Genomic DNA, 130,397 nt, shown 5'->3' on the forward strand with positions numbered 1-130,397 from the left:
TAAAAAACGTAAGGAAATGAACGTTTAGCACGGAGACGCACAACGTCATAGAGGTACCGGTGACAGGCTAATTATAATCAGGATACACAGAAAATGGTGTAGAATTTAGATCAATATTCATGTCTTATAATTATGTATTTTATTTATTTCGATTGATTTGATAATGGTTAGTGGATTCACGTGGCATTGATCTTTAGAAAAGAATCATAAGTACATTGTGCAGTAATCAATTGTTGAAGAAATCTACAAAGAAACACTTGAAGAACTGAAGATGATGATTGTTGATACAGTCAAATAAACATATGTATTTCAATATTTATTTCAATGTAAACTTTCATTTACAAAGAGGTGAAGTACTTCTAGCTTTTAAATTCAATTGATGATTTCTTGTCAGTACGTTTTTAAGTGTATTTGTGTACAATATTGTGTATAGCTTTTTAGAAAACTCAAACCGACTATCTCCCTTTAACCGCATTGATCAAACTTCCACTAAAATCATTCTTACTAGTGCTTCGGGGTGTTTTTGGAATGATGAACGACCTATTAACATAAAATTCCAATAACATTTTAATATTTTCTGTTCGTTACTTGTATTAAGAGTAATTGATATGAAATATACACCAAATATGTTGATCCTGTGGTATTAAAGGGAGATAACCAGTCTACTATTGTATATCTAAGGCGTGTTCAATACTGATTCTCTAGTTTAAGAGAAACAGCACTATACAGCCGATATCTACCTCATTCTGTGTATAATGTACAGTTGTGTGATTGTTGAGTGTGATAGGTCACTGTATCGCATAAGTGTGTATAGCCCACGTTGTTTAGTAAACACGTCCGTATGATAGAAATTGTTTGCAGAAGTCTAAAGATCCTTTTTTAAATTTTACAAAGTAAACGATTATGGGAGATAAAATCAAATTGCAACCCCCTGTCCCTTAAAGCCATGTTTGCAAATGTTTTATGCAAGCTTATCTTGTCTGCTAACCACGTGATATATTATTATATAAAGCTCAAATCAAAAAGGACAAGTCTTCCAACTTTCCATACTACTAAAAGATCAATAGACAATGCCATCGCAATGCATCTGTCGTCTATCTTGTGTCTTCTGGGAACGACAGGATAGGGCCGCTTAGGAGCAATATGGGTCGATCTTCGACATAATTCGGTTTTAAGTTATAAATGGTGATGATAAATTCTGTATAGATAACAGAGACAAGAACTCGTATTCATTGATAGGGTAAATGCCGATGAAGAAATTGTGGTTGTGTTAAATAAGAAAGGCATGATTTTGATCGGGGTAAATGTAGGGGATGAGTAAAAGAAGAACCAAGAATTGTCCGGAATGATTGGTAAACCACAATGGTTTTTCTAGCATCAGATAGGCTTTACACCCTCCTAAACTTCCAACTACTGGAAATCAAATTCCATATCTGGTCATCAAGAGGCGCTATTGTTGTCTAAATATCCAAAATGTAATTATTTATTCTGATTTGATATTGAATTTTTCACCGAATTTCAATTCCACGGTTCAATTTAAACTAGATATTACCTCATTGTATCTGGCCTTATCCTTATAAATGTAATATTTGAATTAATATATATGTTAATTACATTTAAGATCGGATGCATTTCATCTTTATTTTTACTTCAGAAAAAAATAAATAAAGCAGGTGAGCGTTATATCTGGGCTCCTTGTGCGATATACACACAAATGAATGGTAGCTGAAATTAACACCTGCTTAAGGAAGGTTATAATGGAGTGCTAGAAATGGATTTTTATGTGAAAAAAATATTGTTAGCAGAAAATGTGTTTGAATGAAAAGGGTTATTTTTTGCTTTTGTTCAATCTCTAAAGTAGCGGTTGCGTGTATAGATCGAGAAAATGTTTGTGTGTGAGATTGAGCACTGTAAATGATGACGAATATGTAATATGAAATTGGGCACTCAGAGTGATGACGTAGATGAATGGGAGATTGAGCACTGTGAATGATGACGTATATTTAATGTGATATTGAGCACTATGAATGATGACGTAGATGAATGTTAGTTTGAGCACTGGGAATGATGACGTAGATGAATGTTAGTTTGTGCACTGTGAATGATGACGTAGGTGAATGTAAGATATAGCGTGTAAGTTATGACGTTGATGTGATCCAGATACCATGTAGTCACTTTAATTGTAGAAATTATTGTATAGACGCCATATATATGATTAGTAATCTTCTTGTACAGTGTAGGTGTGTGTCTACAAGTCGGTACACCGGAACCTGTTAAACAGAACATCAGTCATTCCAACACTAGTCTGCGCTGCTAAATCAATTTCAGGCTTTTAATCCCGTGTTACATATATCTAAGAAAGACTAAGATGGTGACGCAGAATTCTCTGCAGTTGTAAGACTAAAATACAATCGTGCTGCGACCGTCTGCAGTGCTGTCTTGTATTTTGGTTTGAAAACAAAAACAAATATGTTTATACATGTAATGGTGACGTAGAATTCTCTGCAGTTGTAAGACTAGACTACAATCGTGCTGCGACCGTCTGCAGTAATTTGGTTTGAAAACAAAAACAATTATGTTTAAGCAAGGTTCCGTTGTATCTGGATGGTTTAGATTCACTATACAGATAAAAGTAATATTTTATCAGCAATTGTTCGGGATTAAAACGGGTAATGTATTGCATTGTGTTGAAATAATGGTGTGTTATACGCCTTTACTGTGTGTGATTGTTAAAACTACACATGACATTCATAGGCTGTCTCCGGTGTGTGTTTGTGTTATTGTGCTAATATGAATTGAATTGCTTGTAAACCAAGTTATAAATGACATATTCTATACATTATATCACCGTGAAAGTTTTTTTCGGGATTTCTGATTTGCAAGGTTTTAGAAGCTGAAACCAAAAACGGATGCATTTTGCAATCTTGAAACAGACTGTAGATTTATCTATTGATTGAATTCATGGTTTCTATCTACATTTTTGATATTATTACATCCTTGAGAAAGGCGAAAAAAAAGTCCATCAGAAATAATAATGACCTTTAGAATAATCTTACAGGAGATCATTTGAGAGTACTATCCCAAGATGCTTCATTGAAGATGGCTGCCTTAAAGTTAAGATGGATGCCATCTTGACAAATGCATCTTGGAGAAAAAAGTAACCACACAAGGACTCTCGCCATCTTTGTAAACTGTTTCATACAGACTATAATTTTTACTAACCGCGGTTAGCATGGTGAACTATCCTGACGTATATGTCACTAAGGTAAAGGTTACATTATTTATGATCCTGTATGAGAAGTAATGAAGTGTTTCTGTGATGTTCCACGACTAACTACATTGTTAAATATCCAAGTAGCGTGAGAAGGCGCCTTACTCCTACGTCCTTGCTCTTTATAATAGTTATAAGCTTTGTAGATAAGCCTATCGACAGGGTGTATAAAACTGAAGTTCTAGTCTTCCTTGTGAGTTTTTACATGGATCATAATCCGTAACTCTGTGACCGCAATATTCGGACGCCATTTTCTGTAGGATTCTGATCAGTGTTTGTAGTGTAAGACACTATTTGTTGAATCACTTAAGTGATTCAGAGAAAAAAGTCTTACAGTTTATTTGTTATAATGAACATTGTTAGATGTAAAGATGTTTCAGACAATTAGACACAATTTTGTTTTATATGTGAAGCCAATATTCAACAGATAGTTGTTTTTTTCTAAATTATTCCATATGTATATTGTTATCTGCCAAGGGAGGTAACTCCTATATGTGAATTACTGGTACTGATATTTCAACGTTTTAAAATTTTGGGTAATTATGTAGTAAGTACATTATTCTAATCAGGGGGAGATTTACACAATCCGATGTATATTTGCCATAATGAGTACCGGAGACGATAAGTTGAAAGACAGTTTTAGTATTTATAAGCTGAACACGTAATATGTCAAAGCTTTCGACTTCGGTGCTGAAGGAAAAAGACAGTATTTAATCATTTAACTCAATACTATGTACTAAATGTTGGACATGAAACTATGAAACCGGTGCTGAGAAGATGGCGATGTAGCCATCTGTGTTCTGTCATGATACTTCACCGGTAAAGATAATAAATGTGTAACAAAGGAACAGTGACTTTGTATTATATTTTATTATAACACATTTTGATGTCTCCGCCATTTTATATCGGGGCATACAGTGTTACCCTTCCGTCATAATTACGGCCCCGCATCGGAGATGAGGGTGCCTTATAGTAATCAGGTTGTCCGTCCGTCCGTCAGGCCGTCCGTCTGTCTGTCCATTTTTTTGCCTCTGGCATTTCTCAAAGACGACTGCACGTATCTTTATGAAACTACGTAAACATACATATTTTCACATTAGGGAGTGTCACATACTCATTTCGAGTTTCTACAGCGAAAATTTGCAGAGTTATGGCCCTTTGTCACCAAATCTTGTCCGCCCTATAACTACCATGATGAACGACATTCACTAAACTTGCTATATTTATATATCTTGGGAATGCAGAGTATCACAAACCAATTTCATGTTTCAACGACAAATATTTGCAGAGTTATTGCCCTTTGTCACTAAAACTTGTCTGGATTATGTCTGTCTAAGGGTAGGGTGGTGGACGGGGGGTGTTGGGGAGGGTTTTCCAGCCATATAACGGGGCCCTTGCTGACCTGTCAGTGTTCTAGTTTTGTTTTCAGTCATTTGCTCTGTAACAGACAGAGATATAGAATAATAATTTGTTATGTAGATGTGTAATGATGATTTGCAGGTCAAGGTCTGATTTTGTTTTCGTCAAAACATTTTTCCAGATTTATGGCTATTGGAAATTTGAACTTGGAAAACCTTGTTTAATTCCAGTAACACATCTAAGCTAAAGTTAACAATAGTTTTCAAACTTTTACATTTATTGGTACCTGTCGGAGATATTCGTGGCGATCCTAAACGTCTAGATAGACTGATGCTTCCTAGTTACAGAAAGTGTGATAACTTCTCCTAAGACAGCATTTGTAGGTCCTCATCTAACGTGCATAAGACAGTACAGTGCTCTCTTATTCGAGGATTACTAATGGGTTGAGAAAAGTGAATTCACACTCTGAAGCTTTGAGCACAAATTTGGACGAACAACATTGAATTAGACAGAAACGACTCCAATTTTATTACGGTTGAAAGCTTAAAAAAAGCAAACAAAAAAATCCTAAATATCTTTAGAGTGTTATTGAACTTATAAATTTGATAAAGGGAAGGTCATATAATTTTGAAAAAATAGCTAAACATGCAAAAACATCGAGATAACATGGTTTGTTAATGAAAGCAGTGATATAATGTTAGTAACCGAGATAACAAGTCTGTAGATATGGACACGACATTGATCACAGCATTGTGTATTTGAATGCTTTTTTTCGACACATGAAGACAGCGCCATCTACCGTGAAGATTTGAGGTCAATAGTTCACTACTTCCTACCTGTATCTCTCCGGAAGCTGACACATGGACTGATCTCTGCTGTATTGGTATTGTGTCCCTTGACAAGACATTTTACTCAAGTTTCTTTTCATGACATGTGACGGACCACCCGTATGTTGTTTAGTGAGGTTGCCACCAGCTACTACAAGGAGACTACGTTTGAAAGGTGCTATAAATTGTTTTGTTATTCAGGTTACTCGAGAAACAATTATGAACTCTGGTTAACTCTTCCAACGAAAACTGATGACGTCAGGATACTCAATGTGTTTAATTCACAAACTCAATGCTCGAGTGATAACTCAACATGGAATATAACTAGGCCCAGATGTACGTATGTAAAGTCGCCAAGTCGACCTGTTTTTGTCATAATCTTTACGCCATCTCGTCACAGCACTTTCCGCCTTAGTGTATATGAGATTATAGTGCAGCCTAAATGTCCTGTGACTTTTTACCATCTCGTACAGACATTTGTCTGATGAGTATAACAGTTTAGTCACGGAAACGTCACCCAACGATTTTCTAATTGATTGTGATTATTAATAGGATATATGTTCAATATATGTTAACGTGTCTTGGAAAATGGAAAAAAAAATTTCTGAAAGCATACATAGATATTTAAAACCAAAATGTTAGTGATCTGTTTATCATCATCTTGGAAAAAATCCACCTTTTACCACAAAAAAAAAATAATATTATGATAATGCAGGTAATTGTATTCAACATCGCATTCAAATTTACCATATTTAAATCCCTTAAAGTCAAACAATCATTTGAAATAACAAGAAACAGTATTCTTTTAAATATGATTTATAAATTTATCGTATAACATACTGTATGCAGGAAGGGAGACAATCCATATACAACAATTTTAAAATTGGAATCAACAATTGAGATCACCAATTTCAAAACTTGAGATATGTATTCATTATATCAAAATTGTTCTTCATCAATTATCTTATAACTTTTTATCATGGTAGACAGGTTATTTAAGATGAGTCTTAACACCATTACTATACAACAAAGGGAGATAATCAATAATGTAAACTATCATAGAAGTAATAGTACCGTGAACGTAATTTACTATAGCCAAATTTTTAATAGTCTGACATATCAACTGCCAACACAAACAAAAAGTAATTCAAAAGTGACCAGTATAAGAATTCCTAACAAGTCAAAATTCTCTTTCGTTATGAATCAGATTGCATGTGCAGAATACCTAAGAGATCTCACATCATCTCTAAAGCAAACCTTTTTGTTTGCATGGAAGATTTTGCACTTTCTTATTTTCCTCTTTGGTCCACTTCTGATTTCGGTACAGTGGGTTTAGGACATGCTATGTTCTGTGAGCTTTCTGTTTTACAAAATTCCCTAATGTTATGTAAATACCACTGTCTAGATGGAACAAGTCATGTTGACACCATGTCCACACATGGTAGGGAGTCCTTTCTCTTCAGCAGGTAGACTGACACTGTGGGAAAATAATTAAGTTCCTTGCAAAACACTATTCCTGGCTTAGTAGAGTCAACAAGAAAATGATGATAATTTGTTAAGTTGCTTTAGGTATGACTTCCAGTCTCTACACACTACTGATTTCTCCATATCTTTCATCAGTTCTGAAATGTTATGTCTATTACGTGAGGAATGTGTAACAGTCTGGGCAACCTGCTCTAGGTTTTCAACATTACTGGATTTCCAGCGTAACTTCCACACACCAAGATGTCTGTCAGCATCAAACTTTGTATCAATCATCATGGAATATTGGATGACAACAATGGGACATGCAAAATATTGAAATAAAATAACTTTATATTCAATGTTGAATTGAGAAAGAAAAGAAAATTATGTGCAGTGTATTAAATTTAGAAATGCCTCACCTACAGTGTAGATGACAGTATCAAACTAAAACAATTTTAATGAATATCAAAGTTATTTTCCCAGAAGTACAATTTTGACAAAGATGACATCAACATAGAATTGAAAGCAATTATTCGCAATGATAAATCTTATAGAATATAAGATTGAGTGATATTATTTTCCATTCAAAATTAAAATGTATCTAACATATGCCGAGATGTGCTAATGAGGATAAGCACGGTGGGAAGTAACACTATGATAGGCTCCAGCTCTATGTCACCCTTTGACATATGACAGACTTTAATGTACAGAAATCCAGGTTAAAATGCAATGTGTAATACACTTTAGCAACTGATATGCTTACTTACTAAAACTCTCCAAAGAGCATACCACAGCACAATGTTGTTCATATTCTTTCCAACATTTATCAAAATGGATGTTGGCAATCTTTTCACCTTGCCCATGATGCTGAAAAACAGTGATGGACCATGCTGACAACTGAGTTAGCTCCCTTACCTATACCACAGTTTTCAGCCTCAACCACCAAATGGAACAGATGCTTTCCTGTTTTAAAGAAACATACATGTAACTGAGTATAGATAAGAAAGAAAACATTTTTATTCAAAATGTAAAACGTTCAGAGAGAGTTTCGCCTATGATAAGTTACTACGTTGATGAAAATATGGCGGCAACCTATTTGTCGCTGTTGATGACACGACTCCTCCTGAAATGTCTCTATCCACTTTCCAGACGTTAGATTGGGAATTGGGTTTCATCTCTCTAAAAATGATAATATAGTTACTGGCATGCGATGTTTGCTGATTTCTATGGAAATTAAAGTTCACCAGGGAATTGATTGTGTTACTAGTAAACAGCCCCTTCGGGTTTCTGGTTTCATATTTTTTGTACCGGACTTTGTAATTTGATAAGATGATTTATATTCTCTCTTTTCACTGGTGTAAATCTGTAAAAGTGTTATTATTCACCGGTGAACCTGTGATGTTTCTCTATATTTCGTTGGCAAAAATGTAGTAAAAGATGGTATTCACTTGTGTGTGTTTTGTACAATCTATTGATATTGACATATGTTCGTCAAATGGAGTTATATTTACTGTATGCGTCCAGACACGATCTGTAACCCAACACAACAAGAATTATCACGATTACAGGGAAGTAAATGGCTCTCGTGAGCATATCACGAAATTACGATGTAAATGTTCAGATGTAGCAGTGGGATATGTGCATGAAGAAACATTTTATAAAAACAAATATATTAAATATTCTCATAACTAAAGAATATTTCTAAACAGTCAGACAGTAAAGTTGAAACGTCCAATTTTGAATTGACCTTTAAAGGAAATCACCAGCGGTTTGTAATTGGCGCCATGTTTTATCTTCTTGTCCAAATTACAGATCTGATTTGTCTTCATTTTAAAAAAGAAATCCTAATATCGATGATAACTTTTCGCACAAGACACAGATGAAGTTGTCACCTCGCTCCGTGGTCTCAAATTTCGCGTTCAGAATATATCTTTGCTTGCATTTAAACTACGATAATAAAATTGTGTATTTACATTTTCATACAACCATGATTTGCAATGTAACAAAGTCAGGACCCACAATCCCATAACTACAGAATTGGCACCCTTCATTTAAAAATCGTGTTCGGAACATAACTTTATTTTGAATTGATGCCGTTGAAACTCACGTTAACTTTATTTTTTAATACTGCAGTTTCAAGTCCTATCATATTTGCACTATTGACAATCTCCCATACAATTTACAATAATAAAATGTTTATAAACACAAGTATCAGTAACAACATGTGTTCATTGCCGACATGTACAGACTAAGTGAACGATAGAGAGTGTCATTAATAGTATAAAACACAAAATTCACAGACAAGAAAAACATCCAATAAAGTTTTTTTTGTTTACAATGCATAGTGAATTTTGTCATTGTGTTTACGGTATAGTCACTCATGTCTCTGTGCTCCTATCGTAAACCTAAATTTAATGTAAAATATAAATACTTTCAGAGTATTTATTATATATAAAAAATAATAAAAAAAAATGTATTTTTTCCTTATGAAAATACTGACATTCGTGTCAAGCGAGGTAACTCTTGTATACATTCTCGGAGATTCGCGGTAAATACAAAAACAGAGTGAAACCAAGGGCAATAACTCTGGGAGTTCCGAATGATTATTTGTGACGTACGGTCGTAAGAGAGAGCAGACAGCTATTCTAGATGTATTACATCATCGAAGATAAGGGTGAGTTTTTTTCTTCTTTTGCCAACATCACAGAGGTTCATTGCAAATGATATGATTGATGGGATGGGACACATAGTTCTTGAATTTTGGAAATGACTCTTTGCAGCAGTCGAGGTATCGCGAAACGCTGCCTGTACAAAATGCTTCAAGTCAGCAAAAGCTACGGAGCAGGTGGTTCGTGACAACTGTTAATGTCTTAGAAAAAAGAAATGATCAAAAAAATTGAACCGAAGTAATCTAATCCTGATTGAATCTGACAATTTAGATACATGTTTAACAACGATAACATAACACCATGATACCCTGGTTTCAAAAAATCTGAAATCTTGTCTAGAGGTGTAAGGGAAGTAATTGTAAGTTCAATGTCCATGAGTTGTGTCCCTAGGAGATTCATTGAAGCAAAATTCTTAAAAAATGATAACTTCATCACAGCAAAAAATAGTGTGCAATTCTCAAAATTTTTCAAATATCACAATTCCCAATAATTGTACACTGTTTTTTCTATTAATATAAGCTTGCAGCTTGTTTCACAATCTCTAATATACATTTAGATAGTGTACAAAAATTCCACAGCTACAACTAATCCTTACAGGGAACATCCTTACAGAGTAAAATATACAATACTACCCAGAATCCCTCGGTATGTTCTGTAAAAGGAAGCACAAAGCACCCACCACAATACACAATAAGTTTAGATAAAGTTAGTGTGGGTTAGAATGATAAACATACATGAACAGCACGCACCATTACTCTCGCGGATATAGAGTAAAATATTGCTATTACAACAAAGTACAATAAAGCAAAGCAAGACCTAGGCATCTCAACATTCAACTCCTTGTGCTTTAACTCTCACGCTCGGGTATTAGGTAATCACAAATTTCTATTTTACATCAACAATCAATACATTTTATTCAACAAAAATAACGAAAGTAATATTTTTTCTTAACAATAATTGCATACTTATTGCTTCGCCACTGAGTTCTCAGGGTCATCACATACATGTACATAGGTCAAACATATAAAACAATATTGTTTAAAACATGAAATGAAAAAAATACTGTACATTTATTTAAAAAAAAAACGGGTCAAAGATGTTGAAAACTTTAATAATCTTTACTGCAAAGCTTCTTCCTATAAATGATTTTGGCCAATTTTCAAGGTTACAGAAGTCAATTTATTAAAAATCTTGATAATATTCTTTTCAAGTTCCAGAAGACCCATTGTACTGATATTTAGTCAGATGTTACTTGAGATGGAGTGCTTCAAAATTTAAACATGTAAATGACCTTAATCTATTCTCAAGGTCTCAGTAGTAAAATAGGTTGAAACGTTTTCAAATCATGTGAAGTTTCAGAAGACTCTGAGGCCAAATAATTTTTGCCAGGATTGTACATGGGATGGAATGTTATAGATTTTACTCAAATAAATGACTCTCATGTTCACTGAGGTCAAATTTACTAAAAAATAATAAAAAACTTTTCTTGAAAACCGGAGTATTAAGTGTGATCATTACAATATGTTTTATCATGTAAATTGACACTTTATCTAATTTGTTTTGTACTATGGTACTTTGATCATCATAAACACATAATGATCAGTTTGGCATTCTTTTCCATGTGAGTGATACTGTGATACAGGCCCTCTGAGCCTCTTGTTCATTTTGTGATTGTTTTGCCTTTAAATTTCTCATTTCTCTCACAAGAATATAACAGGGTATGAAGTTGTTTCATGGAGATGTGCATCAGGGCGGTCAGGTTGCACACGCCTTTCACCTACAGGTCCGGGGTTTGATTCTCCAAATGGATGTGTAAAGGTATAGTGGTCACCTGCCCGATCACTTCCTTTTTGCTTGGATAGTCTGGTTTCCTCCCAACAGGAATGATTCAAATAAGCTGAGAGTTTGTTTCACAGTTGTTGTATAGTAAATGAAGTTTATATATAAATTTAATTTTCAAGGATAATATATATATATATTGGAAGGGAAATAACTCTTTTTTGTTCTGCTATATCCTATACGTTGTAAACCGTTCGAGCATTACAGATGGTGTTTGAGACAGATGGTCTTAGAATAATTTTTACTTCAAACCATGATGTAGATCTACATTTCTGATGAAAATTGTGGTTGAAATATGTTAAGAAAGTTTGTGAGGATTTGTGATTTCTTCTCTCAACAACCCCATTTGCAATACTCTACTCCATAATACATGTAATTGTTGTGCGTTTCAACAGGGGATGTAACTCTTGTAGTCTAAACACACTGGTAAAGATGATATTTAAATTCTTTTTAAAAACTTCAGTTTCGTTTCCATCTCTTTTTAGATAAAGGAAGCATTTTTTGATGTGGCAGACAATGAACAATAATCAAGGCGCTCATCAAGAATTTGAATTTTAGATGTTGAATGGATTACAGATGAGGGTGAGTGAAGGAAAAAAGATGCTTTGATTAAGATTTATGAAACAGCTATAACATGTATCATATTTTTCATGTTCAAATTACATGTGTTTTTTTATTACAGAAATTAAATATTTTTTGTATATATAGATCTCTGCCTTCAAAAGATATCAGTGTTAAGACATTTGCATTTTTCTTTTTTTTTTGCTTTGCTTCGTACTCGGAGTCCATCTTGGTGTACTTGTTACCACTCTATACAGTGCGGTGTGTAGTCACCAAATTAAATTGGATGAGGTGTTTCCATAGGGGACTGACTTAAGATACCTACATCAGCTTAGCTGGTCATTTCTGTCCTCATGATTTCTGCCAAACATGTAAAACAAATTATGATGAGATGTCAGTAGCAGATTTGATTTATTAGTGGGAAAGGGTCACACAAGGTATTGTGCCCCCAGGGGAAATAGTAACAGTGACTTTGTGTACATCCTGCTAAGGACACTGAATCAATCAAGTCACAGAAACTAGAAGCCTAATTTATCATGTCTTCAATGGCCCGCTGGTTTTCGTAAAAGTGCAGTCAAATGATAATGTATGGTTTTGGCCTTGTTTTGGCCCCAAATCAGTTGAAATTCAAATCTAAGGCCAAGATTTTAAAATTTAGAATGCATCCATGATACAATTGCAGTTTTTTCCCATAATTACAGAAAAGTGAATATTTTGTCAATTTTGACAATCAGCAGCCACAGAGTGTATTCTTGAACAAATGTGATGTGACTGCTAAAGATGTAGTATTAGGGCAATTATAATATTGTCATTTGATATTAGGTTTGATGAAGAATGGGGTCTAGTTCCTAAGAGAATAACTTTCTTAAAAATTGATATAATTGGCTGAAAAGTCACATTTCAAATTTATGCAAATATTAGATGGTTGCCATGGTAACCATAACTGAAATAACTGATAGAAGTTGTAATAAAGATATCAGGAAAGTAGTTTCATTTTGAAATACTGTGATCTGATAGTAAGTTTTATCTACAATTGTAAATAATGATTTGAAAATTTCATGGATTTTGAGGTCAAAAACCATACAAAGCCCTTGGTCCAAAGAGCTACTTTATAAGCATTTTTTTTATGTGGATCAAATGTGTAGTTTTCCTGAATTATGATTTTTTTTGCACTTCATTTTGTGACTCAATATTGCTCACAAAATCCACAAGTATGATAATCTGTGTCCACTTTTATTTGTGTATTATTTCGTGGACATAATAGTTTGTAAATTTATAGTACCCACAATGCAATGAAAATAAACCCCCACAAAAATTAATGTTTTTACAGAATATAATCAGTGAAGTTAGAACTTGTTTTTTTTTTTTAAACCTGTGTTGTTGTCATTATAAATATAGATTTGGACTTATTCCAATATTGCTGACTGGTGCTTACCACTGTTTTATCTTGATTTTTATTTCTGTTGTTATCTGGTATTAAGCCTAAGGGTTATCACTCCAGGGACGTCATTTGTTTCTATGAAATATTGTCCCCCATGGAATCTTCACTAAGATCTAGATTTTGTCTGTTAGTTCTGGTTTACACCACAACACTTGATGCAGTGGACAAAGAACTTCAGGATATAAGGAATTGGTTGATCAAAACTTAGAGTTAGCCAGCGGTTAATGAACAAAAATTAAATTATTGCGATTGAAACAAAGACTTTCAAAGAAAATTGGCAAATATCATTGTGTCCTGTCTCAACAAATCTGAGCTGAGAAATCATTAATATTCCCAATTTCATTTACTTGATATTTGAAAATATAGGTTGGTTGCTTTAAAATACCAAACAAATTTCTTTCTCCTCACTCTGTTTCATACTCCAATACAGATTCATATTTTGGATGTGTGGCTATTTCCATAAAAACATCTGACAAATTTCTTTTTCCTCACTCTGTCCTGTATTTTATTACAAACAGATGACTATTTTGCCATAATTGTGAGGACCACCTCTCTGAAACAATGTGTATAACAATATATTATGTAGGTCTATTGTCTGGTCTTATAGAATAATCTGGTAGACATGTATTGTCATTACCATAGTTTTATGGGTCAAATATTTTTTCTAAGTAGCTTAATTTTTCACTTCTTACAAAATGTTTTCCCTGTGTGTTTGACATTCATTAAAACCATAAAAGGACTTCTTCTGATAATCCAAAATATCTAGAATTATGATATTTGTCAAATAAGTTCATGATAAAAAGCTGACAATTATATGAGAGATAAATGACCTTGGCCTGTGTTCAAGGTTACATAGCTCTATTTTGTTAAAACCTTTAAATTACTATATTTGATTAACTGCCAAAAGGCCAATAAGTATGATATTGGGCATATATGTGTATAAGTTGAAGCTTGGTTGAAGTTAGTTCAAAGCAGTCAAGTGTGAATTGCCTGCATATCTGAGATTAGCATTGAATACCAGGTAAGGAAAGCAGGCCCATTGGGCCTCGTGTTGAAGTAAGTTCCTGAGTGGACAGAGTGAAAAAACAGATGTATGAATCCCACTAAGTTATCAATGCCTTTAACATTGGGTACAAAATATCTTATTATTCTTTATTGGTCTGGACTTCAACACACAAAGAATAATATTATACCTTACACAATGGAAAGCGGAGACCTGGTAATGATGTTTTTGTTGAAGGCATCAGTTGGATTTGTCAGGCAGCTTTTGTCCTGAGATCTGGGAATCATCATACAAGTTCTTGCTTTTGTTGGATTGACCATTTGTTCCTGGTAGCTGCTATAGAATTCTGTCCTGGATCAATTCTACTTCTTGGTTTAATTCCTAGTGGACAATAGACGTCCGTTAGTTAGCCAGTATTACAACAGCCGATTAAACGTGGTAATTTTAGGTCTAATTGTGGATCTGTTTCCATCAACAGTTATGCCCAATCAGTATATATTTTGAAAACAATTCCCAAAAAATTATGAAGAACATTGAAATAAAACATTGTTTACAATGTATCAATAAAGAAGATTATGATCATGATAATTTGATAATATATTTTCCTATTTAAATTGTTGTATTTTCTTAATTTAGAAATTTGAAAAAAAAAAAGAAAATAACCAAAACACACTGTATGGACTCAAAAGAACATTTTTCTGGATTTTCCTGAAATCTGTAGTTCCATTATGGCTGTGTTGCCGTGAAATTGTTTTTTTCTGAACTTAAACTGATGGACTAGTAGACTTCATCCATTCTTATCTCCTAAGTTTATCTTGCTTTCACTCAATCATTTTGATAGCTCTAAAAGCTTGACTGAAGATGGGGATGGGAAAGATGCCAGCTTTCAGCCATAAGTTAAATTAAATGCCCAGTTGAAGCACAAATCAGTCGTTTCACTTATATAAGTATCTGTCATATTTTCCAACATTTTGAAATTTTTATACTTTATATGGGATAATTATTATTAATGAGATTGTACATGATATTATTCACTTGTAAATAACAATTGATTGAGGATGATGTCACATTTTAATTAACTCATTACCAAACAAGGTAATGCCAACATCAATCATGAGTGAGTTAGTTGGTAATTGGGGCACTGTATGTTGGCTGTTGATACCAAGCAGTATGCAGGGCGATGAAAGAAAACATCAAAATTAATCCAAGTGAGTTTCAATCACAACACCTACAGCACATCACCAGTGAGTGGGATAATTATTGCCCAATTAGTTTCGTCTCTGATGCGAGGCTGCATCAGGGCACTAATACATTGGATTCTGCCTCTGAAATACTAAAAATGGTTAATTTTATATTATGATGCCATAGACAAGCAGTTAGCCTAAACAATTGTCAAGGGCAGATAAGCCATTTCCTACAGATGTTTCATTACAAGACTGCTTTGACATATCATACATATTAAAACGTGATTGTATGTTAGATGATAATTTCTCTAAACACTGTTTGGTAGTCTCATTAGTAGGGTGGTCTTAATACTGTCATGCACCAGGCTGACCTTTGACTATCAAAAACCATAACACTGTACTATCAACAGAAACATATATGTTGTGCATCTGGAAGGCATACCTGCCAACTTTCCAAAATTCTCTGGGGGAGAAAAGTTTGTGAACAACATTTTTGACTCGCCACGATACTTTGCGCATTGCAACATTTGTCACAAAGGAAAAATTTATGTATATTTAATCAATACTTCTAGATAACTTTTAATTGAGAATTAAAAATTGACACTGATTAGATAACAGTGTACTCGCCTAGCTTGGCCTTGGTTATATGGCCAGGTAGTCAGCCTTACCAATTTGACACACATAGCCAGGTTACTTATGAACTACTAGCAGGATCTCTGAAATCGGGAGATTACCTTAATTTTGATACATAGGATCGGAAGACGGGACTGGAGAGTGAAAATTGGGAGACTACTGACTGAATCGAGAAAATTGACAGGTATGTAAAGAGTGAAGAATTCTGACCTTATACATCTTGTCAAATAATACTGTGTTTGATGAAAGCTGAAAAATATCCCTATATCCAGTCATAAAATGACAGCTCTACAGTGTGTATTAATCTAATAGGCCAGCCCGTTGTTCAGGGGGTTTTCAATTGTTTTTTGGTGTTTTCAATATTTTAGAACATTTAGAGATTTTTTTTCAATTAAAATGAGCATTACACATGTACCATTTGATATGTATCCTTAAATCACCATTAATTGTGCTAATGGTAGAAATGTAGACCCTGAGAAAGGAACGAAGACAAGACTGACCAACATGGAGCTAGAGGCAACATCCCAAACAACCTGCTTCCCATTTTTACAGGGAGAATATGACAAATCTCTCTTATGACAAGAAAATCCTCTAGATGCCTTGAAGTTTTAGGAAAAAAGCAATATAAGACAAACCTCATGATGGTCCTTTCCTATAGAAGTGAGAACATCTGTGAGCTGAACCCTGTCATTGTTCTGAACCAGACATACCTTCTGATTAGAGCAAATGATGGAAGTTTGTAAACAAACAAACAAACATGTGAAAAGAAATAAAGTACACAAAGCAAAATGATGATGCAAATAGGAAATAATGAAAAACAATGTAAACAGAAAAACAAACCAACAAAGCTGAAGAAAAACAATAATCCACGATTAACACAGTAACGGCAAAAATCTGACAAAAAAAATTGACGAAATCATCATATTGCACAGTCATGAAACCAAGTTTTTTAACAGAAAAAATTGTTGTCCATCAGCGGTCAGCAAAAGGAGTCATAAAGTAAAGAAGAGGGTAGATAACTCTGTGTCGCTGTCATTGAGATGTGTGTTAAATAACGGTAGGAAGGGTGGAATATTTGAATATTTTCTTCTTTAGCTACAAAGATGGCTGAAGATGTTGTCTTTGTACACTGAAGTTGCAGTAATTATTACTGAAATAAAAATGATGCTCCTGCTATGCTCTAGTGTGAAGAAAGACTACACCACATTAATCTTAATTTTCCAACGAAGGAATGCCCAATGCCTAATGCCAACATTTGTGATGGCTGGTCAGGTTTTAAAGACATTTGACTTTTCTTTGACCTTGTACTTCAAATCTATCTTATCTTTCACTCCTTTGTAAGTTTAACAACAAAACCTACTCTCTGTTTAAAAGGAGTCCAAGTCTCTCTGAAGTAAACATATATGTTTCCTTCATCATCATGATAAAAGGATGCTGGTTTAACACAAACACACATCTATAATAACAACCAGTGAGTTTATTGGCTAAATTTGGAGTTTGATTAATATTGTCAGAAATATGATGGTTAGATATTGATTAGAATATCCTGGTTAATATAATGGAGGGAAGTCCTATTAGTTGTATGAATCCCAAGTGACCGAAAGCCTCATGATGATAAACAGACTGATGCTGATAGGATGGATACAGGGTCACTGATGGTCAAGGTGAAGGTGTAGAACATACAATACTGGTAAGTTTTGCTTGTTCAGATATCAGACCTAAAGGTTGACCAATTGTGAGTGAGTTGAAGAAATTTCATTAAACTAATAGCAACAATGTTTTACTTTTTTCAGTTTTTATTTACATTATAGCTAATTTACCCAATTCTCTGCAAATCTGTGTTATTTGACATGCTAACCAAAAGAATATATGCCTCGGACTGAAAAAAAATTTATGATATGAATTCCATATATATTATATTTACTCATGGTAAATGTCATTTACTGATTTAGAGGTTTTCACACCCCTGGTCTTGTATACGAGTGATTTCTGTATACTGGTACATATAACTGTTGCTACTTAACTCTCCCTACATCTGATACAGGTGATTATAGCAATGACTTGTGACCTGGGCTAAACAGAACAGTCTTTCAGTCTTTAGTCCATCATCAGTAATACAGAAGGAGACTAAGACCTTCTTATTAGTGTTCCAGTCTTTAGCCTGTCATCAGTACTACAGAAGGAGACTTAGACCATCTTATTAGTGTTCCAGTCTTTAGTCCATCATCAGTACTACAGAAGACTTAGACCTTCTTGTTAGTGTTCCAGTCTTTAGTCTGTCATCAGTACTACAGAAGACTTAGACCTTCTTGTTAGTGTTCCAGTCTTTAGTCTGTCATCAGTACTACAGAAGGAGACTTTGACCTTCTTGTTAGTTTTCCAGTCTTTAGTTTGTCATCAGTACTACAGAAGACTTAGACCTTCTTGTTAGTGTTCCAGTCTTTAGTCTGTCATCAGTACTACAGAAGGAGACTTTGACCTTCTTGTTAGTTTTCCAGTCTTTAGTTTGTCATCAGTACTACAGAAGACTTAGACCTTCTTGTTAGTGTTCCAGTCTTTAGTCTGTCATCAGTACTACAGAAGGAGACTTTGACCTTCTTGTTAGTGTTCCAGTCTTTAGTTTGTCATCAGTACTACAGAAGGAGACTTAAACCTTCTTGTTAGTGTTCCAGTCTTTAGTCCGTCATCAGTAATACAGAAGGAGACTTGGACCTTCTTGTTAGTGTTTCAGTCTTTAGCCTGTCAACTGTACTACAGAAGGAGACTTAAACCTTCTTGTTAGTGTTTTTTTAGTCTTTAGTCTGTCATCAGTACTACAGAAGGAGACTTGGACCTTCTTGTTAGTGTTCCAGTCTTTAGTCTGTCATCAGTACTACAGAAGGTGACTTAGACCTTCTTGTTAGTGTTTCAGTATTTAGCCTGTCAACAGTACTACAGAAGGTGACTTTTACCTTCTCGTTAGTGTTCCAGTCTTAAGTCCATCATCAGTACTACAGAGGGAGACTTAGACCATCTAGTTCGTGTTCCAATCTTAAGTCAATCATCAGTTTTCAAGGGTTACAGTAATGTTTGTGGGACAATGCTAAGCATTGTTTCCAATTCCCTTCTTGGGCACCAATGTAACTGAGGTCATCATTTATTTTATTGCCTTCACTGGAATTAAAACCAGGTTTCCTGGCTTATAACTCTGACGCTCAACTGACTGAGTTAAGGAGAAGTTCTCCCTAACCAAGCGGTATATATTGATTATCATTTTATTGGGGTTACGCAGACAAAATATTACTATTGTAGTGAAAACTAGGGGAAATTATCTCCCCTGCTTGTGATCAATGAAGCAAGGTGACATGGACACTGAGAGTTTGTTGAACTCCTGTGACAATTTGGCACAAACTCATACATCAGCGCTCTCTTGATTCTTACCTCTCAATCGCAGCAGACGCGTTCTCAAAATGTGAGTAAACCTTTCTGTATCAAGGTTAGGAGCTGGGAGCAACCCAATAGGGTTCAGTATGTAACAAACCACACACTGAAATTCTCTACACTGTTAAGTCAGCCCTTTGAAATATAATTTCTGTTGTGACCGCTGATTTCTAAAGTAATCAGACAGCAATGTTTAATCAAGCTAATATCATCAAAACGGGCCAGAAGTTTTTAGATAGATTAAGGTATGTCTTCTTGATAGGCTGATCAATGGTCACACACAGTCATCACCTAACAAATACAGTGGTCAGGACATTGACCAAGTAACCCATATTTTGCCCTCATGGTCATGTTAATCAGGACAGTGTAGATAACAGTACATTCAGGCGGAGAGTACACTTATTTGCAGCATAACATCTTTTTTTCTTTTCTCTACAATTATTAAACTTGTAAGTGATAAAACCAAAAAAATAATATTTACAATCTTCCATTGTTATTACCAATGCTAAAGAATACAAAACACACAAAAGAGAAAAACAGTAGAGCCAAACAATGAAATAAACTGCACCATACAGCTGTTTTATACTTCTGGGACTTGTCAGTGATGCTACATCATACAGCTTTTTTATACTTCTGGGACTTGTCAGTGATGCTACATCATACAGCTGTTTTATACTTCTGGGACTTGTCAGTGATGCTACATCACACAGCTGTTTTATACTTCTGGGACTTGTCAGTGATGCTACATCACACAGCTGTTTTATACTTCTGGGACTTGTCAGTGATGCTACATCACACAGCTGTTTTATACTTCTGGGACTTGTCATTGATGCTACATCATACAGCTGTTTTATACTTCTGGGACTCGTCAGTGATACTACATCATACAGCTATTTTATACTTCTGGGACTTGTCAGTGATGCTACATCATACAGCTGTTTTATACTTCTGGGACTTGTCATTGATGCTACATCATACAGCTATTTTATACTTCTGGGACTTGTCAGTGATGCTACATCACACAGCTGTTTCTTCCTTCTAGGACTCATCAGTAATGCTACATCATACAACTGTTTCATCCTTCTAGGACTTGTCAGTGATGTTACATCATACAGCTGTTTCGTCCTCCTAGGACGCATCAGTGATGCTACATCATACAGCTTTTTCGTCCTTCTAAAACTCATCAGTAATACTACATCATACAGCTGTTTCATCCTTCTAGGACTTGTCAGTTATGCTACATTATACATCTGTTTTGTCCTTCTAGGACTTGTCAGTGATGCTTAGGACCTTAATTTTAAAACCTAGCTGGTGTCAAAAGTGTCAAAAATTATGAAAGGGTGTGTTTGTATGTGTGTGGGCGGGAAGAAAAGAATAGTGGTGGGGGATTGTGCACACTAACCCAATAATTCAATAAATTTTGTAATTTCAGAAAAACTGTAAATACAGTCTAATCTGTCATAACAGCCACCTTAGTTGGACGGCCACCTGCTTATAACAGCTGTTTTCATACTTTCCCAATCGTTTTTTGCTCATTAATGATAACTAATTTAACAGCCACCTGTCTAACGCAGCCAGTGGCCACCCCTTTCATCACCAAACTCGTGATCGAACCTTGTTCAAACGGCCGTTTTGACCACAAGTCATTTGACAAGCTTTCTTGAATGCGAAGCACATTTTCTCGCCACGTGAACATTCCTAAAAAGAAAACAGCTGATTGCAGGTAAACACAATTCACCATGCGTTTTATATTGAGTTTGATTTCATTTATGTCACTGGTATACACAATACAGGCATATTATCACTATTGTGGCAAATCACTTCAAAATATGAGCAGCAAACTAAAAACTTTAACTCTTGAAGAGTGCTACAATGCACTTTCGATGCTTGAGACTGGAAAAAGTGCATGGGCCGTTGCTAAAGACCTCGGTGTTGGCAGGACGCAAGTTCTCCAAATACTCAAAAGAAAAGCCAAAATTTTAGAAGACATAGAAAATAATGTGTTCGGTGAAAGGAAAAGAAAAAGACATCAATCAGGAAATGAAGATATAAATGATTTAACATAGAAGTGGTTCAATACTGGCACGCATTCGAGAGGAGGACACGGATTGTGAATCAGAGGAAACAGATAATATCGAAAGTGAATGTGACAAGAGTGAAGTTGAACCAGTTATGTTAATGAATGATTTTATTGATTCTTTGGCAAAAATGAAAAAGTTTGTAATACAGGGGGCAAATGTGATATTCTGTCTTGTCTTATGGAGATTGACAATCTGATAACAAATGAATGTATTGACAGCCATTCGAAACAATCGGACATCTGCTCTTTTTTTCAATAGCTTCATTAAAACTTGTACACGCCTTTCTTTCAATTTTGTTCTTTTGTATTTATAGTTGTGTCATAAAATAAAGATTAGTCCATCTTCATATTACTTACTAACAAGATAAATAATAACAGATGATGTTTTATATTTGATTAAACTCTATTCAAATACCAATGTGCAAATTGCCGCAACTTGGGTTCAAAATAAGGAACCTCAATTAAGAGGCCACCTCTCTATAAAGGCCATTTTCATAATTTCCCAACAGCGGGCATTTAATACAGGTTAGACTGTACATGTATATGTTATGTACCATTTGGCTATTGGAATTAATTAAATCGTGGCAAAGCTTGAGGACTAAAAGTTCTCCAATAGTGTCTACCATCTGCTGTCTTGGAAATTGTACATTAGATATATCAATGCCACTATATTTAGAAATATAAGAAGTAGGTCCTTTGTGACCTAAGCTATTGCTAATTTACTTGACCAGTAGAAGAAGGCCTTTTTGATATACAGTACAAGGTTTATGTGTGGCTTTGGTTGACACATGGGGTCATGAAGCAATGTGTCTAGGGGAAAAGGAAACCCCACACCCCCACTACCCCCCACCCAAATCTCTACAAATATTGTTACACGTCCCTGTGGATTGATGTTTTCATGTAAGATGAAGACATGGCCCACATGAGCCTCACTCTCAGAACATCAGATTAAGTAACCTTGTAATGGTTTGGTGGTAATTGTACCTATGAGCTGTCAGGACTAGAGGTCAGTCTGCCAACTGGGACTTGATCTCTTGACATTGGTATTGGTTATGATCCCTTCCCTGTAACCAATATGTCACAGTGATCAAAATTAATTAGATTTTGACCAATACAGTGTCTTACTTGAAAAGGAATTTTGCTGTGTGTTATGTGTCTTCTTATACCTGTTTTGCTGAGTGAATTGCAAATTATGGCCATTCTTGACTTCTAGACTATAGGTCATTGCAACATGTCAAGGCCTATACCGATCTGGACTTTAAGACCCTAAGTGGTCATCTTTCTAAATGTAAAGTTCTATGGCCCTTCTGGACTTCTAGTCCCTAGGTCAGCACTACATGTCTAGTCCACTGACGATATGGAATTGACCCTAAGTGGTCATCATTCTACATGTAAAGTTCTATGGTCCTTCTGGACTTCTAGGCCCAAGGTCAGCAATACATGTCAAGTCCTCTGATGATATGGAATTAAGACCCGAAGTGATTATCATTACTACATGTTAAATCTATGGTCTTTCAGTTACATATCAACATACATGAATCAATCTCGAGCAATTTTATTACACCGTAGTGGCGGTTGACTCCAATGACTTCTGAATAAAGTTTGATTAATGTAACAATTGTCATTGTTTATCTCAGTGTCCATGCTAGAGATTCACTCAAGTACCGCTTGCTTGCTGATCATAACATCAACAGATTTAGCTCAAAAGATATCTCCATAACTGAGCAGTGTTATGAGGCCCTCAATGAAAGAGTTTTTCCTCAAACTTTCAGTGGCTACTGCAATGCCTATGGGGCAATGTAGAGTATTACTCCCTAGTCCTTATTCAGGTGTCAGTGTAGCAGAGGTCATTGTTATTGCAATGTGCCTGCTAGGGATCGAACTCAAAGATTGCTGTTCTTGCACTAAAAGAAGTTCTTTCTAGCCAAACAGTATATTCCAGTCATTATTTACCTGTGTTACATCATAAAGAGAAAAATGTTGTGTTATAAAGATGGGTGTCTTTTATAGTATCTGCCGTATTGGTAATTGATTACATTTGAATTAAATTGCTTTCTTTCTAGCCAAACAGTATATTCCAGTCGTTATTTACCTGTGTTACATCATAAAGAGAAAAATGTTGTGTTTAAATTGCTTGAAAGAATCTTTTAGATTTGGAATGCAATGGCTACATAAGAGAATTATTATAGGCTGTTAATTTGTCTTTTTGGTGAATGAAAGATATATCTAGAATCTAAAATAAAAGAATGAATGTTTGCAATTATTATTCCATTATTACTGAATATTTTGCTGATTGCTTAAAGAAACAGGTATTCCAACAGAACCATACATTATTAGTCCCCATAGATTTCTAATTTTTGTTTTGTGTCGATCTCTCCATCCTTCCATCCTTTGGTCTCTTCTTCTGCAATCTTTTCTGGTCTCTTCCTACACTATCTGTAACTGAAACTTCATACTAAGGATTTTATATAAATATGTATTTACCAAGGTGAGGCAGTGTGTCAAATGTAAGTCAATGTGACCTTCATTTTGACCTTTGACCTACATAAAATAAACTTGGTCTCTGTCTACTACACAGCTTGTCACTGGAACTTCATACCTGGGGTATGGGTCAATGTTGGTAAAGTGATGTGACTTTGGTGACAACAATTCACTGAATTATATATGATTTGTTTTATCTCCATGTTGTTTGATTAGATATTCTAAAAAATTTTGTCTTTGGAATAAAAATCAATAATGATAATAATAAAAATAATGACTTCACAATATCAAGGCATGTTGAGAAGATAAATATGAAAATTCCTTGTAATCTTAGATAGTGACATGTGTAGAAGTCTGTATTGACATTTGTTTGTAACAAAATGCATGGATTTATGTAGTTGTAAGAATGTTAAGGACCATATCCTTTACACTCATCTGTATGAGATGACAGCCTATTAACGCTTAGTGATAAAGTGTCGTACTTTCTGGTGAGATGTGATGGTAAGCTTCCAGAGGACATTGTATTTGTGACAGTTCCTCTAAAAGAGCTGTCAGCTGCTTAATTAGTTAGAAACCCTCCTAGTTGTAGAAATCAATATTACCTCCCCTGTTCATCTACCCACAAGAATTGTCTCATTGTTTGATGAATAGGATTCATTCTCTTCATGTTTTGTGTACAGTTATGAAGGTTATCAAAATACTGATTTTTTTTCAATCCTGCTGCTAAAGATTGATTAACACAAGAGAGTTGTCTACCCTATTTGTGAAGGCTGATAAATACTGTGTTGTAGAGATGATTAACACACGTGAGTTGTCTACCCTATTTGTGAAGGCTGATAAATACTGTGTTGTAGAGATGATTAACACAAGAGAGTTGTCTACCCTATTTGTGAAGGCTGATAAATACTGTGTTGTAGAGATGATTAACACACGTGAGTTGTCTACCCTATTTGTGAAGGCTGATAAATACTGTGTTGTAGAGATGATTAACACAAGAGAGTTGTCTACCCTATTTGTGAAGGCTGATAAAAACTGTGTTGTAGAGATGATTAACACACGTGAGTTGTCTACCCTATTTGTGAAGGCAGATAAATACTGTGTTATAGAGATGATTAACACACGTGAGTTGTCTACCCTGTTTGTGAAGAGTGATAATTTACTGTGTTATAGAGATGATTAACACACAAGAGTTGTCTACCCTATTTGTGAAGAGTGATTATTTAATGTGTTGAAGAGATGATTAAGACACGAGAGTTGTCTACCCTATTTGGTGAAGATTGTTTTTTATGTTGAATACTATACTGATCATTCTAAAGTTCCAACAACAGATAGAGCAGATTGAAGAGTTTTCTCCCCTGAGAACAACATAGATATATCAGTTATAATGGCAGATCATTGCTCTTTTTACTCATTGAAATCATAGCTATAAGCTTAGCTTTAAGATTGACAGACCAAACATGCTTGTTTGATTTGGATGACTCCTGCTGTTATCTCCCGATCCTAATCATGACTTTATACTCAAATTATCTTTTTTGTTTTTGAGTATCAGGGCCCATTCCTTCTTTTCCATCTCTATACCAAAGTTCAGAGACACCAAGTCAAAATATTACTTTTTTCTTTGCTTCCTTTATTTGTTTATTTCATCAGTGACCTTTTGTTTATTTCATCAATGACATTTTTTTATTTCATCAGTGACCTTTTGTTTATTTCATCAGTGACCTTTTGTTTTTTTCATCAGTGACCTTTTGTTTATTTCATCAGTGACCTTTTGTTTATTTCATCAGTGACCTTTTGTTTATTTCATCAGTGACCTTTTGTTTTTTTCATCAGTGACCTTTTGTTTATTTCATCAGTGACCTTTTGTTTATTTCATCAATGACCTTTAGTTTATTTTTTCAAATACCTTTTGTTTCATAATAAGTCAGCATTTCATAAGTCAGCATTTTAACAATGTTTTTTAGTAATAAGGAGACCTCTTTTAATTTTTTTTTTAATTCTTTTTAACCACAGAAACAAATAGTTAAGAAGTATGTCAACTGTATCTTTGCTGTGCTACATTTCTGAAACTGCTGAATACATGAAATCTACCATTTAACCATCTATCAATTTTTGCTAACAGGGTGAAAGTATCATAGAAGATCTACATTCCTAACATGATTTTTTGATAAAAAATCGTAAACCTTCAATCCTTTATTAGCATATGGAAAAGACGGAATCTGACTCCACTAGGCATAATACATGATATTAAATCATTGTTGATTTCACATTTTAATTACCTGTTGATCTCCTTAACAGACCCACCAGAAAAATATATTACTCAGTTGAATACACTATTATTTGATTTTCCATGGAATGATAAATGTCATAAGATTAAGAAAGACGTTATGATTCAAAATGATATAGATGGAGGTTTAAAGTTGATAGATGTTCACACTGTTATCGATTCTCTTAAGCTAGGCTGGATAAGGAGAGTAGTACAATCACATGGAAATGGAGGTTAATTCTGGATAAGATGGTGGATCTATACAAACTTTATAATTGTGGAGATGAATATATCCATTTTTGTGAATCCAATTGTTTAAATTCATTGTGGAGAGGTGTTTTTAAAGCATAGTATAAAGTATAAAGTTAATAATTCTGAAGTGGTGAAAATTAGTAAACAAGTAACAATTTTGAAAGCTGCTGTTTAGTAAATTAGGGAAATCAAAATAAATAATAAACCTGTTTTTATTATACTTGTTTTGAAGCTGGTGTGATTACATTGAGTGACTTTATTAAAATTTCAGATGATTTGACATTTATCTCTTTTGATTAATCTTTACAAATCTTTCATGTGAACACAAACATTTTACAGTATCATGGAATTGTAAATGCACTTTCTAGGAAATGGTAACTTTTATCAAGATAAACCGTCTCTGCATGCTTACTGCAGAATTTGGAAATATTTAAAGTATCTAAGTACCTTTTTAAAATTTTTATCAATATGAGCATTAATAACCCTTATATAAACACTTCTTATTTCTGATTTTGGTTTCTAGTTGGCAAGTTTGAATACTTTTTCATGATCATTTTAACCCTGGTTTCCAGATTAGTTCACTGTTTTTCACACTTTTATATTTATATACCATGAAACCATGCCTCTTTTTTTGACGATGATGATGATGATGATGATGATGATGATGATGATGATGATGATGATGATGATGATGATGACGATGATGTTGATGATGATGATGTTGGTGATGATGGTGGTGGTGGTGATAATGATGATGATGATAATGATGATGATGATGATGATGATGGTGATGATGATGATGGTGATGGTGATGATGGTGATGATGGTGATGATGATGTTGATGATGATGGTGATGCTGATGATCATTATGATGATGATGATGTTGATGATGATGGTGATGCTGATGATGATGATGATGATGATGGTGATGACGTTGGTGGTGGTGGTGGTGGTGGTGGTGGTGGTGGTGGTGGTGATAATGATGATGATGATGATGATGATGATGATGATGATGATGTATGTTACACATCCATATGTATGTATATTATTTTATGGTTGAAAGCCATTGTGTATGATGTCTGGTCTTTATGTAATGTATGACATAACTTATTAAAATGCAAAAAAACACAAAAAGATCTACATTTAAAGAAATACAATGTATACAGTGTAGTACATAAAATGTCTGTAAAATTTATCACTAAAGCAGGCCATTTAAGGGAGAATTCATGTATTTCATCTGTGCATCATGTATTTGGAAACAGAATTAGTGAAATATCCTTAACTGTTTCAGATAACATGACACCAGGACAATAATATTGAAAATTTTTACTTTACCTGGTAACTTGAAGCATATAACACTTGATCTTTTTATTGTCTTTTTCTTTTTTTTTTTTATCTTTTTCATGATTCTTAAATTACTTTAATTCTACAGTGACAAGAAAGGAATTTATCATGTCTGTGTACATAGATTATTGAAATATTCTGTGTTGTAAATATCTATTTGTTTACTCGACCTGTGTTATTGCTTGACCAGTCATATATCTATACCATTCACAGTTAGCCAAGCCTGGTCAGTTATGTAACTCATGGGGTCAACACAATGTCAGTGGAGGGGAGTTGACCTCTAGAGTGTCTGGACATGCTTGGTAGAGTCGACTGGCAGTAGTGACCTTGACAAAGCCCCACTTCACAGCCGGACCCCAGGAAGTGACCATGTGTGTGTAGTATTTTTTTTTTTTATTAAAGGAAGTGAGGATTGAATTTCCTGTGGAGTAACTGACCACACTAGTTGTGGTTTAGATTAATCAACTTCCTGTGTCGGTAGTGACCAGGCTAGTCTTTGATTGTGCATCAAACAACAAAATACAGAGGGCTTTAGGTCTTATGGAAAGGTAAGAGCAATTCATGTGTATATTGTGCATGTGTGTGTACTGGCTCAGGATCACCACACATCACCACAGCAAGTACACATGCTGTACTACTTCAGCCATTGGAGGCTATTTTAAGTAACATCCATTTCTGAGATTCCACTTTGTTGATTGTACATGAACCAGGGTATATTGACTGGACTGGTCAACACACTGGACTGGTCAACAGTGAAAAACCACACTGTTTACACTTGTGGATAAATAAACGAGGCACCATATTGGATATTGGTGTTTGAAGGGAGGTGTTCCTCATTGTGAATTGTAGTTCATGGTTTTGTGAACTGTTTCATGGTAAGTAATTAGTAACAATGACTTTGCTATTATGTATTGTGAATGGTTTCATGAATGTATGATTAGAAATAACAAAATATGTAGTGTTTTTTAAAAAACTATGTAAAATGATTTCATCATTCTGAATGGTAATGGAGTTGTATATGATATTGAGTTAAGTGGTGAAATTCTCAGAAATATTTTGTCTGTCTTTCACATGTCAAATGTTTTGTGACATAATGTACTGATACATACAAGACTAAAATTTACAAACACAAGCATCCTTATTTTTTTAGAAGATTTACTTAATTTCCTGCACATCCTCTTATCATTACTGAGGATTTGTATCCTCTGAACTCGGTCACATTAGTTATTTTGTTTTAAGAACTTAATTGATGGAAAATGTTTTACACCACCAACGAAATAAAAATGTTTTAATGTTTCAAATATGTAATTTGAATATTTGTTAAGAGAAAAAACTAGAAAATTAGATTTGCTAAGGAAGAACAAAAGAATAGTTGTTAGAACAAAAAAAAAATTTTGTTGGAGATTAAAATGATATTTATCAAAGAATAAAAGATAATTGATGGAGTATAAAAAACATTTGATGGATAATAAAATGATATTTATGAGAGATACAAAATAATTCTCAGATAATAAAATGATATTTGTGAGAGATACAAAATAATTCTCAGATATTGAAATGATATTTATAAAAGGATGGAAAGCTTTTGTTTCAGAATAAAATGATATTTGTCCTAGAATGAAAAATTTTTGTTTCTGAATAAAATGACATTTGTTAGAAAGGAATAAAAAAATGTCTTTCTTAGAAATGAATAAAAGAAGCCACCTATTTGAAAATCAGATAATACAAGTCAGAGTGAAATGCTATTTGTGAAAGGTCAATAAATAATATTTGTAGAATTTTATTCCTGGGATGGAGAAAGATTTCAGAGATGTAGTGTTGTCTAGATTTGTATAATTAGTTGAAATTCACTCCAGGTATTTATGTATCTATGTGTAGTTTATAGGGGATCTCTCCTATACTATACAATATATTTACCTTTAGTATATAGCTAGATTAGTTTCTTAATTGATAAATTTCTCACCTGTTAAAAAAGTACCTTAAAAAATGATAAATGGAAATGTAGATGGATTAGGATTAAGTAGGCAGGGTTTGGTCTTACAAGTCTTTTAGGAAGGAAAAAACAGACCAAAACAGATCTACAGATCCCATTACAACACTTAGGATCTTGATGTTCCATCTTGCCTATCTTACTGTTTCTTTCTTTGCTTGATTTTCCACCCTTGGTGTCCCTCTTGACACCTGTCTCCATATTGACCCAGGCGTGTTGAGAAGACAATCCGTTCTGCTAGTGTAAAGATAGGAGTGAAACTTAATTCGATAATCAAGAGGTTATCTATTATATATGTTTGAAGTCAAAAAATTAGAAGCGGAAACAGTTTGGTTTTTGACTATAACAGAAACGAACCCTAAGAAAAGAGCCAGAATGAACTCCTCTCTGTCCCAACTGGAAGGGACTGACCCAACTGGCACACATGAAACCAGTTCCACCATTCAGGTGTCAAAGAAAAATGTCGCACCATATCTGAGAGATAGAACTGTGTTAGTTTACAGCATGTATTGCATTTTGACTCTGTGAAAATTTAAAGATAACAAACACTCTTTTTGGACCAGTCAATACATATTCATTTTGTCTAATTTTTTAACATTATTCAGCAGGAAATGTTTAACTATCTTATATCAGGTGATCTTAACAATTAATATTTTGAACCATAATTTAGACTTTAGCTCTCCTTTTCTTAATGTAAAATTGTTCTGAAGACGGTTGGCCTAGCCAACCGAAACATGTCAGTGAATAAAATTTAAGTTATAGAATCCCTTGTATTGATGCTCCATCCTATATCTACTTGAGTTTGGTTGTTTGGTTGCCTGAAACAAAGACACATTTTCAACTCCTTTTCAAGATCTCTGAACTGATTTCATTGAAATTTTGCAGAACCCTTTCATGGCCAAAGGTTAAAAAAATATGGTCCCAACTCTCCAGGGCGTGAGGGGCAAGACCAAAAAGTATCAAATGGACTGAAATTTAAAAGATCTTCTCCACAATACTCATATATGATAGAATCAAATACTCTTCATGGATGGAAGAGTCTTAGTAAAGGTGCCATACCAAAATTGTAAATTTCATGACCTCAGAGTCTCACATTTCCTGCTGGGGAGAGAGTAAAGTTTACTATAGTTTATATAGGAAAATTTTATTTTTGAGCTTAATTTGTTAATTTTCTAGGAAATAGTTCAAATTTGGCTAGAATTATTAGCAAGGATGACTCTTTGATGTAATGCACATATTGACACAGGCTGACCCCCAGGGGCTGATGGCCATGCTCATAAATGAGTCAATTAGACTGAAATTTTAAAAATCTTCTTTTCAATACTGAAAAATAGTAGAATCAAATACTCTTTATGGATGGAAAGTTCTAAAAGTGTTTTACCAAAAATTGTAAATTTTCATGACAGTAGGATCCTTTCAGGAAAGGGTAATTAATTTTAGTATAGTTTATAGGTTTATCACATTTTTGAGCATAATTGTTTGATTTTCTATAGTAAATAGATCAGGCTTGGTTAGAATTGTTAGTATAGGATGATTCCTCCTCCCCCCCCCCCCCCCCCCCCCCCTCCCGCTCCCTACACCACACCCTCGGGGAGGAGGTGAATTTTACCAAAGTTTATTAGGTTGTTGTTGTGTCATTGAGCATTGATGAATGGTTTGCAAGTGCACTCCAGGTGACTCTTCAGATCACACTAGGAATGAATGTCATCTGCTTTGTGTAAATATGTGACCTTGACACACATAGACATTTACAATGGTAGAAGTGACGTTTTCTTTTGATCAATTAAAAGCTTGATAGGTTCATAATACTTCTCTTTAAACATGCTATTGAAACATTTTAAAGCAGTTTTAAATTAATGCCCTTGGCCTGCTTCTATTTGTAGGTGGGTCAAATGTGTTAAAATCTTCCAATGATACATTTAACAAAATGCGTAAGGGTTATGAATTTCTATCTACATTGTAGTAGCATGTCAGAAAGTGAGCTATTTACAACTTCTATTGATATTATGTGCTGGATCTGCTTTCAAGAGTTTCAGAGACCAAATGTAAAATCTTGAAGCAACTGTTTTTATTAATCAGATGTGCAAGAGCTATTATAAAATGCTGGTAAGAAGTTATCATGTTGGTTATAAAGTTGTCTGAATATACTGCTCTAAGGCAAAAACATTTCTTCATGAGCTCCAAAAAAAGGGAAGTGATAGATGTGTTGTTTATGATAATTGTCTCCAGAGTTCATTCTTCTTTAATTTTGGAGCATAAGTGTAATCAAATGTATGATGTATACATTGTACATGTTATTCATGATGAGACTCAGAGGTTTTTGTAATGAAGATTGAAGCAAAAGTGTGTTTTCTGTCTGCTGGCCATTGGACTGAAAAATTAAAATTTGATCTAAAGTGAGGCTAGATTTTGTTTATTATCCAAAGTGAAAGTGAATTCAAACATAAGCGTCACACTTGATAATAAACATACTGTTATCTAATTTGAGGCTGTTTAACAAGTGTCCATATTCTTATCACTGTAATAGCAATTTAATGCTTGACATCTGAAAAAACTGATGAAAGTATCATATTTTTTTTTAAGGTTCCATGAATAGGCCTGGTTTGACTAACATTACCTGGCTGGACAAGACCCAAGTAAGTTTCTCTCTGAGATTAAAAAAAATGTCATGATCAATAACATTAATTTGTTAAGATAACATGAATAAAATCCTTGAATTTCAGCATTACTTTTAGAAATGTTTGTCATGAGTGCATGCTATCGGAAGAAAGCAAGCACATCCATGTCATACAATGTGACGTTTTGTTCTTGTATGCGCGCACCTTGTTCGAACCGGGTTGCATTTTACTCCAGTTTTTGAGGACATGACGTTATTTTCAAAATATTATAAAAAAAATATGTAAATACCAATAAATTGCTTTCTATATTAAAAATCCTTAGAAAATTCAGCTTGTTACGAAACATTTAGTTTAAACAAATAACATTGGTACACTTACAAAGTCAGTCAAATGGTGTTTCATTCTCATTTCACATTTGGAAGGAGCCATAATATCTTAATTGGTTAGAATGTTACCTACATAACCTCAGGTGAAAATTTCAGGTGCATTGTTTGACTCCTTCTATGTATACCCCTATACCTGTGGCAGTTTGTGTTTCTTAGGAAGCTGAGAATGGTATCAGTCTGTGCTTACAAGGTTGTTTTCTTGGACAAGGCACTTTACCCTAATTGCTCTCAATGGCATGCAACTGGCCTCCTGTATGTTGTTCAGTGAGGTTGCTAAAAGCTACGATAAGGAGACTACCTCAAAATGACCCCGGACTGTTCACAGGTCAATAAACACAATGCATACAAACCTTTCCTATTTGAAACCATCACTTTACTTTCTTTTGTTGATCAAATAACTGCTAGCACTTTTTTAGACAATGTCCATATATGGTGTCCCTCTAAATTACAGAATTTGTCGATGCTAGAGGTCAGTTACAAAAAATTTGTCCGATTCAAATATTTGCTGGATTTAAAGAGTTAATTAGACAGTCAAAGGTTAGATGTACTGGAGCCATTGTGGCCTTTGTTGACCTGGACATTGCCTGGGTGTTTACTCAGGATTACTGGTTATTGTATCAGACGGGGAACACACCTTGAGTTGGCAGTGGACAGTAACCTTATATGCTCCTTGTCCATCGTGTTAGATGGTACCAGTCTTTTCGCCATTGTGTTAACTCTAGCATAATAGGCTGGTATTTATCTTATTTTTCAAGAATGTTTTATTATAAAGCCAATTGATGGTAAGGCCTGAGTAAAGATATTGAATGATTTTGAAGGTCAAGGGATTAGATTTATCCTGGTTGTTGTTAAACCAAAGAGTTTTATAATTGTTCACACTTAGTCTAGTTGTCTGTGCTGATTTTTCTGAACTAAAAATAGAAGAAATATTTATATAATTTTGAAGAGGTTTTAAAATTTAAATCTTGTCATAATGGCAGTGACAGAAACATAATATTTTCATGTTTTAATGAAGTAATTGTTAAGGTTGTCATTCAGTTTTCATTATATGGTCAATTAAAGACAAATTTCAGTGAATTAGGTCTCAATTGGCAAATTATCTTCTATTTTCTTACATTCAAAAGGCATGTTTAAATATGTTTTGGGTATTGAGGCAAGATGTCATATACCAATTTTTCTGGTTGAGGTCATTTCGAGGTTGAAGGTCAAATTTGCTGTTTAGACCCTAAATTTTGGCCCACACAAGAGGTTGGTCAAGTGATTGATTTGATAATGATTATAAGGCAGTGTGTTCTTACCTTTTTGGTATTAATGTGTAAGATGTCACAGTTATGTTGATGTTAACAAGGTCAAGGAAATATAGCCACAAAGTCAAGGTCATATTGAGATTTTTCTTCAATGCAGGTTTTCATTGAAGGAAACATCCTTTTATTATTCTTGGTTTAACTCTTTCAGCTTTTTCCATTCTGTTATCACCTCACCTATCTTCTTCCTGCCCATTGGCACATAAGGCCCCCATATAGTCTTTCCATTGTTTCCTGTCTTTGGCGGCTGTCTTTGCTTCACCCCATCCATTCAGTCCTGAGCTGTTTCTCTCTTTTTCCATGTTGTTTTGGGTCTTCCATTCTGTTTTTTATACTGTTCGACATTTTCTTTTCTCCAGTGCAAACTTTGATTTTAGGAGAATTGTTTTATCTGAAGTCAAAATTTTGGTCTTTATGGTTTGTCTTTATGGGAATCTTTTGCCTGGTTTTTGTATTCTGTTCAGTGTTACAACTGTGAGGGTTTTAAAATCTTGTTTCCTGAATGGAGTCTTGATTTTGAACCAATAGGAATTTGGTTCCTGTTCAGCTGTTGAACATCAGGATTTTTCTCTGTTTCATCCAGTTTCAAAATCCAGGAAATCTCATTTCATTTTGATGCAGATCCATGGTTCATAGCTTCCTTTCGATTAAACAATACTGTATAATGTTCAAAAGTTGTTTTTTTTCTCAGACATTTGTGTTTTAATATCAGCATCATAACATTGAAGCATCATGGATGTTTCGATATCTGAGTGTATTTTATGTCCTGATCTCCCAGACATCTCTGTAGATCTGACTGCTACAAATGCCTAGATCTGACTGCTAAAAATGTCCATAGATCTGACTGCTACAAATGTCTGTAGATCTGACTGCTACAAATGTCTAGATCTGACTGCTACAAATGTCTAGCTCTGACTGCTAAAAATGTCCATAGATCTGACTGCTACAAATGTCTGTAGATCTGACTGCTACAAATGTCTAGATCTGACTGCTACAAATGTCTAGCTCTGACTGCTAAAAATGTCCATAGATCTGACTGCTACAAATGTCTGTAGATCTGACTGCTACAAATGTCTAGCTCTGACTACTACAAATGTCTGTAGATCTGACTGCTACAAATGGCCAGAGGTAGCCAATGTTAAAGTCATATCAATCTACCAACAGTACCTGTGGTATAGTCATTAATACTATAGTGAGTTATTAGGACGATGTAGTCTATATATACACTGCCTAATGTCTTAGTATCCTAATGTGAGAGATAGACTGGTGGTCAGGGATATGTCAGAACTGAACACATCATACACAGTATTGTAGGTATAATTACGGACAGGGCTAGACAGTGTTGGCTTTCAAGTCTAGACTATATACACTCTTAAGCTAGATATGTCTTAGAGACAGAACCCTCTCTAAAACATTTTAGTGATTCTGTCATTTGATATAAATTGACTTTTTTATACCAAAATACTTATGCTTTGAATACTTCTGACATCCCTTTTAACCATCTCCTTCCAAACCTCCCAGAAATAGGCAAATAAAAGAAAAAATTATCTGATATAGAAAGTCAGCGTTAATTTAGAAATCAAGTTTTAAAAAAGAAAATTATTTTATACTTTACTTGATTTTTCAAACTGTTTCCCAATACAACATTTTATTGTCATTCGAACTGAAAATTAAACAAAGGGCTTAAAAACTAGAAAACCCAACAAAGTTGGTGGTGCTTTGTCAATCAACAGTACTACATTCATCTTATCAGCACATGATTCTTGATTTTGGCAACAAAAATAACACTTAATCTGGATAAATAACCCAATCCAAATGGTGATCTCCATATGTAGCGACAGTTTCCTCTTATATGTTCTGTACATCAGTGAACAATCTTCATTTTCCAGGATAATTTTGACAGGGTAAAATGATACATTTTTACAGGGTCAAACCAGAGGTGTAAATTTGACAGGGCAAAGTGATATGAAACACCTTAGACAGGCCCAAACGATAGGTAAAAATTTTGATACGGCAAAATCGTAAAGAACAATTTTGATAGGGCAAAGTGATATTGAAAAATTTATGACAGGGCTAAATGATCAGAAGAGTTTCAGCAGGCAAAATGATACAGTACAATTTTAGAATGGCAAAATGATACAAGGCAATTTGGACAAGGCAAAAAAATAAAGGACAGTTTTGACAAGGAAAAATGATACCAGACCATATGGTGTTGCACACCAATAAAACATTAGTAATTACATATACCCAAACTCTTTGTCATATGAGAATTTTCTTATTCTATTGAATCATTTTATATTTGTCTGTCAACTTTTTGTATAAATTGCTACCACTCATGAAGGACTGAGCAGATTTTGACCAAATTGGCTAGAAGCATCCTTAGGGAAAGGGAAACAAATTTGGTATCAATGATGGATCTCGGCCCCAAGGGGCCTAAGGGGCAGGGCCAAATGGGAAAATCCTATTCCTCCTTTAGGAATTATTGGAGTTTTGCCCAAATTTGGTCTGAAGCATTCTGTGGTGAAGAAGAATTAATTTTGATAATATGGTGGGTTTCAGCCCCCTGGAACGGGTGAAGCAGGGGCAATATGGGAAATAGAGCAAATTCTTTAAAACATTTCTTTTGTAGAAATTACTGCATTCTTTCTCATTGTGGTTTCAACATGAATGGTTTGGCTAACCACCTAAGGACAGCAGGTTTGGCCCAAAAGGAAAATAAATGTGCTGTGTGTGTGTGCTTGGATATTTAGTGTTCCTTTGCCTGAGGTATTGATGAAGCAATTTCAGTGAAGCAATGCCTGGTGTGTGATACAAGCCATATAGGCCTCTTGTTCACCAATTTGACAGGCTCTTTTAACCCTTACATGAAATGATGTTTTTCTCACTGGCATCCTTTTTTATGATTTTGAAAAAATTGCACTTGTTAAGGTCATCTGAGACAATTACCATGTGATTCACAAACAGTAGTAATAATTGTATGATAGTTTCAAATCATTTGCAGGCTACTTTCAATTAATGTTAACTCACTGTACAGTTAGCCAATTTGATTTTGATTATGAAGTGCTTTACACGAAATTTTACACCAGTTATTGTGGATGTAAGTTAATGTAATGAACCTGGAATTCAGCTGAAAATTTTTGTCAGGCAAGTGACATTTGTGCAATGTGTGAAAAATATTCAGATATTCTGTTTGATCGTAATGCTTTTTGATCTGAAATGAATTCCTCTTTATATTTTCTGTGTCCATTAGAAATACCTAATAGATGAAGTGTGTTGTATGTGTGATATTCTGAATCATCTTTAATAGGCTAGAGAAATTCTATAGAGTTTTTGTAGTCAGCAGGGTCATTTGGGGGACACAAAGACCGAAATTCTGGTCCTGGGATGACTGACTCTCGGCACACCGGTCATTGTGACCCATAGGATGAATGGTCAGTCCTATAATCTGACTGACCAAGTGATGAGATTATTGTGTTTTGGTCAGTGAGGAGTGGACACACCTGAGGTGAAAGTGTTGTACGAAATTAAAACAGATTCATTGGATTCTTTTAAAGGGGAGGTAATCAGGTTTCCTGGAGATAAAGCTGCTACCTACAACAATTTATGGTAGGATTTTATCATATTTCATATTTATTTGTTAGAAAACGTCTAACGAGGACAATAGAACTCTTTCATGTGTAAAGGTTCTTGACATTTCCGACAATTTATTTATTTTAGGGAACTATGATATAGGATATTATTTCCTTTCAATCTTTCTATATTAGTGACATTTTTGAGACCATCAATGCAGCAGCCATATTGGTTTGATAGTAAATATCTGTTTTATTACAAGGAATACGACTGAGAAATTGATATTAGTTTTTGTTCGATGGTATGTATCAAATTTCTGTGTTATTGTTGAAAGCAGAAATTTGTTCTATTTCATCATGGCACAATATTTGATGGTGTGTCATGTTGCAATTAGACTTTGCATGCTGATAACTACATTGTTAATATTGAGTGTTTTCATTTGTATTTTTAATGCTTTAGGGGCTTGTTTTTCAATTGCATTGAAACTTAGACTCAAGATTCTCCCAATTTTGATTTAATAAACTCTTAATCAAAGATAAATATACACATTTATATATCCCAGTCACTTATTTTCTTGACAATATATCATGGAGCATCAAAATTACTGCTGCTCTTAGATTTAAGAGAGATTTATAACACAATGACATATTTGCCATTTACCAATTGTTTTTTAATATCAGACAAAATTCCAGTTTATAACCTTAGTGACCCTGTAGTCTTAAACCCCAGTATACATCCTCACCAGTGATCCTACTGTCTATTACCCCAGTATACATCCCTACCAGTGATCCTACTGTCTATAACCCCAGTATACATCCCCACCAGTGATCCTATTGTCTATTACCCCAGTATACATCCCCACCAGTGATCCTACTGTCTACTACCCCAGTATACATCCCCACCAGTGATCCTACTGTCTATTACCCCAGTATACCTCCCCACCAGTGATCCTACTGTCTATTACCCCAGTATACATCCCCACCAGTGATTCTACTGTCTAGTACCCCAGTATACATTCCCACCAGTGATCCTACTGTCTATTACCCCAGTATACATCCCCACCAGTGATCCTACTGTCTATTACCCCAGTATACATCCCCACCAGTGATCCTACTGTCTATTACCCCAGTATACATCCCCACCAGTGATCCTACTGTCTAGTATCCCAGTAAACATCCCCCCAGTGATCCTATTGTCTACTACCCCAGTATACATCCCCACCAGTGATATTATTGTCTATTAACCCAGTATACATCCCCACCAGTGATCCTACTATCTAGTATCCCAGTATACATCCCCACCAGTGATCCTACTGTCTATTACCCCAGTATACATCCCCACCAGTGATCCTACTGTCTATTACCCCAGTATACATCCCCACCAGTGATCCTACTGTCTATTACCCCAGTATACATCCCCACCAGTGATCCTACTGTCTATTACCCCAGTATACATCCCCACCAGTGATCCTACTGTCTATTACCCCAGTATACATCCCCACCAGTGATTCTACTGTCTATTACCCCAGTATACATCCCCACCAGTGATCCTACTATCTATTACCCAAGTATACATCCCCACCAGTGATCCTACTGTCTATTACCCCAGTATACATCCCCACCAGTGATCCTACTATCTATTACCCAAGTATACATCCCCACCAGTGATCCTACTGTCTACTACCCCAGTATACATCCCCACCAGTGATCTTACTGTCTATTAACCCAGTATACATCCCCACCAGTGATCCTACTGTCTACTACCCCAGTATACATCCCCACCAGTGATCCTACTGTCTAGTATCCCAGTATACATCCCCAACAGTGATCCTACTGTCTAGTATCTCAGTATACATCCCCACCAGTGATCCTACTGTCTATTACCCCAGTATACATCCCCACCAGTGATCCTACTGTCTATTACCCCAGTATACATCCCCACCAGTGATCCTACTGTCTATTACCCTAGTATACATCCCCACCAGTGATCCTACTGTCTTGTATCCCAGTATACATCCCCAACAGTGATCCTACTGTCTATTACCCCAGTATACATCCCCACCAGTGATCCTACTATCTATTACCCCAGTATACATCCCCATCAGTGATCCTACTGTCTATTACCCCAGTATACATCCCCACCAGAGATCCTACTGTCTATTACCCCAGTATACATCCCCAATAGTGATCCAACTGTCTATTACCCCAGTATACATCACCACCAGTGATCCAACTGTCTATTGCCCAAGTATACATCCCCACCAGTGATCCTACTGTCTAGTATCCCAGTGTACATCCCCAACAATGATCCTACTGTCTACTACCCCAGTATACATCCCCACCAGTGATCCTACTGTCTTGTATCCCAGTATACATCCCCAATAGTGATCCTACTGTCTATTACCCCAGTATATATCCCCACCAGTGATCCTACTATCTATTACCCCAGTATACATCCCCATCAGTGATCCTACTGTCTATTACCCCAGTATACATCCCCACCAGAGATCCTACTGTCTATTACTCCAGTATACATCCCCACCAGTGATCCTACTGTCTATTACCCCAGTATACATCCCCAACAGTGATCCAACTGTCTATTACCCCAGTATACATCACCACCAGTGATCCTACTGTCTAGTATCCCAGTGTACATCCCCAACAGTGATCCTACTGTCTATTACCCCAGTATACATCCCCACCAGTGATCCTACTGTCTATTACCCCAGTATACATCCCCACCAGTGATACTACTGTCTATTACCCCAGTATACATCCCCACCAGTGATCCAACTACCTATTACCCAAGTATACATCCCCACCAGTGATCCTACTGTCTATTACCCCAGTATACATCCCCACAAATGATTCTACTGTCTAGTACCCCAGTATACATCCCCACCAGTGATCCTACTGTCTAGTATCCCAGTGTACATCCCCAACAGTGATCCTACTGTCTATTACCCCAGTATACATCCCCACCAGTGATCCTACTGTCTTGTATCCCAGTATACATCCCCAACAGTGATCCTACTGTCTATTACCCCAGTATACATCCCCACCAGTGATCCTACTATCTATTACCCCAGTATACATCCCCATCAGTGATCCTACTGTCTATTACCCCAGTATACATCCCCACCAGAGATCCTACTGTCTATTACTCCAGTATACATCCCCACCAGTGATCCTACTGTCTATTACCCCAGTATACATCCCCAACAGTGATCCAACTGTCTATTACCCCAGTATACATCACCACCAGTGATCCTACTGTCTAGTATCCCAGTGTACATCCCCAACAGTGATCCTACTGTCTATTACCCCAGTATACATCCCCACCAGTGATCCTACTGTCTATTACCTCAGTGTACATCCCCACCAGTGATCCTACTGTCTATTACCCCAGTATACATCCCCACCAGTGATCCTACTGTCTATTACCCCAGTATACATCCCCACCAGTGATCCAACTACCTATTACCCAAGTATACATCCCCACCAGTGATCCTACTGTCTATTACCCCAGTATACATCCCCACAAATGATTCTACTGTCTAGTACCCCAGTATACATCCCCACCAGTGATCCTACTGTCTATTACCCCAGTATACATCCCCACAAATGATTCTACTGTCTAGTACCCCAGTATACATCCCCACCAGTGATCCTACTGTCTATTACCCCAGTATACATCCCAACCAGTGATACTACTGTCTATTACCCCAGTATACATCCCCACCAGTGATCCTACTGTCTATTACCCCAGTATACATCCCCAACAGTGATCCTACTGTCTATTACCCCAGTATACATCCCCACCAGTGATCCAACTGTCTATTACCCAAGTATACATCCCCACCAGTGATCCTACTGTCTATTACCCCAGTATACATCCCCACAAATGATTCTACTGTCTAGTACCCCAGTATACATCCCCACCAGTGATCCTACTGTCTAGTACCCCAGTATATATCCCCACCAGTGATCCTACTGTCTATTACCCCAGTATACATCCCAACCAGTGATACTACTGTCTATTACCCCAGTATACATCCCCACCAGTGATCCTACTGTCTAGTACCCCAGTATACATCCCCACCAGTGATCCTACTGTATATTACCCCAGTATACATCCCAACCAGTGATACTACTGTCTATTACCCCAGTATACATCCCCACCAGTGATCCTACTGTCTATTACCTCAGTATACATCCCCACCAGTGATCCTACTGTCTGATACCCTAGTATACATCCCCACCAGTGATTCTACTGTCTAGTACCCCAGTATACATCCCCACCAGTGATTCTACTGTCTAGTACCCCAGTATACATCCCCACCAGTGATCCTACTGTCTAGTATCCCAGTATACATCCCCACCAGTGATCCTAATGACTAGTATCCCAGTAAACATCCCTACCAGTGATCAGTATTTCTAAACCCTGCTGTCTATGGTTGGCCTCCCTCACCTGTGGCCTTCCTCCCACCAGTAGTCTGGACTGTAATACTCACAATCAGCCCTGGCAGAATATATTATATAAGCTGGGGGTCATTCAGTGGTCAGGTCAGGACACTGCTCTTATGCCCCAAGCTGTCAGACTGGCCACTCACCAGGGTCAGTCCACTCATCTAGGCTGGTCAAGCTCATTAGATCTGGACACTTTGTAACCTATTTCCTGCTCTTGGTAGAACAATCACTATAACCATGGTAACCAATTTCCTTGTATCCACAGTCCACTTTCTGCAAGAGTGGCTGTGATTGATCTAATCACATAGTTATTGATATAACATAGAAAATAGACAGATCTGTATTTAGTCTTACACTTTCCCTGTGTATTTATTGCCAAGGTTACTGCAGGTTTATAGAGAAGTTGTACATTTTCTTACTTTACAGAACCATGCCATTATCAGTGTTAAAAAGATATGACTTAAGGTTTAAATCTAAGTCAAGGTGAGTTGTAAAAAATGATAGATGTGGTCAGTAAAATCTTTATCCACACAAAGTGATAAGATGGTGTTGACCTAGAAGTTGGTGGAGCATCCACTGACTTCCTGTTTTATCCCATCAAAAACAAACATTCTGCAGACCTTGATGGACATCTCAGGACAGCTGGTTTCAGATCCTAGATGAGCATTGATATCCATGGTACAGGTTTTCTGTTGTGTGAATTTTCATCTGAAATAAATTCAGTCAAGATATAGGGTTGTGTGTCTAAATTCACTCACATAATATAAGAGAGCTTCAATCAGATACAGTACTCGGTTAAGATTGGTGAGTTCTCATGGTCTTTTTGGATTCTGTACTTAGTTTTAGATTAGTGAGCCAGGAGGCTCATGGTGATCAGTATTCCCATCATCTTTCATCTGTTGTCCGTTATTTTTTTCACATTTTCATTTTTTTCAAGAACTGCTGGGCCGATTCAAAGCAAACATGGTCACAAATATATATTGTTATACCTCTCACAACTGAATGTAGAGCTGTATGCTTCAAGAATCATTTACATACTACAGGAATCAGATGAATGAAGTCCACCATACTCTGTTGATGCTCGGGCATGTCCTTTATGCATCACTCTGGGAATTTCATATGTAAGTTGTTGTTAGGTTACTTCATTTTAATACATACAATTCAATGACATTTGTAAAATGATTAAAGTTCGCAAATGTTCAAGTTCAAGTTAGTGTTTGGTAAACACTTGCCTTGTCAGAATACTGTTTATTAGTTGATTGTACTCTTCTTTATTGCAATTTCTTGAAATTAATAACTTTGCTTGAGCCTTAAAATCAAAATTTTACTGATTCTCAATTTTTCTGAAATTTTCTCTGTATGCACTTTAGATGATGAGTCAAATAACTTAATGAAAGTTTGGCACACCGAAAATGGAAATAAGATTTTTTCTTTGAAGAAAACTTTTCTATGAGAAACTGTTGAAATAATGTCATTTTTTCAAGTTTGTGATTGTTAATTTTTGTTAATTATTTTTATTAATTAACAATATTCATATTTATTTTTGACATGGAAACTTGCAACAGAATCAAGTTATTTAAAACTAACATCCAATAACTATGTACACCATTGTTTTAACAGATTTTTTTGAGGAAATATTGGTCCTTGTCGAAACCCTACAAAATTGACTAAAATTGCAATACTAATCTTTTGGCTTTTAGATGACTCTTTACCGTTTCTGGATTCTCCTGAAATGTTCACGAATTTTTCTTGACATACAGGGCCAAATAATACATAAAAGATTTTTAGTCACTCAAACTGGAAGTACATGCTTCAGTTCTTTGAAAAATTGTCTTAGCTGAAAAAATGTCAAAACAATATGATATTTTTTGTTATTTTGCAATATTTTGATACTTAACTCCATGGGTTAGAGCCAACGCCGTGTTTTTAGATGTGGGTAGGTTGTTCCTGATATCCCTTGCTTGGATACCACCCGGTATGCAGGGAGATTGAGGAATAGGGACAAACAAAGCAAGTATCAACCGCAACAAGCGCAGGATAAGTTGGTAGTGAGTTTAATTCGTCTGGTCGACCGGACAAATTAAACTCACTACCAACTTATCCTGCGCTTGTTGCGGTTGATACTTGCTTTATTTTGATACTTATTTACCACCATATTGTCAAGCTGATTCTTGTTAATCAAATAGTATATCTTTTGGCACTGTATGCTGTGGTTTTGATACTTTTTTAGATGAAAAACTGAACCCTGTCATACTCCTAACACTAACTGGGTGGTAGCACAGGCCCTATAGACCTTTTGAATTTTTAATCCTATTTCATGGATAATCACACCAGGTGCCACCCACTTTTATTTAATATGGTATGTGGACAAAATTGCATTGTTCCTTAAAGAGATCCTTTTGTTTGATTTTGAAATTTACAAGTTCACTAATAAATTATATCTAAACTGAGCTTATTCCTATGTAATGTAATTACAATTGAGAAATACTTTATCATATTCTTTAAGTAGCACATATAAGTTGTCAAAACGTTTTGTAATAACACTGAAAGTTTAATATGGAATCAAAGGTCATATGGTGTTCTTCATATGGTCTGGTTTATTTCCTCTACAAGTTATTGAAAACTGAAGTAAAAGATCTGATCATAATGATAAAAGGTCATAGAACATAAAATCAGACTATTTAACTTTACAAAGGGATATTCTTTCAAATTGGAATTATATTTTTGAAAAAGCATTTTAACAACAATGGTGAATGCTGGGTAATTGAAGGGTGTCCACCTGCATTGTTATAGCAATATCTTCACTCTGTCAAGGCAGAACAAAAACTGGGTTATAGATGTTGAGAATTAAAATATCTCAATGTTGATATTGAATAAAACCTGCATGATTAAGAGGAACCACTTGGTCACTGGAATAAAGATTTGTAAGGAACCAAAGGATTCAGTGCTGGTCTATAGAGCATTAAACCGTAATTGGATTTCAGAAAATGCGAGGTGGATGACCGCAGTGATTGTGACGCAGTGATTGTGACGTGGCTGATCTTATGCTAAATGTACAACAACACACAATATGTATAATGCCAGTATCCCTGCTATGTACAGGTGTTAGCTCGAAGCTTAAATCTGTTTAATGTATCATTGTTATTCAGCAGAAATTCAATCACCAGCAGTTATCTAAAGTGTCGTCGATGTCTTTTACCTTTTTTTATCTTATGATACAATCTCTTTATCTCTAACTTTTTTCAGTGAATTTTCTTGACTTGATTAAGGGATGGATTTTGACAATATTTGGCCATTTTGTTCAATAATATCCAGTTTCCATGGAAATAACATGAGATGAAACAGTAAACCATATTCCATAAGTATACGAAATTTCATTAAAATTGGTCCTTGAACAAAATCAGAAAATTAATTGAAAAATGTTAGAAATACAAAGAATATATAATAAAAATAACAAACCTTGACAGACTTATGGCACTGTAATTTTTAGAGAGACCATATTAAGCAGACATGACCTGAAATCTGACATAGAAATGTCTGTTTTCAACTGCTGGAAAAATTGATTTTGTAGCAAAAAGGATTTTAAATTTATTTCTATTTACAAAATTTATGAAATTTGTAAAGAATTTTTCATTTTACCTTTCAGAAGGTTCACTAAAATGAATTTTTTTTAGAATTGTTTCATGTAATCATGTATAAAATGGAAACCTTTGTAGGATGTTTACTGAAGTACATGCATGGCCTTGGCGTAGAGATGTAAAGATAAGCCTATTACCTTGTCCATGAAAGCAGATGATACCTAGGATTTACATTCCGACTGTTGTACTATATGTAGAATCTCAGTTTGAAGAGACTACACTACAGGTGTCCTGAATTTGCTGTCATATGGCAATTGGCAACATTCTTTTTTTTCACCTTCTCTAACAGTAACTAAAGACCTTACCAAGAGGTTTTAAAAAAATTTTGTCAAAATTGGTATTTCCATTGTAAATATTTTTTTTTATGATTTCTCATATAAAACCAGCAAGCCTTAAGAGACATGAATGGTTAGAACTGTACACATCTGTTTGAATATATAATGTGTATATACATGTTTAATGTACTGATTTGAGGTTGGTGGTTAAGTAGACCACAGGCCACTGACCGCAGATCTGTCAGAGAGCTCTCTCCCATAGGTCTAAGTTCTCTGATTTTATCTGCTGATCTGCCCTGTGAGTCACATGGGATCCTCAGTAGCCATTAAGGCTGCTATACTAACACTGCATCAGCTTTATACAACTTTCTACGTACCTGGATATTGGATCGTACTTTTAGCGTACCTGGATATTGGACAACTATCACCTGGGCTGTTGAATTTGGGATTAATGTAAACTATTGAGAAGTCACGTGTATTCCTAAAGGTCATTTTGTCTGAAGTTTTGTGATATCTGTGGTGAAATTTCACACATCAGTTTTGTTTTTTCCCACCTATTGGAACTGTGACCAGTAATTGATGGATTAAGATAGTGCAGTTTTGAACATATGTGGATATATAGCTAACAGTTGACCTACGATTCTCAGGATTTACAGGGAATTTTGATCATTTGACAACTGACTTACAATCACTGGTGATCAACATTTCACTTTATTGTGTGCTTGATCTCATCTTTTCCTCTAATTAATTGGACATTTGATGTAAAGCTTTCAAATGTCTTTTTCAGTACATAGTTTTAAATGAGAAGATCTGTAAACTTTAAGATTGTGATAAATTACAACTAGTAAATATCAAAACTGAATCTCAAACAAGTATAATTTTTCTGAATCTTCATAATTCATTCAAGGATTTACACATGAATTCACCGTTTTGGAATAAGAATATGGACGAAAATTCTACTTGAGATTTTAATGGATCTGTATATTGATTGTAGGTATAGTTGCGGGCATTACACCTCTGACCTCGTGAACCTAAGGTCATCTGTACTGGCAGACTGCTCCAAGTCACAGGTAATTATTGACATTAGCAGATTATATTTACCTCACACAATTTATGTCTGACCTCAACCTGTCATCCCTGACATGGCTATGTTGGACTGGCCCAGGTCATTGATCTAACAAGGTTCTGTGAGGATTGGATGGATAAACTCCAGAATTTGGTAGGGGTCAAAAGACTGTAAGTCGGCCAGTGGTCTATGTTGTACCTGTTGTCTCTCATCTATACTGGGTCTGTAACCACTGACCAGTGGCCCAGATTAGGGAGACCTGATTATTTGTTTTAAAAAATCTAACAATGGTAACCATGGTAATTGTTCTTAGTAGTGTTTGTCTGGAAAAAAAATATATTAGGAAAAAACTGACAATGGAATTTAATTTCACATTATTTACGAGTTCAACAATGAACATAACCCCTCACATTGAGCTTTCATTACTGGCCAAGGGTTAACTTTCTGTAATGTAATTACCAATCAAATTAATACAGAAATCCAATGTTACTATTAATATATATGTAATTATTTGTTGTTCCCTACAACTGGCCAGCTGTGCGATCCTGTTACATTACTTGATCAACCTAGGATCAAGTTTGCCTTCTTTTAATGAAATACACGCACAACACTGGAGGTAAAATGTCTACACAGCTCCTACTCTTTTATTTACAATGTATGTGATGGAAACTCACAAGAACACAAATTAAAACCAATTTAGACAATCATGACCACACAACTATCAAGGGAATGATAATTTACATCAAACATGTGGAAATACCACCCAATAACTTCTGTATACTTTCCCATCTCCCTCAACTCCTTCACAGTTGTCAATACATTTTTTACCTATATTCATTCACACATTCATTAAACCCTGTTCTGAATAGCATGGGATGGTTTTCCATTATGTTATTCAATGAGGTCCCTTATGTTGGCCTCAAAAATCCTGATCTGAATAGCATGGGATGGTTTTCCATTATGTTATGCCTCTATTACTACCAGAAGAGCTTGGCCTCAAAAATCCTGATCTGAATAGCATGGGATGGTTTTCCATTATGTTATTCAATGAGGTAGCCTCTATTACTACCAGAAGAGCTTGGCCTCAAAAATCCTGATCTGAATAGCATGGGATGGTTTTCCATTATGTTATTCAAGTAGCTTACCAGAAGAGCCTCAAAAATCCTGATCTGAATAGCATGGGATGGTTTTCCATTATGTTATTCAACGAGGTTGCCTCTAGTACTACCAGAAGAGCTTAGCCTCAAAAATCCTGATCTGAATAGCATGGGATGGTTTTCCATTATGTTATTCAATGAGGTAGCCTCTAGTACTACCAGAAGAGCTTGGCCTCAAAAATCCTGATCTGAATAGCATGGGATGGTTTTCCATTATGTTATTCAATGAGGTAGCTTCTAGTACTACCAGAAGAGCTTGGCCTCAAAAATCCTGATCTGAATAGCATGGGATGGTTTTCCATTATGTTATTCAATGAGGTAGCCTCTAGTACTACTAGAAGAGCTTAGCCTCAAAAATCCTGATCTGAATAGCATGGGATGGTTTTCCATTATGTTATTCAATGAGGTAGCCTCTAGTACTACCAGAAGAGCTTGGCCTCAAAAATCCTGATCTGAATAGCATGGGATGGTTTTCCATTATGTTATTCAATGAGGTAGCCTCTAGTACTACCAGAAGAGCTTGGCCTCAAAACGACCCTGGTTGTTCATGTATCTATAAAGCAAACAAACACGTATTACCAAGAGGTGATTGATTGGGTTGTTGGTATAGTGTTTCTGATAATTATACGCTGTATTCATCTTCTGTGATAATCTTCAGATGCATTGCTACAGAGAAATGTATAAGGTGATAAGCTTCCTACACCTAGGTGTTGTTCCTTCCATGTATAAATAGTAGCCTTCAGGTATATCATAATTATACCTTTTCAATCATTCGAGAAGGCAAGGTTCCTGTTGGTAATAAACAGCATCAGTTTCATACAAAGAATTAAAACAGGAATTCAGATACACATCCATTCATGACCGTCTAATCCTTTTGTTCAGATTCAGACCAATAAGTTCAGAATAAAATCTCATTCCATTACCTATAAGTGAAACACCTTTATGATGATAGTGAGAAAATGGCCATGTCTATTTTGAATACTCAGTATTTTTGATCACTGAAAAACAGCTTGTCAAAAATTTTCATCTGATAGAAAAATCAGAGTTATCTGATCAAGGTTGATTTATTTTCATTTTAATGGACTGTATTATTATCATAAATATCCACATCAGTTAGATGATCAGTTCTTCGTAGCAGTGTGGATATTAACTGAATTTAGGAGAATTAAATTATGATACAATTATACAGTACATTTCACTTTGTTTAAAGAAGCTTGAATGGTGTTGGACGGAGTAAGAGAAAATGTGTTTCCTGCCACTTAAATGTAGGACATGTAGTATGTCCGTCATGGTCAAAATCAATTATTTTGAGTTAATCTCATATCATAACAAGTTCTATACCTTATATAACAGGTTATTTTCGTCCTTGTACTGTTTTACATGAATTTGGCTCATGTCCATTTTGCCCTCTAAGGAATTTATACATATGGTTTATATCAATTTAACAAGTTTTCATCCTTTATATTAAATTCTCCATCCCAGTTCATTCGAGAAAAGGACAAAAATTAAGCAGAGGTGAAAATTTTTCTGGTATATAGTATGTTAAGGTTATTAGGTCAAGGTGAAAGGGTCAAGGGTCATATTAGTACAATACACTTATTTGTTCACAAGGTGATTTCAATGACATGTCATAACAACAAAAATGAAGCCAGCATGTTGGGCCTTTGTTTAAGTTAACTGGTATCACAAAGATTGGTCACTGTATAGCTGCACTGAAGAAAGTATGTCAAGAAATAACAAAATGTGTGGTGATTTTTTGTTGTCATATAATTGACATCTTATAGTGTTTAATTTTCTATATGTGAATATAAAAACTGCATCTCTTATAATTGATATTTTTAGCCTTAATGATAAAGTGTACAAGGTGATGATTGAAAAATTGGTGACACATTTTGTTCAAATTTTGATAGTTAGATTTTATGCTTGGATGATCAAAGTGGGTAAACACTCAAAAGCTCCTCAAATTTGATCTAACATTAGCTGAAGAACATTGGAAAAGTAGTGCTTGGTGAGTATCATTGCAATCAACCTGAATATAGATTTACATATCTGTTTTACTGTATAAAATCTGATGGAACAAGATGGACCTGATCTTGACAACATGATGTCACTCCTCTAGAGTTCACTTCAACAATTAAGTGTTTTCTTGATGTAAAGTAAAGGTCAGTTTATGTGCAAATGACCTTTATCAGACAAATGATCTGTGTGAAACACTGACACACATATTGTATGAGGTGGTAAAGAATGACCTTTCATTTTGGTTGTACTGTAATCCTATGTATACTAAGGTCGAAAATAGTGTGACAAGATGATAAAAATGTTACAGAAAAAAGTACATGAGAGGGTAACATTGTACTAATAAAGACAGTGTTTAGACATAATACATGCATATTCTGTTTAGATCCATGTCTAATTCATTATTATCAGACACATATATATGAATTATCCTAATTTAGATGTATTATTTGAAAAAAATATTACTGTAGCATTAATTCTGCCTTTGAATGAAGGAATGCACTTTAATTAATTATATTCATTATTATCATCAAAATTTTTGGGAATGTCAGGTAAATCAAGTTATGTGGAGAAAAAAATCACCTTATACATGGAATTGCTGTGAAAGCATCTTGTACTGTTGTAATGGTACAGTTGTGGCCAAATGGAAAGACATATTACACTTCTTCTAAAGGACTTTCCACATCCAACTGGCCAAAGGAGTTATTGGGACATCATATATCATTGTTCTCGGCAATAGTTTGTAACTTTGTCTTTGTGTCATCGTCTATGAATGTGGTGTTGGGTAATACATATGCCTTGATAAAGGGACGGATTGCCTCTGAAATTATGCAATTCACTCGTTGGTACTGACATTATTACTTCATTGATCATATATCTATTACAGTAATACACAACCAATGAACATATGTCTGTTAGGATCCAGTACCAATATTGGACCATACCATGGATATCACCGACTTGACTCTGTATACATATCACACCCCATAATATTACACCACATATACTTAAGGTAATGCAGAGGTTTTTGTGAATGGGTAGATTTTTGTAGTTGATATGGCCAAGGTTAAAGGGCCAAAGATCAAGTTCTTATCTGTTAAGCCATGTTTTATATAGCGAAATATTTTTACATTTAAAACATTTGGCAAGTTTTAGTAAATCAAGAGGGATGAATTAAATAGCACCCTCATTCGGTCTGTGGATTGTCCTGTCAAGAAGCACCCTCATTCGGTCTGTGGCTAGTCCAGTCAAGTTACACCATCGAAACACCATCATTTAGTCAGTGGTTAGCCCAGTCAAATAGCACCATCACTGGCTGTTTGAGTCCAGAAACATAATTATTTGTAGTGTGGCTATTACAGTCAGTTTCTCTGACATTATGATATGTTTGTGACCCCAGATGGACAGTCTGGGTTATCATGGCAGCGGTCTGAGCCAAGGGAGGGTGAACATGGTGTTTCTAGGCCAGCCAGTCCACTTTGTCCTCAGGCAATGGTTGTCTAGGTGATAGATGTGTTACAAGAATATTGAGTTTTGTTAGTATGATATCAGTCCACTCTGGAGCAAATAATATCAGATTGTGACTGTTCCTGATCCGTTTATAAAACCATCTTATTCATACAACAGATGTATATACCAAGTACATCTGTGATATATATCATACACAGGTACAATTACGACAGATTACAACAAATCTGGAACCTTCGGCTCAACAACATCACTGTATGTGATGCATCGTGTTACTTGATTGATACTTTGTATTCTATAACACAACTGACAAAGGAAGACAAATTTTGACTCATATATATATGTGATATGCATATATCTCGGAGATTTCAATAAAATTGCAGACAAAAGATTTTGCCATTTTCAAAATAGATACAAATCACACACACATATATATACACCACAGTATGTATACATATTGTTCATGTGATATCTAGTTAGACATTGTAACACAACTGCTGATGATAGACAGCTTTTGACACATGCTTTATCTGAGCCTCAAACTCGCAATCGACAGCATCAAATTACCTGGCTAAGAAATTCTACAACTGCCTAACCATTACAACACCCTTACATGCCCAAAAAAGGATGTTTGGAAGTTGTAGTGAACAGAAAGCTAGAAGGTCTTGTCATGCATGATCCTATTGGCAAATCATCTGTTACATGATATGAAGACTTGATTGTGTGATATATTTATACGATTTGGGTAATGTTAATGAACGTTCAAACAAAACATTTCATCACACCTTTTAAGATGATTTACCCTTTTATCAAGACTAAAATAATTTACTGCTACAGAGAACGTAGCTTTTCTGTGTCCTCTGTCCATAGGACATTTAATTTAAAAAAAAGAAAATATAGAATTATCTGTACAGCATTTAAGTTACAAGAAGGTCCGATTCAGGCCAAAACAGATGTCAGGGTAATTCTTTATAACAGAATCTATCAAGTGATGTTAAAAAAAGATGGATGAATGAAAGTTTAGATAATTCATATTGTCACAGTTTTGTTTCTAGTCGCATAACAGTTGTGATTGGGGTCATTGAGAAATAAAATTTATTTCATTTCATAATAGTAAATTGAAAATAAATAAAATAATTATTAATTAATTATAACTAATTATTAATATAAATAAATAAAAGTAATTATTTTAAATGATTAGAAAATATTTTCAGATTCAGTTTCAAGTGTTTGTTACTCGTCTTTGAAAATTGCTGAACAGTACAATGGGGGGAGGCAGTAAAACATAGGGCTATTATATAGAGGTCCGGCTCAAGGTGAGTTCTCCAGGTAAATAAAGGTAATTCCAGGTACAGAATGTATACTGCATGATTGCTCACCTGTGCAAACCTCTAACCTGTAGCCACATGTATGAATTCAGCTCATATCAATGATGACCGCAGGAATATATCGCTGTGTTATAGATTAAGGCCAGCATACATGTGGACTATTATATACATGGTGTTCATGTGTATATGAGCTTGTTTTCTTGTCATGCTGGTCAGTATGGAATTTATTTTGTCGGCTTTTGTGGACAGGAATGTTTCTGTCTTTAACGTTATTTGATTTTCGGAAGAATTTAAACCGAGGATAATATGAATGAAGACTCTCTGGTCCAGTGACCACAGGCTGCCACGTTGGACAAAACATTTGATGACCACATAATTTGACCCACAGAGAGTGGAATGTTTTTATACACCTCCATGACTGTTGGCTGTGGATTTAGTGTTCTTTCTTTAAGGTGACTGCTCCGAACACACTTAATCCTTTCAGTAAATATTACTGAAATGATAATGCAGTAGAACACAATGTGACATACATATGTGTTAATGTGAAGATTGCTGTGGCTGTCGATGACTGATTTCTTGTTGGTCCTATAGACTCACAGAGGCAGTCAGCCTTGCCACCTATTGTGACCATTGTCTATTGATTGGGATTGTACTAGCTGAAGTACAAGGTTTTGATTTTACCAGTATAACAATGACATCTGTTCCGTCATCTCATTTCTGGTTTTAATACATCTTACCAGTGGGAAATACAGGTAATACTTTCTATAAATTGTTGTTTCAGGTGTTTGTTGCTAACATACTAATATTTGCAGTGGTCTGTGTATGTGGGGGGTTGATCATCATTACGAAGTGCATGCATACTGTTTTCCACAGATCTATCACAGAGTTCACTAGTACTTTTATTTACAGAGATGTTTAGTGGCATACATGCATTTCTGACAGAAATATTGGTGTGATAACTGTTATTGAAGCCGTGATTCTATAATAAACTGACCCTCAAGACATATTCTGACCTGGTACTCAAATGGTCTTTATTGTATTAGCTAGACTGATATAGCTCATTGAGCACTGCTTTAAGGACTGCATGGTACAAATATGTACAAATAAATGCCATTTTAAACAAATAAACAATTAATCATTCTGGTGGTTTTATATATGTATTCTATGAAATATACAATATTTTTATAAAAAAGATACAAAAAAGGTATTGATTTTCTGTGGAGGAAAGATATGAAAAGATAAAAAATGAATTTAGAGAGAGTAGGATTTTTACTTTCATAATAATCCACACTGTAAATACCTGGGTTTCCAAATATCAATCTGGAACTTTCATTAATGGAAAAAATGTTTTGAATTTTTGAAGATAAATGCTTGCTACAGAATATCACGATAACAATGTAAGATCTAGCTTTTAAAATACCTAAAACAAACATTACAACTGAAATGAGTTGGAACGGAAAACAATATCAAGATATATCTGGAGGTCACTAATCAACAGAAGTAGGCAGCTATGTCAACAGAGAGAGCTAGGTAAACTTGTCAACAGAGACAGGTAACCTTGTCAACAGAGAGAGCTAGGTAAACTTGTCAACAGAGAGACTTAGGAAAATTGGTCAACAGATACAGGTAAACCTGTCAACAGAGACAGGTAACCTTGTCAGCAGAGACAGGTAACCTTGTCAGCAGAGACATGAAACTTTGTCAACAGAGACAGGAAAACATGTCAACAGAGGCATGAAACCTTGTCAACCGAGACATGAAACCTTGTCAACAGAGACATGAAACCTTGTCAACAGAGACATGAAACCTTGTCAACAGAGACAGGAAAACATGTCAACAGAGACAGGAAAACATGTCAACTGAGACAGGAAAACATGTCAACTGAGACTTATAACCTTGTCAACAGAGACAGGTAACCTTGTCAGCAGAGACAGGTAACCTTGTCAGCAGAGACATGAAACTTTGTCAACAGAGACAGGAAAACATGTCAACTGAGACTTATAACCTTGTCAACAGAGGCATGAAACCTTGTCAACAGAGACATGAAACCTTGTCAACAGAGATAGGTAACCTTGTCAACAGAGACAGGTAACCTTGTCAACAGAGACATGAAACTTTGTCAACAGAGACAGGTAACCTTGTCAACAGAGACATGAAACTTTGTCAACAGAGACATGAAACCTTGTCAACAGAGACTGGAAAACATGTCAACAGAGACAGGAAAACATGTCAACTGAGACTTATAACCTTGTCAACAGAGGCATGAAACCTTGTCAACAGAGACATGAAACCTTGTCAACAGAGACATGAAACCTTGTCAACAGAGACAGGAAAACATGTCAACAGAGACAGGAAAACATGTCAACTGAGACTTATAACCTTGTCAACAGAGACAGGTTACCTTGTCAACAGAGACAGGAAACCTTGTCAACAGAGACAGGAAAACATGTCAACAGAGACATGAAACTTTGTCAACAGAGACAGGAAAACATGTTAACAGAGGCATGAAACCTTGTCAACAGAGACATGAAACCTTGTCAACAGAGACATAAAACCTTGTCAACAGAGACATGAAACCTTGTCAACAGAGACATGAAACTTTGTCAACAGAGACATGAAACTTTGTCAACAGAGATAGGAAAACATGTCAACAGAGACATGAAACTTTGTCAACAGAGACATGAAACTTTGTCAACAGAGATAGGAAAACATGTCAACAGAGGCATGAAACCTTGTCAACAGAGATAGGAAATCTTGACAATAGAGAGGGGAAACATTGTCAACAGAGACATGAAACCTTGTCAACAGAGACATGAAACCTTGTCAACAGAGACAGGAAAACATGTCAACAGAGGCATGAAACCTTGTCAACAGAGACATGAAACTTTGTCAACAGAGATAGGAAAACATGTCAACAGAGACATGAAACTTTGTCAACAGAGACATGAAACTTTGTCAACAGAGATAGGAAAACATGTCAACAGAGGCATGAAACCTTGTCAACAGAGACAGGAAAACATGTCAACAGAGGCATGAAACCTTGTCAACAGAGACATGAAACCTTGTCAACAGAGACATGAAACCTTGTCAACAGAGACATGAAACTTTGTCAACAGAGACATGAAACTTTGTCAACAGAGATAGGTAACCTTGTCAACAGAGACAAGTGACCTTGTCAACAGAGACATGAAACCTTGTCAACAGAGACATGAAACCTTGTCAACAGAGACATGAAACCTTGTCAACAGAGACATGAAACCTTGTCAACAGAGACATGAAACTTTGTCAACAGAGATAGGAAAACATGTCAACAGAGGCATGAAACCTTGTCAACAGAGACAGGAAAACATGTCAACAGAGGCATGAAACCTTGTCAACAGAGACATGAAACTTTGTCAACAGAGATAGGAAAACATGTCAACAGAGACATGAAACTTTGTCAACAGAGACATGAAACTTTGTCAACAGAGATAGGAAAACATGTCAACAGAGGCATGAAACCTTGTCAACAGAGACAGGAAAACATGTCAACAGAGGCATGAAACCTTGTCAACAGAGACATGAAACCTTGTCAACAGAGACATGAAACTTTGTCAACAGAGACATGAAACTTTGTCAACAGAGATAGGAAAACATGTCAACAGAGGCATGAAACTTTGTCAACAGAGATAGGAAAACATGTCAACAGAGACATGAAACTTTGTCAACAGAGACATGAAACTTTGTCAACAGAGATAGGAAAACATGTCAACAGAGGCATGAAACCTTGTCAACAGAGACAGGAAAACATGTCAACAGAGGCATGAAACCGTGTCAACAGAGACATGAAACCTTGTCAACAGAGGCATGAAACCTTGTCAACAGAGACATGAAACTTTGTCAACAGAGATAGGAAAACATGTCAACAGAGGCATGAAACCTTGTCAACAGAGACAGGAAAACATGTCAACAGAGGCATGAAACCTTGTCAACAGAGACATGAAACTTTGTCAACAGAGATAGGAAAACATGTCAACAGAGACATGAAACTTTGTCAACAGAGACATGAAACTTTGTCAACAGAGATAGGAAAACATGTCAACAGAGGCATGAAACCTTGTCAACAGAGACAGGAAAACATGTCAACAGAGGCATGAAACCTTGTCAACAGAGACATGAAACCTTGTCAACAGAGACATGAAACTTTGTCAACAGAGACATGAAACTTTGTCAACAGAGATAGGAAAACATGTCAACAGAGGCATGAAACTTTGTCAACAGAGATAGGAAAACATGTCAACAGAGACATGAAACTTTGTCAACAGAGACATGAAACTTTGTCAACAGAGATAGGAAAACATGTCAACAGAGGCATGAAACCTTGTCAACAGAGACAGGAAAACATGTCAACAGAGGCATGAAACCGTGTCAACAGAGACATGAAACCTTGTCAACAGAGGCATGAAACCTTGTCAACAGAGACATGAAACTTTGAGAGATAGGAAAACATGTCAACAGAGGCATGAAACCTTGTCAACAGAGACAGGAAAACATGTCAACAGAGGCATGAAACCTTGTCAACAGAGACATGAAACTTTGTCAACAGAGATAGGAAAACATGTCAACAGAGACATGAAACTTTGTCAACAGAGACATGAAACTTTGTCAACAGAGATATGAAACTTTGTCAACAGAGATAGGAAAACATGTCAACAGAGACATGAAACTTTGTCAACAGAGACAGGAAAACATGTCAACAGAGGCATGAAACCTTGTCAACAGAGACATGAAACCTTGTCAACAGAGACATGAAACCTTGTCAACAGAGACATGAAACCTTGTCAACAGAGACATGAAACTTTGTCAACAGAGACATGAAACTTTGTCAACAGAGATAGGAAATCTTGACAATAGAGAGGGGAAACATTGTCAACAGAGACATGAAACCTTGTCAACAGAGATAGGAAATCTTGACAATAGAGAGGGGAAACATTGTCAACAGAGACATGAAACCTTGTCAACAGAGACATTGTATGATGTTAGAACTATTGAATGTGTCATAAGATTTATTCTAGCAGTTTTTTTCCTGATATATTTAAAAGTTTTGTTAGTTGATACAAATTAGCCTTTTCTAGTCATCTGTCGAGGTGTTGACTTCAAGATGTTTGTTTTCCAGAATAGTTCTGGTATTTCGTGATAACCATGAGTGTGAAAAATAGTAGTAAACAAGGTCTATTAATCTGCCAGTTATTTAGTGAGGTGAGCTGATTTGATCTGCATTGGAAATTTGTACTGTAGAGAAACAGGAATTCTCATAATTTATAGATAGAATTGTAATGAAAAGGCTTGACAATCAGCACCTTCAGTATAGGGCAAATGAGATGAAATTAAATATGTATTAGGATCAGGCACTAATTAGTCCTGCATCTCATTCATGGTGGACTGCAGCTGCTGCCATTTTTACTCAACACAAAGAACATCACTTACCACCAGGTAGCAATGCAAACAATTGGTTGAGACTTTTATCAAAAAAAAGGTGCATGTTTTTACTACAAATATATGTTTTCATACCTGTAACATAACTTAATGATATGTGATATATAGTCATGTGTTGGTGTAATATGTTTTGTAGTTATAATTATAAAAAATTAATATGGTTATTGCTGTGTGTGATTATTTCATATCGTCTTCCAAGAAAGAATTAGAAAGAGATTTCACATGATAATGTGATCTGTAGGAAGCTTAAATGTGTGATACAGCTTTTATCTAAAAATACTTTAGTGTAGTGTCAAACATTAAAGTGTCATATTTTACAAATACGACAGTTAAATATAGATGTATATGTTGGAGTGTGAATCACGAGTGAAAAATATCAATATTTTCTATCATACAAGTGAAAAATGTATTATATTCTTCAAAGGAAATCTAGCAAAAAATTTATCCATATATATCTGTTTCTGAATTTTAAAAAATTGGTGAAAATTAGCACATTCCTTGATGTTGTATAGCTGTGACCTTATGTTTGATAAGACTGCGTCATTTTGAATAGGTCACTACTAAACAACTTGTATCCAACTGTTTCATACTGTTTTCTACTTGTAATAGCTTCCAAACTGATCCAAGATATGAGCTTTAATGAAAACCTGTAGTGAACATAGCAAAGATTAATGAAAACACACTTATACATGTACAACCTTCTCTTCATTTCATTGCAGTAAATAAAAAGCATTTTCCTGATTGGTCAAAACAAGAAAATAGTTTTAAATATTAATTCATATTTTGACATGAACCAATGGTCAAAACTAAAAGAAAACTTTTAAATACAAATTCATATTTTGACATGAACCAAGATATGAGCTTTAAAAGGAAACCTGTAGTGAACATAGCAAAGATTAATGAAAACACACTTATACATGTATAACCTTCTCTTCATTTCATTGCAGTAAATAAAAAGCATTTTTCTGATTGGTCAAAACAAGAAAAAAAATTTAAAAATAAATTCATATTTTGACATGATTTGATACACACTGTCAATTACAGAATATCGATCTACCAAAACAACCAAACTTACCTATAACCAAGATCATATGATGGTAGGACACAAAAATTCATTTGGGATCTCAAAACTTCATCTAGGATCTCGAAAATCCATCTGGGAACTCGAAAATCCATCTTGGGATCTCGAAAATCCATCTGGGATCTCAAAATCCACCCGGGATCTCAAAAATCCATCTGAGATCTTAAAAAATCCATCTGAGGTCTTTTGTTTAATTCAATTAATTAATTCAAATAAGAGAAAAATGTACTACAAATTTGCTTACTGTTATCTTACCTTTAAAAATGTACACTACTCTTTTAAAATAAAGATGTAACAAACCTTGTTTGTGGAAGTGGTAAAAATAAAACACCTTTGGTGACATAACAAAAAAACAATGAATTGGCTGGAAAGATACCAAGGTGCAGATCCTGAAGGCAACGGAATCAAACTCACATCATATTTTACACATCACAAAAGGAATTTTTCAACATTTCCTTCATTTTATTCCACTTACAATGAAACAATCTGCTCAATATTGCATCTGGTTGTTAACCGATTTCATGATCCTGAATACCATCCGACAAATTTCCGTAGCGAAACAATTTATTTCAGATGCACCATCCTCATAACGAGAGCGCTTCCTGTTAAGGAACGTAAAATGCCTCAATCTGGAAATGATCAATAGGTCTTCTATAGATCAAATTTATCTCATACAGACTAAAAATCCGAAAAAGATGGCTTTTAGCGTGGAGGTTGAATATCATTTTATACGTCCTTGTCCTTTGTAGTACATTAGCTAGAGTGCTGTAATTCTCATCATATCATGTTCAAAGAATTTTTTTTTTCTTTTCAACATTCAAATTGACACAGCTGGAACAAGATCAGTACCATTTAGTGCTTTTACCAAACAAAGGAATCTGTTCTGACAACCATTTAAAACTCGACGGCATTTTGTGATGTAATATGATGCTGGAATTATTTGAAGTTAAGAACAATCAAAAGAAAGTTCAAAACATTGCGTACAAATACATGCAAATGTGAATACTACATTTTAAAACTTTGTAGAACTGAATAGAAGCTTTAAGAAATAATTCATCCCTAAATCTGGCAAACACACTGATTTTTTGTTTTTTAAGTTTTATGTTACGGCACCTGATCATGGAATGTTTTATCCTAAGAGTCTTGTTTCTATCAGAGCTTGTTATTTTCCGAACAAAACCAAACCAGAACTCTTTACTTCCTGAACACGACAAAATCATAACTCTTTGCTTCCTGGACATGACAAAACCAGTATTACTTTCTGGACAAACCAAGAACTGAACTCCTTTTTCTTTCCTGCACAAGATAAAACCAGGAATGTTTACTTTCTAGAAATGTTGAAACCATACAGAACTTTTATTGTATCCTGGACAAAGCAGAATTTCACATTAAGCACAATTAAATAAAAGAAGGCTTTTTCACTGACCGCAGAAGACAAAAACTGCTCTCTTTGTTTTAACGGAAAACCCAAACCAGAATTTCTGTCTCTGATAGTTCCTGTATTGAATAATTTTCATGAAGTACTTGGACCAATTTTCAATAAATTTCACGACTTATAGAAAAAATATTGTACATGGAAGTTTGTTGAATAAGAATAGTCTTTGTCCAGAGAATTCCTTGCTTGCTAGTTGCATCCACAGGGGTCTGTAATAGTATGTTGTACAAGGCCTCATCCCCCAGAGACATTGTTACAGGCCCCTGTGATAGTATACACTACCAGCCCTTATCCCCCAGAGACATTGTTACAGGCCCCTGGGATAGTATACCATAGAAGCCCTCATCCCCTCCCCCCTAGAAACATTGTAACAGACCCCGGTGATAGTTAACCATACAAACCCTCCTCCCCAGAAACATTGTTACAGGCCCCTGTAATAGTATCCCATACAAGCCCTCATCCACCATAAACATTGTTACAGGCCCCTGTGATGGCATCCATGTTAGTTCATAGAATATCCATGTATTGCCAGGGAATTCAATGCTTTTATACTTTTCTTGGAATTCCCTGTTATACTTTGTTAATCCATTTTCAGCATCAAAATTCCTTGTTATACTTTACTTTCTGGTCAAGTTAACCAGTTATATGTTTTACTCCTGACAATATGTCATTGTTTTTGTTGATTTAGTTCTAGTTTAATCTCTGGTGAAATAGATATTGGTATGATTTTTACCTATACAATATTATTCAGAGTTATTTTTTTCATAGGGAAAGTAGTTTTCTTTTGAAATAAAGATAAATTGATTGCCTTCAGCAAAACTGTGATTAAATCAATGATTTTGAGCTACAGGCAATAAAGTGTTCTATTTACATATTCTATATTGTCAACAATTATTTAGCTATACCTACATGTAGAGTCAAGTACCTGTTTATAGCATGAACACTGCCTGGTAAGGTTGATCGATGAATTGAAAAGAACCTTGTCCATAAACAACAATTTAAAGAGACACTTGAAATGGAGTTGGATTCTTTTCATATCAGATTCTAAACTCGTTATAGTTTGATTTTATTGTAATTAATTCATGCTGCGGCAATGACTAGTATTTTCCTGCTGTTTAGAATTATTGACTCGTATTTCATTTCACAAGTGTTGATAAGTTTGTTCCTAGAGTACCTTGTGTCTTTGGTGTTTTTATTCTAGTAGAATTCAGTTAGAAATGTCTTCAATGTTTTTTGCATGGAGATGAAACTAAATTCTTTAAAATGAATTTTATTTTCCAGGTCAATCATGGACAGAACGTAGGATGCTGCTGACCTGATACTGGGCATAGAACTGTAGGTATGAGTTTTTTAATTTAAATCTGACCTGGGAAGAGATGATAGTATCTCCTGAATTTAATCATTAATACTCCATCTTTAAATGGTTTGCTGATCAGATTTCCCTTCATCCTGTCATCAGCACATTCTGAAACAATCGATGTTATCACTTTTTCTGGAGAAGCACCAAATGGGTCACTCTCAAATTTCATTTGTAGACTTGCTCAGTTCCCTTGTTGTACATAATCAAATTTTGGTCTGATTGGATAAACAAGATGGCAGACAGGAAACCATCTTGGATTTTGTCGGTTAAAAGATTTTTATCTTTATTTCTACAGAATGATTGACTGAATCATTCTCAATTTTGTAGTCAGGTTTGCTTTGGTCCACAGCTGTGCATAGTCTGTTTTGGAATAGGTCAGAAAGCAAAATGTCCGAAAGGTGGCCATCTTGGATTTAAACTTTAATTGTAGAGGATATGCCTCCTGTTTTATAAACACAAGGATGCTGAGGTCAAGTCACAATTTTGGAGATAAATGTGAAACATTGTAATATAGTATTTTATATTTCTTTGTTGAAGTAATAACACCATACGTGAGAAAACTTTAAACAAAAAAAATCTTCTTTGTTGAGGACGATATAATAACAAATCAATTGACATTTCATAAATCATATACATATTTTTCATCAAAATAAGATATATTTAGAAAAAATATTATTTTTCTTTTATGTTCCCTTTTCTTTTTCATACATGAAGCTGTTTGATGATGATAGATGTTTGAGGATTTTATATGAAGGCTTTAATTATGAACCCCAATATGGGGACTAACCCATCACTCGCCAGTGACCCTACAGGGCACATGCAGCAACTGAACCATGTACATGGTAAGTAGTTACATCTATATTACACTATAAGTATACCTTGTTGTTGTAGTTTGAAATGTTGAGATTTTGTTACAGGATTACAAAATAATTCCTATACAAAATGAGTTTCATCGTTTTGGTTTAGATATGTTTAGATGATGTTTATCGTCAGCAAAAATACAGTTCATGATCGCTGTTTGTACTAGATATAAACATCTTAAATATCCTTCTGAATTTTATTGTAATCCTTCATGAAGATTCATTCTAAAATGTTGAAAAGATTTTTCTGGTGTTTGAGTTTGATAAACAAGGAAATTCCTGGCAGGGTTTATAATTTATCATTACCTCTGCATTACCGGTTATTTATTCTCAGTAAATAACAACAATTTTGATACTTAATTAACTCATAATATATAAAGAATAGTAAGTTGTAAGGAATAAGTAACATGGGGATATAGAGGGAATATGTTGTAGTTTTCTGACTTAGGGGAACATGTTGTGTGAGAGTACAGTCTAAGGGAGCTAACTCTATCACACATATATATATAAAAAAGATAAGATTGAAGTGAAAGTTGATATGAACTTTTGGACAAAATAGTTCATACTTGTGTGTTATTAGGTTGTGTGATAGTAAAATGCACATCATGTGTTGTAAAGGGGCAAAATTCTCATTACCTGTGTTACATCTGTTGAATATAAATACCAGGAGCAATTGCCAGCTGTATAAACATACTTCCACATTCCCAAGCGTCATTTTTCTGTTTTGATTTTTCAGTGGTAATCAGAGAGCAATTTAATTCATTTTATTGAAGCTAGAGTGTATATTCCTCACACAATAAAATCCACTCAACACAGCTGTCACATTTAAAAACCAAATATGTCTCATAAATGTAATAGATTATGGGTTATAAATCCTACACCTTCTGCTGGTTTGTAGTGATTTGCTATCTAATTACAAACTACAGCAATGTCAGGGTCCTGGTTAGTAATGAATTGTTATCCAATTACAAACTACAGCAATGTCAGGGTCCTGGTTAGTAGTGAATTGCTATCCAATTACAAACTACAGCAATGTCAGGGTCCTGGATAGTACTGAATTGCTATCCAATTACAAACTACAGCAATGTCAGGCTCCTGGTTAGTACTGAATTGCTATCCAATTACAAACTACAGCAATGTCAGGGTCTTGGTTAGTAGTGAATTGCTATCCAATTACAAACTTCAGCAATGTCAGGGTCCTGGTTAGTAGTGAATTGCTATCCAATTATGAACTTTGTTATTTTGATAAAATGAAAAAGATGATTACATGTAGATGTCTAGATGTAAATAAGAAAAAAATGAAAAGTAAATGTTGTTTAGGAATCAATATGTTCATTACCTATATCATTTAGCTTTAATAAGATGACTTGAATCCACAACTGATTTAATTTCATCACTTCCTGGTCATATTATCATTATACAGACTAAGGAGTGTAGCTCACTGACATGACCATTTCGTTTGTTGTGGGGTTGATTTGTCAGAGAAGTTGAGTAATGATATGCCTATACTAGCATTAGAAAGGACATATTTTCCATGTCTAGTTTCTGCGTGGATTTAAATATTTCTCTGTACGATTGTGTTTTATTTGATATTTCGTAAATCCTTTTACAAATTTTTGAAATAAAATAACAGAAATTGAGTAGCAATCATCGTATGTTCAGTGTATAGATTGATTATATACATTAATGGTACAGGTAGCTTGTTTTTAACACATGTGTATCCCTCCAATATGATCACATGTGTTTCACTCCAATATGATCACATGTGTATCACTCCAATATGATCACATGTGTTTCCCTCCAATATGATCACATGTGTTTCCCTCCAATATGATCACATGTGTATCCCTCCAATATGATCACATGTGTATCACTCCAATATGATCACATGTGTTTCCCTCCAATATGATCACATGTGTATCACTCCAATATGATCACATGTGTATCACTCCAATATGATCACATGTGTATCCCTCCAATATGATCACATGTGTTTCCCTCCAATATGATCACATGTGTATCACTCCAATATGATCACATGTGTATCCCTCCAATATGATCACATGTGTATCCCTCCAATATGATCACATGTGTATCCCTCCAATATGATCACATGTGTATCCCTCCAATATGATCACATGTGTATCCCTCCAATATGATCACATGTGTATCCCTCCAATATGATCACATGTGTATCCCTCCAATATGATCACATGTGTATCCCTCCAATATGATCACATGTGTATCCCTCCAATATGATCACATGTGTATCCCTCCAATATGATCACATGTGTATCCCTCCAATATGATCACATGTGTATCCCTCCAATATGATCACATGTGTATCCCTCCAATATGATCACATGTGTATCCCTCCAATATGATCACATGTGTATCCCTCCAATATGATCACATGTGTATCCCTCCAATATGATCACATGTGTTTCCCTCCAATATGATCACATGTGTATCCCTCCAATATGATCACATGTGTATCCCTCCAATATGATCACATGTGTATCCCTCCAATATGATCATGATTATTTACTGATTGATTTCCAAAACCTCTTTCACGTAAACAAAATGTATATGATCTCTGATTCTGGTTAGGGAAATTCACAAATTCACAAGTATTATATATTAAATATGTTTGTCTCAAAGTTGGTATAGTTATTATATCTTTGTTTTGATAGTTTTAAGCAATCAGCAAGATTTTTTTTTAAACATAAGAATTAATTCATCCTCATTACGACTAGTGTAAGCCTATTGAGAATGTTCTATAGGAACGTTAAATGGGCATGTGGTCAGTACTTAAAGATAAGTCTAGACAGGTATCTTTAGGTACTTCAAAAACATTCTTTAAAAAATGCAATTTTTTCTCAGTAAGAACGAGGCACATTTCAGGTAATAGAAAAATGGAATGTTCAAATGAGGCACAATATATGTACTTTGAAAATTTCAAACCCAATTTTAGGCACATTTTAGGTACTTGGCAAATTTCTAAGTCCAAATGGGGCACAAATTAGATGTATCTGCATGCACAGCATTTCTGGAAAATGGGTACTTTTTAGATATCAAAGACGGACCTCGGCTGTGAGGAGGTACTCTTTCTAAACATGACAACACATTTGTTAGATACACAGTTGTGATAAATCCTGTTTTGTAATTCACTAATCCTGTCTGCATTGATCTTAAACTAGATTGCTACATATCCTTGGAGTATTGTTATAACTATCAGAATATAACATTACAAAATAGTGTTAGTTCATGTTAATCAATATGGAGTAATGTCATTTTAGTTGGGGGGTCTTCTCAAAATCATATTCAACCAAGTGATCGTCTCAAAAAGAAATTTACCAAAGCATGTTTCTCTACATTTTTTGGTAACATTTATTTTGTTTGGTAAAATTTCTGTATAATTTGATACGTCTATGAAAGGTTTCAAATCATAGAATGCTACCACCAAAAACATGTAAACTCCCAACACCAATGTTAAACATAATACAGTATCTGTAAATATTTGCATTAATTCATAATAACGTCTGTTATTATGAGATATTTTTTAAATGAAGTCGAGAATTTTCTAACAATTTAAGTTTGCACCATGATGGAAATTCTGAAAAAAAGTTGACAAGTGTTCTTATTTGAAATCTAAAGCATATCACAAAAATATTTTTATTTTTCTTTCTATTAAATATGACAAACTAATACTTTTTACATGTTCTATAATTGCAATTCATACTTATAGACTTTTGAAAGTTTGTATAATGATATTTCAGGAATTTATTTAGACATGTGGTAATGACTGGCGTAATTTGTAATATTCCTCTTGGATTACTCCATAATTTAGATTTTCTTTAAAATTGAGCAAACTTTGAGTGAGATTCTGAATTTATACACATACATAGTTATCATGAATCTGACATAATTATTCCATGTCAGAAAATTCATATTTGTGTGGATGTAGATTTTAGAATGTTAAGAATTTTTATATAGATTAAAATCTATACATTATAGTAGCTAAGGTATTTTAAATTAAATATATGATTACTGACCACTGAGTGACCACATAATAATGCTGTTAACCAGGGAAAATGACATATACCTCAAACATCTGTTAAATACAGGTACATTAGGTCCAGGTATGGAATTGTTTCTGGACAGGTATGGAAATCTTTTTTGAGATGACCCTACAAAAATACCACAGTATAGTACATTTGGCAACCATCTTATGAAGTGATGTTACATAATCAAATCTGATTGACTGCCTAAAGGGTCAGCTTGGCTGGTCACTTGGTGGTCATTTGGCCAATCTTATGTCATAGGTCATTCACAGTGTCCAGCCAGACCAACAGGTAATCACCACACAGGTGAGTGGCCAGTGTTTATCATAGATATAGACCTATATTAGGAAGAATGTGGGGCCCCCATAGGGTAAATAAACAACTCAAAAATATATTTTATAACTTAATACACAATATATTCTGATCACACAAGAATAAAGGCACTGATTTGAAACCTGAGGTCTTGTAGAATTAACAGAAGTATATACATATACTGGCATTTACCCAAAAACTCCTCCATCCTCATTTATCACAAGATGTGTCTACATGGTATATTAAAATATCTTCTTTACATATTTTTGATGTGTGTCACCTCCCCTGTATAAAGTAAAATAGCCTCAATATATGATCACCACATTTAGTAGCCAGTTGTATCTATGTTGATACCATATACAGAAGTTACATCTCTATAGTGGCCAGTAGTACATATTGGTATCTTACATATAGATTACCTCTCTATAGTGGCCAGCAGTACATATTGGTATCTTACATATAGGTCACCTCTCTATAGTGGCCAGTAGTACATATTGGTACCTTACATATAGGTCACCTCTCTATAGTGGCCAGTAGTACATATTGGTACCTTACATATAGATTACCTCTCTATAGTGGCCAGTAGTACATATTGGTACCTTACATATAGATCACCTCTCTATAGTGGCCACTAGTATCTATTAATACCTAATATTATATAGATCACCTCTCTATATAATGATTATATATATGTATGATCAATGAAGTTATAACGAGAGTATGGACAAGTCAATTGTCAAATTTTCAAGGCAATCTGCCCCTTTATCAAGACACAAATATTACATAAATTACATCACATACATAGAACATAAGTGAAATCAAGAGCGATATATATATATATATTTGTTGTCCGCATGCAAAATGCTTTCTGATATGTCTGCCTTTTTTTCACTTCTCAGTGAAAATTAAAATATCTCCCTCCACCCTCTTGGTAATGACTGGAGGAGTCAGTGCAATTAGCTTTACTTAACACCTTGCAGCAAGCCTTTTGGCACTCCTATCTTACAAGGACATCTTTAATAGTGTGTGTGTGGATTACTGTCATTCAATGATGTGAACACAAAATACAATACAGCAATAAAAATATTTTAAATATTTTACAATGTACATAAAAATGAAACTGAATAAATAATGATTTTTCCAGGAAAATTAAACTGTTATTTTATGTTTCTACTCATTTGAACACGAACATGTCTACTTTTGTGTCTAACTTAGGATTACAGGATGGATGTTTGATGATGTCTTCAGCTTTAATGTAGAAAACGATTTTTGAACGATGAATTAAATGAGAATCTAGCAAATATTAACACACCTTATCTGTTGTGTAGGGATCAGCTTGGCAAGTGTTATAATCAAGTTGCTCTCCTCTCATACAACACTATCACAAATCACTAATGCTTATAGTCCAACAACACTCATTTTAACTGAAGATGCAAACAAACCACCTATCATATGCTCTCGGGCCTGTCATCTACTATCTGACATTATGCATTTCCATGTGGGAGGCATTCGGCCCATGCACTCCAGTAAGGTCACATTATGCGAGTTCTTATGTGTAGTGATTTGTCAAAAAATAATCCTTCATTGATTTATTGGATTGGTACATTAATGTTTTTGTTTTTAAAACATATGTAAAAATTATTTTTTTTAAGTTTCATGCGCATAGCACATTCACTCAATTTTCTTTCATATCAAAATGAAACTGAAAAGAAGGTGCTGTATTTACATACTAAAGTTATGGTAATTATTACTGAAATAAAAAAATATTCCCTTCAAAGCTTAATTGGCATTGCATTTTAATAGACCAAGATTGGCAGTACCAAAAATAATCTCCTTTAAAGGGTCACATTTCTATCTACAGATAGAAAAATATAGATTACCCCTTAAAGAGCCCCATAAAGCTCTGACCATAGGACACTGACAGACAGCATGGTCATGGCTGAATTATATCAGTAGACCCAGAAGTGGGACAAGACTGAGTGACCATATACCATAATCATGTTTATATATTTCAGTGTATGTAGTGGGTGTTAGAGTCTGAATACAACAGCTGCATATTTACTACACATGGACAATCATAACACTGTTTCTGCATTATTTCTCCACATTCTACTGACTTGTTGATGTGTTTGTGTGTGTGTCTACTGTAAACAGATATACCTGTGTTAAAGTTAACCTGTGAATGCTAATTGGATCCCAGGTGTTGATAACTTTGCAGGGGTGTCAAACTGTAACAGTTCACTGCGAAATTTATACTTTTGAAGAGTGGAGTGATATGAATACAATGACAAAAGTGAATATAAATCTGTATGTGACTTTATTCTAACATGGAGACATTTCATAGACTCTACGCCTGATCATAATCAAGAGTGATGAAGTTATGCCAGAAAGACGATAAAAACACTGATAAAAACGACGTACTAGGGAAGCAGATTATGTTGATAACTGGACAACAATTGGATGATTGACATATAACATAAACACACTTCAGTGATATTACACACAACTTCTACACACTTCAGTGATATTACACACAACTTCTACACACTTCAGTGATATTACACACAACTTCTACACACTTCAGTGATATTACACACAACTTCTACACACTTCAGTGATATTACACACAACTTCTACACACTTCCGTCATGATTTTCAACTGAATACTTTGGTAATCATTTCAGGAATATATGTCCGAAGATTTGATAGCACATTCTTTTGATCTAGGAATCATCAGACATCCATCATCTATTTATAATTTGTAACTTTTGCTTATATTGTGGAACACAATCATGCTACATGCTAGTACTCATAAAGAATGTGTAGGTCAAAGGTCAATAGTATTTTTTTATTGTGGACATACAAGTGTTTAGATAATGAGGATCTGAGACTTCGGATTCAGAGATTTGATTTGTTGGAATATCTTTTGATGGATTAATCAGACAAGAATTTTTTAACAAGATGAACTACCAAGATTTTCCATTGATGTATGACTTTCAAGGTAAGTTCATGATGTGTGACATCACATCAAATTAATCATGCAGGAAAATTTTGAATTACATTATGATCAATGTTAATGAAATGAGAAACAAGTTCTTAGAATTGTAGATGCCAAAGCTCTGTTTAGTGAGACAATTTAATGATAAACTACATCCTTTTGATTGAATTCTAGTCATTTTGGTACCAAGTTGTTCCAATATCCAGTTGTTTGGGTACTTACAAAAATTGTTTGGGTACTTACAAAAATTGTTTACACAGCTAGAGGATCATTTTGAGTAAACAGTTTTCAGTAATGGAATATGCAATATATGTTAATGACAAAACATTTGAAAATCTTATTTAAATCAAAGCATTTTTAAAAGTACTGAAACTACCTGTTTTCCACAAGTAAATGGAACCAGGGACGTCTAATACATGATATATACGTCCCTGATGGAACTGATAAATATAAGATCTTAAATAAGTTTTTCTTTAGTCTTAGGTAGACAGGAAATAGTTAATTTGCATTTTTCCTAAAATTATTGGTTTGAGATATACAGGTATAGTAGTTTGGTTATGAAAAATACAATCTCACATGTATGCATCTTTATAAACTACATAACATTAATAGTCGATAGATAAAACATGTGTAAATGAAAAATTTACTCTGATTTCTGACTTACGATTGCCTTGGTTACCAACTGAAAAAATGCAAAAATACTGCTAATTCCAACCTAACATTGCAATTTTATAGAAGAAATTTCTTTCTGAACACCTGTCTTAAAATCTACAACACTGTCATGGTAACAACATACTTACATTTCAGCTAATTCTAACTTGGAAATCCTTCACAACATGACCACATGTAAACACTATGACAATTTCTTTTACCTGTAGAGCTAGTTTTTGGTGCATAGACACAGATTTGAGGCTGCCCAAATAGTAATTTCCAACACAAAGCGAAAATATTATTCGGAACAAAATGAAACCCCACATCATCCACTTGAACATGACAAGAGCAGTTTTAACATGGAATTATTTTTTAGATTCTGATTGAAACCATTATAATGGGATATTCTGATGAACAAAAATATCACCCATGGCCACACGGAGAAACTGTGTACTACTACCTTAGTGAAGGAAATGTAACTTAACACAGTTTTGTAAAAAAAAAATGATAAAATTAAAACTTAAAACATAATAATTAAAAAATCACAAGAGGATTGGTATTTATGGAACTTTTGAGTTATTTAGGTAAAGTTGGTGCAATATAAACCCAGCTAGCATTTTCAGTGTTCAATCATCTCTTTTTCAACACTTTCAGACTTTAGGAATTTGTATTTCAAAGATCTTAAAGAAATTATTTTTAATTTCTTGTGGTCAGGAAAAGTAATAAAATCAATAAAAATGTTATGATAACGGAGGACTTAGAGTGCTAGACTAGAAATCATACTGTCAATCTAAAAACATAATACCATGTATAGAGAGACTGTTGATTCTGGCAAATCCCTCAAGCTATTAACAAGAATGGAAAAATTTCAAGATGATAAATTATAGAATATAAACAGTAAAGAATGGATGAAATTTAACTCATTTTTGTGTAATGTTATCCAAATATGGGCATCAGGGACATATACATTGTGTATTCCTGTAGGCTTTATTGTCTCAACCCCTGGTTGAATGAAGAAATCTTGATAAAGAAAAAAAAACTGTTAAACACAGTATGTATTACTAGTGGATTCAGGGCAATGTGTTTTATCTTAATGACTTTTTAAGGAGTCTGGAGAAGTTCTATATTTCCAAGCTTTTAGTCAGAAGTTATATCTAAATGTTAACTTTGTGTCGTACTTAGGCTATTTACCGGTCATTCCTCCCAAAATTATGGTAGCAGGCCATCATTGTACATGGCAGAAAACTTACAGAGATAGAGAACAAATCTGCTAGACTGTTTAATATTAAAGAAAAAGTGTTCAAATGTACTTATAACCTCTTGATTAGTAAATATATAGATTTTTGGCTGGGTTGCACATAGTGCAAATCCGGGTTATAGTATGGTGAATGTCAGGCGGGCGGACGGGCGGGGGAAAAAGGGGTACCAGTTTTGTAGAATGAACTCCTCCTAGAGTTTTTGATCTTGAAACTTTGAAGGATGTTTATATATATGTTTAAGATGTACACTTCCTGTTATGGATTCATTCCGGACATTTTTCTGGATTTTCCAGGTTTTGGAACTTAGTCATTTTCCGCAGTTTGGCAGGGAAAAGAGGATGTAGGATGTTTATATATATGTTGAAGATGTGCACCTTTTATTATGGATTCATTGCGGGCATTTTTCTGGAATTTCCGGGCTTTGGAAACTTTTTCTGAAGCCTTTCTTGTTATCACAGTTTCTTAGAAACTACTACAAGAATCTTTCCGAAATTCCACATATAAATCACCTTGGGCCCCTAGATGTCTATTGTCTGTTTTTTTAACATCTCCGAATCAAAAATGGCTGCAACTTCTTTCTTCAAATGCCTTTCTTCTGCACCAGTTAATGAAATACAACCAAACTTTATCTCTTATAACAAATATTCTACATACTCAACAAATGAAACGCCCTTAACTGTCTTATAAATACCAAATAACATTGCACTTATCCCACAACATGGCCAATTTTGGCTTTGTCCTCATTTTTTCTTATAAAAACAACAGAGAAATGGAATGAAAAGACACATCATAGAATGAAGATGATTGGAAACAAATATTTGGAACATCATTTTGGTTAACTGATGATTCGGCTGTAAAAAGTTTTGATTTTAAAGTGCTCCACTGACATGTTACTTACACTAGGTTGTTGAAGATTTTGTATATTTTGTACAGCAGATAGCGAATCTATTAAACATCTTTTCTGGGAGTGTCCTTAAAGCTCATTCACATGTTTTATGGGAATATCGTAAATACAGGTTTAAGACAAATCCAAGGTAAACTTTTTCAATGAATTATTCCTCTGCTCCCTTAGGCTCAACTAATGAGCCTCAATGTGATGGTATGTATCAATTTATGTATTTAATTGATAAAGAAATATATGTATATATATACATGCAGGTGTAACAAACCCTCCCCCAAACTCCCCAACACCCCCACCCCTTTTTTGATTTCCACCATTTCCAGTCATGAGTAGGTGCGATGGACAGGTATATCATATACAAATGAATGGAATTCGTTTAAGATATGCTTTATATACTAAGTTATGGGACATGATTTTTCATAATTTTATATTTATGTATTATGGTCCTGATCAAGTCTGGCTCCGATCATATGTATTGTACATGTCAGTATCCTGGAAAGTAGATTTTAAAATGTGCTCGAACTGCCTGAACACCAATGGCTTGCTAATGATTATCTGTTTAGGTGTTCAGTGTTGTACATAAATGACATGGTGTATATGGTGTCTTACTAACACCCCTATTATACCTCAAAAACTGTGGCACAGGACAGAAAGTGGCAGTATAAAGAGGGAATACTGTACAGTAACATCTGTTTGTGTCTTGTTGTTGATAACAACATTTTTATCTGATTAATGAGAATTCAGTCAATGACAAAATTCATCCGGATGTTTAAAATCAGATATGTATAGACATGTACATACCAGTGATACTGTTATCAACAAGCTATTTTTTTATACTGATAATGATGATCTATAAACTAGAACAATATTCCATTGAGAAATATCATATCCGCATTATGGCAAAATAAATTTTAAAATGATAATATTAAATGATTTAATTTTCAGATTGGAAACAACAATTATATATATATACTATTTATTTGATGTTTCTGATCTTGAAGTAAATCATTAAAAATGCTGTAGTCAAACAATTGTCAATTGTCATCTTGTATTAGAAAATTAAAATATTTCTTGATAAGAGTTAATTAAATTAAAGTATGATTTGAACCTGCAAACCTATTGTTTCAAAAATACATAAGTGAACCATATGTTACAAATTTAAAACAGAATCTGCACTCTTAGTTACTAAATATTGACTCTGTTTCTAGCAGTTTGACAAACAGTGATAAACTGAAGGTACCAACTTTGCATGTCAAATATAGACATATACCTACAGGATGAATACAAAATACTGTATAATCATTGGACTGTGGTCATTGACTTCATGGATAAGCTAAATCCACGAATTTATATGTCCATAAAATGATAAAGAGATAAAAGATGTTGTGGATTATAATACTAGTGGATTTTTTTTATCAAGATTTTCCCATGAAATCAAGTGCCACCAAAAATGGATATTTTGAAAATCCACGAAATTCAAGCGCCTGGATGAACAATATACCATATTTTCCATATTATAAGCCATAGCTTTTTTTCCTTGGCGGGCAGGCGGGCAAACAGTTGTATGCTGGTACAGCTTATTTGTGGATGAAAATTTTAAAAATTGGCAGAATGAAGAGAGAAAAAAAGTATTGCCTGGTCATCGGTTACTGACCATAATGTATTTTGAAATGGCCATTTTGTCGAGGCGTAACACATGACCATTGACCTGATAAAAATTACGATTTCACAGAATCAGAATAGTCACAAACTTTTTAAATGTCTTCAGTTTGTTTGGTAATGTAGATACAGTGTAGTATTGTAAATGTCAAATTAAAATTAAATCGTCACCATGTCATTAACTCTTCAGAAATTATTTGTCTTACTTCCTCAGAAAGGAAGATGAGACATTGAAAAGAGTATAGCAGTTGTGATGTTTAAAATCTGAAATCTGAATGTTGATTGTGACACTTCAGTAGGCTTGACACTGGTGTACTTTATCTGATACACCAGGTTTTGTTTTTAATCTATAGTGAAGCTAGATTGGATGGTGTGTACCTGAGAATTATATAACACTGTCCTGCTATATCTATGTAACACAACACATTAAAATCGGTCACAAACTTATCATGAGTGAAGCATTTCTTTGTTGTATAGATGTTGCAGAGTCAAGGTTATTTTTGAACATCTACTCCAAGACAGCATGGTAGTTATAGTTACCTACCTATGTAAATAACTTTATTTATTTTACTTCCCTACAATCTTTATGTAGATTACAGAAAACATTTCAATGTTACACCAGCTTTTATCTATCATATTCAATGCATGATCTCGGGAAGAATAGCTATTATAAGTGGGGAATAGCTACCATGTCAATTCTGCTACTAAGACTTTAAAGCGGGTTTCCACAAACAGTTTTAACTTAGATAGGATTTAATTTTTGTTTTGTGAGTACCATCTCAATGCCAATATTACACTCTGTGTCCACGGATGTAATGACAGTATAGTGAGTTTGTCAACACATCGAGTTGTTAAAACAACTAAGGTGATAAACCAACATAAAGATATTATCATTTTCCTCTCACGGATGTTATGACAGTACAGTGAGTTTGTCAACACATCGAGTTTTTAACAACTAAGGTGATATACCAACATAACGCCAATATTGTCACCTTCCTCTCACAGATGTAATCACATAGGTTTTACAACAGATATAACGACACATTGACCAGCTGGTTCATGTTGGTAATGTTTATTTTATGTAGGTTTTAAATGTATCCCAAACTGTTTTCAACCGTCTTACATCTGACTTTGACCTTTTTATGTTTTCCAGGTGCTATGAGTGATGGCGCATATGGCCTTGACCCTGGAATGGATCATGGAGGATACTTACCGCCCAATACCTATGACCAGTACTTATACAACCAGAAGCAGGGTTATCTACCTCGACACCACCCACAAGCTCACAAAAGTAAGTCAAGAGATGATTGGCTCATAAATATATCTTCTGATTGGTCAAACATGAAAATTAATGAAAAGATTGTTTAGGTGAAATTATATTAAGAAAGAAAATTTTGGTTAAACACTCTTATATAAAAGGATGATTTTTTTTTACCTACTATAGATTTGAATTTAATGGAAAAATACTGTACAAGCCTTCACATGGATGTCATTGTTAATACTATAGCATTGTTTTGTGCAGTGCCTTATCTGCAATGGGAATTTAATGGGAAGGAATACCTTATCCAACGGAATCACCACTATTTCAGAATTCTACTGTTAGACCTTTGTAGATCTATGTCTCAAGAATTATTGTCCTCGAAGTTCACATGTGAAGCACTAAAGGTTTAAAGTATTTCAAAATACTATCCTGAGGCATCTGATTGGAGAAAACACCTTCATAATCATAGATCTGATTGGTTGCTAAAATATGAACTGACAAAGGTGATTGGTCAATATGGAAATCTATAAATTTCAGCCATGTTTGATGGTGCAGGGATGTATGGGGAAATGCAGAGTCCTAGCAACATGTCTACTACAAGTTTGTCTCCATCTCCGCCCCCGCCTCCCAGAGTATATAAACCATGTGTCGTTTGTAGCGACAAATCCTCAGGGTATCACTACGGTGTCAGCTCCTGTGAGGGCTGTAAGGTATGCTCTCACCAACAGTTATCCCCCCTTTTATTGTAATGTTATAATAATAAGTAAATAATGGACGCAGGCAAAACAAATGCCTTTATATCCATATCTAAAGTCATATGATGATCAGGAGATGTTTCCTATAAAAATTCTAAGATTCTCAGTTATTACATATGTATAGCCAATTAAATGCTAAATAGCAAAAAAATTCACTATTTTCAAGTTGAAATGACATTAAAAGTTTCCTCTTTATATATATTGTTTCTGGGAAGGCACACAATTACATTAAACTTATGTTTTCAGGGATTTTTCCGTCGAAGTGTACAAAAAAATATGCAATATACTTGCCATAAGGATAAAAACTGTCCAATTAACAAGGTGACTCGGAATCGCTGTCAATACTGCCGCCTACAAAAGTGCTTTGCCTCAGGAATGTCCAAAGAAGGTAAGGACAATATACTAACAACTACAGGTGATGTTTTCAACCCCTTCCATGTTATCTTAAAATGGGTTTTCTGAGGGGAACCATTATCATAAAATCTGTTTGTATTTAGATTTAATTTATACAAAATTCAGACAGATTTTTTTTTCGATGTTTTTGAAATTTTTAATCCTATATGATAATCATTATCTAATGGAATTATAGTGGGTTAATGTAATGATCAGCTGTTGTTACCTACTTGTATTCATTCGGTTTTGTTACATGACTGAGAAAGTCCCACCTCTGTGATAGATGAAGAGATCTCCCCTAAGTTTCAACAAGATACAATGTAAACCTGAAACCACCATATTCCTGCACAAGAGTTTATCATTGCAAATTGATAAATTAGACCAAAAATAGTAACAGGGATTTCCATGAGGAAATTATCAATGCAAAATGATGAACTAGACTAAAAATAGTAACAGGGATTTCCATGAGGAGGTTATCAGTGCAAAATGATGAACTAGACTAAAAATAGTAACAGGGATTTCCATGAGGATGTTATCAGTGCAAAATCATGAACTAGACTAAAAATAGTAACAGGGATTTCCATGAGGAGGTTATCAGTGCAAAATCATTAACTAGACTAAAAATAGTAACAGGGATTTCCATGAGGAGGTTATCAGAGCAAAATCATGAACTAGACTAAAAATAGTAACAGGGATTTCCATGAGGAGGTTTTCAGAGCAAAATCATGAACTAGACTAAAAATAAACATAATTTTAGTTATAAAGATAAAACTTTTAAGGTTAATAAGGGAATGATTTTTAATAAAAGGATAATTTGATATTCTCCAAGACTGCAAATCCTTGTGTAAATCTAAAGAAAGGTCATTTATTGTATATAGTCAATCCAGTGATAAAACAATGTAACAATTCATGTTTTGTTTTCCTTAACCAACAGCTGTGAGAAATGATAGAAACAAGAAAAAGAAAATGAAGACTGAAAGTGATGGTGTGGACATAGCTTGCTCAACAGAAGAAGTAACAGACGATGATATGGGTATTTTACAAGAGATTCTCGATGCTCACAATTCTACATTTCCAAACATTGAAGAGGAAATCTTGTCCCCTGTGAGTAAAGAATTGGGCAGTTCTGAGGAGACTAAAGTGGAAAAGGTAGAGTGTGACATAACATTATAGTATCTTGCATGAAGTCCATTATCAACCCCGAGTCCAAAATAAGGACTTCATACTGTAACCAACTTCTCTGTCTGTGTATAGAATTTGTCTGTACAAGACATAAAGCCATCTTTTTTTTCACCTGAATCCTTGCTGCTAGTTTTAATGAAGTTAAATATTCAACCCTTAAAACTATAAATAGTTGTTTATCACCTTGAACTTTGTCAGATATAGTTCTATAAAGTATTTATTTTATAAATAAATTGATAAATATGTGAATGGCTATAATTTAACCCGTATGAAATGTTGCTTAGTACATGAAAAAAGAAATATTTTCTTCATTTTTTGTTAATATTTTGAGCCTCCTGACATTTGAGGTAATGTGCTAACCAGACATGTTATACTGTAGTAAGCTCACCCCTGACTTTGAATCAGATATATACCATATATCGGGATATTTTTGATCAGAGCAATTTTTTGCGAAAATCCAAAAAATGTATCTTTTGCCATTTTTGTTTATTGTATTTTTTGTGATTTCATCGTCTCAGAAATTCTGAAGGCCTCTTTTGCAGACTTTAAATACTTCAGAATGGGCATAGCTTATATATACAGATACTGGTGTAGGTTTTTACTGGAGATCTAACTGACCAGTCATACAAGAGAAGAGATGTACATACTGACTTGTATTTATTTATCACAGGATGATTTACGACTTAAAAGTGTTCAGGTGCATGTTGGTACAAACATTCTATAGATGTATTACTCATGTGATTACAACAAAAAATGAAAACTTACAGATTTTGTCTTTTTGAAGTTTTGCTGAATTCGCAAAAATTTGTTTCTTGTATAATATTGTTGATGTATGGTATGTTGGCCCCATATGCTTATTGTAATGATAATATAATTTTGTATGTGTTTCCTATGGCATTTTAAGTTTTGTGCTTTAATTCCTTTCAGGATCAGGAAGATCAAGATGACAAAGATGAAGAGAAAAGTGTAAAATTGATGTTATGGGAACGTGTGACTGAACTCTCTTCCAAAGGGATTATCAAAATAGTAGAATTTGCTAAAAAAATCTCAGGATTTACCTCCCTTTCCTCATCGGATCAAATCACGTTATTAAAGGCAGCATGTTTAGAAATAATGGTAAGAAAAAAAAATAAGTGAATGATTCTGTTTGAAATAAGAACTTTATTATTGTTTGAGTAGGAAGGGGAATAACTCTCAAAGATGATAAAAAGTTCATTACTATCAGGGGAAAGGGACACAAGTCTTAAAGATTGTCAGTGAATATGTGAATATGATTAATTATGCGATATTAATTTGGAATGAAAAGCCATTTCAAGTTGGTGCCCATGATTGTATTAAAGTAAAAATGACAAAGTTTCATATAAAGCAGATTAAGAAAATCATTTGTATTTAACAATGTAATCAAGTACTGTACAAGCATAGCAATTATTTTAGAAATTCCATCAGAATAAAGAGGTATTGCTACTGAAAATATTATTTCACATGGCGTTTATGATTCTTTTTTTTTTTTTGTAGATATTACGATTGTGTTCCCGGTATAACCTTGATCAGGATGTTATGATGTTTAGTGGCGGACTTACTTTGGATCGTGATCAGTTGCAAAATGGAGGTTTTGGATCACTTACAGAGACAATATTTAAATTTGCTTCCTCTCTCAAAATGTTGGAGATTGATGACATGGAATTCGCTGTGTTATCAGCTGTGTGTTTGATAAGTGGAGGTAGGTTATCAGCTGTGTGTTTGATACGTGGAGGTAGGTTTTAATTGATAATAATTGCCAGCTTATTCATGCTATCTGTAAAATTGACATTCAGCAGGTCAATTGGTGATGAGAACTCTTGAATACTTTTCTGGTTGAAATCTTGGAATAAAGCTCAATCAGATCCATGTTTCAAATTTCTTACTTTTGCTTAAATCTCATGTAAGGAAAATTGATTGACATACCAGCCATAGGCATCTCAACTTATAACCGTATATTTTTCATTTACATTACATTTGGATGTGGACAATAAAATCCTGCAATGGACATATGAATTTTTGACCTATGATATTCCTACCAGCCATAACCAGTGATAAGCAGCTCACAGTGGCACAAATTGGGATCATATTTTTTCTGTTATACTCATTTTCAAATAATATAGCAAATAACAGAAATTTAATACATGGTATTGGGAAATAGATTCACTGTAGTGACACTGTGTGTCAGGTATCAAAAGAAGGTCACCCTATGTGCATTTTGACCTTTGACCTACATAAAAGAAAAATTCAAAGAAAAGGAATTTTTTTCCTTTTTCTCCTACACAACTTATCATGGGAACTTAGTACTTGAGGTGTTGGTTCACCTTATTGAGAAAGTGTGTTACATTATTAAACTAGGTTACTCTGACCTACATTTTGACCTTTGACCTATGTTTACAATAACATCATTTACATTATTTTTTTAGATCGATCCGGTTTAGAAAATCCACAAAAAATTGAAGAAATGCAGGAACCCATTCTTGAGGCCTTGAAACATTATATCAGGACAAGGCGTAAAGATCAGCCGATAACATGGGCCAAGATGTTGATGAAGGTGACAGATCTTCGCAGCATCAGTGTTAAAGGTATGTGAGTGGTTGTGGAAGGAAGAAGGAAGTGCTTCATTTTATTGTAAAGTTTTGGTGTTACATACTCTTGTTACACTGACACCAAAATTTTAATTATTTAAAACTCTCAAATTTTTTTAAAATAGCATAATATTTAAGTTTTGCACTGTTGTCCATTGTTTGCTTAATTGTAGGTTAATATCAAAGATTTTGGCGAAAAACGACAACAAAAAGTTTAAATTTTAGAAATTTTGATCTCTATCTGAATCTTGTACAAGGCAGCTGTATCCTTAATATTTGTGACATTACTGTATATTTTAACTCAGATATTATGAAAACACTAACCAAAAGTAACATATATATTTGTGATCAGATACAAGTGAGGACAATGAATATTAAACAAAGGTTTTTTTCCCACTTCTTCAACGATTTTATAGAAAGTCTAGAATCTGAAAATTGTGATATTCATGTCCCTTCATATTACCATTCTTAAGAGACCTTTGGTGTTTACAGGACTAAGCAACACAAACCAAATCTTCATGGTCATATGGGGATGCATGTCATTTTTGTGAAGGTGGTCTCTCAGCCTTAATATTATCTTTCTAGAATGAAATTATCAGAGATTTTTTATTTTTATTTCAGGAGCAGAAAGAGTACTTCACCTGAGATTAGAAATGCCAGACGAATTACCTCCCTTAATCATTGAAATGTTGGACCGATCAGAGAATGTATGTTTGCCTTGAAATTTACGACAAGGACATAAAACCAACAATATGTATAGATATGGTGATATTGTCTAAATGCAGGCTGCTTACACAAACCTTTCATTGGGGTGATATAAAAACTGGTCACTGCTGTATCCAAAATTATCCAGCCAAGTGTGTCCGCTATGCTAAAGATGAAAGAGAGAAAGGATTTGGAAATTGATATGATATTTGTAAGCGTGTATAATCTTTGTTTAAAAACAATTTTGTTGAGTGTGGGAAAAATACATATTTTGTGGTCATACTTGTATGGTATAGCTCTCCAACATATTTTAAAAAAGGAAAAAATTCATTGAAATATGTTTGAATGATATAATTCAAGTTACACTGTTTACTAAATATAAAGATTTATCCTGCAACCAGCACTGCCATTGTTGGAATGCATTTACCAGATAAATATTTGCTGTATTCAGCAAGGCTGGAAAATAGCTGTATTTTAGCGTGTACATTAAATCAACAGAATTATTTTTTCATTACTGAAATATTTCATTAAGAAATACAGATACTTGTTTAAATCATATTTCCTGTAACAAACAAGTTTATTTATGAAAATTTGTAAAATGGCTTTTTATATCCATTGAAGTGTGGAGCTATATATCTGGGTGGAGCCATTATTTTGACATGTGTTTTCATACACAATTCAACGTAATGTCAGGAAATCAAACACTGACTACACCTAACAAACTATTTAAGTTTTGATAGTCTGAATTTTCCAAGTCTGAATTTTCCTTAAGTGTTGCAGGATAAATAAGATATATGACCAGTGTCTTAAAATATAAGCTGTGGTTTGATTGAGGACAGAAGGTTAAAATACAGACTAGAATCTAAGACACTGATCATGTACTCTGTATGTACACCAGTAAGCCTACAGTACTGGTCAAGATGTGTCTGGATAAAAAAAATATTGTTAAAATCCTTCATAATACATCTCTCAAAGTTGATGTAGGGCCCGACATTTTGCTACTTGCCAACAGATTCTTGTGAAACTGTGACAATTTTTCATAGCATTGTTCTGATTCGGTAGAGAGAAGTTGTCAGAACATGAGTGTTTAAAACATTGTTCAAGGGAGATAACTCTGAGATCATGCATGGAAAATTGATCTTCATAAGGATACTGTATTTAGTTGAACACTAATTACATGAGGTTTGTGACATTATTAGAATGGTGTCTTTGAGGTTGCTTGTAAAGCACTCTGATGACCATATGTATAGCAGGAGAACTGGGGTTTAATAATGGTAGGTGAAAACTTATTGTTTCTTGTGGCAAAATGGTCACTTTAAATACACATTACCTAGATATTAGTGGAAGATTTTAAAATAGACAAGAAAAGTTTGACTTGAAATGAATAGTTTTACAATATAATGAAGAGTGTAACTTAGAAATGACAAGCTACAAAATGCTAATGGACAGTAATTAAAGAATATAACTTTGAAACTAATTGTTAGTTAATGGTGTGAAGATGTTGAAATAGGGAAAGTTGAACTTTGTACAGGAAAGCAGAGGAGAAGTGTTGCAGAAATGTATTACACAAAGACAAACACAGGGAAACATTGCTGCTGGAGGAAAGTTCATCTTAAAAAAGTTAATGTTTTCCTGTTACAACAATAATGATATTGCACAGCCAGAAATCTTAACCTAAGCCCTCCCTGTATTACAACTACTTAAAAAGATACCTGTACTTCAGAATTTAGCAACAATTATTATAAGAATTGGATCTGATTTCTTCAGAAAAGTCACAGAAAGTTTAGCAAAAGCACCAACAACAAGAAATACAGTTTAAATATTTTTGCTTTTGGACAGGAGCACATTAACCCTCATTGTTGATTTTGTCAGATTCTGTTACACATTCAGATTTGTATACTAATCGATCAGAAACCATTCATCAAAACGAGTTACAGATTTCAGATTTGTATAGTTACTGATCAGAAACCATTCATCTAACTGATAGTTACAAATATCAAATTTGTAAAGTTAGATAACTTTAATTGACTGCATCCGAACCCAGTGACATTCGGTATAAGTGGTTGTTTTGGTTGAACTAACAGAAGATACACCCTGTAGACAACAAAATGTGTCTGTAGAATTGTTGTCTACAAAATATCTACCATTAATAACCTCCAAAGTGCTTTAGTGCATTGATATTTTCAGACTAGAAAAAAATAATCAGAAATTTTTGAGTTTTGCGGATGAATGATGCTTATTTAAGCATATCCTGATAAATCAGTCTTGCGGAAAATATACATTGTTGTATATTATTCATTGGGAAACTATTCAATAACTTCCATATACAGTTATAATGGGAGTTTTCATTTTCGCTGTCTATCTTGTCCATTCTGGCGTTTGTGCAATAAATCTGCATCACCATGCTAGGTATTGTATTTTGATATTTGTAATAACACTTTCTACCTCAGATTAACAAAAAAGTGATTCCTATAGTTCATTAATGAATTATAATTGTATATATATTATAGATAAATCATTTGTATAAATTGGTAAATATACTTTTCTGTTTTATACAGTGTCTTGTATTAAAAGATCCTTCTCGACAAATATACCTTTGTTTACTTTGAAATAAATTTATCAGCAAGCAGTTATACACATTAGGATTCTCTTTAAAAGCCAGGTAATAGCAACAAACATCATTTATCAGCTTGGAACTGTGAATCTTATGAAGCATTCACATAGAACTTTATTATAAGATATGAAAATATTACTTTTATTTTGAAAATCTATGGCCACCAGTTACTAAAGTTATGAGAGCGCTAGACATTAACATATTAAATGCTTCTCGTAAAATATTCAGATTGTTTAAGTAGTCTTTTTAGCCAAATCGATCAAATTATACACATTGTATCAGTTGATTTTTCAAACTCTTAAAATCTAATATCCTGTCTTTATATTTAATCAGAAGTGACGTTAATGCTATCTGTAGGCATATATAATGATAATGAGCACTCTGTTGGCATGCTCATGTACAATATTGTTTTCTGTCGACATTACTCTAATGCATATGTCAGCAGGCACAATTATTAATAAATGATTCTATTTTTGAGTTGATTTCGTTGATCTCACAAGTTTTTCCTTATCCTATGATTTAGAAAAAAAAATTTCTAATGTTTTGAAATTAAATAAAACATTGGTACATTTGTTGTGATTGATCACAAGACTGTTTTACCATTTAACATTATCCGTTTAAAAAAAATTCATTATACTTACATTCAGGGATCGTGTGATTGTGATTGTTTTAGAGCAGCTAGGGAGAGTAATTTGTGAGAATGGTTGAATATATTCTGTTTAATATGTAATGTCATTTATATTCTGGGGACACAAATTTCATGGTTTTCTAAAAAAATAAACATTTTTATCGGGGCTTGATTTTGTGGATAAATCTGACTCACAAAATCAGTTTTAGGAGACTAAACCAGGTGAGTGATACAGGCCCTATGTGCCTTTTGTTTAAAAGCTGCATCCATCTTGTGTATTTGTTTCTGTTAAATCCATGGGTACTGTTAATTTATAACATCATATGTCAATCAATGACTTATGACATAGATAAAACTTTGACAGTTTACATATAACTATATATTTGGTATACTACCTGTAGTGGTAAAAGAAACAAAAGGCATTCTAAATTGCTATTGTGAACATTCAGTTAGTTGGATAAATATCTTTTATTTATTTATCAGGTTTGGATGATACAAGTGACATTTAAACTGTGTCATTTCTTTCAAGTCTACAAAATGTCATTCTGTAAAACAGCCACACAGTAGTATTCTAAAAAAAAACACCCTGTTAAATTTGAGCCCCATGAAAATAAATGATATTACAATGTCCTTCTATTTCTCTCCAAGCTGATATTTTAAGTTTTTAAAAAAAGATTACTTGAAGGCAGTCATAGATAGGCAGTTAAATGTTTATTCTGCAATAAAAAAAGAAAACAAGTGTTTGTGTGACATGGATAGTATCATGTTTATAAATGTCCCTTCTCAGGTGTTTCATGCTGTGTCAGACTATGTTTCACTAACTGATAATCTTAGAAGTCAGGAGAAATGTTATGTTGTGTGAAAATGTGATAAAAATATTCAACTGCTATATTTCATCTTTAATCAATCATGTTTCTTATTTTTGCCATAGCACTACGTTTCTTGCATAAATGATTGTATTCTGGGTAATATTGACTGACCAAATGGCTGTCATTTAATTTTGTCATTCTTAAGATACTTTTTCAATACAATGCTTGCTATTTTTTTTTTAAGATAGTTGTTATCTTCATGTATATTCATAATGGAAAATGAAATATACATTTGCATCTTATGCATATTCATACTTAAAATTAGTTATATTTGCATCTTATGCATATTCATACTGAAAATGAGTTATATTTGCATCTTATGCATATTCATTCTGGAAACAAGATACATTTGTATCTTATGCATACTTACACTAAAAAAAGATATATTTACATCTTGTGCATATTCATACTGAAAACAAGGTACATTTGCATCTTTTTCATATTCATTCTGAAAATGAGATATATTTGCATCTTTTGAATATTTACACAGAAATGAGATGTAAATTAGATATGATGTATGTTAATGCTGCTGTCTTGTGATGATTGCCATGTATAGATCTGATTAACTTTATTCCCATGTTGTGTTGCCCAGTGTATACTGTATCCGGTGATGGTCCTGCTGTATGCAAGAAACGTGAATAGAGGGAAAGGTCGCAGTGACTTGTTGTAGACTAATTTTTATCCATGTGTTCAAATCTCACCTTATCCTAACAATTCCAGGTCCATTATGAAAAATATTAACTTTAGGTTAAAAAAGGTATTTTAGCCTTACCATAATATGAAACCAGGTCTAAGGGAAATAAAAGTATGGGTTATAGTGTTTTTTTAAAAGGGTTCCACAAGACAAGATTCAGGATAGAAAACAAAATATGGACTACAGGTATAGTTAAAATGGGTATTTTTCAAAATATTCTTTAGGATTCGGTTTGAATATGCTTGTAATGATTTGTTTTAATCGGAAAGATACATTATACTTCATCACTGTCAGCAAAACTTCAGTTTAAAAGATTCTGAAATGGAGATGTATCCCCTTATGTTAAACGTTAATACAATTATTCAAGATAACACAAGAAAATACCAACAGAAATCCACTTTAAAAATCTGCATATGTAATTAACTGAGGACAGTGTACTGGAGAAAACCTTTTAAATAGGTCATGTAATGTGTTTGCCTGTACTCATGACGTCACTAATAAGTGGTGTTAAGTGACTGACTGAGATAACGTCACTAATAAGTGGTGTTACGACACGGATTGAGATGTCGCACAGACGTTTACAACACGTGTTATGTTCATCTATACGTTATGGTTATATACATTAGTTATATCAGTTCTGTGGTTCATTTTGTATGTAAAAGAATGTGAAAAGACTTTGGATAGGGAACTCGTAAAATAAATGTTTTAACTTCAGTTACATGTTACTGCTAATGGTCCGGTGATAATTTCTACTTGAAAGATGAAAATGAGAACGACCGAACAATACCACTGACTGAAGATAATTGTTTAAACAGTTCTAGATTTAGCAATTTAGTAATCCGCATTATTAAATCCGTACCATCATGTATTTGTTTACTACCATTGTCTCAGGGAAATACTCGTTTTTTCGTTGTTTTTTTTTTCAGTATTCATTTACTGTTTACAGATTTTCTTTTTGATTCCGGAATTTTCCAATGCCCACTTCCATTTTATAGATCAATGGGTTTGGGACACCATTTTAGATTTTTACTGAAAAGTGCTACTCCTTTCATATGAAAAGTGACACCAATGTCCAGCTTCATTCATATCTGTCCCGATAGTTATCTTTAGGCTCTGAAATGTCCTCGTTACGCATGGGTGAGAAATTTACCACGTGGTTCATTGAAACGAGTTTTAGAAAGGCAATCAAACTACAAATGTACTCCTTATTTTCATCTAGGCTGATGAAAATGGTATATAAATATTATCTCTAACTTGATGATAATGAAAAACAACTGCTCGGTGTTTTACATAGTGAATACATAAACTTCCCAATTAACTATTATAGAACTGGCAACTGGGTAAATAAGCTTAGTAACATTTAACATTTTCTCGTCGTTTCTTTTTTGCCTTCGTCCATGTGACTTCGTTATATGTTTGTTAACATAATATCACAGGGACTCCGGGATGGCTAAATGAAGTCAGCCTGCTGATACAGAGAAACACGAAAACCCGGCTATTGTGAAGCATCTAAAAAAATCAACAAGGTTTTTAAAATATAAAGAATACATTCAATCCAAATTCATTTTTTGTTTTTATTATTATAATTATTTTAGAAAACCGATTGTTATTTTTTTCTACAATCCGTCTAAGATGTGAATGATTGAATTCATTGTTTATGCATGTAGAGAATAGTCTCTGTAAATGATGATGAGTCCGTATATATCGCTGTATATACCTAGTAAGGCCATTGCTGTAGTGGTTTCATTTGAAATAAACACAGTTATGATTTAACTTGTCTTTGTCTTATTGATATGATACTGTTACAAGCAACGAATATTTCACAAAATACACCGGTGGACATGCAAGAACTCTGTTGGAAGATCATACCAATGGGTTCGAGATGGTGAACTAGAAATTCAATCATCTTAACTCTTAACGAATTCATCCTCTTGGCTTGGCTTTATACTTTACATGAAATTCGTTCCTGTATAGCCCGCAACCATTATTTGAACTGCAGTTAACTGCCACCCCTTTGTAAAAAATCTTAATCAACAGTTACTATTGTCCATTTGCCATTCCTTAACAGTAACATCCCTGCCTCGCTGTCTAATGTTCGCATTCCGCTTTTGATTCGAAATTCAAGGTCTTGCTAAGAATATCTATCATACAATTGTGTGACTAATGGTTCATACATTGTGACAGGATTTTCCAGAACACTTTCCTATTTGCAATGGTTGGAACTTTCCTTGAATTTTACCCGATTATTGATTCTGAATTAGATTTTGGATTTACATGTTGATACCATCTCTTTGTTACTGATAACGATTTACAAATTGTATATGGCAAGTTATCGATGAAGCCAAATGTGGCTACAATTTCACGGGTTCACATCATTTTCGGGTTTCCTCAACCTTCAAGTTGATAACGTCCATAGATTTTCCGTAGTTTATTAAATATACTGTGTGGAGGACTAGCATTCTAACCTCTATGATATGTGTTTATATTCTGTCTACTAAAGCGAGAAGTGTTCACATTTTATCAGAACATTATTTATCTTCAGTCCTGAATCTATTGCCCAATATTCACACATTTACAACATTTTTCGAAGTAGAACGTGTCAATTTCAGTGTCGTCTATGCTTTCCGCTGTGTCAGCTGTCTCTCCAGTTTTGTACACCACTGCAGTATCAATCTCCTTGGACATCATACATGTACACCCAGTACACCCGATCGCAAACCTGAAATAGTGACAGATAATTTTGATTCCATATCTTTAAATATGTTTCGTTCGTGGTATGATATTGAAGTTCTGAAACCCACATATATACCTAAAATATTGCACTGATTTTCAGGTATAAGAGAAATGCACAGCACTGCTATTTCAGAATTCAATTCTGTCGCTGTCAACACGTGCCTCCACAGCTAGTAATGCAAGACAACAAAAAATTAAGTCGCTATTTCCAATGTGATATTTTAAGGATTGATTTGGAGAACAAAGTTTATCTTTCCTTGTGGGTATTTTAAAAACGAGATCCTGTCAATGTTTCTTCATGGATTGAGTTTTATGCCCCCCGCCATAAATTGGGGACATAGAGCGTAACCCACTTCTGTCCCTTCGCGTTGCGTCTCGTCCTGTCCGTCCTAATTCATTGTAAACACCTAACAACTTCATTCTTTGATAGATTTTGATTAAACTTTGTACAAAGGTCAGTAATGAGTATACTTCGGGTACTGTTGTGTTTCTGTGGTACAAGGTAAAGGCCAAGTTTACACATGCTATCTATAGCAAATCGTCAACTGATTCAATTTAAACACTTAGCAACTCCATTCTTTCATTGAATTAGGTCAAATTTAACGCAAAGGTCAAGAATGAGTATATTTTGGAAAATGTCGTGTATTAGGGGCCAAGTTCAAGGCCAAGGTTAATGGTGCTTTATTTATATAATGTATTATCTAGTTCAATTTAAACAACGAGTGGTTTCATTTTTCCATAGAGTTTGGTCAAACTTGATACAAAGATTAATTATGAGGACACCTCAGACATCGTTGTGTTTCAGGGGTCCAAGGTCACGGCCAACGTCATCGTTGCTATATATAGAAAATCACCAGCGATTCAACGCCGACATTAATTTCACATGGCTGCGAGTCATTTATATCTTACATACATTCTTTTCAGTTGGTATTATCATAGCAATTGAAAGACCAGTGTTAAATCATAAGAACAGATAATACATTCAAAATAGAGTAAGAAGACTTACTGACAACTTCCGGTCTGGAAGAACTGACGTGCCTCGTCTAGTGAAACAAGCTCACGAGTAGCACCGAATAAATTGTCCTTAAAATTCGGACTGATGAAGAATGTATTCCTTCAAAATAAAAATGAAAAAAAAATGTTGAGAATTTATCAGAGAGATTTGTTCATGAAAAACGGTTTTAAATGCAATGAAAAGGACATCTCTCTGAACAACAAGCTCAATATAATCCTGCTGTATGATCACAGTTTACAGAATAAGTGTTCTCTCTTAACTTCATCCATATACTGTAAACGTACTGATCTTGCCGAAATAAAATTTTAGCACGTTTTCAATTAAAAAGGGATGTTAAGCTGAGTTCGCGCAATAGTTATTATATTTACAGCGGTACAGAAACTGTTATTAGCAACAGTATGTTTTGACCAATAACTTGAGCACAAAAAGCGCTAAATTAATATTACCGCTAAAACTTGTACCTTTACAGTCTTACAAAATATATATTTTTTTTAATTATCATTTTATCTATTGTTATGTTTGTGTAACGTAAAAATATTTTAAAATGAGCTTACGACTGACAGCAGCCATTGAACGTGGTATCTAAGGCCGATCTCCGCGTCCGCGGCGAAGTACTAACTGTTTTGTTCTTCAGAAAGCAATTTACTCCGCAACTCCAGGGACTCGTGACGTTTTCTTTGACTATATGATATATACTCGATTTTCGCTCAAATTCCAATTGTTCTTCCTCAGTCCGGAAATATCCGGGATAGGACTTTTTCAGTGTAGCACTGGTTATACGTTTATCCTCACTATCAATAACAGAGACAAATATTTGTTGGTAATGAAAGACATGATTTGATATAACAGCTACATCCAAAATTCTAACACAGTTTACCATGGACAAGGCATATACTTACAAAGAATTAATAGGAATATTTTTTAGTTTCATGACGGTGCGAAAGGCAAACTGATTTTCTTTGATACATTTCAAAAACATTACAATACGAAAGATTATTTTATACCAAATTACTACACACACGAGCCTGCATGGCATGATGTGATGTGGAAGCTAATTCGCACCACTTTCAGTCATTCTAAATTCATTCATCAGTGAGCCCATCACATTCAAACGGGAAAGTATACAGCCAGACAGTTGATGGAGGGGCTCCCAGATCAAAACGTGACAGATTCCTTTTTAACATCATTAGTCGGAATGATTCTGTTTGATAGTAAGCAGTAGCGATTTGTGTGAATTGGAGAAAATCTTGGCTAGAACTCCTCGCTGATTCTGATACAGCAAATAGGGGGTCACTTATGATTGCTAGATCAACATCTGATTCACTATTCAGAAAATCACGTTCAGCACAAAAAGCAAACGAAACCACCAAGATTGAAATCCATACTGTTATCGTACGTCGGACACAACATTTATAAGCAGTTTTGATTTGGTGGAGTAAAAATATATAATGACATATTCCCTCACTGTATCTATTTGGTCTCAAATTTGTTTAGGTAAAGGGAAATAAATTTATATCAACAGTATCTCACCGCCATATGTGGGTGGGGGGGAGGGGTGTCAAGCTGAATAAACGGTCGGTCTCTGTCCCCTGGTATGGGAGAGTCAGGGCCCAATAAGGGAAATAGAGCAAATTCGTCTTCTGTAGTAATGTCATGCTTCTCTCCTAATTAAGACTGTATTATTGGATGATAGGAAATCAATTTTTAAATTGTGTTAAATTGTGTTAACTGTGGCTTGGGGCCGATTAGTGGAAATAGAGGAAATGTTCTAAATACTTGTGGGAAAGGGACTCTGTCCTGATTTGGTCTGAAACATTCCTAGTTAAAGGGAACTCATGTTTTGTACCAAACAGGAGTCTATGATCAGAGATGTATGGCACATAATGAGAAACGATAGTTCTTACAAAAAAGTTCTTACAAATCCTCCATCCTTACAAGGATTTTATGAATGATGATTCTGGCTTCTGTTCGACCACAAGGTCAGGACTCAATGGATAAATTATCTCAAAAAATACTTTTTTATATTTGGAAACCAGGGCCCATGGGCCTCTTGTACAGCTAGGGAATCCTTGGATATTAACGTTCATGTTTGCCAATACCTAGGTTTGTTAATAAAACTTTAGGGCTGTAAACAATGATAAATACTTTGTAGTTAGAAAGGATATATTTACAAAAAGACTTAAAAAGCCGTGATGATTCAGATATAAGAACTGTGTCGGGAGAAAAAGCTTGGAGGATCTAGAAGCAATAACTATGCTAAGAGAAGAAGCTTGGAGGATCTAGATGCAATAACTCTGTCGAGAAGAAGCTTGGAGGATCTAGATGCAATAACTGTCGAGAAGAAGCTTGGAGGATCTAGATGCAATAACTGTGTCGAGAAGAAGCTTGGAGGATCTAGATGTAAGAACTGTGTCATGAGAAGAGGCTTGGAGGATCTAGATGCAATAACTGTGTCGAGAAGAAGCTTGGATGATTTAGATGTAAGAACTGTGTCATGAGAAGAGGCTTGGAGGATGTATGAGTAACAACTGTGTCAGGAGAAGAGGCTTTGATGATTAAGATGTAAGAACTGTGTCAGGAGATGAGGCTTGGATGATTTAGATGTAAGAACTGTGTCAGGAGATGAGGCTTTGATGATTAAGATGTAAGAACTGTGTCAGGAGATGAGGCTTGGATGATTTAGATGTAAGAACTGTGTCAGGAGATGAGGCTTGGACAATCTTGAAGTATCAGGAGAAAACGACAAGGATCTAAAAACACAGAAACTTACCTGAATTCTTTCCATATCAAAACTGCAATGACAATAATTGTAGTCGCTGCTAAACACACTGCCACTATTAGCTGAAATAAAGGGATTCGTCAATTTAGAATTGGTCCTGTAGAGCTACTGTACTCAGATCAGCTGAACCATAGCGGACAAACTCATGCCAAACAGTAAATGTAATATCTGACCTGCAACACCACACTGATAAAACTTCTCATGGTGTTTAAATAAACTTCAACGTTTCACTGCAATTGAACTCAACACAACACAATGGGAAACACTAAACCAGGGAAAGACATTATAGCAATATATGTAATATATTGTAGGTATTATGGATTGTCAGGTTAAGTTTGGAAAAATGCAAGTTTCAAGATATAATTAAAACGATAGCATGAATAAATATGATTAGTACTATAATTCGACACATTTCAGCGAGATACGTAATCAGTTGCTGTTATTTTTTTGCACAACATTGCAGTTTAATTAAAATGGCGAAGGTCAGAAATATTGCTAGTTCATTAATTACAACTACATATGGCTATATAAAATAGACATGTCTCGTTGACCTTCAGATGATCTTTTGGTATCTAGTTCGTGTTTGGTTCCAAATCTGCCATTTATTTTAGTATTATCGAAGACAATACCTACGACTGTTTCATATATACACTAACTTATTTAAGCGTCCTAGGTTTCAAAATTTTAACATTACTGATGAGTCCTAGAACGACGAAATAGCTGTATGATGCGGTTTAATTCATTGTTTGGCTCTACTCTATCTCACTCTAAATTATGCAAATGTGTTATTCACTCGTGTGTCTTTTGTACAATATTTATTAGTGAAACCCATAACAAAAAAAACGAAAATAAAATACCAAAAGCTTGTTGACGCCTTGTGCGCTTAGACAAGTACATTTACCGCTCCTAGTGTCCTCCTCAAACTGCATTGTCTGAAAATTTAAGTAAAACAGTTTGTAACGAAATTACAAATAAAATACCGACATGTCAACATAATCTTAATGCAAACTCATGTTCGATGAAGCTAGGAGAAAATATGAACCAAAGAATGAGTTACACGGAGACACCATGAGAATGTACAAGTAAAATAAGACCAGGTGTTCCGGAAGAGTAACAACAAATGTTGGTCAATCCAATTAACTACCAAGAATATAGATAAATACTATTTATTGTCTCACCGAACGAAATGGTCTTCTGGTTTTACTGTTTTTCACAATTTCACTTTTAAAAAAGCGAAAATAGAACTATACCAAGGCAACCTTTTACAGTCCACGTAATCAACAACCACAAGTCGGAAATAGCATAAAAGTAGATTGTGTTCCATTGTTATAACACATACATTTTGTTTAAAGTCTACTGTAATATTTTTTTTATTTAATCACTAAATGTTTGTACATGTATATATTTAAATATCCATTACATTAGGTAATTGTGTGTATACGGCATGATCAGCCTTTGCTCCATGGCTACTGTATCAGATGACCCAGGTATGTTTTCTGTTCATCAGGTAGACTAGTGTTATTTAGTTTGTATGAAAGGGATGTCTGTATCTAAAGGTCTGACTGATTTTGTGTTATATACATGAACATTACTGTAGTTTCCGCCAGAATGTATTACCGCTTCTAAGCAATAGCCACATAGAGGATGAACTTATGAAACCAGTCACTTGATATGCCTTTAAACAAAGAAAAAACATCTGAAAAAATGAGCTTGATTTTAAAATGTACAATTTTTATCATTAAAAATTTGAAACATTTTATTTTAATTCTATCATATGATTTAAGCCACAACAACAAAACTTATGAACTGGATTTTAGATAATACCAACCTCTTCCTTATTCTTAGCAGGTTTGTGGAGTTGCTTGAAACTGTGAAGGGATGAGATGGTAATAAAAGTTCACAAGAACCTATTGGGACATGAATGTTTATTGATTCACAATGTTATACCGCAGTGATATACAGATGTATGTATAGCAAATACGACGATTAATAGTAACATGCTAAACATAACCTATCTTCCCCATCTTACCTCACCCATAACCTACCTGTCAGACGTCTTCTCTCCCCGCTTTCTGCAGTGGTTGTAATGACAAATGAACGATAAAGCTTCACATAAACAGTACACAGTTTTGTGTATACAGATTTGGGGATTGTCCACGTCATAGGTAGATACACAGTCTATACTGTTTCTTTATTTGTAGAAATTACTCAGATATTTTTTTTCCAAATCCTGTCACAAAATCATCCTGTTTTTCATATTAACATGAAACGAAACTGAAAGATTTAGTCAAGTAACGAGACCAAAGATAGAAAATGAAAAACACATATTTACTTTCCATTCATATGTACTCAACAGTCGACGGGTGATGTTCAATCAAGCATATCTACCGACATTATAAGGTGTGTCACCTGTTCATAAGATAATGATACAGAATAGTTCACCTGTGTCCACAGAAATATGTATAATTTTCTCTATATTGCAGACGGTGTCAATTTTGAATCACACCACTGTTTTAACAATATTTTTTAAACAATTACAAGTAATTGAATATAGCATCACACACGATTCAACCAGTAAAGGTTGTGTATTGATATAAAACTAAATTACTTCCTGCCTTAGGGTTCTGTCCGGTCTGTATACAACTCACTCAGGACTACAGATAGCAACATTTAATACTGGTAATCTTGATCAATTAAAATTGGATAGAGGAAAACGGATGCCACAAATAGTCACTTCCGGTTCCGGCGTATAACACATGTATAACATATATTACTTGAGTTAACTAGCCGTGCTGCACTTAACACCACTTTTCGCCAACAGTACATAACCAATCTTCTCACTCAAACTGAACAAAAGTAGAAAGCTGAATAAATATTATTTAAAGTTATTTTTGATATATGCACGATTAAGTTATCCCTACAAATGTCATGTTAACCAAGTAAGCAATGTCACATTTCCAATTAAGAAAAATATCAACAATACGGAATCGCCAGGCAAACTGGTGTGCATCAAATACATCCAGTTTCACATATAAAGACATATTCTGTTTCTCAATGAGATCATTAAGACGATCGTAAAAACTTCCCTATATCCACATATCTTTATCAACCGGTATCTCTCTAAAGCTTTTTCTGCAGGGAATCGTGGTATTGGGAGCAGGCAGTAGAATATCGAATCAACTGCTTGAAAAAACACTTTAGGTTAGAGATGGAGGAATGTTGCTACACAGAAATGGAAAGTTCACAATAGGGAAATTGAACTCATCACGCTTAACATACAGTTTGTTGGAATGTTGTCTGTGATTAAAAGATCGAGATAAGTGACTGAAGAAGACAAGTATGTTATGTCATTTCTTGTTCTGGTGGGCACATACGATAGACATGGTCAGAAAGATTCGTATGGAAAAAAAAAGAAAAAAAAGAGGGGCATACTTTGTTCCTGTAGTCTATTGGAAGATATTACCAAAACTTCGACGAAGACTGTCAATCAGAAATTCAGTTCATTTTGTCATTTTTTGTTTTATTTTCATCACAACATTTTCATGTCTCATACCATTTACAAGAAGGATTTGAAAAAGATATATAAACCAACAAGGTGGCGGCGACTTATCAGTGGAAGAAAAGAGAGGAAGTAAAAAGGGAAAGAGACAGTAGGAAAATGGTAAAAAGTAGAGAATGAAAAATCGGATAAAAACATTGATGTAAGTACAGTGAAACAGATTCCAGTACAATTTAGGTATGCGTAAAGTTGTACATAAGTACATGTAATATATAGATTGGTCAGTTGTAAGTGACTTTATCATCTATATACAAAGTTTGGTAACAACAGAGCTATAATATCTGCACTGATTTTCATGTCAAAAAAGTTTAAGGTGTAATATAAATGTTTAATGTGAGTACAGCACGACTTCGTTTTCTACAACAGATATAGATGTATATTTATAATTAGGACGTCTTTCTATTTCATGGGGATTTCGAAGAAAGCAAGGACATTGTCTGATACGTTTAGTGAGAACAAGGACATTTCCACTTGTGTCGGACCGATAGTAAGGTTCATGTTGACAATATCAACTTTAATTGAGATACATTGTGCATTAAAAGTGAATGATGTATTTGATCTAACGTAGGCGTTTTGAGGCTATAATAAACTGAACGTGTATGGGAAGGAAAGTTGACAGCGGTAGGTGGCAAATAGTTTTGTCTTGCATATAGGTGATAGGAAATTAGCAACATCTGTAGTGTTGTATCATAAAGACAAGGAGAAAGTGGGCCATTCAGGTAGGAGGGAGATGAACCGTACAATGTTTTATGGAATTGAATCACCTTCGCATGTTTCATTCGTGACTTTTTCGATTCCTTCTATATTTTTTCAGTGTTATTGCTTCATTAAGTAACTCCCTCTCATTTGTAAATCTTAATATGAAATATCGAAATATACAGAGAAATAACAGTATAAGTTTTATTATTGTATTGATATGTGAAAAAATGTTTTGTACAGATGTGGTGTTTAATTAATAAAACTTATTCATTGTAGATTCTGAAACTAGGGTTATTGTATGTAATTCCGAACACTGTTACCTCTTTTCACCTTCATCTTGGAATATACAGCTAAAATGTGCCGAGAAACCCTATACTATTCCTACACTGAATGTGTGTTTGTTTGTGTGTGAGATGGTAGGGTTGGGGGTATATGTGACTGTGAATTATTCTGATGACGGTGATGATGATGATGATGATGATGATGATGTAAAAAAATGAAAAATATAAAAGACTTACAAAAAATAAATAATGATAATGACATACAAGCAACAATATTACATGGGCGAATTCACAGGAGAACAGTAATGAACAGAAATATTCACGCACATAAATATGTGTGCATTCGCATTTTTAAAATGTTCTTTTTCTTAAACAGCCAAGATGTAGTAGACAAATAAGAGACAAAAAGTACTAGTGCAAACACGATATAACCATTGGCATCTGAGTAGAACCTGGTCAAGCTCTGATCCTGTCTCAAGTCTATAAATATCATATGATATATTGTGATAGACATTCCATATCAAGTACGTGTATCACTACAAGAGAACCTTCAGTCCCTTTTAAGTTTATGAATTAACAAATAAATTCCTTCAGTTAAGACTGATGGAATGCGAGCCTAGTTTAATGTCATGGAACCATCGGTTTTAAGTACACGGAAGTGACGTCATAAAAAATAAAATATTCACATATTTACAAACAAGATACCCAATCACACTTTACATCCTTGTTCGCTTAGGGAAACCCTGAATTCAGATTTATTGGTAAATCACGATGTTAGCCATGTTATTCACTAGAAAGTATTTTTTTGTGATTTAACGTGATTAAATAGTTATATTTATCGAAAGATATATAGAAATATATGAAGGAAATCTGTAACAGCTGTAAATGACTCGCTCTGAACGGTTCCATTATAGAATGTTGTTATTGAATCACATTTCTATATATTGACGAGGTCCTGTATTCCTATAACAAGTAATTTTTTCACCATGGCCATCGATGTTACCATTTATCCATCAAAATTTTAAATCAAGGACATGACAGACTCTCAACATTAACTATTTACATTGAAATCAAATTTCGTGTTTTGTATTTAAAAATAGTTGTTGACTGCTAGTTTTAAAGCTAAGGCTGCCAGAGGAGGGCATATGACACCTGATCAAAACAGTTGATCTTCAAGTTTAAAAGGCATATATAAAGCGGTTTTAAAACAGCAAACATTTTGGAAATGAACAGATTTATTGTGTGTCGTTTTTTGAAGAGGAATGGAAATCAGGAAGGTGTAGGTAAAATGTACTGAATCACACTCTCAGGTAATGGAAGTGTGGCAGGAACTGAATAGAAAACGTTTTAACATTGTAGCAGAAAAACTTAGCCTAAAAATTCGTTACATAATTTATGAAAATGCTGTCAACACATGAAGGCAGATATCACAGGAGAGTTATGGAAAAGACAACCAGCATTTCTGGGCGGAACAAATTCCAAAGTCCTACATCCATGCATCCTTTGCTACATAGTAAATATGTGGGTAGCGATGCCAGTGTTGGTGATGAACCAATTGGATGGCGATGATCCAAGGGAGATAAGTTGTAAATTATCAGAATTTGTTTGTTATTGTTAATCATGATGTGTGTCAATTTGAAGATTATTTGTGTGGAGGCATGTAAGTGATTTGTGTGGAGGCCTATAAGTTATTTGTGTGGAGGTCTATAAGTGATTTGTGTGCAGGCTTATAAGTGATTTGTGTGGAGGTCTATAAGTGATTTGTGTGGAGACCTATAAGTAATTTTTGTGGAGGCCTATAAGTGATTAGTGTAGAAGTCTATAAGTGATTTGTGTGCAGGCCTATAAGTGATTTGTGTGCAGGCCTATAAGTGATTTGTGTGCAGGCCTATAAGTGATTTGTGTGGTGGTCTAGTATAAGTGATTTGTGTGGAGGCCTATAAGTGATTTGTGTGCAGGCCTATAAGTGATTTGTGTGGAGGCCTATAAGTGATTTGTGTGCAGGCCTATAAGTGATGCGAATCGTCATAATAACGAGAAAACTGTCCAATACGGTGCCTCTAGAGGCAGTTAAATAGGTTCACTTCTGTTTTGAAAATTTCTGTTAATCATATAAAAAGGAATACATACGAGTCATGCAAACTTTTTTTATGTGTAAATGACAGTGCGATTATGTTTCCACATGAATATCTTCTGGTCTGGAATCATGTCACAAATTATTTGTCCAGTTTTGGCAAAACTGAAAGTACCTTTTTTGACCAAAAATAAAATTTAGGCAAAAATCTTCGTTTCGGATTCCCAAATACCTTGAAGTCACGATTGATAGATATCTTTTTCAAATATACAACAACAATATTGACTTCTTCTGACTAATGATCTAGGTTTGAAGGATTGTTGAGGAAAAACAAAAGGAAAAACAATGTTTAAAAAATGAAAACGGTTCGTTATTGTCTTAACAGTCGAACTTGATTAAGTACTTACACTGGGAAATGTCTCACAAGTACACGTGTGCAGTTTTTAGTTGTTGTTCTTTTTCAAAGAAAAATAAATAAATGAAAAATCATGAACACACATTTCGGTACCAGGTGACGAAACGTGATTTTTGTTAACGATATCAAGAACCTATAATTCCCGACTGTTTTTTTCTGTTGTAAATTATTGATAAATATTCGTTCCAAATTAAGGTTTGAAATATTTAATAAATACAGCAAAGTGATTCTGTTTGATGCGATTATTTAGTAAATCAGATATTGTTCTTCTTATTCAGTATTGATCCAGGCAGAGACGTATATAACATGTTATATACGTCTCTGATCCAGGTAAGAGCGCAAATACATATAGATGATTTCTTGTCTGCCCGATTTCCGGTTGATGGCTCGGGAACATTCGTCACTTTCCGTGTACGAGAATGTATGTGGCAAGTTGTATTGCCCTGTCTCCTAATGTCCTTCACGTACATGCGAAATTTGTTAATAATGATGCGTGTATTGTATGGAGCAGAGAAAAAGCATTTGACAAAGATATAGATTTGTAATTATGATATAAGTATGCTCTCTTTTTTTAAGAGTGTAATACAATGTTAAATTTTCTCCGTCCGTTTTCACTTTTTTTATATTATTATACCTGAAACATTTAATTTACTGACCTCATATACGTGATGGAAATTTAATAATCAAATTGTTGCAATTTTTATTATGCTAATATTAAATGAAATTTCATCTTTTCTCGATGTCATGTATAAGCTTGAAAACTGTCACGTGAACCAGAGACGTATACGTCTCTGCGTGAACTCATTGCGAAGTATCAAATCTGTCTGTCTCGCTCGTTTCACCTGAATAACAGCTGTGTTCGCGTTTTACACAAAATCAGTGCAATATAATTACAAATCAGTTAAAAATTTGTTGTGTATTAGGGCTATAAATGTCCATATATCAGTAAAGTCTCGAAATCAAATGTTCCCGCTTTTTAATACGAAACTGAAATCAAAACTTCAACTACTAGCTTTGCATCTTCTGTTTTTTCCACTTCCGGTTCGCTTGGCCACATTTTCTACCAACTTCTTGTGCAATCGAAACTGATTTAAAACGATTTCAAGCAAGTAATATGCCTCCCAAATCCAAGAAGCAAGATGGACCGAGCAAAAAAACGATGGAAAAGAAAAAGGAGAAAATCATTGAAGTATGTAATCAAAATAATCGACTGTCAAACAGTACAATACATGATGTACAACGTGCTCATGGCTGTTTAGAGCAATAGAATATATATCAAAATATTGACTCATTGAAATCCTCATCTCACCTTACTTATGCTCTTCGTACCCATTAGCTCATAAGGCCCCGATGTAGTCTTTCCATTTTTACCTGTTTTTGGCCCTGTCTTTGCCACGACCTATACATTCAGTCCTACGCTGTTTCTCTCCCTTTCCACTGTCCTTCTCCATGTTGGTTTAGGTTTTTCTACTCGATGTTTTCCTTCTGGTCTCCATGTTAACGCTATTATACAAATCACTTTCCTTAAACTGTTGAACTGTGTACTAGCATTACATGTACATTGATATCCAACTTGAGTTTATTCCTATTCAAAATCACTTTATTGAAGCGATTTTTTCCATAGGGAATGGACAGCCATGTCACTAATTTTGTAAATTGTAGATCTTAATTCAATAAAAAATAAACAAGTTTTGTTTAAACAGTAAAGTTAAAATGACTATTTGTCAACTATGACTATCATTATGGTGTGTTATATCCCTAATTCCAAGGAGTTACCAGACTTTGGACAGAAAACTGATACATATATTTATATGTATGTAACCCTGGTGAAATACTAGCTGCAAAATACTGTTCAGCTAGAGATAACTTCTCTTTAGCTTGATCGATTGAGCATCAGATTAGTATGTCTGGGGTCCCGGGTTCGATTCCTAACGGAGGCATTGAAATTAAAAATGACCTCTGTTTCATGTAGACATCAATCATAAAAAAAATATAAACACTCAATGGTAGCAGTGCTTTGAGTGTCCCTCTTCATTATACTTCCTTTCATAAGAGTTGAAAGCAATTTTTATTCACTGTTAAAATCTAGAGCTCGATTATCCATCATATTTGCATACTGACATCTATATATCTACTTTGTTGCATGTCTTGTCTCTCTTATAGCTCACCTATACAACTTGTCATCTGTTTCGGTTACATACTCAGGCAAATAAAATACAGTCAGAACTTGAGCTTCCAAACAGAACTAAGGAAAGCTTGTTGGCATTCAAGTGGATGCAGGTGTTCCTAATCAGATTTTTCCACTTTTCGTTAATCTGGATGAACAGTAAATCAGACTGGTTCATCTGGACTTGAACTTCTTTCTGTACAGGCATGAATCCTATGTTACTATGTCACAGGGTGTAATATTAAACCACACTTCTCATTAATTATTCTTGGAAGTCTTTTATTTCCAAATATGAACCCTGGATCACATGTACATACCAAACTTTTTAAAAAGTACCACATGATTCAACAGTAATGTTTATAATATGTAATAAGGGCAAAATTTATACCTACAGTATAATACAACTGAAAACAAAAGCATATCATAAATAGACTGTGATTCCTTTATGCTTTGTATTTTATTTTCAATATTCTATTTACAAACTTAGTCCAAATATCAGTTAATCCAATGCTTGTTTCTTACTACCAGAATCAACTGAGCAATTGGAAAATATGACCCAGGAGTGATTGTTTATTTTAATTTTCTGTGTGGGTAATCAGACATTGATAAATATTTATTTTTTAGCATGAAATTACCATTCACAGGTTTTTAAGCCTGTTACATGAAATGTAATTGTCAGCATCGATAGTGTAATCTCTTACAGACAAGGTACTTGATTAGTATTTCTTGTAAATGTGGGGCACTGCTTACCAGATGTTTTTTTTTTTTTTTTTGTGAAATTAGCCAAAATATGTTTGATTGATATCTAAAGCTTTCAGAAATGAAAATTAATTTGATTGTTTAATATATAAAATAATGAAGTTTAAAGATATACTTTTGCAATTGCCTTTTTCCAAAACTCCGAATTGTTTCATCAGAGTTATACATTAGCTACTGTCACTTTATGAAATTACATATCCATTACTATCTGTTTCTTTATGCTTTAGGCTTGACAAAGGAGAATTTGTCTTTAATCCCATTTGGAGGACATACTAGTTAACCAGTGATCTTAGGTACAATCAGAGTTACTTCCCTTCTTTCCATTTGAATGTTGTTAAAACAATTTGAATGTGTCTTCATCAGTGTGTCTTCATGATTTTTTCAGGATAAAACATTTGGTCTGAAAAATAAGAAAGGAGCAAAGCAGCAGAAGTTTATCAACACCGTTACAAATCAGGTCAAACAAGGAAATGTCAAAGCTTCCAAGGTATGTATGTCTGTGATTGATGTCAAAACCACAACTAATGAATCAGAAAAATGAAAACTTTTAATTAAATGAGTAAGGAAATCTTCAGCATAGGAGAGGCAAAGTTAATGCCTATATATGTATAGAATGTTTAGAAAAGTATCTCTTAAGTAATAGCTAAAGTACAGGAATTTTTAGAGACTACTCTACGGATGTATTTTCTGTTGGCATGATTTCTAGTGATGTCAGGTTAATGTACAATGATTGTCACAAGTTTGTGATGCTTTGTATCATGTTTAATTACCAGGTATATTCCCCCATCTTGTCACTTTCTGTTCTGAAACTGCTCCGTACCAAGGCTGTTTCTGTACCAGTCCTTTAATACCACAACTTCTCCATACCATTTGTTTTGTACCAAGCATTTGGTTGTTATGTACCAAAAGCTTTGGCCAATTCATATTAAAACCAAGTCGACAAATATCACTCTATATTCGAATGAAAAAACAAATGTTGGATTCTTAACACACCAAACAAAAAAGGTCAATTTGTACTCAAACTTATTTTCTATTTTGTCTGTCGTGAAAAATGTTTTGGTCGATTGAAGGAAGACAACCTTTTCATTTGTGCAAGCAGCATTGTTGAAGTTGCCTCCCAGGACACATTTCATTACAGCCAATGTTTTACAATCAGATCATCAAATATATGTTTGTAATCAAATTATAGAAAGAAAATACATTTTCAGCATTCGTTACTGAAATTTGGCAGTGATATGAAACAATTGAGTAAAATTAGATTTACTGGCATTAAAATTCATGAAAATAAAGATTGTTGATTGTCACTTACCAATCTGACAAGTAGCAACTTGTCACAAACATTGCAGGTGAATGCATGTTGTCAGAGTCATTGAAGTTTATAGCAGAAAATACACAAGTCAGTCATGGTTGGTGTTGAATTGTGGTATAAGATTGAAGTAACCAAACATTTCTCATTGGATGAAAGTTCTCCAAGTTTCCTTCAGACGAAATATTTCACTCCTTGTGAAAAGATTTGATTATTAGTAATTAGAGTAAAAACATACAAAGACAAGTTTTCACACCCAGTTTAATGTTTTTAATATTTTAAGTACAACAAAAAAAGGCAAGGTTAAAGTCTGTCAATATCAAAACATTTAAGAAAATTATAACAAAAGTGTTTGAAAGACATAACAATATTACTGACCTTGTAATGAAGAAGATTATACATTGTACAAAAATAACAAAGAGAAGTCGATATTTATTCTGTAAAATATCCATTAAGTATATCTAAATAAAACCAACAAAAATTCTGGAAAATACACCCATTTTATTCAGTATAAATATGTACAAATATAAAATTTTAAAATGTATATCATGTGGTACAAAATGACTTATTTCATGGCACTTAACCAAAATAATGGTACATACCAACTTCTATTTTTGGAACTCAACAACTTAATTAACTGTGGTATAAAACAACAGATATGCTTGAGACATGGTAGGAAACGACTAGCATCCTGATCTATCATGTCTACAAATGTACATAATTGTGACATATATTTGCCATTTAAATGACTTTTTCTGTCAATAATCAATTATCAAATAGAATTTTTCTATTTTACTGTAGCTGCTGCCATCATCGAATACTCTTGTTTAATTCAATGAATCCATCAGGTCAAATATTATTAATTAGTCTTTTTAGCACCAATAGAAACATATTGGGGTGAGGAGAAGTAACTTTGACGACATAGAAGTACAGGGAGAAGTCCAGGTTGTGGGCTTGCAACATGTGTGGCCAGGAAATCAGAAAATGGCAATTTCCCTGTATTTCACATCTGAACTACCTATTGGTGTAGACTGCAATGATCCAAACTCAATTCACTTTTAGTTTTCTTACATTTTTATAAATTACTTCATGCAGTTGCAAATTCTGTTTAATTTATGAATTGACAAAAAGCAATAATGATCTGATTTTCTGTGTTGTTTTTTCTCATTAAGGCTGCGGACCCTTTCCTTGATAGCAAAAAGAAAAAGGAAGAAAAGGCAAAGGAGAAAGATCTTCTGAATACCCTGTTTAGGCCTGTACAAACAATATCTAAAGGTAAATTCCTGATCCTCTTCACTGAGTGTATACATGTAATCTAGGGATGTCTATCCACCATTGTATTCTCCTGTATGAACAGTATCCATATAAAGATGTGGCATCAACTCTGACCTCTGACCTGCAGGCTTAGTAAGACAGATGACCTTGCACCTTACCAGGTGCATAAACTTGGGCAAAGCAACAAGTTATTATGTGCCCAAAACGAAGTGGGGGGTCATATAGTGTTTGCTCCGTTTCTTATTATTATTATTTTTTAATTTTTATTATTCTTATTTCTTCCTCTTTCTTCCGCCGGCGAGGTTTCCAACGCGTTTCTCAAAAACCATTGCATGGAATTCAACAAAACTTTACATACATACATGCGAGGCGGAGTGCAGACCACTTGAATTTTTCCAGTCAGTCATCTGAGCGATCAGCTGTGGTCAAAACTTGGCCAAATTTTAGATATTGTCCGATTTTCATGAAAATTGGTATACATATATTAGGTGGCACTAGGAGCAAAATGGCGTAGTCCATTTTTCATTCGGCCATCGATCGGTCATCTGAGCAGTCAGCTGTGGTCAAAATTTGGCCAAATTTTAGATATTGTCCGATTTCCATGAAAATTGGTATACATGTATTAGGTGGCACTATAGGAGGAAAATGGCGTAGTCCATGTTTGACATGACTGCAGGTCTGATTATTATGATCATTTACTGCTGAAGGGGTCGTTTGGGGGACATTTGTAATGGTCCTCATTACAATTAGTACTTGTTCCTGTCTGCTTTCACAGGACTTACTTTAACTAAACATGTAACAATTGCAACTTTGAATCTCATGAGAGGCTGTATATCTAGCCAAATAAAAACTTTAGCTCTACGGTGTTGTTGGTTAAATTAGAATACAATTTAAAACCTTAAACATGCTTAAATTAGTGAGATCAAATATAGTACATTATTGACCTTATGACAAATTAGGGCTTTGATGAAGTTGCCCAATTATATTTTAGTGCAATATTTTCAGCGTAAAAACTCTAAAATGTGTACATTTATAATATCTTCACCCATATTCTACATTCTCCTGCATACCTTCAGGTATCCAGGTAAAAGGCGAAGAGTCCATCTAGTCACTGCTTGAAGCATTGATGGCATTGGCACTATCTCCATATACATTTATAATATCTTAATATGTGATTTTTTTTTCCTTTTAGGTGCAGATCCAAAGTCGGTTCTCTGTGCATTTTACAAACAGGGCCAATGTTCAAAAGGAGCCAAATGTAAATTTTCACATGACCTTGCATTGGATAGGAAGGGAGAGAAAAGGAACTTGTATGAGGATACTAGAGATGAAGGTAGCTTTATACAAGATAATCGACCTTCAACAGATACCATCAGCACCATGATATAGGGCAGGATCATTATATAGTAGTCCAGTTTCAAGTTTGTTGTTAGATGTCAAGGCATATTTGTCATACAGGTCCCACACATCAGATTCAGTTTCACTTATGTTTATGGCTATGAATCTCAAACATGGCTATCATCCATGTTGATTTCTGAATTTTTTGATGTCATTCATTCACTTCCGTAATACTGTTGATATACCAGAAACTAAGAGACTGTGTCAAATTCCTATCAAACAAAAATGATCATTATCAGATAGGTAACACTGTGAATGAAAAAGTGGCATATAGCATTAAGACAAAATTAGACAAATATGTGGAGTTAAGATAAAATGGATAATAACAATTATAGTAAATGATAAGATAAAAATGATTATACCTTTAGGAGCAATCAGACTATCAATTTAGTAGTGTGTTTAACTGTAAGATAAAACTAGACATTTACATGTAGTAGTGTATTTAACTGTAAGATAAAAGTGGACATTTACATGTAGTAGTGTATTTAACTGTAAGATAAAAGTAGACATTTACATGTAGTAGTGTATTAACTGTAAGATAAAAGTAGACATTTACATGTAGTAGTGTATTTAACTGTAAGATAAAAGTGGACATTTACATGTAGTAGTGTATTTAACTGTAAGATAAAAGTGGACATTTACATGTCGTAGTGTATTTAACTGTAAGATAAAAGTAGAAATTTGCATGTAGTAGTGTATTTAACTGTAAGATAAAACTAAACATTTACATGTAGTAGTGTATTTAACTGTAAGATAAAAGTGGACATTTACATGTAGTAGTGTATTTAACTGTAAGATAAGACTAGACATTTACATGTAGTAGTGTATTTAACTGTAAGATAAAACTAGACATTTACATGTAGTAGTGTATTTAACTGTAAGATAAAAGTGGACATTTACATGTAGTAGTGTGTTTAACTGTAAGATAAAACTAGACATTTACATGTAGTAGTGTATTTAACTAAGATAAAACTAGACATTTACATGTAGTAGTGTATTTAACTGTAAGATAAAAGTGGACATTTACATGTAGTAGTGTATTTAACTGTAAGATAAAAGTGGACATTTACATGTAGTAGTGTATTTAACTGTAAGATAAAACTAGACATTTACATGTAGTAGTGTATTTAACTGTAAGATAAAAGTAGAAATTTGCATGTAGTAGTGTATTTAACTGTAAGATAAAACTAAACATTTACATGTAGTAGTGTATTTAACTGTAAGATAAAAGTGGACATTTACATGTAGTAGTGTATTTAACTGTAAGATAAGACTAGACATTTACATGTAGTAGTGTATTTAACTGTAAGATAAAACTAGACATTTACATGTAGTAGTGTATTTAACTGTAAGATAAAAGTGGACATTTACATGTAGTAGTGTATTTAACTGTAAGATAAAACTAGACATTTACATGTAGTAGTGTATTTAACTGTAAGATAAAACTAGACATTTACATGTAGTAGTGTATTTAACTGTAAGATAAAAGTGGACATTTACATGTAGTAGTGTATTTAACTGTAAGATAAAAGTGGACATTTACATGTAGTAGTGTATTTAACTGTAAGATAAGAATAGACATTTAAATGTAGTAGTGTATTTAACTGTAAGATAAAAGTAGACATTTACATGTAGTAGTGTATTTAACTGTAAGATAAAAGTAGACATTTACATGTAGTAGTGTATTAACTGTAAGATAAAAGTAGACATTTACATGTAGTAGTGTATTTAACTGTAAGATAAAACTAGACATTTACATGTAGTAGTGTATTTAACCAGTAGAGTAGTATCCACCTGATTTAACTTAAGACCAAACTTGATATGATGTTTATGTTTCTCATTATTTCAGATACTATGGATACTTGGGATGAAAATAAGTTAGAGGAAGTTGTGTCAAAAAAACATGGAGAGAATGAAAAAGCAAAACCCAAAACTGCTATTGTAAGTATAGGATGTTAATACTGCTTTGTACACTTATACAGAAGAAATTCTGTCAATTTTTAAAGATTCTTGATTCAAATATTAGTGTAAGGTGCACTTTGATGAGGCAGTGTATCAAAATTAGGTTACTCTGACCTATATTTTTACCTTTGATCTGCATCCATGAAAACTTTGTCTTAGGTCTAACTCCTACACTTCATATACTTGGGTTCACCTTGATGAAGTGGTGTGCCAGTGAAGAGGGGTGTAATTTGCTGAATAGTCTTGTTAGAGATATATGACACATTCCTGTGGGACAAACTACTTCCATCAGCACAACATTGAGATATGACTTTAAACCCCATTTGGCAGCATTTCATCCCATGTGTATTTGTACAGAAAAGTGCAGGTTTGAGTCTTTGTCAAGGGCATCCCTTGTGCTGGTTAAGAAAAGTGCAGGTTTGATTCCTGGTGAAGACCATTCTTTGTGTGCTTGTACAGAAAACTGCAGGTTTAATACCTGGCCAAGGGAATCATTTGTGAAAGGATACAGAAAAGTACCCTACTTGTTCAATATAATTTATAAAGGCTTCATCAGGTTGTTTCTCACCTGTTAATATAATTCTGACAATAATCCCATTCCTGTTATTAAGGCTACTAGTGTATTACGCTGTTTAATAATTCTTGTAATAAGCACTATCCCAAATTTTGAATAAAAAATGATAAAAATATGTTGCCCCCTGATTTTACCAAACATGCTCCTGAAGAAAGAAGTTAAATCGGTTAAAATCTGTGTTATATCAACAGACTTTGGTCAAAATAATGGTTACTACATGTGCATCGTAAGAAAGGGTATTATTTTTATTTATTCCGGTGCAGCTAATATGTGGATCAAATTTTTAAAAAATGAAAGAATTGCCACTGCAGTCTATATACCACTTATTTACTGGAAAACACGGTACACCTTTAACATCCATATTCAGAGGTGTTATGAAATTATATATGTGATATAATCAATTGAAGAATTTGTATGTCTTTTTTGTGTCGCCTGTAGAGCTGGCGGACACTATGTCTGTCGTCACGTGTCGGCAGCGTCTGTACGAAAGTTTCCGGACTTTTTTGGTTATGCTTTGAGTTATCAAAATGAATTTTAGTAGATGGCTTCTTGTTGGAAGGGTACAGATTAACATCGATTTCCGGCTGTCTGCGACCCTTCCTGGCAGAGTTATGCCCATTTGAACTTAGAAAATTCTCTTTGAATATTGGTTTCTGGACTTTCTTTGGTTATGCTTTGAGTTATAGAAATGAAATTTAGTATATGGCTTCTTGTTGGAAGGGTACATATAACTTTTGACATCCAGTTCGATTTCTGGGTGACCGTGACACTTTATGCAGGCGACACATACAGTACCGAGGAACTCTTGTCTTTATTCAACTTTCATTTTGATTTCATACTTTTTCAGTTCTTTGATTTGGATTTTTTCACAGATCTGTAAACACTTCCTTGACGCCGTTGAGAATTATAAATATGGCTGGTTTTGGGAATGTCCGAATGGTGGAAAGAGTTGTCACTACCGACATTGTTTACCCCCAGGTAGGGCTGAATTTAAACGTTTGAATATTGTTCATCACAATTACTTTTAATGGATACATTTTATTTTGCCTATTATTTATCACCAAACTACTATCTCTGTAACAAAATAGATAAGAGAGAATGGTCACAGGTACAGTTACATTTTAAACATGTTTCCTTGTTAGTACAATTCATGGGGTCTGTAATAGCTCATTCAATTTGAGTGTTTGCCTAGGTAGCCTCAGGTAGAAATATGAGGTGCCTAGTTTGATGTCTCTTCCTGAGGCAGTTTTGTGTTGATGTGATTGTTTCCTCAGACAAAACACTTAACTCGAAATGCTTAGGATGGCATTTGATGGGCCTTTCATATGTTGTCCATTGAGATAGCAACCAGCTACTTTCAGAAGACCCCAAAACAAAATAACTGGCTGTTCATAAGTCGATAGACCTAACAATTTAAGTAATATATGGTAATGGTTATGAATTAGACTGATAGTCTGATTGTGAGAGACAGTGATGTGATAGTGTGGTTGTGAGAGGCAGTCACATGATAGTCTGATTGTGAGAGGCAGTCACATGATAGTTTGATTGTGAGAGACAGTCACATGATATTCTGATTGTGAGAGACAGTGATGTCTTATTCTGATTGTGAGAGGCAGTGATGTGTTAGTCTGATTGTGAGAGGCAGTCACATGATAGTCTGATTGTGAGAGACAGTCACATGATAGTGTGATTGTGAGAGGCTGTGACATGATAGTCTGATTGTGAGAGGCTGTGACGTGATAGTCTGATTGTGAGAGGCTGTGACGTGATAGTCTGATTGTGAGAGGCAGTCACATGATAGTCTGATTGTGAGAGGCTGTGACGTGATAGTCTAATTGTGAGAGGCTGTGACGTGATAGTCTGATTGTGAGAGGCTGTGACATGATATTCTGATTGTGAGAGGCTGTGACGTGATAGTCTAATTGTGAGAGGCTGTGACGTGATAGTCTGATTGTGAGAGGCAGTCACATGATAGTCTGATTGTGAGAGGCTGTGACGTGATAGTCTGATTGTGAGAGGCTGTGACGTGATAGTCTGATTGTGAGAGGCAGTCACATGATAGTCTGATTGTGAGAGGCTGTGACGTGATAGTCTAATTGTGAGAGGCTGTGACGTGATAGTCTGATTGTGAGAGGCAGTCACATGATAGTCTGATTGTGAGAGGCTGTGACGTGATAGTCTGATTGTGAGAGGCTGTGACGTGATAGTCTGATTGTGAGAGGCAGTCACATGATAGTCTGATTGTGAGAGGCTGTGACGTGATAGTCTGATTGTGAGAGGCTGTGACGTGATAGTCTGATTGTGAGAGGCAGTCACATGATAGTCTGATTGTGAGAGGCTGTGACGTGAGAGTCTAATTGTGAGAGGCTGTGACGTGATAGTCTGATTGTGAGAGGCAGTCACATGATAGTCTGATTGTGAGAGGCTGTGACGTGATAGTCTGATTGTGAGAGGCTGTGACGTGATAGTCTGATTGTGAGAGGCAGTCACATGATAGTCTGATTGTGAGAGGCTGTGACGTGATAGTCTGATTGTGAGAGGCAGTCACATGATAGTCTGATTGTGAGAGGCTGTGACATGATAGTCTAATTGTGAGAGGCTGTGACGTGATAGTCTGATTGTGAGAGGCTGTGACGTGATAGTCTGATTGTGAGAGGCTGTGACGTGATAGTCTGATTGTGAGAGGCTGTGACATGATATTCTGATTGTGAGAGGCAGATTAACACACTAGTTACCTATTTTACACGTTGTATCCAGGGTTCGTGTTGAAGAGGGACAAGAAGAAAATGGAAGAGAATGAAGAAAAAATTTCAATAGAGGAACTTATAGAGAAAGAGGTTTGTTGTGTTGTAAAAATTAATGTGATTCAATTTTGTTTTAAACAAGCATTTCTATTGACAAAGATTGTTAGAAACAAATGTTTGCATTGGCTTTCTCGTTGTCAAAATAAAATGTTATCACAGAATCACATTGTTCTTATTTTGAAATCCTTGTCTGGTTTGTAAAGTTAGAAGAATGTAGTAATTCATCAAAAGGAAGGATTCCTTTAAAGGAAGGTGGAAGATTTTGTTGGGTTTTTATTTTGCAAGAGTTCTTATTTTCATTGTTTTGCAATGTTTTAACAAAGAAAACCAAAATCTATTCGATATTCAAGAAATTTGTGAAAAATGCAACCAGTTTGTTTCAAGCTTTGTAAAAAAGCCGTGAACATTTGAAAATAATCTTTGCAGGAATTGAAAATATTTTACACAGAAAAAAAAAAATGAAAATACTTCACTACCGTAAATGTCTCTGTTAAGTACTTTAAAAGAATAAATTTCTGGTCTATTTATCCTTTCAAACAAAGGCATAGCTATTTGTAAGAACAATTTTAGTACTTAGTATATAAAAGCAGATTAAATGTAATTTTGTTTTTGCAGAGGTCGGCGCTCGGACACAACACAACCCGAGTTACATTGGAGACATTTTTGGCATGGAAAGAAAGGAAGGTTTGTTATCTGAATATTTTGATAAAAAAAAAATCATGAATAGTTTTACTAATTTGTGTATAATTTCCATCAAAGCTTAAGTAGAGTCATGTGTTTCTCAGTTATTCTCATTTTGTTTTATATTGTCATTGCTTGTTTGACCACCTAATAAAATATTGTGTATAATTAGAGGATAATCTCACTGGGTTTTCTAATTTGTTGCAAGATATCATTAATAATACCATAATAATCACAACTGACAAATTGTCATCAGCGCCAGACATGGAAAGGAAACATTTGATTATGAACTGTCGTAGTCGTGCTGTCGCAAGTTATTTTCATTGGCCAATCAGATATCATGTTACAACTCAAGTGGATACAAATTACATGATAATAGTGTGCACATACACGTATTACACTGAATTTAATAGTAAACTGTATCATAGACCTAAAAGTTTAGATTAGTGGTACATTTGTACATTTTGAAATTTTAGCGGAAGGAAAGGATTGCTGCTGATAAGAAAAAGATGGATAAGAAGAAATCAGATTTCAAATCTGGTAAAACATCTGGGGTAAGTTTAGAACTTGTTGTACAGGCTAAACTTTTTATAACACCCACATCATATCATTTGGGAGTCAGGAAGGCAAATAATGTTATGCTGTGACCTAGGTCTTGTATGTCTGTCTATCCCAACCTTTCCATCCCATCCTGTTTCGAATCATTGTCATGTTTTCAGAACATTTTCAGCAGATTTTTACCGTAGAGTAACTTGTAGTTCTGCCCTTAATGATTTGTCATTAATCAAGGTTAAAGGGTCAAAGGTTACATTTGACTATTTCTGCAAATTCATCAAACAACAACGATACTAAAACATGCGAGCGAGGGCATTTATGTCTCACAAACATTTTCTAGTTTGCCTTCTTTATACTCTCTGTATCCTTTCATAATTTCCAATTTTTAACCACAATTCTGTCCTATTTGGAAAAGTAGGGGACTATAGTATTGTGTTGTGACTATCCTATTGCTATTTGGTATGTTCCCAACCTTCTGTAATATAAATCATGATATAAGTTCACCTTGGTGAGATGGTGTGTCCATATCAATGATAGGTCACTTTGACATATATTTTGACCTTTGACCTGTGTCAAAGTAAGATTGTCTGGATGCTATCTTCTACACTGCTAATCAGGGGAACTTTATACTTTGTATATGGATTTGTCTTGGGAAAGAATATGTTGCATGTGAAAAGTATGTTGTTCTGACCTTTTTTTTGACCTTTGACCTATATTAAACTAATCACTGGAACTTCATGCTTGGGATATGGATTCATCAGGGTGAAACAGTGTGTCAAATATCAAAAGTAGGACATTGTGGCCTACATTTTGACCTCTGATCTACATCAATAATTTCCTGCAGTACTTATCATGGGAGTATCATATTTGGGATATGGGTTGAAATTAATACTTTGAATTTGGGTTCACCTTGGTGAGTCAATGGGTTACGTATGAAAAGTAGGTCGCTCAGACCTTCATTTTGACCTTGATCTCATCAACGAGTCACTGAAACATCATATCTAGTGTATTTGTTTACTTTGGTGAGGCAGTTTAACAATGGGGCCTTTAATTAGCTTGTTTCTATTTAGTATGTATACTTAAATTATCTTTTGCATTGTTAAAGTAATAATTACTACAGTAATATTTATTGGTTTTAATTTGTTCTCACTACTTGTTCTGGTTCATTTGGTGTAATTTATATGAATTTGTACTTTTGCAGATCAGTGGCAGAGAAATGTTTGAATTTAATCCTGACTTTGCTGTAATGGATGATGATGAGGCCCAAGAAGGAGTGTTAGAGAGAGAAGTAGACCCTGATGATGTAAGTCTTGGGGTGGGGTGAAGAATTCCAAAGATTTCAACATTTAAAATTCTTGATTCATCTCCGACACCTAATATTTACATTCATAAATGATAAAATGTGAATTTTTAGGGATATTGATGAAATAACATTTACGATAAAACTGACTGCAGACTGGTAGATTTCTCAAATGGATTCTCTTTCTGCGGAATTTGTAAGATTTCTTATATGTCTGGCTTAACAGAACATGATTTTGCTGTTTGCCTGATTTTAAGGTTGAACAAGAGAAAGTGGTGGAATTGAACCTTGAATCTTTGGCGGGACTTGCACAAAAGGTAGACGGTACTGGTACAGTGTCGACAACGTCTCAGAGAGTTGGTGCGACAAGTGGCGCTGGCGATTCATCACAAGGAGCAGCCTCCAAAGACAATGGTGAGTCAAGTTGTATATTTTCAGGATAATTTGGTGTTATGTTTCTTACTTTTCAGAAATTGTTTATGGAAGTTAATGATAATTTGATGAGATTTTTAATCTCGTATGAGGAAGGTATGTGATGAGGCATAATTATCAGCATTTCCTGTTTAAATCACTGCAGACAAAACCTCTGGGTGACTTATCCTGATCGCATTTTGTCATGTGCCATGTTTCATAAACTTAAACATTGTTTACTCCTTCTGGAAAACTCCTTAACTGATTTCAATGAAATTTTACAAAAGGTGTACCAAACTTTTATATTATATGGTCCCCAACCACCAGGGGATTGAGGGAGAGATCAAAATGGTTCAAGTTGATTAAAGCTTAAATAATCTTCATCTCAATACTTAGATAAAGTAGAACCAAATACTCTTCATGGATGGAAGTGTTTTAGAATGCTTTACCAAAACTGTAAATTTCATGACCCCGGGGTCTCCCATTTCCCCGTGGGGAGGGGGTATACTTTACTATAGTGTATACTGGAAAATTACATATTTGAACATCATTTGTTTATTTTCTTTTAAAAATAGTTCAAATTTGGTTAGAAGTGTTAGTATGATATTTTGATGGAATGCATATATTGACCTCAGCTTACGCCCAGGGGATGATGGGTCAATTTGACTGAAATTTCAAAGATGTTTTCAATATGCAGATGTGATAGAATCTATTAAATACTGTTAATGGATGGGAGGATTTATAAAGGAAAATTACATTTTTAGGTCATCTGACCCGAAGGGTGCGATGACCTATAGTCATCATGCTTCGTCCGTCGTCGTCCGCCGTGCGCCGTGCGTCGTGCGCCGTGCGCCGTCCGTAAACTTTTCATTCAAACGACTTCTTCTCAAATTAGAAGGTCTAGGGGGCTAATACTTGGCACAGAGGATACTGGCATGGAGCTCTACCAAGTTTGTTCAAATGAATGACCTTGACCCACTTTAAAGGTCACAGGGGTCAAATATGTTAAAATCTTTAAACAACTTCTTCTCATTAACCAAAAGGCTCAGAGTGTAGATATTGGGCCTGTGACATGCTGGGATGAAGGACTACCAAGTTTGTTCAAATGAATGACCTTGACCCACTTTAAAGGTCACAGGGGTCAAATATGTTAAAATCTTTAAACAACTTCTTCTCAATAACCAAAAGGCTCAGATTGCTGATATTGTGCCTGTGGCATGCTGGGATGAAGGGCTATCAAGTTTGTTTAAATGAATGACCTTGAACAACTTTCAAGGTCACAGGGGTCAAATATTTCAAAATCTTTAAATAACTTCTTCTCAAATACTAGAAGGCCTAGGGGGCTAATACTTGGCCCATAGCATGCTTATACAAAGTTTGTTCAAATGAATGACCTTGGCCCACTTTCAAGGTCACAGGGGTCAAATATGTTAAAATATACAAAGGACTTCATCTCAATAAGCAAAAGTCTATGAGTGCCGATATTGGGTCTGTAGCATGCTGGGAGGAAAGGCTACCAAGCTTATTTAAATGAATGACCTTGAACAACTTTCAAGGTCGCAGGGGTCAAATATGTCAAAATCTTTAAATAACTTCTTCTCAAATACTAGAAGGCCTAGGGGGTTAATACTTGGCCCATAGCATGCTGGCATGGAGCCCTACAAAGTTTGTTCAAATGAATGACCTTGGCCCACTTTAAAGGTCACAGGGGTCAAATATGTTAAAATCTTTAAACAACTTCTTCTCAATAACCAAAAGGCTCAGATTGCTGATATTGTGCCTGTGGCATGCTGGGATGAAGGGCTATCAAGTTTGTTTAAATGAATGACCTTGAACAACTTTCAAGGTCACAGGGGTCAAATATGTCAAAATCTTTAAATAACTTCTTCTCAAATACTAGAAGGCCTAGGGGGCTAATACTTGGCCCATAGCATGCTGGCATGGAGCCCTACAAAGTTTGTTCAAATGAATGACCTTGGCCCACTTTCAAGGTCACAGGGGTCAAATATGTTAAAATATACAAAGGACTTCATCTCAATAAGCAAAAGTCTATGAGTGCCGATATTGGGTCTGTAGCATGCTGGGAGGAAAGGCTACCAAGTTTATTTAAATGAATGACCTTGAACAACTTTCAAGGTCGCAGGGGTCAAATATGTCAAAATCTTTAAATAACTTCTTCTCAAATACTAGAAGGCCTAGGGGGCTAATACTTGGCCCATAGCATGCTGGCATGGAGCCCTACAAAGTTTGTTCAAATGAATGACCTTGGCCCACTTTCAAGGTCACAGGGGTCAAATATGTTAAAATATACAAAGGACTTCATCTCAATAAGCAAAAGTCTATGAGTGCCGATATTGGGTCTGTAGCATGCTGGGAGGAAAGGCTACCAAGTTTATTCAAATGAATGACCTCAACCCACTTTCAAGGTCACAGGGGTCAAATATGTTAAAATATACAAATATCTTCTCAACAAGCAAATGTCCATGAGTGCTGATATTGGGCCTGTAAGATGCTTGGAGGAGAGGCTTCCAAGTTTGTTCAAATGAATGACCTCAACCACTTTCTAGGTTTGGCTTGCTTTTTGTCAGATGACCGTTAAGGCCCATGGGCCTCTTGTTGAGTGTAATTTCCTTTTATTCAAACTTGTTTAGAAGCCTTCACATGGGATAGCAGTTAAAGTTATGCACAGTTTACATTTGTATTATGTGTACAATGTAGTTCAACTTATCTTACTTTCATTAACGAAATCATTTCTATGACATGTTACAAGAAACATTATAACGCAGGTTACCATTAAATCCCTTGGACCTCTTGTCACTGACTTATATTATTGGGTATCATCATTTGAATAATTACATTTAAGATTATACAGAAATATAAGAGTAAATTGCTTTAGGTGGCATCTTAGTTTGGAGTTTCTCTTTCTTAGAAGATATACTGTTGACTTAAATTGTACTTATCAGAAGCATACTGTAAATTTAATTATAATATTGCAATCAAACCACAATATCAATTTTGAAAATATTTAGCACAATAATAAATTCACAAATTCACAATAATATTAAAGGCATGCAGAAACTGCAGTTATCAAAATCATATTTAATATATCCCTGGTGTGAATAGTGTTTATGTTTACAGTATGGGATATTCTCATGATTCTTTTGATGACAATATATCTCTGTAGAATTGATAATAATGGAATGTATGTTTGACTATGAAATTAGATAAACTTGAAGTGATAAAGTATTAAATGGGAAAGTGTTGAATTTTTATATTTACAGAACTAAGTCAGAAAATGTTGAGTGTTCAATCATGTTTACGATACCCTGACAGAAATGTTGTCTGTTTGATCATGTTTACGATACCCTGACAGAAATGTTGTCTGTTTGATCATGTTTACGATACCCTGACAGAAAATGTTGATTGTTTGATCATGTTTACGATACCCTGACAGAAAATGTTGATTGTTTGATCATGTTTATGGTACCCTGACAGAAAATGTTGTCTGTTTGATCATGTTTTCGATACCCTGACAGAAAATGTTGTCTGTTTGATCATGTTTACGATATCCTGACAGAAAATGTTGTTTAATCCTACTTATGATACCCTGACTGAAATTGTTCACTGATAATATTTATGGTACGTTTACAGAAAGTCAGAAAATGTTGAGTGTTCAATCATGTTTACGATACCCTGACAGAAAATGTTGACTGTTTGATCATGTTTACGATACCTGGACAGAAATGTTGTCTGTTTGATCGTATTTGTGATACCCTGACTGAAAATGTTGTCTGTTTGATCATGTTTACGATACCTGGACAGAAATGTTGTCTGTTTGATCGTATTTGTGATACCCTGACAGAAAATGTTGTCTGTTTGATCATGTTTACGATACCCTGACAGAAAATGTTGTCTGCTTGATCATGTTTATGGTACCCTGACAGAAAATGTTGTCTGTTTGATCATGTTTATGATACCCTGACAGAAAATGTTGTCTGCTTGATCATGTTTATGGTACCCTGACAGAAAATGTTGTCTGTTTGATCATGTTTATGATACCCTGACAGAAATGGTTGTTTAATCCTACTTATGATACCCTGACTGAAATTGTTAACTGATAATATTTATGGTACGTTTACAGAAAATGAGGAAGATAAATTGGACTTAGCAGGAGCATTACCCCCGAAAAATAACCAATCAGAAACAGACGAAGTGATAGCAGCAGCGTTGGCGGCGACAGTAAACGGAGATACGATAGAAATTGATGAGGATTTGTTTGATGGAGAGGACCTGGATCTGGTGGAGGAAGACCTCGAAACTCTTGATTTATCGGACTGAAATATTTATTATCTTCAGGAATAAATTTCTAGCCTGGAAAAATTACATGAACACTACTATTGATGCAGAATTAAGACTTTGAAAAACTACAGGTTCTGACATATTTGTTTGTAAGTAACTGTTCTTTGGAACATTGAAATGTTTTTTCCACGAACTGATTGTGACATTATATGAATGATGTTTGACTGGGTCGAGGGTTTTTATCTGTGGAACATGTGATAAATGTTATTCTGGAAATGATATTCAGTTATGGTTCAGTTGTTTGGAGTACTGAAGAACATTTGATGAAACATGTCAACTGGTCACGATACTGTGACTGGTGACAGAAGTGAAGCTTTGTTGTATATACATACCCATGCTTGATCAACTTTTCCTCAGAGTGTGTTAATGACGAAACGCAATGCTTTTCATAAGAAAATTTATAAATATATGCTTGATTCAACAACAAAGTGTTTTTAGGTATACAACACGTTTTCTCACAGTAAACAACAGCAGATATTTCTTTAAAAAAAGAAAATATTACAGTTCAGTTGTTTTGCTTATAAGCAAACTTTGTGAAATTATATCTTCTTTTCAAATATACAGCACTTCTGGTATTGTTTTATACAGTACATCTATGATGTTAAAAGAACTGGTCGAGTGGTTTGATTTCCACCCTCAATATACAGGATTATCATTGATACCACCTTATCCCTGCCAATAAAGAAAGGACGGTTGTAAATACATTCTTGTTGTCTTTTCCTATATTATATTATCAGGTGAATCCTGACCTGATTGTTGCTCGTTAGTTTGTCTGGTGAATTTATTACCTCCCCTTGCCCAAAGGTTGTGGTGCGTCATCTGTCTTCCATCCATTCTGCATCCTCCAGCGTCAACTTTTTTCTTTAAACAACTTCTTCTCAATAACCAAATGTTTTGATATTTGGCTGGTTATTCCTACTATGAAGCCCAACAAAGTTTGCTGAAAGAAACGAACTTGACTTACACTCATGGTCACAAGGGTCAGATTTCTTCTCATGAACTTAAAAAGTCAAAAGCCGAGAAGCACAATATTTGGCTGATATGTTCCTAATATGAAGCCCCACAAAGTTTGCTGAAAGAAACGAACTTGACTTATATTCAAGGTCACAGGGGTCAGATTTGCTGGGTCTCTTGTTGTTTACCTCGTTCTTTTGAGAACCTGACATTACTCACTTGGACTGACCAAGATTTACATCGCAGGTATCATCGATGAAGCAAAAAAACTTGGGTTGTCAGGTGGTGCAGTGGTGTTGCACTCGCTTTCACCTAACCATCCAGGGTTGGATTCCCAGGGTCACCTGCCCAACCACGTGGTTTTTCCCAAGGTACTCCTGTTTCCTCCCACAATAAGACCCCTGGCGCGCTTACATCTGTCCCAACAGACGGATCTGTCTGAAATTTCATAGATAGGTTTCCTTTGGCCACTAGTTGTGCCTGCCGGTATTTTGGGACTGATCAGAAACATAAAATAGCTGTCAGGCGGCCATCTTTTATTTCCCCTTGTTAAGTTTGATATGGCTATTTCTTGAGAGGAACTGGATTGATCTCTCTCAAATTCCAAATGTAGGTTCCCCTTGGTCCCTAGTTTTGCCTGATTTATTTTGGAACTAATTAGAAAAATAAAATGGCTTCCAGGAGACCATATCTGATTTGGTTGTTAGAGATTATCGCTATCGTTCAGAGCCAAAAAAATGGGGAAAGGAAGGAAAAGATTAAGCTTTTAAAGAACAATTAAAAGATGAAACAATGGTGAGTGCCAAGATCCTGCTGGGATCTCTTGTCTTTTTATGTTTTTGGCATCTGTTGTCTTCAAGACTGTAAATTTCCCTTAAAGAATAAATCATAGATTAAGGTATTTAATTCAGTAAAGATAAAAGGTAAGTGTAAGATAACTGAATATAGACCTTTTAAAAAACTCTTATCACCATTTCATGATGCATACTGGATTTACTTGGCCCTTAATTGTGCATTGTACCATTTATAGAATGTTCAGCGGAATGAAAAGGCTTCCACGTAGCCAGCCTGGAATCTGTGAGATACAGATAGCTATCACTACTTCACAAGACCAGTGCTTGTTAACATTGCTCCCTGTAATCTCATGACATTACTAGGAGCTACAAACACCTGGTATCTTAAGGATACTGTTTGGGTGATGTTGCTACAGCCGTTGTCATAGAATCGCATACTAATAACACAAAGGAGTCTGATGTATGCAGAAGTGCAACCTTCTATTCCATAAGGATATTGGATTAATTTTGTCAAGAATAGAGCATAAATGCAACAACCTGAATTACAGTGTCTGACTAATTTCCTTCAGAAATAAAACAATTTGTCACAATGTGTGTTCATATTTCCTCACCTGGCCACCTGGTCTAAATCAGAACATTCAAAAAATATTCAGATGCACAGCTCTTCCTGAATGGTGGTGGTAAATTCTATCTAATGATATGAGAGGTTAAAGGTCACACTACAATTTTTTTATTTCCATATGACTGTCACCTTAATTTATGCAAAGTGTACTTAAATCCCATATATAATCTAGTGTTTTTATCTCACCTGACCCTGTTATGTTTTAGTACATACATACCTAGACGAAGAAAATATTTCACAATACCAAATGAAGATATGAATAGAAGCTAACACTACAAGCCAAATCGTATAACACATTCATTTGAATTCACAATCGTCTTTGCATTTGCTTTTTGCCTGTCATGTTTCAATACAATTACAATATTGGCACTTGTATGATGTGTCATGTTGAAAACAAATTTATAACAAACCTCTACTGTTTATTTATTTTTTGTTATTTGGAATTAACAGCTTCACACTTGGCCTTTTTCCCTTGAAACCTCTGTTTAGCATGCTAAATGATCATTTGTCATTTATAAATGTTTTATTAAAATGAATCAAATTTTAGAATGCATCTCTAAACAGTGCTTCCTGGAGGTAATTATGATTTGGTTACAAAACAGAACTACATTTATAACAATTGGTTATAATCACATTGAATTGCCATGGGTATGTACATATTAAGCAATCTCATAAAAATGATAGAAAATGTATAGGATGTTCAAATTAATTTGAAATATGACACATTAATTAAGAAATGAAATATGAGAAATAAATAGATAAATAAAAGGATACATTTAGATTGATCTAAAAAAAACAATATGGCAGAATGGCAGCCATCTTTGATTTTGACAATGAAATTTGTTACCACTATTTCTTGAGAAGTACTGGATAGATCTATGTCAAATTTCTATGCAGGTTCCTCGTGATCCCTAGTTGTGGTGTCCTAATTTTTGGACCGATTTAAAAAGAAATCCGAACAGCCAAGAGGTGATCATCATTGGATTTGTCAGTTTAAGATAATCATCGCCATTTCTGAAGTGGAATTTTCAAATTTGATATATGAAATAGAAAAAAACGGAGGAAAGGAGGGGGAAATCCGATTTTAATGAACATATAATCATTAAACTTAAAAACATGATGGAAGGGAAAGGATCGAATTTTAATGAACACTTAGATATCAAACAATGGTGGGCGTTTTATGCAGTCTGTGATTTGTGAAAAGTATCGAGCTAGAATTTATGACATATTTAAACACCTGTTCAGATCTGCATGTGGAAAAGTAATTAGAACTAACACTCCATTCGTTTCAAATATTCAAATGAAATTCAAATCTTCCTGGATGGATGCCTGACAGTATCGACAGAAATCTTTCCTGTGTGGTGAACATAGAATGAGGACATGAAGGTCGAAGCAGTTCAATGATGTGTAGACTACATAAACAAGATAAATGTTCCCGGATGTTGAGGAACCTTCTCTGTTTTACATTGTGGATTTTGGTTAAAATTGTGACTTTGATCAATTCTCGTGTCCCAGATTTTATTATACAGATATCATTTTTTGATATATCGATGACGTACTGACTTGGGATGGACCAATTAAAAAATTAAAATGTGGTCATGTGTGACGATTGTTTTCCATTTCCCTGTCAATCAATGAGTGTCACTCACACTGTACTTAAACAGATGAATCACGTGCAAATGGTAAACACCAAACAGCTGTGGGTGTAACATGGGTTAGAGGTGAAATATAGGTGTAGTTTAACCAAATGAACTTGCTATCGTAGACATCTTTCAAATAAAAAATCTGTGATTATAACAAGTTGAGGAATACAGTATGTTAGAGTGTGATAAGGTTAACGCCACTTGATCCGTATAGCCTTTATATGGAAGGCCAAAGGGGTCAAAAATCTACCATTGCAAATCTGTTGTTGATCACAGAGAACATGTTAAGTTTGACATCTAAAACTGTACCATTGTATTGGTATTCTGTTATTGCAATAAATGACAATGTGACTCGTTTTGTTGCAGTTCTATATTTGACAACGTTTAGCTTGTGCAATCAAGCCTCCAATATCGTAATGATAGTGTTGTATATGGTGACCGCTTTGTTGCAGCTCTGTATTTGACCCCAACATCCTACCGGCCACTCCCGTCATGAGAGACTGTTGACCGTCGCCCCCATCATCGCACTGTTTACCTCAACTTTATATGACACGTAGGCGAATTAGCGCATTAAATATATTTGTCACAACATATACCATATTGACTATACCATATTGACCCCAGCTTTTATTAGTTACGTCACGAACGAAATCTATATCTAAATCCATGGTTACACATGCTGAGTGCACAGGTTCCTCGCTTCTCATGATCAGCTAACATATACGAAAAACGCTACCTACTCCTAGGCCTGTTTGTCTTGTCAAACATAAGTTTAGTCTGTATCAAAATTGACACGTATAACTCACCTGTTCATTAATTTCCATGTTGAATTTAGTCTACAATAAAAGGTGTTACTATGTTCTATAAAAAGTAAATATGATTTAATAAACAACTTCATTTATATCTATTATAAATACATATAGAGAGGGACCGATAGCTAGTGATTTACATTGTATCATTGGTTCTTTCTAGGCTTATACGCATGCGCAGCCTCAGAGTTACGAGCGGTAATGTATGAATTAGATCAAGACCGCACTGTTTACATTTTTTATTTTTTAGATATCAATCAAAATGGTTGAAGTGACTTTTAATTTTAGTAATTAACAGAAAGTCTTAGTTTTGTAACATACTATTGGAAAACAGAACGTTTTATATCGTTTTGTCGTAGTGTTTTTTTAACATTATAGTCGCTTTAACCAGTCTGAGTATTAAGTCTGAAGTAGTAACCATCTTTGTAAATACTACCAGTATGTCTCGGCCAGGGGACATAACCCAAAGCCTTACTCGATTAAAGACCAAAAGTGAGTCGATTTCAGAGGCAACATAAAAAACAACATAGGTTAAAAGAGAGGAGAAGAGACAAAATCTCAAATTTAGTCACCTTTTATGATTATTCAACGAGGCAACAGTTGTCATTTGTATGTCCTGCCTAGAGAGCAATATGTCATGGGGTCGATGTGAATTAGTCAATGATTTACTTGAATATCACCTGGTCTTTGAACATTAAAAAAGACACACAAATGAATAGCACAATTTGGTACAAATTTAGAGAAAGAACATCAAAGTTAAATTAAATTAAATTTCATCATGCAGCTGTTTCCTCATTCTAGGTTTCGTCGGTGATTCTATGGACATGATTTTAACCGCATAGGAGACGACTGAGGACAGTCCAAAAATAAATTTTTAAAAGTGACAGATAGAAACACACATTAACTATGATATTCCCGTGATTATGTATCTACCTTACGTAAGAATCCTAATGTAGTGGTCGGACAACAGGGAAATAAGTGTATTAATATAAACCTTAGATTGAACAAAAACATACAATAATATATCATTATTCAATAGACTTAAAAATAAATATAAAAAAATTCAAACAATGAATTAAACTGTATCGTACAGTTGTTTCATCCTTCTGGGATTCTTCTGTGGTGTTAAGTGTCGACATTGATGTGATCTGGGAGGTGACTGGGGAAAACCAAACTGATCAAATTAAATGTACAGCCGGATGCGGTGATGAACGAATCTCATAAATAAACGAATTTTATAATTTTCAAGATCGATTGATTTCAATAGGATGTGTTGTTAAGGTCGGCGTTCTTTCTTATGTGATGACGTCATGCTTTCATATTTTTTCAGTGCGCAGTACAAAAGGGATTTTGTAACATTTGCTAAAATAGCATTTTTCAAAAATAATCAATTGTTATCAAATGGGCATACAACCAAAACCTAGATAAAAAGAAAATGCTCATTGAAGCAGATTGATAACTTATAATTGTCTTGTATTTTTCTTTTCACTTTTCTGCTTTAAAACTATTTTATGTATCATTAAGGTGATTTAGACAGACAACAACATTTCTGGCCAGTGTTTTTCAACACAAATGCTCTACTGACTTAATCAGTCTTAAAAGCCATAAATCAGAGAGAAAATTCCTCAAATATTTCCCAGTGGCTAGACAGTCTGTCCTTGGCTTAACCTGAACTACTGTCAAATCAGGAATTATCAAAATATGCTGAATCAGAATTAATTTATCATTGATAGTATAAACACTTACAGCTGTCGGACGAACAAAACGAGACATTCTAAATATAGTACAAAAAATTGTTAGGTTGATAATAACCTTTAAAACGATATAGCAAAGGTCATTGACCAGAAATAAGGTATTTGTTATCTGAGTTGGAGACAGTCACTATGGGATATTTCTAAGACGTAATCAGTGTGGTCAATGTAGGAGTAATTTATTGTTGATTTTTCTATGATATAATAGGGATTATAACTAATACGTTAATTCAACACGTCACCAGAACATTAACGTTCGTCGGTGAGACGATACCCGGTCACAGAAGGAGTCACGGAGACGGAAAACCTGTCAATCAATCAATCAATCAATCAATCAATCAATCAATCAATCAATTAATGAATTAATTAATCAACAAATACGTAAACAATATCTAGGATGCTGGCCGACCTTGCTTTCTTAATCATGTCAAACCTAATATGATTTTACAATTAGATACGTTGCTTGTAAACTCCATTTCATCCTTTACATGACCATAGCTAACACGAGGATGTCAAACTACAAGCAGACAAATTGACAATAGAAATTGGGTTTCAAATTTTTAATTTTGGTTTTCATCAAAGACTTGTGTTTTTTCGACAGCAAACATGTATGTAACTCTGATTCTGGAAACTCATAACGGCCTGTACGTTATGAAATGCCTCACCTTACTAAATCATACATATTTATTGCCCTGACCTTCTACTTAAACATCTGTGTCCTGTTATTTTTTTCTTGTAAGGTGGAAAATTCTTTCTTGTTTTGTATATCTGTTCCGTTTGAGTACGTTTAATGATGCTGATAAAACTCTTGATTTATTTCATTTCAAATGTCACTCATTTATATAGACTTTGACAATTGTGGAGCTACCGCTTGTACTTCATTAGGACTTACTAGTGTATTTTTTCATCGGCCCAGACGAACACATGATTGATCTCAGTGACGTATGATAATTTGACCCTGACGTCTTGTGTACGTAAAAAAATCAGCTTCCTCCAATCGAATAGCTAATTGAAATATAACCTTTGACCTCTAGTCGTGATATAATCATCTTGTAATAATGTAAATGCCATTTGATGTCGACATTCAGTAACACACAGACATGAAAACTATCGTATTATTCGGCTTTGTAGCGTTGATGGGAGACATCACTTCAGGTACATATTTTTTCATTATCTATTCAATAATTACATCGAAAATTACGTCATGTTAAAAGACAAATTTTAGTTCTTCATTGTTGTTTTCTTTGTAAATGTGATAATTTTCTGTTAGATCATTTTTTGTTGAAAAAAAAAATCTAAAACGGATAATTAGAACATTCTTCATTTGATACTGTGAAGTATTGGGTCATATGAATTACATAATAAAAAAAATGAATTTTAATCAATAGTCACATTTTGCCCCCGAAATATATTTCGGTTAATGGTAAACCTGAATCGGTCGGGTTTTCTCGTCTGTTTCCGTATAAATTCTATTTCGCTCTGTCACGCGTATAGTTTTAAACAAGAGGTCATTTTACAAAGTAAGAATTGAAACGTGACTGGAAAATTAGGTTTTGGCTAATTACATAATTATACATAGTGAGAAATCATATCCAAACGGCGGGTTAAAGCCAGACTCCGAAAGGTCACTGGATGAACTCGAGTGTCGACTAGCGTTAGTTTGAAGCTGATAATCTTTATCAATTTTCTCTCAGAGAGTGTTATAATTTTGTGAAGAGTGTTATTCTAAGTATTAGAATGCTTGCCCGAAATCAAACATATTGGAAAAAATAACGAAATATAACCAGTTAGTCCCTTTAAAAACTTCATGGATGTCAATATCACTATGGTCTTGTTCCGTCCCATTACTGTCACTGTAAAAGTAAATTCAGTGAAACTGCACTTCTCTTAATAATCAGTTTTTTAACGCAACTTGATTAAAAGTCTCAATTGTTCTCTCTGTTGAAACTACTGAACACTTCCTCGTATTCGGTCCGAAATTCCAACAATTAAGACTACAGTGTTTTAGAAATCCTCTCCCTCGGTATAGTTTCAGTCTCGCGCTATATTGAAACCCAGAAATGCCAGATTATCACAATTTATATATTTTTTCCATCAACTTATCTGTAAGTCTAAACGATTTTAGGGAAATATGTTTATGTAAAAATTGTGTTTGTTTAAACAGGCGGAATTCGCCACCGCTGGTGTACAAGTTAAGATTTGACGAGACCTGTTGATACTGAAATATTGAACTGGATACGAAATATAAGAATATTTTGTGTTTTTAATCAATTTGATGCAATGTGTCTAAAACTTTCTTATAAAGAACTCTTTTCAATCTTAATTTATTTAAATTTTAAAATGTAGGTTTTTTGTAATTCTTGTCGTAATCACCTTCTATCATTCCTGATACACCCCTTCCTTCCAACCCCCACCCTCTTCCGACCCCGCCCCTTCTTTCCAAGTACACAGGTACCTATTATCGAGTCATGTTAGTTCATCTGTGTATAATTTTGTTACTGTTGTAAATTGGATAAATTTCGTTTAAACTGAATAACGTGTTTGTCAGACGATTCTCAAATTAATAGAAATGAAACAAAACTAAACTAAAAACGCGCTATCTTGTGGATAAACGGAGAAAGAAAAAAACATTGAATAATTCCAATGGGTGTCAGAAGTGACTAGCAGTGGGGAGTGATTTCGTCGCCTTCTGTTGTTGGGATACTGGAGAGTCCAACCAAATTTGATTTGCTAGATATTACATTTTGTTTCTTTTGTGCAATCTATAATTTTTCTTCATCTAATTTTTCAAATGATGAATAATTATTTAATAAAACTCACGTTTCCTTTTTAATTTCAGCGTCCCCTTTCTGGAGATTCTGGAGACCAAGAAATGAACGTAAGTGCACAAAAGACTGATTATCTTAAGATCAACATGTTTACGTAAGTGCACAAAAGTTTGATTATCACAAGATCAACATGTTTACGTAAGTGTACAAAAGACTGATTATCTTAAGATCAACATGTTTACGTAAGTGTACAAAAGTTTGATTATCACAAGATCAATATGTTTACGTAAGTGTACAAAAGACTGATTATCTTAAAATCAATATGTTTACGTAAGTGTACAAAAGTTTGATTATCACAAGATCAATATGTTTACGTAAGTGTACAAAAGACTGATTATCACAAGATCAACATGTTTACGTAAGTGTACAAAAGACTGATTATCACAAGATCAATATGTTTACGTAAGTGTACAAAAGACTGATTAGTTTACGATCAACATGTTTACGTAAGTGCACAAAAGTTTGATTATCACAAGATCAACATGTTTAAGTGTAAGATTATCACAAGATCAACAAAAGTTTGATTATCACAAGATCAATATGTTTACGTAAGTGTACAAAAGTTTGATTATGTACAACGTAAGTACAATAGACTGTTTATCTTAAAATCAATATGTTTACGTAAGTGTACAAAAGTTTGATTATCACAAGATCAATATGTTTACGTAAGTGTACAAAAGACTGTTTATCTTAAAATCAATATGTTTACGTAAGTGTACAAAAGTTTGATTATCACAAGATCAACATGTTTAC

At 34.5% G+C, this 130,397-nt stretch overlaps 3 protein-coding genes across 3 annotated transcripts; 2 read left to right on the forward strand and 1 right to left on the reverse strand.

The window, feature by feature from the left end:
* The first annotated feature begins 63,474 nt into the window (after nt 1-63,474).
* On the forward strand, nt 63,475-82,349 carry LOC132555840 (retinoic acid receptor beta-like). The gene is made up of 9 exons (XM_060220200.1): nt 63,475-63,568; nt 76,584-76,721; nt 77,229-77,401; nt 77,693-77,834; nt 78,774-78,988; nt 79,949-80,137; nt 80,537-80,741; nt 81,466-81,624; nt 82,249-82,349. Exons 1-9 carry the CDS (start codon nt 63,475-63,477, stop codon nt 82,347-82,349), a joined length of 1,416 nt encoding a protein of 471 aa, XP_060076183.1.
* A 7,338-nt stretch (nt 82,350-89,687) lies between these two features.
* Nucleotides 89,688-95,779, reverse strand: LOC132555858 (uncharacterized). The gene is made up of 6 exons (XM_060220218.1): nt 95,710-95,779; nt 94,522-94,596; nt 93,656-93,726; nt 91,440-91,676; nt 90,877-90,984; nt 89,688-89,856 (listed from the first exon to the last, which is right to left on the reverse strand). Exons 2-6 carry the CDS (start codon nt 94,591-94,593, stop codon nt 89,688-89,690), a joined length of 657 nt encoding a protein of 218 aa, XP_060076201.1. The 5' UTR covers nt 94,594-94,596; nt 95,710-95,779.
* A 5,960-nt stretch (nt 95,780-101,739) lies between these two features.
* LOC132555831 (zinc finger CCCH domain-containing protein 15-like) lies at nt 101,740-120,943 on the forward strand. The gene is made up of 12 exons (XM_060220191.1): nt 101,740-101,881; nt 104,004-104,105; nt 106,097-106,199; nt 107,392-107,532; nt 109,447-109,538; nt 111,006-111,111; nt 112,891-112,970; nt 113,553-113,621; nt 114,095-114,172; nt 115,375-115,476; nt 115,731-115,887; nt 120,026-120,943. Exons 1-12 carry the CDS (start codon nt 101,807-101,809, stop codon nt 120,220-120,222), a joined length of 1,302 nt encoding a protein of 433 aa, XP_060076174.1. The 5' UTR covers nt 101,740-101,806; the 3' UTR covers nt 120,223-120,943.
* Nucleotides 120,944-130,397: the final 9,454 nt, after the last annotated feature.

This window comes from Ylistrum balloti, unplaced genomic scaffold (genome assembly GCF_031769215.1).
Source record: "Ylistrum balloti isolate Yb309-2 unplaced genomic scaffold, AGI_CSIRO_Ybal_v1 Utg370520, whole genome shotgun sequence".
NCBI lineage: Eukaryota > Metazoa > Mollusca > Bivalvia > Pectinida > Pectinidae > Ylistrum > Ylistrum balloti.

Coding starts and splice junctions, on each gene's coding strand:
- LOC132555840 (XM_060220200.1), top strand. CDS start 63,475: ATGAAGGCTTTAATTATGAACCCCAATATGGGGACTAACCCATCACTC. Junction 76,722..77,228: donor CCACCCACAAGCTCACAAAA/GTAAGTCAAGAG, acceptor TATAAATTTCAG/CCATGTTTGATGGTGCAGGG. Junction 77,835..78,773: donor CTCAGGAATGTCCAAAGAAG/GTAAGGACAATA, acceptor CTTAACCAACAG/CTGTGAGAAATGATAGAAAC.
- LOC132555831 (XM_060220191.1), top strand. CDS start 101,807: ATGCCTCCCAAATCCAAGAAGCAAGATGGACCGAGCAAAAAAACGATG. Junction 106,200..107,391: donor TGTACAAACAATATCTAAAG/GTAAATTCCTGA, acceptor TTTTCCTTTTAG/GTGCAGATCCAAAGTCGGTT. Junction 115,888..120,025: donor AGCAGCCTCCAAAGACAATG/GTGAGTCAAGTT, acceptor GTACGTTTACAG/AAAATGAGGAAGATAAATTG.
- LOC132555858 (XM_060220218.1), bottom strand. CDS start 94,593: ATGCAGTTTGAGGAGGACACTAGGAGCGGTAAATGTACTTGTCTAAGC. Junction 93,727..94,521: donor AAGGCGTCAACAAGCTTTTG/GTATTTTATTTT, acceptor CCTTTATTTCAG/CTAATAGTGGCAGTGTGTTT. Junction 90,985..91,439: donor TTCAATGGCTGCTGTCAGTC/GTAAGCTCATTT, acceptor TTTATTTTGAAG/GAATACATTCTTCATCAGTC.